The 144,179-nt window shown below is 42.7% G+C and overlaps 1 protein-coding gene and 1 long non-coding RNA gene across 6 annotated transcripts; one reads left to right on the top strand and one right to left on the bottom strand.

Moving 5' to 3' along the window:
• The first annotated feature begins 29,680 nt into the window (after positions 1–29,680).
• Positions 29,681–105,054, top strand: LOC138738969 (cell surface glycoprotein CD200 receptor 1-like). Of its 4 annotated transcripts, XM_069890233.1 has the most exons (8): positions 29,681–29,841; positions 50,482–50,790; positions 90,280–90,549; positions 93,400–93,450; positions 98,790–98,873; positions 99,796–99,864; positions 100,549–100,599; positions 101,462–105,054. In XM_069890233.1, exons 1-8 carry the CDS (start codon positions 29,736–29,738, stop codon positions 101,536–101,538), a joined length of 1,017 nt encoding a protein of 338 aa, XP_069746334.1. In that variant the 5' UTR covers positions 29,681–29,735; the 3' UTR covers positions 101,539–105,054. The 4 variants fall into 4 exon arrangements, with proteins under 4 accessions (XP_069746334.1, XP_069746337.1, XP_069746335.1 ...); XM_069890236.1 differs by lacking the exon at positions 50,482–50,790; XM_069890234.1 differs by lacking the exon at positions 99,796–99,864.
• On the bottom strand, positions 87,641–98,067 carry LOC138738970 (uncharacterized). 2 transcript variants are annotated; one of them, XR_011341913.1, is made up of 4 exons: positions 97,906–98,067; positions 93,305–93,434; positions 92,394–92,777; positions 87,641–88,073 (listed from the first exon to the last, which is right to left on the bottom strand). It is a non-coding gene; the product is annotated as an uncharacterized lncRNA (long non-coding RNA). The 2 variants fall into 2 exon arrangements; XR_011341912.1 differs by lacking the exon at positions 87,641–88,073 and having other exon boundaries at positions 92,172–92,777.
• Positions 105,055–144,179: the final 39,125 nt, after the last annotated feature.

The following is a 144,179-nucleotide window of genomic DNA, read 5'->3' as shown; positions in this document are numbered from 1 at the left end:
AATCTTCGTCCGCAAAGCCAAGCCAAAGAAGAAGAAAGAAAAAAAAATGTTTCACCATAATTTAAAAAGTAGTTTTCATATTTCCCTCTCCCCCTCCCTGCCTCCCCTTTTGATCGCCACATTACATTACAGGTGGGGGATTCTGCAGCAAAGGTTATTGGGCACAAGATCCAGGGCCTGTACTGTGTTGTAATGCTTGATGTAAGCTCAGCAGGCCAACAGCATCTGTGAGGGAGACAGGGATGGTCGATAAGATGGATTGACACCCATCATCAGGACTCACTGGATCTTGTCCTGATCCAGGGCATCGATGCATCCCTTTCCCTGCCACAGATACTGCTGGACCACCAGGTTCTTCCAGCTGTTTCAATTTTTTTGCTCCAGCATTATGGAGAATTTGTCTTGAAGGGCATCGTGGTCCATAATGGTGGAGGAAAAGAAGTGAAGACCATCTTTGTGTTACTGCAGCTGTATAGAGGAAGTCAGGATATCTGAACTTTACTCGGATGCCACAAGGCTGTGAACTTCGAGGTGCAGCATTTGAAAGCCAACTCTCATAGATCATTCAATTCTCATTATTATGTTAGGAATTTGTCCAAGACATTGACTCATTTGGAGAAGTCAAACAATTACAATTAGGGGTAGCATGGTTGGTGTAGATGTAATTACCACGCTGTTACAATGCCAGTGATCAGGACATGGGTTTGAATCCCGCGCTGTCTGTAAGGAGTTTGTATGTTCTCCCTGTGTCTGTGTTGGTTTCCTCCAGGAGCTCAAGTTTCCTCCCACCATTCAAAACATACCGGGGATTGTAGGTAAATTGGGCGGCACAGACATGTAGGTCGAAATGGCCTATGTTGTATGTCTAAATTTATTTATTTTTAATAATGATGCCAATAATATGAAAATTACAGTACAGAAACAGGCCACATCAGCCCTTCTAGTCCCCACTGATTTACATGAAATTCCAACTAGTTCCACCTACCTACCCCCTGCCCATAACCCTCCAAATCCCTCACATCTAACCTCTTCTTAAATGACAGAATTGACCCTGCCGCAACTATCCCTTCCGGAAGGTCATTCCACTCAACCATCACTCTCTGAGTGAAGAAGCTTCTTCTTACATTACTTCTAAAGTTTTGCCCCCTAACCCTTAACTTATGACCCCTTGTTCCAATCTCCCCTACCCTCAGGGAGAAGACCCTATTCACAGCTACTCTATTCCTTTCATAATTTTAAATACTTCTATCAAATCCCCCCTCAACCTCCTATGCTCCAATGAATAAAGTCCCAGTCTACTCAATCTTTCTCTGTATTCTAGATACTGAAACCCAGGCAAGATTTTTGTAAACCTTTTTTGCACTCTCTCAACCTTATTTATAATTTATAATCCTTCCTATAATTTGGAGACCAGAACTACACACAGTATTCCAAACTTGGGCTAACCAATTCCTTAAACAGCCTCAACATCACCTCCCAGCTCCTATATTCTATGCTATGACTTATAAAGGCCAGCCTTCTTCACCACCCTATCTTCATGGGAATCCACCTTCATGGAACAATGAACCATCTTAACAAATCTTTTTTGTGCATCCTCCAAATCAATTCCAAATTCTTTGTTTTTTATGTTACTTAGGAGAAAGATCTCTGGATTCTTTGGTATATTGTTTTCTGTTATTTTATTTAATATCTGATTGAGATCATCCCAAAATTTTTCTACTCTCTCACATGTCCAGATTGCATGAATTGTTGTTCCCATTTCTTTTTTACATCGAAAAAATCTATCAGATACTGTTGGGTCCCATTTATTTAACTTTTGCGGTGTAATGTATAGTCTGTGTAATCAATTATATTGTATCATACGTAGCCTCGTATTTATTGTATTTCTCATCGTTTCAGAACATAATTTCTCCCATGTTTCCTTTTTTATCTTTATATTTAAATCTTGTTCCCATTTTTGTTTAGTTTTACCATTTGTTTCCTCATTCTCCTTTTCTTGCAGTTTAATATACATATTTGTTATAAATCTTTTGATTAACCTTGTATCTGTAATCACATATTCAAGGTTACTTCCCTCTGGTAAACTCAGATTGCTTCCTAATTTATCCTTCAAGTAGGATCTCAGTTGGTAATATGCAAAAAAATGTATTATGTCAACCTGGAAATTGGAAGATAATTTGAAAATACAACAATGGTATATAGAAATGAATAAATGTATTCCATTAGAAAAAATAACATATAGTTTAAGAAATAATATGGAAATATTCGAACAAGTATGGGAGCCTTACATTAAATACAATAGCGAAAACCTACTGGGGACAAACATTACCTAAGTTGATGGAAGGAGAAGGAAAGAAAAGAATGGACTCTGTAGAATTTCTGGTGTATTTTTGTTGAATGACAACATTGTCTGACTGAATTAATGCAACCTAGATTGTATACCTAAAATGGACGCGGGAGGGGGGGGGGGGTGGGGGGGTGGCTTGGGAGGAGGGAGGGGGGGGAGAAAAAGTCACTGTAAATGTGTGAAAAAGAAAAAGTGTATATCATGGCTATTGTGATTTATGGTGTGAAAAATAAAAAATTAAAAAAAAAAAAAAAAAAAACAATGAACCATTATTCCAAGATCCCTCTGTTCCTCTGCATTCTTCAATGCCTTCCCCTTCACTGCATGCATCCTCTGGATAAGAAGATTAAAATAAATCCATCCATATGACAATCAGCTTTAGAACAAATTTTCACAAAAAACTCAAAGCAAGAGTTCTGTAAACTCTATGGTTATCAAAACCTCGCACTTGGCATGTCATGTTGAGGTGAGCACATCTCAAATCAGCTCCAGTCAAGACAACCCATGTATGATGTCCAACTTCCAATCAGCTAAATCTGTAAAACTGCAGCATGCAAATTATCAACATTGCAAACTTCTGATAAGGTTTCTGAAGTCCTTGGCTGAAAGTCAGATCATGTTTGTTTATCACATTGGCATTTTAAAAGATGGTTAAAGTGATAATAATTCACTCAGGAACCACATTTTCTTGCAAACATTTTCAGTACTGACATTTAAATGTTCATTTCATGTTGAAATGCTCTCCTCCTGCTGCAAGACATCCCAATCTAAGATCCACCAGTTCACACCACAAAATAGAGCAGAATTCAAGTGTCACCGGAAATGGCATTTGGCTTCCTTTGTTTGTTTATGTTCTGAATTCAAATCAAAATGTTACCTTTCAATTCCTTGGATGATAGAACAGATAATTAGCGAAAGCACTAATAGCTGCTGTTCAATGCAAACCACAAAACTGCAAATGGGATAGAAGACAACTTTTATTGGTAGATTTCAAGTCTTGATCCATCCTATAAAAAAATACCTTTTTATTCTGTTGTCATCATTGCAATTAATTCTCAGCACAGTTCAGATCATGATATCATGTTAAGATGCCATGATATCAACAACTTGGAGATGCTATGGTAATGATGGGTGGAACGATTGGCACATCACTATTACAGTGCTAACGACCCAAGGTTCGAATGCGATGCTCTCTGTAAGGAGTTTGCATGTTCCCTCCATTTCTGCATGGGTGCTCTGGGTTCCTCCCACATTCCAAAGACACATGGGGCTTGTAGGTTAATTGGTCACATGGGTGTATTTGGGCAGCACACTCGTGGGCTGGAAGGGCCCATTATCCATGCTGTATTGCTATGTTAAAATAGAATAAAATGCTGTGCCCAGCCCCTGTGTAAACAAATGCAATAGAAATATATTCTTTCCATATTTCATGTGACCAAACCTAAAGGTCAATCTACAACCTGGCCTAAGAGCTTTGAATCAAGAATTCAAATCATAGGCTGCAGCTTTTCAGACAAAATCTACAATATTAAAGCATTAAGACAAAAGACCATTTTGGAGAAGATTCACAAACTAAAAGGCAACCTCAGGATCTTCCCTCAGAGACACTGGTGTCACAAAATAAACAAATCCCAGCTGGAGATATATTTTGTTATTTATAAATTCAACAGAAAATTATTTGATGGCAGTTGTGAACAATTTAATCCAGAGCAGGATAAATTAAACTTTCTAAATTCTAATGCCTATCCTCTTGTTTAAGTAAATTTACTATGGCTCTGAACACAGAAGAGAGTGTAGCGCAATCACCAGCTCAGTGGGGAACGTGCCTGCGATACCATGTTGCACCACATTCCCCCCTCCTTTTTAGATAGAGTCCGGCAGGGTGATGCGGGCACTGTCTTTACGGACCATGAGTTGCACAGTAATGTTCATAGATGTAGTCTCTCTGGTAGTTTTACCCGTCATTGGGACCTCCACATTCCAGCTGGTTGTGTTTCTTTCTATGGCAGCCCGATGGCTTAGTCACTGGGCTGGCTGTTGTTGGGCTGATCAGGTTCCATGTCTCCCAGGTCCATGGGAGTGGGAGAGTTAGTTAGTAACCGGGGAGGGGAACCCTCCAGCAGGTGGAAACATTTGGGGAGCCGTGCTGGGGGTGGGATCTCTATGTCCCCAAACTGGATGGTCTCTGGGCCGGCTGTTCGCAGCCCAAGGGTATCAGATGCACCTCCTGTGCTGGGATTCCTCTCATGCCAGGTTTCAGATGGACACTTTGTAGTCCCATCAATCTGGGTACCTTACCAGTGCATACTGGGGGTTCGCATGCAGGAGGTGCACTTCCTCCAGCAGTGGGTCTGCCTTGTGGGTCCTAACATGATTCTAGAAGAGCATTGGCCCTAGGGAAGGAGAACAATTTTTCATGGGGCGCTGCATTCGTAGCAGTGCAGAGTAGGGACCTGGTGGCATGCAGTGCTTCCAGGAGTACCTCTTACCACTGTCACACATTCATCCCTTTCACCTTCAGGGCCAACAGAACTGCCCTCCAAATGGTGTCATTTGCCCTCTCTACCTGGCCATTTCCTCAGGGGTTGTAGCTGGTGGTTCTACTCGGCGCTCTGCCCCTGGGGAGGAAGTAACATTGCAGGTCCTCACTCATAAATGCTGAACACAGGTTGCTATGCACATACGAGGGTACCCGAACAGTGTGAATATGGTGCAGAGTGCTTTAATGTCCATGGCTGTGGTCATGTAAGGACAGGGAGTGGTGAATGGGAAGCATGAATATTCGTCCACAATGTTCAGGAAATAGCTGTTCTGGTTCGTGGACGGGAGGGGCCCCTTGAAGTCTATGCTGAGGCTTTCAAAGGGGTGAGTGTCCTTAATGAGGTGGGCTTTCTCTGGCCTGTAAAACTGCGACTTGCATTCTGCACAGTCCGGGCAATTCGATGTCAGCTCTCTGACCTCCTCCACCATGTAGGGAATGTTACAGACCCTCATGAAGTGGTGGAGTCTTGTGACCCTAGGGTGGCAGGGACTATTGTGGAGGGCTTAGAGGTGATCTACTTGCACGTCAGGGGGCTTGATGAGCTTACCCAGCTGGTACAAAATCTTGTAATTATAGGTGGACAGCTCAATTCTCCACCACATTATCCTGCCATTCTTAATTTAGCCCTGCTGTTTGTTATTAAACATAAAGGCGATGGTTCTCTGGTCCATCAGCAAGGTGAATGGCCTGCTGGCCAAATAGTGCCTCTATTGGAGCACCACTTCCACTACAGCCTGTGCCTCTTTATCCACGGCAGAGTGCCTGCGTTCGGGGCTCTGCAGGGTGCACGAAAAAATGCCACTGGCCTGCCTGCCTAGTTCAGTGTGGTGACCAGGGCAAAGTTGGAGGCATAGCTCTCCACTTGGAACAGGACCGACTTGTCGATGGCATGCATTCCTGCCTTGGCGATCTTGTCCCTGATGCTCTCGAAGGACTTATGAGCCCCCGCCAATGGGGAAAGTTCGTGGTTTCCACCAGGGGTTGGGCTTTGTCGGCATAGTTGGGAACCCATTGTGCATAATATGAAAAGCCTTGGGGTTCTGTGGTAGAGATAATTCCAGGAGGGGACGCATGCGCTCAGGGTCATGGGCAATCACACACTGCTCCACCATGTACCCCAGGATCGCCAGCCACTCCGGGCTGAACATGCACTTCTTCTGGTTGTAGGTTAGGTTGAGGGCTTTCGCAGTGGCCAGGAACCTTTGCAGGTTGTTGTCGTGTTCATTCTGGCCATGGCCATGCATGGTGACATTATCCAAGTATGGGTAAGTGGCTTTTAAACCATTGTCATCCACCATGTGGTCCATTTCCCTTTGGAACACTGACACCCCATTTGTGAGGCTGAAAGAGACCCGTAAACATTGGTACAGTTGACCGTTGGCCTCAGATGCTATGTAGGGCCGGTCCTTTGGGTGGATAGGGATCTGATGGTAAGCTGAAAAGACCCTGTATTTTGCAATCTCATTCACCATGTCATCAGTTCGGGGCAGGAGTAGGTATCCAGTAAGGTGAACCGGTTGATGGTTTGACTGTAGTCAATCACCATCCGGTTCTTTTCTGCCACCTTTACCACCAGCACCTGTGCCCTCCATGGACTATTTCTGGGTTCTGTTATGCCCTCCCTCAGTAACCGTTCCACTTCAGAGAGGTTGAATGTAATTAATTAATTGCGGATGCCGGGAGTTGAGTGCAATACAGAACCACGCTGGAGAAACCTAGCATGCCACACAGCATCCCTGGGAAGTCGTGGGTAACCAATGTTTCAGGCCTGGGCCCTTCATCAGGGTAAAGCAAAATAGGCAGGCACCTCTTACCTCCTCTCCATGCCCCTCCCTCCCTCTCTCCTCTCCTCCTCCTCCCCACTCCCCTTATCCTGTTATGAAGGGCCCAGGCCGAAACGTTGGTTACCCTGTGGATGCTGCATGACGTGCTGTGTTTCTCCAGCAGGTTCATGTGTTGTACTGGAGTTAAACTGCTCTCGCACATACACAGGGCCAGCGGCCAGGGCTGGGGTTTGAGTCCCGCGCTGTCTGTAAGGAGTTTGAATATTTCTGTCTGCGTCTGCGTGGATTTTCCTCCTGGGTTCTCACCATTCGAAAACTTACTGGGTCAATTTGTTGTAAGTTGGGTGGCATGGACCCCGAGGGGCTGAAAGGGCCGGTTTCCATGCTGTATGTCTACATGTTTGTATCCCTCAGCCCATTTTGCACGAGAACATTTAGGTGAGGTCTGAATATTCAATCATCATGCCTCAGTATCTCCAAAATGGCAGTCTTTTTTTTGTATTCCACCCAGAAATGAGAACCTGCCTCCTCCTACACACACACTCATTTAATGTGTGAATAAATCCATTGAGATGTGCAGCTTGAATATATTGGTATGAATTCAGGTGCATTCCTTAGAATTAAATCATATCCCTTGCATGAAAAATGTATATCTTAGTCTGCAATTCATATTGCATAAAATCAATCATTCCCCAATGTCCTGAAAAACAAAATGGATGGTGTCAATAATGATATGGAAATGTTTGCACGTCCTTTAGACTTCACCCAGCATTGTGAAATTTTGTGAAGCAGTTATTAATATACATTATATAACAAAATTAAGCATCTCCAGAATCTTGTTTGCTGTATGTCGGATATATTAGAAGAATAAATTAAGTACTCCCATCTGAAAGTAATTGATGAATTTTTGTCGATTGCTTCCATCAAACTCTGTTGGAAAATGAATGACCCACAAGCATTTGGCTCAGGATCAAGTGTTCTCTGGAATAATGCCTACAGAGAAACACTCTCAGAGGTCATGGTTGCATTAAAAAGGAGCAATCTTTGAATCAACAACAGGCATTTCTTACAACTGCAGGATAATAAATCTCTGATTATAACAGGCTCATTTTAGAATGAGATTAACAGGGTTTGTGGAGCTTTGTGAATTCTGACCAGTTACTGCATCAAACTTACAAAATTAATTTACTTTGTTCCCACTGATTTTATATGAAATTAGATCAGAAAACATTATTTATTTCTGCAGTCTTGTGCTTTACATAAAATTTGAATACCTATTTAAAAGTGTCATCGCACCCATCAAATAAAGGAATCATAGGTGCCGCAAATGTTGAAGTAAACAGAAAATATTTCTGCTTTGTGATCATGTGAATCACAAGTAGAACCATCTGCACTTTTACATTTTCCTGAGGGGGCCAGCATTATATCATCGGGGGGGGGGTGGGGGGGGTGGTGGTGGTTAGCGTTGTTCGATCGCAGTTCAACGGCTCTTGTTGGCCTGACACAATGATTAAATACTGAAAATGGGTGAATATTGTCCTGGGAAGACCCTTTATTGAATAGCCTGGGTGGGGATTGTATTGTATAAAAAGGGCTCAAGGAGTAAACTGAGCAATTAACATCTGTAATTTTAATGTCAATGGTGGGAAACAAATGGAAAAATGTTCTTATAACTATCTGGATAGACATGATATGATTTGGAACAGTCAACATAAATCTGTGCATGGAAGGTCATGTTTGACAAATCTTATTCAATTTTTTGAAGAGGTTGCCAGGAAAATTGACGAAAGTCAGTGGATGTTGTCTATCTGGACTTCAGGCCTTTGACAGATTCCAGATGGAAGGTTAATTAGGAAGGTTCAATTGTTAGGTGTGAATATGGAAGTAGTAAAATGGATTCCACAGTGGCTGGACGGGAGATGCCAGAGATTGGTGATGGATAACTGTCAAGTTGGAGCCCGGTGGCTAGTGGTGTGCCTCAAGGAGCCCGGTGGCTAGTGGTGTGCCATTTTTGTTTGTTATATACAATAATGATCTAGATGATGGGGTGGTAAATTAGATTAGTAAGTATGCAGATGATATTAAGATAGGTGGCATTGTGGATAATGTAGAAGGTTTTTAAAACTTATGGAGAGATTTGGGCAAGTGAGAAAAGTGGGCTGAAAGTTGGTACATGGAGTTTAATACTGACAAATGTGAGGTGCTACATTTTGGTAGGACTAATCAAAATAGGACATACATGGTGAATGGTCAGACATTAAAGAATGCAATTGAACAGGCAGATTAGGAATAATGGTCCACTGTTCCCTGAAGGTGAATCTCAGGTGGTGAAGAAGGCCTCTGGAATGCTGGCCTTTATAAATCAGAGCAGAGAGTAGAAGAATTGTTAAAATTTTAAAATAATAATGTTAAAATTTTACAAGGGATTGGTGAGGCCAAATTTGGAATATTGTGTTCAGTTCTGGTCATCGAATTATAAAAAGGATATGAACAAAATAGAGAGAAGATTCACCAGATGATACCTGAGTTTCAGCACCTACATTATAAAGAAAGGTTAAACAAGTTAGGCATTTATTCCTTGCAGTGTAGAAGGCTGAGGGGGGATTTAATAGAGGTCATTAAAATTTTGAGGGGAATAGATAGAGTAGATATGGATACTTATGTGGATGAGAAGGCAGGTACAATATTATCTTTAAGAAAAATGTGGATAGATATATGGATGGAAAAGGTATGGAGGGTTATGGGCAGAATGCAGGTCAGTGGGACTAGGACAGTATAAATGTTTCGGCACAGACAAGAAGGGCCATGATGGCCTGTTTCTGTGCTGTAATTGTTATATGGTTATAAGATGTTGGTAATGGTACTCCAATGTGAGAATCCCCTGAGGTATATCTTGAACCTCCACCCACCTCCATGGATCTGGCCCCTCCACACACTAGTCTCACCTTATTTCTCTTAATCAGCTTGGTCTCTGTGGTGGAACACAGTAATGCAGGAGGTGACCTCACTACATTGTACAGGTTGGCCTGCCTGTGACCCCATAACTCCTCCCTAATTCCTCCCCGTTAGGTTCCCAATAAACACTGATAGTCCCAGTCTCCTTCCTCCATACCATCCTTGGATCTGGGCCAGCAGCAGATAAAGACATGCCTGATGTTTCAGGATATTAAAGCCTTTAATCACTCACTTTGAGCCTGCTTGTGGTTATTGATTATGCTACAATTTAATAACCTGATTACTTTCCATAGACAAGGCAATCTATGTGGAGAAGCTAGAGGCCAACCCCAGGGATCCAGAGGCCTCTGTCGTTTGATATGTGGTTGCACTGCTTAAAGGTCTACATGAAATGCCACAAATTCTCTGCAGACATAGACAAGTATGATCTGCTTTTTACATTGATGGGCCACTGAGCTTACCAAATGATACGGGACTGTGAAAATGATGATGATGCGATGGCCCTGCTGTGGCAGCAATATGGTGCACATTACCTTCTGGTCACCCAATGCCAGGCCCCTGATGACATTGTGAGGGCCATGAGGGAGCTGGAACGAGCCTGTGGGTGCGTCGATGTGACTGCGGCAACCTAACAAGAGGAGTTCATCTATGATGAGCTAGTGGGCAGCTTCGTCTCTAACGACTCCCTTGAATGACTCCTGGAATAGGGCAATCCATAATGGATTCTACAGGAATTCGTGCAGATGACTCGATCACTGGAGGCAGCCCTGAAGAACACTGAGGCTTGCACTGTGAGCCATGCGGCCACCAGGTGGGGAGCACGGGTGCTGCCATCTTGGAACTTGGGACCTTGACTGCCACTGCCACTGCTGAGCTCTCGATGGACAAGTACTGCGGTCAGACCAAGCACCTGAGGAAGTACTGTCCGGCCATAGCCCGATCTGCTCAAACTGCAGGAGGAATAGGCACTTTGCCAAGGTGTTCTGTTCTAAATCTTCCTCCAACAGCGCTGCGTGCGGGCTGCAACCTGTGTCACCATCTTGGATCGACCCATTTCCGGTGTCACTTCTGGCGGCTGAGAACTAAACGGCAGGAACAGGAGTCTGGCATCAAGTCACTTCTGGTGTCTCTTCCGAACCCAACTGTGTGCAAGCCATGTGGGTTTCCATCTTTGGGATCACCAGGGTGGCCATCTTGGCAGCAGCAACTCTGATAATGAGCCTCCACCCGTGCTGGATCAGAGCAGGCCACACCAACTATGATGGACATAGAGGTAAACAGTTGCACCAAGGGCTACCTATTCGACATGGGGAGCACTGAAATTTTTATTCCCTTACAGTGTCCCCTGCATAGTGTAAGGTAGCTCTAGTGTCCCAATCCCACTCCATGGAAATCTGTGGGTGCTACACTGTGACCCTAACCATGAGGGGCACAAAGTATAAAAACTTCCAACTTCTTGTCATGCCCCATCTCTGTGCTCTAGTCATATTGGGGCTGGACTTCCAATGCCAGCTAAAGAGCGTACTCATGCAGTTTGGTGGGCCCCATCCTTCCATCAAGGTCAGAAACAATCTATTCCTGGATGGTCCACCCACCTCTCCAAACACAGCCAACCAGACACTGGGATGCCATCCAGGGCCACCCTCTGGATCTCTCCACTGCTCCCTGTTGCAGATCCTCACACCTGACTGCAAACCAGTGGCTACAAAAAAGTAGGCGAAACAGCCCCAGGAACAAGAAGTTTATAAAAGCTGAAGTAAGGCGACTGGTAGTGGAGAGCATTATGGAGCCCAGTAACAGCCCCTGGAGGGCATGTGGGGTTAACAACCAGATCAACAGGTTCACTTTATTGGATTCCTATCCCCTTCCCTGCATAGCCGACATGATGAACAAGATCACCCAGTACTGGGTCTTTTCCACTATCAATCTGAAGTCAACATATAACCAGATCCCAATCCACCCAGGACATCATCTGTACATGGTGCTTGAGGCCAATGGCCACCTCTGCTATTTCTTGCGGGTCCCATTCAGCCTAACCAATGGAGTGTCTTTGTTCCAGAGAGATGGACCGCATGATGGATGACAATAAATTAAAAGCCTCATGTCCGTATTTGGATAATGTCACCATCTTAAGTGCCAGTTGATGAAGTAGACAAAGATGATGTGGTCAAACAATAATCATGGCTTTTATTAGCAGAAACTCATGGTACAATAATGTAAGACAATAGATGCATATACAGTTATATCCAAGGGGGAATGTCCTTAACAGTAGCAATAATGCACAGCCAATGTTAGTACAGCAAGGCTCGCCAGAGGGGAGACAGGTAGCTTGGCAGACATTCACCACAGTCTCCACCCGGCAGAAGAAGGGTTAAAATCAAAAGAACAGCTGCTAGGAAAGACTGAAGCAAGCGGTACATGGATACCATGTTTGGCCTTGAGATACTCTAACAGCCAAAATGCGCCAGTATCTAGCAAACAATCGAAATATAATGAGATGTTTTATGAATATGTCAGCCTATTAGGTTGTTTATGAATTCAGGTTCTTCGTCTCAGAACAGGTGGCTCCTTTGCAACCTTGGGAACTGGTACAGGTCCTGGGTCTGTAGTGTGGGAAGGATTGGCTTCTGGACCCGCTCCAGAATCGCCAGTGTGAGGCAGTGGAGCCTCAGCATGGCCATCTGAAAGCTTACTAGGGGTTACAGGCTGGGGGGGGGGGGGGGGTGAGTCCAACCTCTCAGGCTCACTCTGCAAGGAAGGGATGAACCAGGCTAGGCCAGATCTCTTAGGGGTACAGTGTCAGTACTCCCATCTGGGAATTTAACATGAGCATAGTTGGGGTTAGTATGCAGTAGCTGAACTGGTTGCACTAGGAGGTCTGTTTTATGCACCCGAGCGTGGCTCTTCAGCAGCACGTTTCCAGGCTCAGATAAACAGGCTGGCCAGTCCATCACAGTTCCTGATTTCCTAGGAAAGGCAAACATATGTTTATGAGGTGTTTGATTTGTTGCAGTACAGAATAAAGACCGAATAGAATGTAGTGCCTCAGGCAGCACCTCCTGTCACTGGGTAATAGGGTAACCATGTGTTTTTAAAGCAAGATTAACAGTCTTCCAGATTGTAGCATTAGCCCTTTCAACCCACCAATTGCCCTAGGGGTTGTAGCTCGTGGTACGGCTGGTGGCAATCCCCTTTCGTAGCAGGGCTTACCGCAGTTCAGCGCTCATGAATGCTGAGCCTCTATTGGTATGAATGTAATTGGGAAAACCAAAAATGCTGAAAATTCTGTCAAGTGACTTAATGACAGACGCTGACGAGACGTCAGGGCAGAGTATCGCAAAGGGAAACCTGGAATATTCGTCAATTCTTCTTTTTTTCTTTGGCTTGGCTTCGCGGACGAAGATTTATGGAGGGGGTAAAAAGTCCACGTCAGTCAATTACAGTAATGAAATATACATTTTTGTTGTTGGAAGGTAATGGCCCTTTAAAATCTAAGCTAATCCTCTCAAAAGTTCGGGTTGCCTTGATGAGAGTGGCCTCTGGAACTATGAAGTATTATGGTTTGCATTCTGTGCAAACAGGACAGCTTTTAGTCAGTTTCCTGACTTCTTCCAGAGAGTAAGGAAGGTTCTTAGCCCTTATGCAGTGGAAGAATCTCATGACTCCTGGGTGGCACAGTCTGCTATGGATCTCCTTTAGCCCCTTCAGCTGAGCCCCAGCAGCAGATCGTGACAATGCGTCAGAGGGATCATTTAACCTGCCCGGTCTGTACTGGATCTCATAATTAAAAGTTGAGAGTTCAGCGTGCCATCTTATCATTCTTGATTTTACTTTTGTGTTTAGTACTGAACATGTAGGCTACAGATTTCTGATCAGTGACAAGAGTAAATTTACTACCGGCTAGAAAGTGTCTCCAGTAGTGAACAGCTTCAATAATAGCCTGGGCTTCTTTTTCAATGGCAGGATGTTTAAGTTAAGGTCCGCGTAACGTGCGGGAGAAGAATGCCACAGGTCTGCTCTTTTGATTAAGGGTTGCTGCCAAGGCACAATGTGAGGCATCAGTTTCCATTTGGAATGGGACATCCTCATCAATGGACGAGTGTCCAGCTTTGGCAATATCAGCTTTAATTCTCTTGAAAACCTTCAAGGCCATTGGAGAGAGAGGAAAAGATTTAGTGTCAAACAGGTGTGCCTTCGTGGCGTAGTCCCGAATCCATTTGCAGTAGTAGGAAAAGAATCCCATACATCTTTTAAGGGCTTTTGCTGAGTTTGGGAGTGGTAACCTCTTAAGGGGGGGCCATTCTTTCCGGGTCGGGGCAGATTTCGCCCTTGCAGACAATGTAGCTCAGAATGGTAGCTCTGTCGCGTTGAACACATATTTGTCCTCGTTAAATGTAAGGTTGAGTTCTTTAGCTGTTGCTAAAAATTTCTTTAAGTTGTTGTTGTGCTCAGCCTGTGTTTTCCCACAGATAGTGACATTATCCAGATAGGGAAGCGTACCCTGTAACTCATACGTCCTAACAATCTTATCCATTTCCCTCTGAAACACTGACACACCATTAGTGACTCCAAAAGGTACCCTTTTAAACTGGTATAACCCCCCATCAGCCTCAAAGGCTGTATAGGGTCATTCATTTTTTTAAATGGGGATTTGGTGGTAAGTTGCTTTGAGGTCGATAGTGGAGTACACTTTGTATTGTGCTATCTGATTAATTATTTCATTGATGCGTGGCAAGGCGTAGGCATCCAGGTTAGTGTAACGGTTGATTGTCTGGCTGTAGTCAATAGCCAGTTATTTCTTAGTGTGATTTTTCACAACTACCACCTGGACTCGCCACGGACTCTTACTGGGTTCAATTACTCCCCCGTTAAGCAATCTCTGGGTCTCAGCTTTGATTAACACATGATCCTCTTTGCTGTAAGAACAGCTCTTAGTGGCAATCGGCTGACACTCAGATGATAAATCACTGAAAATGGAGCGAGCTTTGATCTTTAATGTGGACAGACTGCAGTAGGGGATGGTAAGTATGGGTAGTGGCCCACCGAAATTTAACACCACACTGTTCAAATGAGATTGAATATCTAACCCCAGTACCACAGGGGCGCAGAGTTTTGGCATAATAAAGAGACACACATCAGCAAGGCAATGTTCCTGCAAATTTAAATTAACTTTACACTTGTCCCGACCAGTTTTTGTAAGTTCACTAAAAGCATCGATATCGTTAGGTTCACTGGATATCTCCACAAATTTAAGGCTCTAGCAACTCTCTCATGGATGTAGCTGTCAGCACTCCCCGAGTCTATTAGACAATCAAGAGTCTCACCATTCACCTCCCCCTTCATAGTCGACCATTCCAGTCCGTAACATCCCCCAAGCTTTGGAGTCAATTGCGCTATCACAGGGGATTTCACCTTGCCATCATTTGAAGTCGATTCAGCCTGTTTCCCCCATCAGTGGAAGCCCTGAAGGCCTTTGAGGGCATTAAGGATGAAATTACCACGGTGGCGATTCACGCCATTGATGAATCCATCCCTTTCCAAGTGGAGAGCGATGTCTCCGATTTCGCCTTAGCTGTACATGCCATTCTTTTCCCAGATCCTCCAGAGCTCTGAACTCAGGCACTTGGCCATTGAGAATGAGGCACAGGCTAACGTAGAGGCTGTGCACCACTGGAGGCCCTAATTGGCTGGGAGATCATTCACCCTGCTGCCAGACCAGACAGCCGTCACATTTCTGTTTAACAATATCAGTGGGGAAAGATTAAAACTGACAAGATCACTAGGTGAAGAATTGAACTGTCCACTTACAGTTATAAGATCTTGTACCAGCCTGGGAAGTTCAATGAGTCATCTGATTTCCTGTCCAGAGAATCCTGTGCCAGCCCTCCATGATAGCCTCTGCCACCCCGGGGTAACGGGACTCTACCACTTTGTGAGGGCCCACAGCCTCCCGTATTCAGTGGAGAAAATTAGGGAGCTGACCTATAATTGCTTGGTCTTTGCAGAGAGCAAGCTGCACTTCTACCAGCCGGAGAGAGGCCACTCGCTCCTATGAATGTCTCAGTATGTACTTCAAGGACCTCCTCCCCTCCATGAATCAGAACGTGCACTTCCTCAACATTGTGGACGAGTACTCTCACTTCCCATTCACTATTCCCTGCCTGGATATGACCATGCCCATAGTCATTGAAGCCCTCCACAACCCCATTACCTTGTTCAGATACCCCAGTTACATTCACAGTGACTAGGGGTCCTCATTCATGAGTGAGGACCTGCAACAATATATCTTGACCAAGGGCATAGCCACTAGAAGGACCACGAGCTACAAACCCTGAAGGAATGGCCAGGCAGAAGGGGAGAATGGCACGGTTTGGAAGGCAGTCCTCTTGGCCTGCGTCAAAAGGGCTGCCCATCTTCCAGTGGCGAGGTCCTTCTGGAGGCATTGCACGCCACCAGATTCCGACTCTGTAGTGCTACAAACGCCACCTCACATGAGAAACTTTTCCTTCCCCAGGAGGACAGCGTCGGGAACTACACTGCCTATCTGGCTGACAGCCCCAGGACTGGTGCTACACTGCAGACATGTTAGGACCCACAAGGCAGACCCACTGGTTGAGGAGGTGCACCTCCTGCATGCAAACCCCCAGTACACCCATGTACAGTACCTGGACGGGTGGGAAGAATGTCCATCCGGGACCTGGCTCAAACAGGGGGCCTGGCAGAGGAGGTCCACCCAGAACCCTCAACAGCGATCATGTATTGTCCAGACAAATTACCATTTGAACCCACCACCACTACCCCTCAGGCCTCCGCCCTCACCATCCCTACAACCACCAACAACCCCACACCCCCCAGAACCTGTTTAGATCAGCCCCAGACATTCAGCCCCCCATCTAGGTCACCATCCTGCAGTACCCGATAACGAAGCAACCAGTGCTGGAGCAATCACAGCGGCGGATAAAGGCACCAGACCGGCTGAATCTGTGATCTATGAAAGGCTGCATGACCAGTAACAATGGACGCTGTCCCACATCACCCTGCCAGACTTTATCTAAAAGTGGTAGAACTAGCACATTAGTGCAAGTATGACCTCACTCAACAGTACAGGCTGGCCCACCTCTGACCCTGTAACTCCTCCCTGTAGATTCCCAATAAAGGCTGATGGACCTGGTCTCTACCCTCCATCTCAGCCTTGGATCCGGGCCAGCAGCATGTAGAGACATGCCTGATGTTTCAGGTTATTAAAGCCTTTAATCACTCACTTTGAGCCAGCTTGTGGTTATTGATTGCACTACAGTCTCCTACCACCAATCCACCAAATTGCTTTGATTGTCCCCTCTCAAATTGCCGAGCTCTCTGTTTCTCCTGATTGCTAAAAGACTCTCTCACTAATCAATACATTGATCAGCACATTCCCCAAGCAACATGATATCTTAGAGCCAGCCAAACACCTCCCTTCCAGGCCCAGGAATGTCCTCAGATGGTCACACCTCTTCAACTAGGAGACTGACTGCCTGCTCTCTCTGCTCGAGCCCATTGTCACTACGTTACACTACAGAAGTGTGACGTGCCTATTACAGTGCACAACAGCTTCAACTTTCCTGTAAATACAATGAATTTCCACCTGCTGGAACCAGATAAGTCACTGAAGAATTGTAACAGGGCACTGCAGAATCTGAACTGAAGCTCTCTGAATGTTGAATTTAATGCCAAGTGAAGCATAAAGACAAAAAGAAAAACAATAAAGAAAAATTAGCCTTTATAAATAATCAGTGTTGAGAACAGGAGTTGGGATGTTATGTTGAAGTTGTTTAAGACAACGGTGAGGCCAATTTGGAATATTGTGTGCAGTTCTGGTCACCGAACTACAGGAAGGATATCAATCAGATTAAAGAATGCAGAAAAGATTTACTAAGATGTTTCCTAGTCTTCAGGAGTTGAGTTACAGGGAAAGATTAAACAGGTTAGGACTTTATTCCTTGGAGTGTAGAAAAATGAGGGGAGATTTGATAGAGGTTTACAAGATTATGAGAGGTATCGACAGAGTGGATGCGAGTAGGCTTTTTCTGTAATGATAGTGATCATGTTTGCATGTCCACTAGCAAGGCCTTGATTATAGTTCCTGTTTGATTGGACTTGGCTGCCAGCAAGGGGCTGACACACAGTTTGCAGATCTGTAATGGAGGCTGCAGCCTCATGGCCTCATGATGTTGTTTATATCCACTTTAAAGTAAAGAACCTTTTCCTTCATCCATGTGTTGTCTAAGAACTCAAACACAGGAATACAAGATGAAACATTTTCCATATAGATTCGGGGAGATAAATACGAGAGGTCATAGATTTAAGATGAAAGGGAGAAGGTTTGGGGGGAACATTAGGGGAAGTTCTTCACTCAGAGAGTGGTGGGTGTTTGGAATCTCATGATGTGGATGCAGGTTCGATCGTGTGTTTTAAGAATAAATTGGCTAGATACATGGATGGGAGAGGTCTGGAGGGTTATGGAATGGGAGGAGGTCATTGGGTCTAGTGGAATAATGGTTGGCACACACTAGAGGGACTGAATGCCCTGTTTTCTGTGCTATAGCATTTTAAAAAGTCTAACAATAATTAAACCTGAGTATTCATTTCCAATACCAGGGAGGTTAGTTTAAGCTCAAGTTTATTATGATCTGACTGCACATAAAGAATCAGACAAAACAGCGTTTCTCTGGACCACAACACCCACATACACACATATATGCACTCGCATGCACAGCCCACACACTCACACACAGCACACACACACTGACACACACACCCACATACACACAAACACTCACACACACTCATGCACATACATGCACACACATGCATACACAGCACACACACACCCACACACACATACACCTACCCACACACACATATATACACACACACACATGCACACACATACACTCACGTGCACACACACACATGCACACACTCACACACATGCACACACACAGAAACTCACGCACATATGCACACAAACGTACACTTATGCACACAAATGCACACACTCACACACACACATGCACACACACACACTCACTCATACAGGCATTCACACATGCATGCACATGCACACACATGTACACTCACAGATGTACATACATGCACACACATGTGGACACACACACATGCACACACATACTCAGACACACATGCACACACACATACACACACACACACACACACACACTCTCACACATACACACACATATACCCACACACCCACACACCCACACACACACACACACACAAAACACACACACACGAACACACACACACACCAATGCACAGCCCATAAATATCACATTTATACATAAAGCCATAATGTAAATTAATTTATTGGAACAATTTACTAATTTCAGTTATGGAGGCCCAAAGTTATCAATCACACATCCTGCGGGAAGAAGCTGTTTTCCTAGCCTGTTAGCCCTGATTGTAGATAATTAAGACATTGCAGATGATACAAAGATCTTGAAGACAGTGTAGAAGGTTGTTGTATGTTGCATCAGGATATAGACAGGATGCAGCATTGGGCGGAGGAGTGACAGATGAAGTTCAATCAGGGTAGGTGTCAAGTGATTCATTTGGGAGGTCAAACTTGAAGGCGGGGAGTACATGGTGAATCAAGTTCATGTTTATTTGTTATCAGATGGTACCTGTCCAGCTGGACGAAACAGCATTCTCTGGTCCACAGTGTAAAACACATGCAGACATAACGCACATGCAGACAGATATAGATATAGATATACATTTTGCACTGATAAAATAAATGGTGGCTCTTCTGTAACAGGGGTGCAGCTGGTGTGGACACAGGAGAGCAATGAATCTACAGGGTACAACCACCCTGTTCTAATACTGGTGTTTTCATACAGCCGTTAAATAGCCTGTTAGAGGAGTGCTTTTAAACTAAAATCCTGCAATCATCGGTCTGTGCCCAAGATGGTGGCGCTTGCGCTTTCCAGCAGCTTCGAGGGGTTGCAGGCTTTGGGGAGCAGTGGTCCAGCATGCCAGAAATGGTGACAACATGCCCTGTTGAGAAAAAGAAGCAGAAGAGATAACCTGACAGGATGGCGACCACAGCGTCAGAACCACAAGGGGCTCAACATCTGCGGGACCCACACGAGTTACAGGCAACTTGTGGCCAAGGGACCCACATGGGGTGTGGCTGCTGGAGACTGGCCCGTGGAAACCTTGGAATGGACTGGGATTCGAGAGGGTGCTGTGGGGGAGGGGTAGAAGGGCACTGAAGGGTTCTTGATCATGTTGTAGGTTTGGATCTGGGACACGTGTTGCCCGTGTTGTCTGTGAATCTGCGGAGGCTACAGGAGCGCTAGAGGTCAATACACAGACATTCGGTGACTCTGAAGGGGCTCCCTTTTACTTCTCATACTGTTAAGGGTGACTCTTTGCCTGCCTTCTGGTACAGTATAGTGGCCCCTGAACCAAGTCATGACCTGGCTTACAAAATTGCCAGCTAACACCGTGATCGCGAGGGACCCACAGGGACCAATAGTCATAATCCGGCATGACCTCCAGCATGGCGGGAAACAGCGAGCAAGGGCGGGAATGCTGGCCAGTCGGAGGCCGGCACTGTGATGACGTCACTCCTGTCATCAGAGGCAGGGAGTGAAAGGAAATGGAGTTGGCAGAGAATAAGTCAGTCTTCGACCTTGGATCAACGCGTGTGTGTTGTTCTTACTCCACACTTCGCATAGTGTGCATGCTACATTGGTGATCTTGGCAGGTCCAACTGGCACTTGGACCCAAAGATGATAGACTAAGCAGCCCTCCACATGGTCTCGCTGAAGCTGCCAATGTTCTGGGCTTCACAGTTCTACCTTCGTCAGATCAACAGCGATGACTCACATTACTACTATGTAGTGAGCTCTCTCGACCAGGACATGACAGCAAGGTTGACGATTTCTTACGGCATCCTCCAGCGCAAGGTAAATACAGTGCCCTCAAAGAGCTATTAACCCGCACTTTCGGACTATCACGGCACGAGTGCTCCATCTATTTGCTGCACTTGGACAGTTTGGGGAACAGGCTCCCATCTGCCCTCATGAGTGAGATGCTCGTACTCGCCAAGGGGCACAGGCCTTCTCTGCTCTTTGATTTTCTTGGAGCAGCTGCCCGAGGATATCCAACTCTTGCTCGCTGACGATGATCAGAGGAAATTCACAGCCTGGGCAGACGTGGTCTGGACAGATCGCCAAGCTCTGACCCAAGCCACTGCAGACAGAGACACAAGTGGACACCCCCACCCTGCACATTTTCAGGAAACGCCATGGTCAACTGTTGTTAATGGTTGCAGCCTTTGGTCAACACGACAGCCACCTCCATGTGTGGGATTTTCTGCCGGGAAGGCAGTTCCTCGTCGATATCGGTGCCAAAGTAAGTGTCTTCCCCCCACGGCCTACGGCACATGGGATGCTAAGCCAGGCCCGGCACTGAGGGCAGAGAACAGCCCCTCTCTATGAACTTACGGCACTGTCCTGGGTAAACTTGTACCTCTCACTTTGTTTGTTTTAGATTGGTCACAGTGTTTGAGCTACCGAAAGAAAATAGACACACACACCGAGAGCAGTTCAGTTTATGCAAATGTTTATTACAAATTCAAAAGCTGAGTTCAAACTGCAATATGCAAGCCCTTCCCAATTATACTTATCAACACCTGGACTGGTCCCAACTGCCAAAGTGAGGCAACAACCGTACACTGGTAGTAGGTTGTCGGGGCGCCGGTAGCAGCTTCTCCACCTCCCCCAACTGGGATGTTGGCTGGACTCTAGAAGTTCTTCTTCTTGCTGAGAGATGTTGCCACCTCTCGGAGAGTCTCAAACTTCAGCAGCGGGACCATGGCTTATATTACCTAAAAACTATTTTACCCAAGCACCTATTCCCAGCACAGTAAGAAAGACAAGCAAGCAAGCAAGCATGCCTAGGCTTCAATCGAATAATATAATTTTCAGATTATCACTTTGAATACAATGGTTTATTTTGCATCAAGGCTAGGCCTCTGACAGTCTGTGACCAAAACAAGCAGGAAGATTAAATGTTCTTGGTACATAGATGTCCTTTCGTCAGATGACTGCATCTCTGGCCCCTCGGTGGAATTTAGCTTATGTCTGCTGATTCTAAAAAACAAGCAGGTTTTCAGCTTTGCAGAAGCAAAGGCTGCAAAAGTAAAAAACACGGATTAAATCTTCCATTACAGGCACCCACACCACTCCCCTATGATTTGCTGGCCATCGATTTAAGTGGGCAACCACTCCTGGGAGCTGATTTCCTGCATGCCCACTGCCTGCTGGTAGACTTGAAAAGGGCAGCGTTTGGTGCACGCCATAATTTTTCAGATGATGCTCCTGGGCATCAATGCCTATACGCGCATCTTGGTGTAGTTCCCCACAATCGTGGTGCCACAATTTTCCTCTGCGGAATCAAAGCATGGGGTAAGGCACCACGTCCTATTCGAGGGCTCCCCGCTCCATGCCAGGGCGTGCCGTCTTCCCCCTGAAGAACCTGCCCTCACCAAAGAGGAAATTTTTTAAAATGGAGGAGTTGCAGATAGTATGGTGGTTGGACAGCCCCTGGGCCTCCCCTCTGCACATAGTCCTGAAGGCAACAGTAGGTTGGAGGCCATGTGGTGATTACTGATGCCTCAATGAGGACAGCACACCAGACAGATACCCTTTGCCCCATACCGAGGACTTTACCCCCAACTCACAAGGGGCACAGGTGTTTTAAAATGTCGATTTAATCAGGGGTTATCATCAAATCACAATGCACCCCAAGGACATACCCAAAACCACCATAATCACTCCCTTTGGCCTGTTCAAATTCATGAGGATGCCCTTCGGCCTTAAGAACATTGCTCAGACTATTCAACTGTTGATGGACGCGGTGGACTGGGGCCTCCCATTCGCATTCATCTACTTGGTCGATATCCTCATTGCCAGTCGCAACCATTCAAAGCACATGGTCCATCTCAGACAACTTCACCTGCCTGCAGGAGTTCGGGTCGACAATCATCTCCGCCAATTGTCAGTTCAGGTGGGACACAATTGACTTCCTGGGGCCTCGGATCAATAGGTACAGCCTGAGAAGGTGAAGGCTGCTTGGCGGTTCACGAGACCTCGCACTGTGAAGGGGCTGTGGAAGTTCGCCGGTATGATTAACTTCTGCTGTCAATTCATACCATCAGCAGCTTGCATCATGTACCACCGTTCACACTCATGGCGGGGAAAAATAAAGACATTGCCAGGAGTGAGGAGGCTTCAAAGATATTCCCGAAGGCTTAATGCCACCCCTCTGGTTCATCCCAGGGCGGAGGTGCCGACTGTCCTCATGGTGGACTCCTTCAGCACAGCGGACGGAGGGGTCCTCGAACAGCTAATCGGTGGACAATGTAGCCCCTGGCCTTCTTGAGCAGCCACCTCTGGCCACCTGAACTTCAATCCAGTGCCTTTGACCGGGAGCTATTCGCACTGTATCTGGTGGTCAGGTACTTCTGATACTTTCTGCAAGGCAGACAGTTCAAGGTCTTCACAGACCACAAACCATTAACCTTCGCCTTCCAAAAAGTGTCTGACCCGTGGTCGGCCAGGCAGCAGAATGCAGTGAACTGGAATTCGCTGGTAAGGCGTTGTGCTGATCGCCCCACCTCCTGGCTCCACCCCCATCTGCTCACACCTGATTTCTCACTTAAACCCAGAACCCTTCTGAAGACTACTGTGAGACTCTACCCATAGTTATAAGCTAATAAAAATGTTTGTTCTCCCTCCAGTTGTGAGAGCTTTTATTAGCTTATTCACTTTGCGATGGAAGTGCTACTCAAGCGCGGTGTGCTGCTGAAGAGTTCACATATTGGTTAAACTGTTTCCAGGCCTACCTGAGGTGACCAGAGGTGTCTTCCACACCAATGAATTCAGGAGGTCCACACTCGTTTTGAGGGTAGAAACGAAAGAGTATGCAGTCATCAGGGACTGCACTACATATGACTCTGCTATCAAGGCATTGAAGGTTCGGTACCTGAAGGTCTTAGCGAGGCCCTTCCAGCGGCCAGAAGAGACCATCAAAAACTATCTGCTGGCTCTGTGAACGCTTGCCAAGAAGTGCAGGGACGAAGAGGCTACGGGCCAGATCTTGGACACTCTAGTCACAGGGTCCACTCGAGGTACATGAGGCAGCAACTGCTCGAGTTGGATAAGAAGGACCTGGCTAGTCACGTTGAACTGGCCAAATCACTGGATCAGGCCAAACTCGAGAACGACGACCGTGAAGCCAGCGAGCTCACTTATCCAAGTTGCCCCTTCCAAGGACTGGCTGCTCCCACTACCCCAGCCCTAACGGGTGCTGCTTCCCATGCTAGGGAGTGCATTTTATGCGGCAAGAAACTGCATCCCCGATTCTGCTGCCCAGCAAAAGACTCAGTGTGTTCCAGCTGTGGCAAGAAAGGACATTGGGCGAGGGTTTATCAGGAGAGGAGAAGCCTGGGAAGTCCACAACCTGCACTCCTCCCGGATCTGATTCCAGCCCAAAGCCGTCTTCCCTGAATTCACCCAAACCCACTTGCTGCGCGACACGCCGACAGAGGATGTGGGCATGGAAATGGCGCAAAAAGCTCAGCGGCCATCTTGCTGTGACCCAAATTCAAAGTCGGCACCATCATCATCAGAGGAAGAAGGAGGGCGGCCGTTTTGCTGCACCACGAAGTTGATGCCATCTTACCCATGCAGGGCAAACCAGGTCAGTGGGGGCCACTCGAGTGAGGAGCATGGAGTCTCAGGGGACCTAGCCTCAAGTTTATTACTACCAAGAGAAGGAAGTAGAGAACAGCAGACCAAGATTGTATAAAGTCTGCTCAATGAAGGAATTATTGAACCTAGCGCCAGCCTCTGGAGAGCGCAGGTGGTGGTGGTAAAGGGGGAAAACAAGTCCAACCTAGTAATTGACTGTAGCCAAATTGACTGTATCACTCCTGGATACCTCCTCCCTCGTATTTCGGACATGGTGAATGATATTGCGTAGTATCGGGTCTATTTGAATATTGACCTGAAAGGTGCTTATCATCAGCTGCCGATCCATTCCAAGAACCATCCATGTATGGCATTTGAGGTTAATGATCGTCTCTATCAATTCTGGAGGGACCCTTCCAATATTACTAACAGGGTTTCTATCCGGGGTGAGGCAGATGGACAGATCGGTGGATGAGTCTGGTTTGAAGGCTACCTTCCCCTTCCTCGATAATATCACCATCTATGGCCACACCTTGGAAGACCATGATACCAACCTCTAGAATTTTCTCCATGTGGCGAAAGCCCTGAACCTCACTTATAATTCTGACAAGTGCGTGTTCAGGACTAAAAGGCTGTCTAACCTTGGCTCGGTAGTGGAGAATGGCATCACTGGCCCCAATCCCGATAAGATACTCCCCCTGTTAGAGCTCCCCACCCCCAGAACCACAAAGACTTTGAATAGATGGCTGGGGTTTTTCTCATGTTACGCCCAGTGGATCCCTCAATACACTAATAAGGTTCGCCCTCTCTTAAAAGCCACTAATTTCCCCCTCTCGGCTGAAGCCCAAATGGCTTTAAACTATCTCCGGAATCACATTGCGAAAGCTGCCATGGTGGACTAGAATATACATTTTCAAGTGGAAAGCGATGCTTCGGACGTAGTTCTGGCTGCTACCCTCAACCAGACAGGCATTTTTCCCCTCGGACATTACTAGGCCACGAGATCCGGAACTCATCGATGTAAAAGGAGGCTTAAGGCATTGTAGAAGCCATAAGACACTGGAGACACCAGCTAGCTGGTAGAAGATTTATGCTCCTCACTGACCAGTGCTCAGTCACATTCATGTTTAATAATGTCAAGAGGGGAAAAATCAAGAATGACAAGACCACTGTTTGATCCATCAGCATCCTAAGCTCCAGATCCAACGTTCCAACATGATTTTCTGTGCTTGAGGCTCTTTGGGATTACTTCTTCCCCTCAGACCCTCAGCCCCAAATCACTGAATGCCTGCAGCTCATGTGTGTCCTTCAAATGCTGAGCCCCTCTTTGGTCACTGCCCTACAGGGTTCTTCAGCCGCTGAGTCTTTCACTGTTCTGTTACCGTAGTCACTGACCTGTAGGATGTTCTCCTCTGGTTCTTCTCAATGGTGGTGGGGGGGGTTTCTCCCTATTACTGGTGCCCCGTGCTGCTCTGCAGTCCCCCGGCTTCTGCAACTGCTCTTGAACTCTGCTAAGGAAAAGTGCTCCATCCTGGGCACCAACCCGAGATTGCAGACTTTAAATTAAATACAACATCAGGTATTTGAACAGGCTTGAAAGGATCCGCAGGCATTAGGACCAGTCTGTTGGACCCTGTGGAATAGTGCTGTGTCTCCACTGCCCACTCTCTGGGGTCCACACCAGTGGCATTGCTGCCACTTTGGTAGCTCCAGCGGCGCCACCATAGTTAGTCCAATCCCCAGGTTGCATAGATTATTTCCGTGCAACTCTATCACTCTGTGATAGTCCTGCAGTCCAGTTGGACAAAATTCTTGTACCAAGAGAAACAATAGGAATATTTGTAGGTCCCTGATGTTTCAGTCTTGTTTAGACTGATCTTCTCTTACTGAGTTAGCAGAGTTGGTTGCCTCAATTACAATGATGGACAATGACCACAAAGGGATGTTATCCAGTGAGGGACACATTCCCTGACATCATTGGGTGTTTCATCCTTTTAATACAAGACACCCTTGGCCAAGTCAGGCTCACCACAGGGTGATCAGACCTGGATGTGCGTCCCATATCCGTTTCTCCCAGTCGTCATTTGGAGCCCAGATAGCATCCCTCCTTTATAGCTAGAGTCAGTAGCTGCTTGTTTTAGCTGAGTCGGAGAGGGATTTAATATCCTTGCTGAGATTCCTTCTTCCATCAGAAGCTTGGTCAGGGATTTGGCAACAATTCCTTTACAACTGACTTCAACAGGGCACACCCTGACTTTTCAGCCTCGCTCTTGATGGATTGGAGTATCGTAGTGTCTTCTGTTCTGGCACCTCCTCCATGGCCCCCTCCCAAGGAACCATCAGCTCAATAATGGAGAGACTCTGCTGAGATCTAGGCCAGTGGACCAGATCTGGTCTCAGGCTGGTGCTGGCAATTTCCAGAGGAAAATCGAGTCCCTGGCTCAGCTCGACCAGTAATTTCTAGTCTCTGGCCATGCTCAGTGGGCCTGTGAGTGGAGTGGGGAGGACTGGGTCCCTGCCAGATGAAATGGGAAGGTGATCTGGGTGTTTTGTGACAGGACACTTGATGTTTTCTTTTCTTCCGGTTTGGTTGCTAGAATCTCAGCCAAGTATAGCAACTTTGGGTTGGACTGACATTGCACTCAACCAAAATCACTGCCACATTTATGTTGTGCTGCAGGCCTCTGTGGGGAACATTTTTTCACACCATCACACTCTCTGAGCACTGTGATACCAAAATGGGCTTCCACAGAACCCCACCCTCAAAGTAGAAACCAACTCTCTCAAGCATCACTCTGGAATCACCTCATCATACAAAGTGTAACTGACCTTCACATTTAATTTTTTTTAAAATTTAGACATACAGCACAGTAACAGGCCATTTTGGCCAAGTAGTTTGTTTGGCCCATTTACCTACACCCTCGGAATGTTTTGAATGGTGGGAGGAAACTGGAGTCCTCCGGGGAAAACCCATGCAGACATGGGGAGAACGTACAAACACCCTAAAGACTGCGGGATTCAAAACCCAGTCCTGTTCGCTGGCACTGTAAAAGCATGGCATCAACTGCTACGCGAACCGGGCCGCACATCTTTTTTATTTCTTTAAAATTGAAGTGCCCAGAAAGGTTTTGTTGTTCTTTTAAGGGGATATATAAGTTCAAGTGGGTGTTGCAGTGATGCTGGAAAGTAACATGGGCGGTTTACAGATGAGTATGTATGAATGATCTGCTGGGGAAATTTCAGATTTATTGTCAGACATCACATCCAATCCTGAGATTCCTTTTAACTGCAGGCATGGCAGAATTACCATTTGTAGTGCAAAAAGAAACTGCAAGCAATGTTCGCATGTAAGCAAATAAAGAACTGTAAACAATGTAAACAAATAGACTGCAATACAGAGAGAACAAAAAGAAAGTCAATAAAGTGCACAAGTAAGAGTCCTTAAATGAGTCCCTGATTGAGTTTGTCATTAAGGAGTCTGATGGTGGAGGGGGAGCAGCTGTTCCTGAACCTGGTGGTGCAAATCTTTGTGGTCCCAATACCTCTTTCCTGATTGCAACAGTGATAACAGAGCGTATGCTAGGTGGTGTGAATCCTTGATGATTGCTGCTGCTCTCTGACAGCAGCATTCCCCATAAATGTTCTCAATGGTGGGAAGGGTTTTGTCTATAATATCCTAGACTTTGTCCACTACCTTTTGCAGGGATTTACATTCAGGGATTTGGTGCTCCCATTCCAGACCATGATGCAGCCAGTCACCAAACTTTCCACCAAAGTTTCCTTTAATTTTTAGTAGTCAGTGTGTGCCAAATCTTATGTTGTGCACATTTTTTTCCTGTGACAAAAGTATGTGTGCACTGGATGCTTTTTCAAATGTAAACTTGAAATTGTTTCAAGATAATTTTGGCACAGACTCTCTCTCATGGCAAATAAAACTGTATTGGCATGTTTTAATACAATATAGGTATGATTGTATTCTATGAAGTAACATATATAGTTAAGATTTTATTCTCTACTTTGAACAAGGTCACTAACTTTTTATGCACACATTTATTTCCTTTCTGTGCTGGTTGCAAAATGTTTCGAGGGAACAGTGCTTTCCACCACACCTCTGCAGAAATTTGCCAGGGTTTCTGATGTCATACCAAACCTCTGCAAACTCCTGAGGAAGTAGAGGCACTGACGTGCTTTCTACAGGACGCCATTGGTGTCTTGTGTCCAGGAAAGATCCTCTGAGATAATAACTCACAAGAGCTTAAATGTGCTCACCCTCTCTACCTCTAATCCCCCAGTGATCACTGGATTTCCTTTCCTGAAGTCAAGAATCAGGACCTTGTTTTGTTGACATTGAGTGCAAGGTTTCTGTTGTTGCACCATTCAGCCAGGTTTCAATCTCCTTCCTGTTTGCTGACTCATCCCTTTCCTTTATACAACCGTGGTGTCATCGGCAAATTTGTAGATGGTGTTATTGTCGTACTGAGCCACACAGTCCTAGGTGTAAAGTGAGTAGAACAGGGTGCTAAGAACACAGCCCTGTGGTGCTCCGGTACTGATGGAGATTGTGGGGGAGAAGTTCTTACCAATCTTCACTGATTGGGGTCTGGTGGTGAAAAAAATCCAGGATCCAATGACACAGTGGGGCATTGAGTCCCAGGTCTTGAAGTTCGGTGATCAATTTTGAGGGACAATGGTGTTAAATGCCGAACTCTAGTCGATAAAGAGCATCCTGATGTATGCATCTTTACTGTCCAGGTGTTCCCTACTTCATTGCCCCAACTTCAGTGACAATCCATGAGAACTGAGTGGCACAGTCAGCGCAAAGATGTCACTTGTACCTTCTCCTCGTGATCTGCGTGGACTTCCTCTGGGTTCGTCAACTTCTTCCCGCGTTCCAAAATTGGGTACGACTGGACGGCACAGGTTTCATGAGCTGGAAGGACCTTCTCCAATGTTGTATCATTAAAAGAAATAATTGTTGTTATTTTCATGATGGGCACTTGGATTGCATTTATAAAAGTAAAACTTCATTTCTTATTTCCTATTCTTTGTGGAAGAGGGCGTACAATTGAATTTGATCATTCTATTTCTGTAGAGTATTTTGAGTATTGACATGGATTGCATCTTATTCAAATGGCTTCCATTATCTAGTCAATCTAGATGACTAATGATCAGATCATGAGTTTGCTTCATGTGCAGGAAGTGTACGTTAAATCTATCACACCTTCCTGTTGCAAGGAACTAAAAATCTGTATATAATGCAAGTGCTTCTTTCAAATGGGTTGTATTCTGTTTGAGGGTGACCAATTATACCCATGTAAAATTAAGGGAACAGGTTACAGAGAATGTGGTTGGCAAACGGAGCAATAAGTGCCAAAGCAAGTCGCCTGTATCGTGCCTGCATTCTGCATGCTGTGGCTGTGACTCTCATTGTAGCTCCCCATTCGCCTGGTAAAGTACTGCTTTTCTTTTCTAAAAACGATCTGATATATAACGTACAAAAGAACGTACCAGGGATTGTAGGTCAATTGGGTGACATGGGCTCCTGTTCCCAAAGGGCCTGTTACCATGCTGTATGTCTAAATTGTTAAAAATATATAATTTTAAAAAAGCTGCTTCCCTTGAAATACCAGAACAGTGCTAACTTACACAACGATTCCTTTCCAAAATGGTCTATCCACAAAATTGTTCTTCTGGTAACAATAGAGTTATTATACCATGCTTGCTGATTTCAAATGTTGAGATTATTTTCTGGATGAATTCAGATATTTTAGGATCTTGGTTTCAAAATTTTGAAATTTCATAAAGTTATTTCGTTTTACAGTTTATTTAATGTATTTTTTAAATTGTTTAGAGGTACAGCATAGTAATTTCCAGGCCATAACGCTCAAATACACAAATTAACTTACAAACCCTCAATGGTTTTGGAGCGTGGGTTGAAACTGGAGCACCTGGAGGAGACCCACATAGACATGGGAAGAACGTACAAACTTCATATAGACAGTGCTGCATTCGAACCCATGTCACTAGGGCTGTGATCGCGACACGCTAAAGCCCTACACTAACCATAGAATCCATTTCTTATAGTCTTCCACAGTTATAGCAACATTTCCAGTGGTAAAAACGCAATCCACTGGTAGTTAAACAGGAAATTCTGCAGATGCTGGGGTCGAGGGTAATGCATAAAAGTGGTGGAGAAACTCAGTAGGTCCTGGAATGTCCGTAGTAGGTATGGCTGACCATCGTTTTGACCTTGAAGGACCCGGGCCAAGAACATCGGTCATCCTCTAAAGGACTTGCTGAAGTTCTTCCGCACATTTGTGTGTTGTACTGGAGGAACTTAGCAGGTTGGGCAACATCAGCGGGAGGGAATTGTCGACATTTCAGGTCAAAACCCTACTCGGGATCTGAACCATTTGGACCCTTTCCTCTGTGTGAATGCTGTGTGTCTTGCTGATTTCGTTCATCACAGTGTTTTCTACTCTGTGTCCCTTGTGACTTCCATATTCCTTCATCAATCGCCTATTTTCGGTAATTACAAGAAAAAAATTGCAAGATAAAAAAGATTGCTATCTCCAAGAAAGAGTGAGCTCCAGAGCATTTAATTAATTTCAGAAGTATGTATTCTTGTCTTCAATAATGTAAAACAATTTCATGGGAAAATTTTCAGCATAAACATTTCCTAATCCACTCTGCCATTGAATTCAAGTGAGTTATGATTCTGTGATGACCTCTTTCTCTTTGTAGCTATTTAATATATTTAATATATTTATGAAGGGAATAGATAGAGTAGATGTGAATAGGCTCTTTCCCTGAGGGTAGGGGAGATTGGAATAAGGTGTCATGAGTTAAAGGTTAGGGGGCAAAAGTTTAGAAGTATCATGAAAGGGAGCTTCTTCACACAGAGAGTGGTGGCTGAGTGGAATGACCTTCCAGAAAAGGTAGTTGCAGCAGGGTTAATATTATCATTTAAGAGGAGGTTGGATGAGTACATGGATGAGAGGGGGTTGTATGGACAGGGAGTAGGTAGGTCGGACTAGTGGAGTTCTCTTAAATCGGTGCAGACGAGGGGCCAAGATGGCCTGTTTCCGTACTGTAAATTGTTATATGGTTATATGGTTATATAAAATGCACACACATGAGGCGTCGAAATCAAAGACTGATTTATCGCACTGGTGGCTCTGTTTATATTCCACTCCCTGCTATTGACATCAGGAGGAACGTGAAGGCAGCCCTGGTCTCTGACTGAGCAGCGTTCCTGCTATTGCTCGCTGTTTCCCACTGTGGGTGGTCACCCGGGAGTAGGTCGATGGCCCCCACGGGGGCTGCCATTTTGTCGCGTTTTGCCACGTTTATTGGCCATTTTGTGTACCGGGTCACTTCCTGGTTAGTGGGCCACTGCACCCTTTACATTGCTGACAATAGCCTATTTTATGTCCTTTTTTTATAAAGGAAAATTCTTGAAAAAAGTAAAATACTCAGGAGACTGAAGCTTCAACATGTTTGTTGCAGTATTGCACCCAAGAGGACTTCTGATAGCACAGAATAGATGGGCTGAAAGGCCTGTTTCTATGTTGTGATGTTCCATAGTTTCAATGGTTCCAATATAAGGAAAGTTTTCCTTCAAGAATTGGCCAAAAATTAACTCAGCATAGAACCAAAGACGTCTGCTTCTCAATGCTCAAACCATTTCTCTCCCGATTTACAAAGCACCGTGTGGACTGCACTGTGCAGATCTGGTCACCGCGCTGTAAGAGGAATGGAGTTGTTGCCCAGATGGAAGTATTTTAGTTATGGGCAGAGAATGGCTGGGCTTATTTTCCCAGGAGCAAAGGGGTATATAAAATTAAACAAACTTCGGCCAGATCACACTTGGGGTATTGTGTTCAGTTCTGGCCATCTCATTGCAGGAAATAGAAAGGGTGCAGAGAAGATTTACCAGGATGTTGTCAGGATTGGAGAACATGTCTTATGAAACAAGGTTGACAGAGCTAAGGTTTTTTTCCTTTGGAGCTATGAAAGATGTGAGGTGAATTAATCAAGGTACATAAGATAATGGGGGAAATGGATAGTATGGACAGCCAGCATCTTTTTCCAGGAGTGACCAGAGAAAATATCAGAGGAGACCTATTGAAAGTGTGTGGAGGAATATTTAGGGGAGAATTCAACTGTTTTTTTTACACAGAGTGGTGAATGCCTGGAATGCATTGCCGGGAATGGTGGTGAAGGCTGCTACAGTAGGGACATTCAAAAGATCCTCAGATAAGCAGATGAATGCAAGCAAAAGAGAGGGGAAGATAAGAATGTTGTGGAGTTAAACAAGAAAATGTGCTGGATGAGTGCAACACCAACAGGCTGGAGAAACACAGCAGGTCACCCTGCATCCATGGGAAGTAAAGGGTGACCAACATTTCAGGTCTGGGTCTTTTGTCACCTATGCACATTTGTGCAGGTCGGCACAACATCATGGGCCAATGGGCCTGTACTGAGCTGCGAAGTTCCATATTCTAGAAGGTCTTTTATCCCATGGTAAAAGATCATCAGTTTGGGGAAAGGTAAACAAAAGATTTTTAAAGGGGATTTGATGGAAAGGATTTTTTACACAGGGACGTAGTTAGTTAGTGTCTGGAATTTGCTGCCAGAGTAGGAGAGAGAATCAGCTACATTTCAATTTCCTCTCCCATGCGTCTGCTGAAGGGAAGGTGGAGAAAAGGAGAGCGATAGTGATTGGGGACTTGTTGGCTAGACAAGTGGATAGGAAGTTTTCTGGATGAAATCGAGGCTCCCGGATGGTATATTATCTCCCAGGTGCCAGGGTCAGGGACATTTCTGATTAAATTCACAGTATTCTGGAGGGGGAGGGCGAGAAGCCAGATGTCGTGGCCCACGTGGGGACCAGTGACATCGAAGTGGCGATGAAGTCCGGAAGGAAGAATATAGGGAGTTAGGGAAGAGGTTAAAAAGTAGGACTTCAAAGGTGGTCATCTCGGGATTGTTCCCTGTGCTACGCGCTAGAAAGGGTAGGAATAGGAAGATGTGGGGATGAATGCATGGCTAAAGAGTTGGGGTGGTGTTCAGATTTGTTAATCATTGGGAACTCTTCTGGGGAAGGTTTGACCTGTATAAAAAGGATGGGCTGCACCTGAACTGGAGGGAGACCAATATCCTGGCAGGCAGGTTTGCTAGAGATGTTGGGCAGGGTTTAAACTAGTTTGGCAAGGGGTGGGTGGGAATCACAATGAGAGTGCGGAGATTAGTGTACAAGGAGAGCTAGATTTGAAGGGAGAGAGGAATCAGATTATTAAAATTAATGAAGGAGAAGGGGTAGTAAAAGTAGATGGTAATCAAAGGAGATGGTAACCACTTTCGGTGGCCTACCTCTACGCTGTGGGGGCTACCTGGAGATCAGTTGATTAATGTCTAGGTGTGCTGAGTTTGAAGCAGTCGATGGTTAAAGTCTCTTCCTTACTGCCGATATCCAGCACACATGTTGACCCGTTGTGTCTGACTACTTTATACAGCCACTTGTACAGCCAATGCCAAAGTGTACGGAGTGCCCCCCAAACCCTCCCGGAGGAAAACGTACTCACAGGTCTCTAAGTGCTGGGGACATAGGTTTTGGCCTGGCCATGCAGTGGAGGTTGCAGATGGGCTAGAGAACCCAGTCTTTCCATTAGTTTAGTCAATGAGGCCATGGGCAGCCATGAACACCCCCAGTATCACCAACAATGCGCCATATATCATTTCAGCTGCTGAGGCATTGAAGTCCTCTTTCAATGTATTGCAGATCCCCAGGAGGACCCAGGGTAACTCATCTGCCCACTTCAGCCCCTTGAGCCAAGCCATTAAGGCCACCTTTAGGTGCCTGTCGAACCGCTCCACTAATCTGTTGGCCTGAAGGAGGTATTCTGTATATAGTGGAACTGAGTTTACAGTAACTTGGCTAGTGCTGCCCAGAGTCACTGAAGTGAACTGCGTACTCCTATTGGAGGTCATATACTCCAAACCTCATCATCCAGGTGTTAATCAGTGCCCTAGTGCAGGCTTGGTGGTTGGGTTGGCCATTGGGACTGCCTCCTGCCACCTTGTGGAGCAGTCAATCATAGTGAGGTGATATTATTTTGCCCCATGGGAGAACAACAATGGCTCTGCAATGTCAATATGGACTTGGTTGAATTTCTGTCACGCTGGCCTGAAAGTCTGGTGGTGCCTTGATGTACATCTGCACTTGGATGTCTGGCAGGGCATGCAGGTCTTGGCCCACTGACTGACCTGTTTCTGGAAGCCATACTAGATGAACCTACTGCCCACCATTTTAACAGAAGTCCTGATGATTGGGTGCACCAGATTGTGCACTGCATCATACACCTGCCGTCTGCCCACTGCCAACACGATGGGACGGGATTTGCCGGTGGAGACATCGCAGAGGAGCATCTGGTTGGCAGGACCGATGATGACATTCTCCAGTCTGAGCCCAAAAACTGCTGTTCTGTGTGTTAGGATCTCAGGGTCCTTCTGCTGTGCCCTGACTAGGGCAGAATAGTCTATACCTTGGGACAAAGCCTGGACGTACTCGATCGCAGGGTGGGACACTGCATCAGCCACCACATTGGTCTTACCTGTGATGCATTAGTTGTCCGTGGTGAATTCAGACATGTATGAGAGGTGTTGCTGTTGCCTGGCCGACCACGAGTCTGACAAGTTGTAGAAGGCAAAGGTCAATGGTTTATGGTCCTTGAAGATATTGAATTGCCTGCCTTCCAGGAAATACTGGAAGTGCCTGACTGCTAGGTACAACGGCAATGGCTCCTGGTTAGAGGCACTGTATTTGAGATCAGGTGGCCGTTGGAACCTGCTAACAAAGGCCAGTGGCTCCCTTTGATGAATTCCTCAGCATCCTCCCGGCGTGTGCTGGAGGCGTCTACTGTGAGAGCAGTTGGCACCTCTGGCCTGGTGTGTACCCGAAGGGTGGGGTTGGCCAGAGTCTCTGGAACGCCTCCAAGGCCTCATTGTCCCAGGTAATATCCTTACTCTTCCCCATCATGAGTGCGAAAAAGGGGGTGCTTGATGCGAGCCACTGACGGTATGAATCAGTGATAAAAGTTAATCATTCCGGCAAACTCTTGCAACCCCTTCACCGTGCAGGCTTGGTGAAACGCCAAATGACCTCTTCCTTTTTGGGCAGGGGTTTTTCTTCATTTTGATCTGCTGCTCCAGAAGTTGATCGTTTCCAACCCAAACTGGCACTTAGTAGGGTTTATAGTCAGCTCGAATTCCAGCAGCCGGATGCACATTTGCCTCGGGTTGGCTGCGTGCTCCTTGATTTTGCAGCTGGCAATGAGAATATTGTCCAAATAGATGAATGCGAATAGGAGATCCCAACCAACTGCATCCATCAGCTTCTGGAAGGTCTTAAGTCCAAAGGACATTCTCAGGAATTCAAATAGTCCAAAAGGGGTAATAATGGTGGTTCTGGGGATGTCATCGGGATGGACCAGGATCTGGTGATAGTCCCTGATGAGATACTAGACTTTTGAAAAAACCCATGCCCCTTCTAAGTTAACGGTAAAGTCTTGGGTATGGGACATGGGGTATTTGTCCAATGTGGTGGCCTCGTTGAGGTGGCGATAGTCACCACATGACATTCCTTTTCATGTCTGCATACAGTTTTGTTCCCCCTTTTCTTTCAGCATCATGATCTTCTACTTCCTTGTCATTCACTTTGTCAAGAACCAGTGGTATTTTGGTTTGGATCTTTCTTCCAAACAAGAGTTCTGCTAGACTTTTTCCTTTGGTACTATGTGCTGTTGCTCTGTATGCTTCTGCATAGGTCAAAAGGGCTTATTTCCAGCCTTTGCCTTCTGCTTGAGTGATTCTCATTCTTTTCTCCAGTGACTGATTCTGACGTTCAACTTATCCATTGGCCTGTGGCCATTTTGGTGTAACCTTGTGGTGGTGTCCATCAATGGTTCTTATGAATTCTCAGAATATCTCTGATATGAATTGAGGTCCATTTCTGAATGCAAAGTCACTGTTAAGCCATGTCTGGCAAAGTTCTCCCTCAGTGCTGCAATAATCTTTTCTGCTGTTGATTTCATTATGACATAATGCTGTAATAGTTGACAACCACCATAATCGACTCTCCAGTTGGGATGGGCCCAAGTCGACTGCATATCTTCCCATGGTCCTGCTGGTAGCAGTGTGCTTCGTATCAGTTCAAATAGGTCAGATCTGCTTGACACCTAACACCCATGACATGTTCTCACATATTTTTCCAAATTTTTTTCCATTCCTGGCCACCAAACATTTGTACGGAGGTTTTGTTTTGTCCCAACAACTCCCAAATGTCCCTCGTGAGCCAGTGCTACCATCCTCCCTCTCAATTTCTGTGGAATGACAAATCGGTTTCCCCTGAGTACACATCTTGCAATTGTGCACAATTCATCTCTGATGGCCACATAGGTTTTTTGTTTAGACAGCTGTTCCAGCTATTGATCCGATCCCTAATGTCCATCAGTTCTGGGTCCATGCTCGATTTCTCCTCGATCTCCCTGGTTTGTACTGCCCGTGGTGTTGCATTCACCGCAATGAATCTCACAAATGATTCAGCCTCCATCTCAAGTGTTGACTGCTTTACCCCATTGCCTTCCAGCAACCTTGATAATGAATCAGCAATATTGATTTTCCCTGCTATGTAAATTACCCTGTAGCGATATTGTTGTAGTGTCAAGATCCATTTTTCAATTCCAGCACACAGTTTCGATCTCGGTGAATAAATAGCTTCCAGTGGCCTGAGATCAGTTAAAAGCTGGAACTCTATGCAATAGAGATAAGCATGGAAATGTTCGTGGGCCCATACGAGTCTAAGGGCCTCGTTCTCTGTCTGTGAATAGCATCTTTCAACATCAGTAAGTGACTTGCTCACATATGCAATCATCCTTCATTGTTCCCCTTGCTTCTGAACTAGGGCTGCTCCTAGACCCACTGGGCTAGCATCAGCTATGACTCATGTCTGAGCCTTTGGGTCAAAATATCCCAATGTATCTGCACTCATCAGGCTTCTTTTCAATTTCTGAAATGCCTTCCTTTGGTCAGGTCCAAACACAGAGTGAGCATTTTTCCTTGTTACTTTCTCAGTGGTTCTGCAATAGTTGCTAGATTTAGTATGAACCTGGCACAAAAATACACTAGGCCCAGGAAGCTCCTCACTTCTGTCGCATTTCTTGGTTCTCAATCCTCTGCAACAGCCTTGATTTTACCTTCAGTTGGATCAATACCTCCACTAGTCAGCTTGTGACCCATGAACACCATCTCGGATCCACCCAGCAAACATTTGTTTGCATTCACCGTCAACCCAGCATCTGTCTAAGTCCCTCATCATGTTCCTCATGTGTGGCACCATTGTCAATTATATCATCTCAGATGTTAGCTGTGCCTGAAGCTCCTTAGATCACTTTGTGGATTTTGTGTTGATAGATCTCTGAGCAGTCTTTACACCAAATAGCTTTACTCTAGCTCTTGTATCTAAACAATCCATAATGTGTGATGAATGTTGCGATTTTTCTTGACTCTGGCTCTAGTTCTAGCTGGTGGAAACACCATTTCAAATCCAACTTTGAGAAGACTTTCCTGAAGGACTTCATTCCCTATAGGAATGGGATGCCTTTCCCTCACTACTGCTTTGTTTGCTCTCCTCATACCAATACATAGTCTGATCTCTCCATTGGGTTTTAGGACTACAACGATTGGCCTGACCCAAGGTGTCAGTTCCTCCACTGGTTCAATTATGTCTTGTTGGATAGGTTTGTGTATTTTTGCTTCTACTTTCTCCCTCAGCCCAAACGGGGTCCTTCTCATGGGTTGTGCTACTGGCCTGACCTCTGGATCTATTTCCAGTTTGATTTGCCTGTCCCTTAGTTTTCCAAATCCTTCAAAAACTAACCGGTATTCCTCCTTCAGATCAATATAGGATTGCACTGAGTTCAAATCCAGGCCTGTTCATAATCCACCCACCGCCTGTACCTTGTCGAGGTTCCCCTCGTTCCTCTATGATAACAAACTCTGCCATCGTGGTGGGTGGTGTAAGATTACTCTGGACATCCACCTGCACCTCTGCTGTAAAGCATCCAATTGTTTGAAGCAGCTTGGATTACAATCAATGGGAGCAGTTTATTTGGAGCCAGAGGTGTTTTTGGAAACAGCCCCAATTTGAGCTCTATACATTGATAAATTTTCTTCCAAATTAAAATTGCTTGTTTTAATATGTGGCTGCCTTTCTTTTTGCATAGCAAGTTAGAATTCCACTTGTAAATAAAGTCCTCTGCTACCTTCTCCCCCAACACGTGCAGGTCAATTTGTGCCCAGGATGGTGCACCTCCCCCCTCGAAAAGTGAGGCAATGTATCTCCACTGGGCTGCCCGGACTGAAGTCCCAAGTTAATTTTTCAATTGCGACCCTGGCCACCTTACCATTCCATAAACATTTTCGCACACAAGAAAGTAATTTCTGGAAGAATCTCCAGGGCAACTCCATGGGCAGTGTCTGGAAGAGGTACTGAAGTCTCAGCATCACATTTACTTTAATACAGTTAACCCTGCCCACTAACGTTATGGGCAGGGTCATCCACCTATTCAAGTCCCCCTTAATGTTCTCGAGCAAGGGGGTTTAGTTTAACCTGTATAAATTATACAAGTTATTATCCACCCTCATCCCATTTTGCAGCCGCTTCAAGCAACTGTTTTCCTTGTATTGACTATAATCTTCTTTCGTAAGTGGCATAATTTCGCTCTTCTCCCAATTAGTCTTCTAACTGGAGATTTCCCCATAGTCCTCCAGAGTAGAGCGCAACTTGGCCAGCGAGTCCTCTGATGTATCAGCATGTCATCCGCAAACAAAATGATGTTATGCTCCTCCTGATCTGCTCTAAATCTCTTTATATCTGTATCCTGTCTTATGGCTTTGGCCAAGGGCTCCGTAGTTAATGCAAATAGTACTGGTGATAATGGGCACCCTTATCTACTATGTCTTGACAGGGGGAAGGCTGGTGAAATTTGACCATCAGTCACAGCTTTAGCCTTGGGCATGTGATACAGTGCCCTTGTCCAATTTATAAAAGTTGGCCTGAGCACTTTAAATAAAAAAGTCCCACTCTAATTTATCAAATGCCTTTTCTGCATCCAGAGCTACAGCTACCCCTCTTTCATCTCTTAACTGTGCCAGATGCATTATACTCAAGAACCATACAATATTATCCACCACCTGTCTCTTCTTTACAAAACCCATCTGATCTTTGCTAATCAACTTTGGTGAACATTTTGCCAATCTATTCATCAAAGTTTTGGCTAGTATTTTGTAATCTTTGTTTAACAATGAGATTGACCTATAGGAGGTCAATACCAATGGATCTTTGCCCATATTTTGAAATCGTCATAACAATTGCTGTTGAAAAAGATTCCAGGAGGGTATGGGTCTCCACTGCCTGGTCTACCATTTCCATAAAAGAAGTATCAACAAGTCCTTAAATTCCTTATAGAACTCAGGTAGGAATCCATCCTCCCTTGGAGACTTGTTAGCTTGCAGTGAACTCAATGCTTTCCCTATATCTCCCTCTGTGAAGAGGAGATCTAATCCCTCCCACTCTTCAAGGTCTGAATTTGGTAACTCTAATTTTAGCAGGAGCTTGTCCGCTTTATCAGGCCCTCCACCCACAAATTCAGATTTACGCAAGCCCTCATAGTATTGCCTGAAGGTCTCATTGTTCTCTTTTGGCTTGTGCGAGATCCTGTCTTTCTCCATTTCTATTGTATTGATCGTCCTTGAGGCCTGCTCTACCCTCAACTGCCAGGAGAGGTCCTGTGGGCTCTTTCCCCCAATTGATAGAATTTTGGTTTCGACCACATTAAGGCCTTTACTATACTATATGTTTGAAGCGTATTATATTATAATATTTTATTTGTCAGGGTCCTATGGTGTTCTTCTGAACCTGACTCTTGGAAGACCCTCTCTAAATTAGTAATCTCCTGCTCCAATTCCTCTACCTCCCCTGTGTATCCCTTTTTAACTGTTTTAGTGAACTCAATTATCTGGCCTCTCAAATATAGCCATATAACCATATAGCCATTTACAGCACCAAACCAGGCCACGTCAGCCCTTCGAGTCCTCACCAATTCACTAGAACAACTCTACTAGCTCAAACCTCCTGCTCACCACCAATAACCCTCCAACCCCCTCACCTCCATGTACACATCCAACCTGCTCTTAAATGACAGAAGGGACCCTGACACAACTAGCTAATTCGGAAGATCATTCCATTCTCCCACCACTCGCTGAGTGAAAAAGTCACCTCTTATATTTCTCCTGAAATTTTGTCCCCTTACCCTTGTTCCAACCTCCCCTGCCCTCAGGGGAAACAGTCTGTTTATGTCTAGTCTATCTATTTCTTTCATAATTTTAAATACCTCTATCAAATCCCCTCTCAGCCATCGATGTTCCAATGAATAAAGTCCCAGTCTCTTTAATCTTTCCCTGAAATCAAGATGCTGTAAGCCAGGCAACATCCTTGTAAATCTTTTTTGCACCCTCTCCACCTTATCTATATCCTTTCTATAATTTGGAAACCAGAACTGAACACAATACTCCAAACCTGGCCTTAAACAGCTGCAGCATCACTTCCCATCTCCTAAACTCTATACTATGATTTATGAAGGCCAGCATACCATATGCCTTCTTAACCACCCCGTCTACATGGGAATCCACCTTCAGTGAACTCTGTACCATAACCCCCAGGCCCCTCTGTTCCTCTGCGTACCTCAATGCCCTCCCCTTAACTGTATATGTCCTATTCTTGTTATTTTTTCCAAAATGCAGCACCTCGCACATTTACATTAAATTCCATCTGCCATTTTTCAGCCCATTCTTCCAAACAAACCAAATCCTTTTATAATCCAAGAAAACCTTCCTCACTATCCACCGCTCCCCCTATTTTCGTATCATCCACATGTTTGCTTACCCAGTTAACCACTCCCTCCTCCAAATCATTAATATAAATCATAAACAACAAGGGAACCTTCTTACTAACCTTCCATGTGGAACCTTATCAAAAGCTTTACTAAAATCCAAATAGATCATATCAATTGCCCTACCTTCATCCACTTTTTTTGTCACCTCCTCAAAAAAACTCAAAAAGTTTCATCAAACATGACTTGCCCTTTACAAACCCATGCTGGTGCCCCTAATCATTCCCTGCCTATTCAGATATGCGTATATGTGTATCTCGAAGAATACCCTCCAAAAACGTCCCCACCACCGAAGTCAAACTTACTGGCTGATAATTACTTGGCCTGCACCTAATGCCTTTTTTAAACAATGGAACTACATTCTCAACCCTCCAATCCTGCGGTACCACATCCTCCTCCAGTGATCTTTGAAAAATCATTGTCAGAGCTATTTGCTCCATGACCTTCCTTAAAGTCCTGGGAAAAATCCCATCAGGAACAGGAGACTTATCCATCTTTATTGACCCTAGAAGCTCCAAAACCCTCACTTTACTAATCCCTATCCTTTCCATAACTAAGCCATTTGCCTCACTTATTTCACATAGCCAAAGTCCCTTTCCCTCGTGAATATAGACAAGAAAAATTTGTTCAATATTTCTCCCACCTCACATAGTCCACCAGTCCCATTTTCCAGTGGACCTACTCTATCCTTAACCCTCCTTTTACTGCTGACGTATCTGTATAAACCCTTTGGATTCATTTTTACCTTATTAGCTATGGACTCCTCATATCTTCTTTTTGCCTTTCTAATTTCCCTCTTAAGGTTCTTCCTGCAATCTAAGTAACGATCATACATCTCCTCAATCCCCTGCTTTTTTTATATTTAGTATGGGCTTCCCTCTTGTCCTGAACCAACTTCTTAATTTTTCCAGAAAACCAGAGCGGCCTTGAAACTTTAGACTTCCCTTTCAGTCGGATTGGAACATAAAGATCCTGTACTCTCAAAATCTCACCCATAAATGCCCTCCAAATTTCCTCTACATCCTTTCCAGCAAAGAGGTCAGCCCACACAACTCTCTGCAAATCCCTTCTCATTTCTCCAAATCTGGCCTTTCCTCACTCGAAGACCTTTGACTTCAGACCCGACCTATCCCTTTCCATCATTAAGCTAAATCTAGGACCCACAAGAGAAATTTATCTGGAGTAGAGGTAGAGTTGGCCTCACAGATCTATCTGTGTTCTAACAAAACTATGAAGCTCCAACTTCTTGAACAGCAATGTGTTAAGGCAATAGAGGTATCTGGTATCTTGCGTATCTGGCATTTCTATAATTAATGTTATGGGTGAATGATCTGAAAGAAGTCTCACTGCATATTCAATCTCCATGATCCTACCCTCTACCTGATCCAAATCCAGGGAAAAATATATTCAAGAGTCGGAGTCATGTTGCTTTGAATAGAAGAAATAATCCCTCTCCCTCAGATGCTTTTGTCCCCACACATCTATCAGATTCATCTCCCTCATACAGTCGATGTTAGCCCTCACAACCTTTGTCTTAAGTATCCTTTTTCTTTTCTTGTCCAACACAGGATCTAGACAGAAGTTAGTCTCCCCCAACCAAAATGTTCTCCCTTTCCTCTGCCAATTTAAGGAAGGTGTCTTTTATAAATTCTCATCATCAAAGTTGCCAACATACACATTCAGCAAGGTCCCGGACTCTGAATATATCTGGCAGTGCATCAGTACAAATCTCCCTGCTTTATCTGTGACCACACTTTGCACCCTCTCTGGATCACTCTTTCCGATCAGGATTGCTACCCCACCTTGCTTTCAAGCTGAACAAGGAGGCTATCACCTGGCCCACCCATCCCCTTTTTAATTTTTGGTGTTCCCATTCTGTTAAATGTGTTGAGGGCCAGATCTGCCCCCGTCTTCCTTTTCCTCCTCACATTTCTGTTCATGCCATTTACATTAAGACTAATATATTTTACTGTCTGAGGGCAAAGACCATGTCAGTTTTGCAGAAACTGCCAAAATGTTTGGCCTGGAAGTCAGCCTAAAGAAAACTGAGGTCCTCCATCAGCCAGCTCCTCACCATGACTACCAGCCTCCCCACATTTCAATCGGGCACACAAAACTCAAAATGATCAACCAGTTTACCTATCTCGGTTGCACCATTTCATCGGATGCAAGCATCGACAACGAGATAGACAACAGACTCGCCAAGGCAAATAGCGCCTTTGGAAGACTACACAAAAGAGTCTGGAAAAACAACCAACTGAAAAACCTCACAAAGATTAGCGTATACAGAACCGTTGTCATACCCACACTCCTGTTCGGCTCCGAATCATGGGTCCTCTACCGGCATCACCTACGGCTCCTAGAACGCTTCCACCAGCGTTGTCTCCGCTCCATCCTCAACATTCATTGGAGCGACTTCATCACCAACATCGAAGTACTCGAGATGGCAGAGGCCGACAGCATCGAATCCACGCTGCTGAAGATCAAACTGCGCTGGGTAGGTCACGTCTCCAGAATGGAGGACCATCGCCTTCCCAAGATCTTGTTATATGGTGAGCTCTCCACTGGCCACCAAGACAGAGGTGCACCAAAGAAGAGGTACAAGGACTGCCTAAAGAAATCTCTTGGTGCCTCCCACATTGACCACCGCCAGTGGGCTGATATCGCCTCAAACCATGCATCTTGGCCCCTCACAGTTCGGCGGGCAGCAACCTCCTTTGAAGAAGACCGCAGAGCCCACCTCACTGACAAAAGACAAAGGAGAAAAAACCCAACACCTAACCCCAACCAACCAATTTTCCCTTGCAACCGCTGCAACCGTGTCTGCCTGTCCCGCATCGGACTTGTCAGCCACAAATGAGCCTCCAGCTGACGTGGACATTACCCCTCCATAAATCCTCGTCTGTGAAGCCAAGCCAAAGAAGAAGAATTTAAATTGTAGGCCATCTTCTGATATCTTAGAAACTGAGTGAGAGAGCACACATCAGAGGTACTCATTCATAAAATAATGAAAGTTGGACATGCTCCCTCCATTGGAACATTGAATAACCTTCTCTGCTGAAATGGTAAGATTGCCTGTTGAATAAATAACCATTTCCAGACAATCAAACCGCGGCCGAATTAAAACAGTGGAGGGGAGAATTCGTGTTGAACGAGAAATTCTGCAGGCGCTGGGGTCGAACGTAGGACACAAATGTGCTGGAAAAACGTAGCAGATTTGAGCTGGTTTATTGTCTCGATACTTAGACAGTTGTTGGGGATGAAATGCCATGGCATTTCAGCAGTTCCAGATGAGACAGTGGAACTAAGCTGTAAAATCCTCGAATGAGATCATACAAAATGCCCCAGATACATTTTCCTGCCTCAGCAATAATTGAGGAGGTCACATGATGTGAAGGGAGCAGTAGGATGTGTCCCCGAGAGCTCCTGGACCAGGACGAAAGAAAAACACCCAACAACTGAATTTAGATATTAAAAGTATAAAACTAAAGAATAAATCCCCAACCAGAAGAAGATGGGATGGAAGAACTCCAATCAACAGAAAACAGTGGCAAGAACTGTGTCAGGCTGCAAGGGTAAAACAGCCCGCTTCGACAACAGTAAGATGGCGTGGGAATGGCTGAAGGTGGTGGGATCAGATCCCTGACAACAGCGACAGTGACCTGACTGGGGGGGTGCTCCCAACTCTTGACCGACAGAGTAGTGGTGGGAGAAGTTGCCAACCACAAGAAAACTGGCGGCGTGGTCAGGGACCAGTCGCTGGGATGCATCGGGCCACCGGAGGGGCTGAGACAAAGTCAGCCATCTCGAGGAGAATGACGGGAGGTAGGAGTGTTGACTCAAAGCCCAGCGATGAGTACAGAAGTATCCCCCCCAGAACAACAAGCTCCAACAGGAGGCAGAAGAGGACAGAGGGAGAGTGCAGGGATCTGTGACCCTGAAACAGAGAATGCAACAGGCTCACCTGGGGAAGTCGGGAGTGACAGGAGCAATGTGGAGGCTGGTACTGTAGAGAGGGAAGATGGTGTCGGGCTGCATGAGGTGGCCAAGATGGCGGCATCGCGAAGGAGAGGGGGCTCAGAGTCCTCACTGTGGACAATTCTGTAGGTGATGGAGAAGATGGAAAAGAGACTCTCATTGGACTTGGGCAGAAAAATGAACCAGTTAAATGTCAAGTTGGACAAATGTCATTCAGTATTAAATGTTTTGCCAGGGAGGGGAACAGAATTGGAAGAAAGAACAGGGAACAATGAAGACAGGAGAGGGCAATTGGAAAATGAAGCTGCAGTGTGGGGGGAAGAATGGGGGCAATTATGGCAAGGAATTGATATTCTTTAAAATTACAGCTGGCGCAACATGCTTAAAATAGTGGGACTAAATGAAAGAACGGAGGGGAGAATCCCTGTGGCCTGCTTTCAGCGCTGGCTTCCGGAGACCTTGGGGAAGGAAAGTTTGGAGGAATCGGTGGAGATCAAGAGGGCCCATCGATCCTTCGTTGCATGCCCGAGCCCCAGACTTACGGCCACGCTCAGTGCTAGTGGAGCTACTGTGCCACCAGGACTGATAAAATTTTTTAAGAGGAGCAGTTGCTGGAGTGAGAGCAAGGGGAGGGCCCTTGGAGCTGGCGGGCAATAAAGTGTTTTAGATACTGATATCAGTTGGACACTTCTGTGTTAAAGGAGGGAATTAGATGCGCTGAAAAGGGCGGCAAAGCAAAAGGGGTATGACTGTGTAATCAGACACCTAGCAAACTTGAAAATAGTAATACCAGGAGGAGAGGGGAACATTTTCTCAGACCCAAAAAAAGCTCAAAAAGCAATATGTAACAATCAGCAATGGGAATAGCGCTCATGAAACAATGACAGTAAAACATGCAAATAAATGGGCATAGAAGTGGGAAGGGGAAGCAGTGTAATGAGGAGAATGGACATGGGGAAGGTGGGTGGAGAGGAGAGGAAGGTGGATGGGTGTGAAAGGCACAACCTTAAACATAGAGCGGGGTGGTGACAACGTGGGGAATTCACTCTCCAGTGTGGGGAGATTTGCGAAGGGATGGAGAGGGAATGTATGGGGGGGTGGTAAGTAGTCTTAATGGTTGGTGTTACATGTTATTTGCTTTTGGTCTTTATTTGTCCCTTTGTTCTTTATTATTTGGTGTTTCTCTGAGGATTTGTTGCACCTCAGGTGAGTTGTACTGGCTGGCTGGAAGGGAAAGATTGGGTGGATGGTCAGGGATGAAGCTGCTGAGGTATGAGGCCATGGACTTGATGGAGTTCTTTGAGGCAATGATTAATAGTATAAAATATATTTTAGTTCGATGCAGGACAGGCAGACACGGTTGCAATGGTTGCAAGGGAAAATTGGTTGGTTGGGGTTGGGTGTTGGGTTTTTCCTCCTTTGTCTTTTGTCAGTGAGGTGGGCTCTGCGGTCTTCTTCAAAGGAGGTTGCTGCCCGCCGAACTGTGAAGGGCCAAGATGCACGGTTTGAGGTGATATCAGCCCACTGGCGGTGGTCAATGTGACAGGCATCAAGAGCTTTCTTTAGGCAGTCCTTGTACCTCTTCTTTGGTGCACCTCTGTCTCGGAGGGCAGTGGAGAGCTCTCCATATAACACTATCTTAGGAAGGCGATGGCCCTCCATTCTGGAGACATGACCTACCCAGCGCAGTTTGATCTTCAGCAGCGTGGATTCGATGCTGTCGGCCTCTGCCATCTCGAGTACTTCGATGTTGAGGATGAAGTCACTCCAATGAATGTTGAGGATGGAGCGGAGACAACGCTGGTGTAATTAGTTACTTTATAAAGGTGTTTAAATTGAACAAGGCAGCACTTCCTACACCAGACGAAGGTGACAAGGCCAAAACATTGACTGCTCTTTACTTCCCATGGACACTGCGTGACCTGCTGAGTTTCTCCAGCACATTTGTGGATTGCACTTGACCCTGGCATTTCTTACACTGACTTCCTTGTTGGAGAGAGATAACCTGGAGCAGAGCAGAGGGCTAAGTATGCATTCTCTAAAATAAACATTTATTGTGGAAAAATGTACTCAGTTCATGGATACTAACAATCTCAGAGTCTGCGGGAAGAAGCTATTCCCCATTCCTGTACCCCCTTCCTGATGGTAGTGAGTCAAAGGTCTAGTGCTCTGAAAGGAAAGGATCCTCGATAATTCTTTGAGCCCTATTTAAGCAACGCTCCTGACGAATGTCTTCAATAGAAGAAAAGGAGATGCCAGTGACCTTCTTGGCAGTTTTGATGATACTCTGTATGGACTTCTGGTCCGATGTTGTGCTGCTACTGTCCCACACAATGAGGCAGCCTCTCAACTGTGCACCTGTAAAATGTGGTCAAGATGGGGGCAGGTAGCCTTGCCCCCACCCCCCCCCCCCTCAACCTCTTCAGGCCTTGCTCCATGCCAGGTTCTTAAAGCCCACTGAAGCAGAGCCTGTACTAACCATCTATCCTCTCATCCCTCACCCATCCTCACTGACACCAAGTTTCCCCACCTATTGATCAGCCTGGGCTATGGCTCAAGATCTTTGATTTCCCACAAACTTCTAAATTTCCCGATTCTCCAGCTCCCCACTCTTCATGGCACACACCCTGATGAAAGGCCCAGGTCTGAAACGTTGGTTCCCATTGACTTCCTGTTCCCATTGTGAGCCCGCCTGAGGTTCTCCAGCATGTTTGTATCTTGCTCTCAAAATTCCTATTCTTGTCTCAAATCGACCTCCTCACCCCTATCCCCAACAAAACACACAAATCTAACCAGACTAATTCCCCTTTAGCTCCAAGTCAGGATCTCAACTTCCAAATTCAGCCCCTGAAAACAATGAATGGCCACTTGTGGCCTGTGTAATTTTCAAAGCCTTTCCATCCCGTGTCTCTCAATTTGATTCTCCCTCTGCAGATGCGGCCTGACTCCCTTTGTGTTTCCACAATGTTTGCTTCTAATTTCAATTTTTCATTCTCAAATGGGGAAAGGTTCTACAATCAAAAAACAATTCATTGAAAATGCACGCCGCGTATCTTTGAATCAGAAAACGGACTCGCCTTTAATTGGAGCAACATGACAGTTTAATTATAGTCTCGAATTTACTTGAGCCTGAGATGGAGAACTGTATTTCTACCGCAGATAAGTTGCTGATTCCAAACTGGTTGACAACTCATTTGCTCTTTCAAATAGTTTAAGCAAAATCTTGGCAAAAGGATGCAATTTACAGATGGTTTGGTTTAAGTGTCTTTTAATTGATGCAGATACTGCTGTGAGATAAAAAAATGTAATCACACTCCAGTGTGGTGTAACATTTCATGCCTCATGCTAACACTGCACCTGGAACTCTTTCTGGTTCCAAAAGCAGAGAGAAAATTTAGAACAGAACTTATACATTTCACAAAGCAGAATTGTGCCTCACCAAAATAAAAACCCCTCAGCTGTCCCAATGATATTTTACTTTCATTTTTAAAAATGATGAACACTTTGAGAATTGTTCAAGTTGCTTTGCATGGTACACCATGACAAATAAATCAAGCAACAAAACGGCAGCAGCAAAAATACAAACTGCCGGGTGGAACTCAATGGGTCAAAGGGAGAAATTTCTGGGAGAGAAATGTTTGTTTTTGCTCCAGATTACAGCAGAAAATTTTGGATGTGCTATTTATCAAACAAGTGACTTGAAAATAATTCTTCCAAATTTTTGTGATATCTCATTAAGTCTAAGAATTGAATAAAAGTATAAGCAGTATAATTGCTGCAATTTTTTTTTCCTGGAACATAATTCATTCCTTCCCCCCCCCCCCCCAAAAAAAATCTAATATTATATGAGCAATTTTATTTTAAGTAATTAGCAATATTGGGACTGGTTTAATTAATGTCAATTCGGTTGATGCATCTCACTTCCTTTGTTGAAAAAATAGATTAAATCTCAGAAGCAAAGGGAATCTAAATTGTTGGAAGCAGGTCACAATCATAGGCATTTGTTAAATCCATGAGTTCCTGTAATTTAGAAGAATGCAAGAACTAAATAATGGATGACACCACCTTCAAGAGAGTATTAACATTGTCTCCATATCTTGTGCTTTCTACTTTCTGCACAAGTTCAGGGAGGAGCAATAAATAGATCGGTTTGTAATTACCTTTCCTCACTAATCGTGAATCTCCATCTGCTATTGTCTGTTTGTTACAACTATTTTTGGGATAAACTGTCTATAATCATGTTTATTTTTATTTGCACTAGATTACTGTCTTCTGTATCAATCATGATATGAAGTTACCTTTATAAATTAGCAACTAAAATAATCTTCAGTTATTATAATAAATACATTACACAACCACGCTGGAAAAACTCAGCAGGCCACACATTATCCATAGGAAAATAAAGGACCTGGTAACTTCCTCTAGATCATTTTCTCAACCATTTTCTTTCCACTCACAGTAATCGAGTAATCCCTTTGCCATAAGTGTTCTGTGATTAGCCTCTTTTCTCTTTGGCTTGGCTTCGCAGACGAAGATTAATGGAGGGGTAATGTCCACGTCAGCTGCAGGCTCGTCCCATCATGGGTAAGGTATTGCTTAAAGTGGAATGTGAGTGGAAAGAAAAAGTTTGAAAAGCACAGTTTTAATCATCCCTCATTGATTCGTTATGTGCATGGTTTCATAACCCCAAAGGAAATGGGACTATGACAATTTTTCTCAAGTAAAATATTCCAGTAACAATTGGGTCTAGATCCAATCACTGATGAATCACAGAGCATCGATGGCATAGGGATTGATTAAAGTGGGATGTGAGTGGGAAAGAAAAAGGTTGAGAACCATTGTGTCTAGATGTTGCGTGGACTTGACCCCAGCATCGACAAACTTTCTTGTTTAACAATGTTATTAAATATTGAAAATTTAAAAACATGTTTTGAATCATAATAAATAGAAATCATTGATCTCATTAATCCCAGTTTTAACATGAAAATTATTTTGGCCATAGTGAAAATCTAAAACTCAATTCCGCCTCCATGACTTATTTTATTGTTTGCAAACATTACACACTTCACATGCAAAGCTTTTGCACTTTTTTTTGCAGACAATGAACAGGTAATTACTATCTTGGGAGATAATGTCAATTTTAATTGCTCTACTTATCAACCTTCTGAAGAAATTACAATGGTCAAATGGAGTCGCTTGCTAAGGACAACAGCCCAAGACATTGCATCCTTCAGTGCCCAGCACAAATTGTTCAAGTTCCTCAAAGATGACAGACTAACAATTTCATCTTCTGATGGCACCTGTCTCCAGATACAGTCAGTAAGTCTCAGCGATGAAGGAAATTACACATGTGAACTTTCTGGTCTCAGGGGAGTTTTCCAAGACCATTTCTCCTTGTCCGTACTAGGTAAGGCTACCAGCATTAACACTCAATCACTTGCTTGTGTATTTCACATGACATTAAATAAAAATTATGTCCTGTATATTACTCATATTTTAAAGATTGAGATTATTTAGCACAAAACATTTGATATCAATGTTTTCAAACCACAGAAGATTTGGTACATATTCCAAGCTGCAATGTCTAGTGTGCCAGTGTTAGAAGAACTTGTCATTTCTGTGAATACAATGGCTCGTACCTGATTGATGATGCACTTCCTTCCCATGTGCCTCTTCAGATTATAATGACAACATAAAAAGAGAGATTTGTTGCATCTCTGGAAATGTTAAATTACTAATTGGTTAATGTAGCAGTTAGTGCAACAGATTCGATCTAGCCTGCCTCTCAGGACTTTATACATTCTCCTCGTGGCCTGTGTGGGTTTCCTTCAGGTGTTCTAGTTCCCTCCCATGTTCCAATGATGTGCTGGGTTAGTAGTGTATTGCTGTATTTGGGCAGAATGGGCTCTTGAACTGGCTGTATCCCAAAATCAAAAGTAAATTCATGAGGTGTGGTCCTTTCAGTTGAGCCTTTATTAATTAAGCACAGTGTTGCCCTTACATAAACAACAATCCTTTCTGCAAGTTTTACTAATTCCAAGCAAAATGCCGATTATTTAACAAGCTGTTTAGCGAGTGTGGGAAGCAGCTCTTACTGTAATAACTATCAGGCCATTTATTTGTGTCCAACTACAAACCTTCCTGAATGAGACCATGCGAAGGACAGTTGTCTCATTAGTGACTCTGCTCTTAAAGCAATTACTTCTGTCCTGTCCCACAGAAACATGGGAATGTAACATCAGGAGTAGACCCATACTGCCTTCAATCTGGCTGCAATCATTACTGCCCCTCTATCTCTACACTCTCTTCTCACATCCCTTGACTTTTTTGTGTAAAAATCCATCTTTTTTAAATATATTTAGCCATTTTGCCTCCACAACCTTCTCTGTTGGAATTCCGGAAATTTGCCATTCTTTGCCATAGAGGGATTTCTCATCATCTCAATCCTATGTAACTTACCCTGCATCCTAAGAATATAACCCCTGGTTCCTACTTCCCCATCAAAGGAACCATCTGTCTAGTGTATGCTGTATGCCAGAAAGTTTTGTCTCTTTCAACCAGATTGCTTCTTTTTAAAAAAAACTTTATTTATTTAAAGAATCATTAAAAACCAACATACAATCCAGTAAGAACAATTTTGTATAAGTATATAAAGAAAACCACCCCACCCTCGCACCTCATCAGCCAGCTCTCTTAAGGAGAGCCAAATATAAATGAAAAGAAAAATTGAAAGTATTTATAATAAATCAAATATATCTAAATGCATATATTCCAAATAAGGAAACCACTTATTAACAAAAAAAATTATCATGCAAATTATATGTAATTTTTTCCATAATAATACAAGCTTTCAATTCATTATGCCAGCATATTATACGAATCTCTATATTATCTTTCCATGTTCTAGCTACACATTTTCATGCTACAGACAACATTAAATGCAATTTGAAACTTATCCAACCCCAGTACCCTTAAAGAAACTGTATAACCCAATAAAAAAAAATGGATGGGTCTAATGCTAGTTTAATATTATATAATTTTTCCAAAGCTAACCTAATTCCTTCCCAAACTGGTGGTACTTTAACCAAACCATTTTCTTTCCACTCACATACCACTTCAAGTAATCCCTTTGCCATAAGTGCTCTGTGATTAGTAAGGGATTGCTTAAGGTGGAATGTGAGTGGAAAGAAAAAGTTTGAAAAGCACAGTTTTAATCGACCCTCATTGATTCGTTATGTGCATGTTTTCATAACCCCAAAGGAAATGGGCCAATGACAATTTTTCTCAAGTAAAATCCTTTGGCTTGGCTTCGCGGATGAAGATTTATGGAGGGGTAATGTCCACGTCAGCTGCAGGCTCGTTTGTGGCTGACAAGTCCGATGCGGGACAGGCAGACACGGTTGCAGCGGTTGCAAGGGAAAATTGGTTGGTTGGGGTTAGGTGTTGGGTTTTTCCTCCTTTGTCTTTTGTCAGTGAGGTGGGCTATGCAGTCTTCTTCAAAGGAGGTTGCTGCCCACCGAACTGTGAGGCGCCAAGATGCACGGTTTGAGGCGATATCAGCCCACTGGCGGTGGTCAATGTGGCAGGCACCAAGAGATTTCTTTAGGCAGTCCTTGTACCTTTTCTTTGGTGCACCTCTGTCTCAGTGGCCAGTGGAGAGCTCGCCATATAACACGATTTTGGGAAGGCAATGGTCCTTTATTCTGGAGACGTGACCTACCCAGCGCAGTTGGATCTTCAGCAGCGTGAATTCGATGCTGTCGGCCTCTGCCATCTCGAGTACTCGATGTTGGTGATGAAGTCGCTCCAGTGAATGTTGAGGATGGAGCGGAGACAACGCTGGTGGAAGCGTTCTAGGAGCTGTAGGTGATGCCGGTAGAGGATCCATGATTCAGAGCCGAATAGGAGTGTGGGTATGACAACGGCTCTGTATATGCTAATCTTTGTGAGGTTTTTCAGTTGGTTGTTTTTCCAGACTCTTTTGTGTAGTCTTCCAAAGGTGCTATTTGGCTTGGCGAGTCTGTTGTCTATCTCGTTGTCGATCCTTGCATCCGATGAAATGGTGCAGCCGAGACAGGTAAAGTGGTTGACCGTTTTGAGTTTTGTGTGCCTGATGGAGATGTGGGGGGGGGGGCGGTGGTAGTCATGGTGGGGAGCTGGCTGATGGAGGACCTCAGTTTTCTTCAGGCTGACTTCCAGGCCAAACATCATGGCAGTTTCCACAAAACAGGACATCAAGCGCTGAAGAGCTGGCTCTGAATGGGCAACTAAAGCGGCATCGTCTGCAAAGAGTAGTTCACGGACGAGTTGCTCTTGTGTCTTGGTGTGAGCTTGCAGGTGCCTCAGATTGAAGAGACTGCCATCCGTGCGGTACCGGATGTAAACAGCGTCTTCATTGTTGAGGTCTTTCATGTCTTGTTTCAGCATCATGCTGAAGAAGATTGAAAAGAGGGTTGGTGCGAGAACGCAGCCTTGCTTCATGCCATTGCTAATGGAGAAGGGTTCAGAGAGCTCATTGCTGTATCTGACCCGACCTTGTTGGTTTTCGTGCAGTTGGATAACCATATTGAGGAACTTTGGGGGGCATCCGAGGCACTCTAGTATTTGCCAAAGCTCTTTCCTACTTACGGTGTCGAAGGCTTTGGTGAGGTCAACAAAGGTGATGTAGAGTCCTTTGTTTTGTTATCTGCACTTTTCTTGGAGCTGTCTGAGGACAAAGACCATGTCAGTAGTTCCTCTGTTTGCGTGAAAGCCGCACTATGATTCTGGGAGAACATTTTCGGCGACACTAGGTATTATTCTATTTAAGAGAATCCTAGCAAAGATTTTGCCTGCAATGGAGAGCAGCGTGATTCCTCTGTAGTTTGAGCAGTCTGATTTCTCGCCTTTGTTTTTGTACAGAGTGATGATGATGGTATCACGAAGGTCCTGAGGCAGCTTTCCTTGGTCCCAGCAGAGCTTGAAAAACTCATGCAGTTTGGCATGCAGAGTTTTGCCGCCAGCCTTCCAGACCTCCGGGGGGGATTCCATCCATACCTGCTGCTTTGCCACTTTTCAGTTGTTCAATTGTCTTATATGTCTCTTCCTGGGTGAGGACCTCATCCAGTTCTAGCCTCAAGGGTTGTTGAGGGAGCTGGAGCAGGGCAGATTCTTGGACTGAGCGGTTGGCACTGAAAAGAGATTGAAAAGAGATTCTGACCGTCGGTTGAGGATGGAGATCTTGTCGCTGAGGAGGTCTTTGCCATCTGAGCTGCGCAGCGGGCTTTGGACTTGGGGTGAGGGTCCGTATACAGCCTTTAGAGCCTCGTAAAAACCCCTGAAGTCGCCAATGTCCGCACTGAGCTGGGTTCATTTGGCGAGGCTAGTCCACCACTCATTTTGGATCTCCCAGAGTTTGCGCTGAAGGTGGCTGCATGCGCGACGGAAGGCTCGTTTCTTCTCTGGCCAGGACGGCTTTGCAAGGTGAGCCTTGTTTTTCCTGGAGGAGAAGCCCAGTATCTCTTCAGTGGATTACAGTATGGCAGTCTTCAGCTGATCCCAGAGGGTTTCAGGGACGAGTCCGTGAGGCGGATTGCATCCTTGAGCTTTGCTTTGAGATTTGCCTGGAAGTTTCCTCTCACTATGTCTGACTGCAAGTTTCCAACATTGAACCTCTTTCTGGGGGCTTTACTGTTCCTGGACTTTGGCTTGAAGTGAAGGTTGAGCTTGCAGCGAACAAGCCGGTGGTCAGTGTGGCATTCCGTGCTGGGCATGACCCTGGTGTGAAACACATCTCGTTTGTCTCTTTCTCACACCAGGACGTACTCCAGGAGGTGCCAGTGTTTGGATCGAGGATGACTCCAGGTAGTCTTCAGGCTGTCCCTCTGCTGAAAAAGGGTGTTTGTAATGACAAGCCGCTGTTCTGCGCAGAGCTCCAACAGGAGGCACCCATTGTCATTGCACTTGCCGACACCATGCTTGCCCAGGATTCCTGGCCAGGTTTCTGAGTCTTTGCTGACGCAAGCGTTGAAGTCGCCAAGGATGACAACTTTGTCAGCTGTAGGGGTGCGTTGAATGAGGTTGCACAGATCAGTGTAGAACTTGTCCTTTTCTGCTGGTTCCGCCTGGAGGGTTAGAGCATAAACACTGATGAGGTTGATGCGACGCTTGTTTTGATGGGGGAGTCGCATGGACATGATCCGGTCCGAGTGGCCTGTTGGGAGGTTTTCGAGTTTGGAGGCAATGGAGTTCTTGACCATGAAGCCTACACCAGATAGGCATCGTTCATCCATAGGCTTTCCAGACCAGTAGAGTGTGTAGCCCGCGCCGACTTTGATTTTCCAATGAATCAATTTTCATAAATAATTCCTTTTTGAATCCCCAGTCCACAAAAGAATCCTCCACTTTTTCCATTTTTTCCCTATTATGTTCCACTTGATTTTTGCATTCAAAAAAAGCTGCTTAAATTTAAAAAAAAATGATCTTGTACCATATCTAATAATTTTATACATCTATTAACATCACTTTTAACTACAGTCATATCTTGCTTCATATTTGTCATTACTTCACACATAGTACTCATTTTAGTTTTCATTTCCAAAAATCCTCGAGTCATCTGTTTCGACATATTAATCATTTTGTAAGCACCCCCTTCCAAAACAGCACTCACAGAATCCATTCCGGATTCTATCTCCTCCCTTTGAGGTCTACCTTCCTTAGTCTCAACCTCTATTTGTTTCTGTGTACTTCCCAGTAAAGTTAGGTCCTCCTCTTCAGTCACAGTTTGGTCCTCTTCCGGTGCGGCTGCGGGTCTGAACACCCAAGGATGGTACACCAACCTGGTCGGGGCGCCATCGCTCAGACTCCCCCACAACCGTTCCAATGAGTTATGTACCCTTGATGCACCGCGCATGCCTGGTAGAACCACTGATCATATCCACGATTCAGCCGGCAACATCGCGGGCTCAAAGGCTCTTCACTCGGCCAGACCGCCTGTGTGCCCGACTTTACGGGAGTGCGGGTCAGCACCAACCGAACTTGTCGTCAAATGTTTTTTTTCACATTATTAGCCATTACAGTCCTCCAGTATTCCAAAAACTGTGAATACTAGTTTTAATCACTTTTGTAAATTTTAAAAACGGGTACTTAAAAAAAAATTAATGTAGACACACCGCACGGTAACAGGCCATTTCAGCCCACAATTCCATGTCACACAATTAACCTACACCCCTGGTACATTTTGAACGGTGGGAGGAAACTGGAGCCTGTGGGGAAAACCCACACAGACACATGGAGAATATATGCACTCCTTACAGACAGCGCAAGGTTCGAACCCCAGTCCCGATCACTGGCACTGTAAAGGCGTGGCACTAACCATTACTCTAACCGTGCCAATTCAATGATTCCCCTCCCAATAGTTCACCTTTCCAGGAGCTGGTCTGGTCAACTTTTGTTGCTGGTCCTCAATGAGAAGTATATCCTTTGTCACTGAAAGTGGGCGTGAGGTGCAGCAGGCGGCGAGGAAGGCGAATGCTTTATTGGCATTCATAGGAAGAGGATTTGAGTACAGGAGCTCAGAGTTCCTGCTACAACTTCAGGGCCTTGGTGAGACCACATCTGGAGTACTGCATGCAGTTTTGATATCCTTATCTGAGGAAGGACATCCTCGCAATGGAGGGGTTGCAGAAAAGATTCACTAGACTTATTCCAGGGATGGAAGGACTTGGAAATGAAGAAAGGTTGGATCGACTAGGCTTGTATTCTCTGGAATTTAGAAGATTGAGGGGGGATCTTATAGATACATATAAAATTCTTAAGAGTTTAGACAAACTAGGTGCAGGTAGGTTGTTTCCAATGCTGGGAAAAACCAGAACCAGGGGTCACAGTTTAAGGATAAGGGGATGTTTTTATGACTGAGATGAGGAAAAAATTCTTCTCTCAGAAGGTGGTGGATCTGTGGAATTCTTTGCCACAGGAAATAGTTGAGGCCGATTCCTTGTCAATATTTAAGAGTAGGTTAGATTTGGCCCTTGTAGCACAGGGGATGAAGGGGTATGGGGAGAAGGCAGGAACCGGGTACTGATCAGCCATGATCAGGCTTGAAGGGCCAAATGGCCTCCTCCTGCACCTATTTTTCTATGTTTTCTATGTTTCTCAGCTAAGGATTCTGAAACTGCACTCTCATCGCAACCTTCTAAAATTGTGAGAGGCCGCCCTGGACATAATATCAAATCAGGATCTACTGCTGAGCTAAACAAGTAATGAATTATATGTTCTATGGCAGGGCCAATGCATTCAACCCAAGAATTGGGGGGAAACATGAATAAGATGAGTGTAGAGGGATACATTCCAGACACAGGCACGTGGGACTAGTGTGGGTGGGGCAATTTGGGCGAAGGGCCTGTTTCCCTGCTGTGTCACTCTATGACACATTTCCTGTAAACATGCCAGCGCTTTGCAGCTCCTGGGAATTAAACTTCCAAGGTTTGAGGTCAGAATAATCAAGGGCTGGCTCGCAAAAAACACTCCAAGAGTTGCCACATTCTCTACTGATTCATACCAGACTTAAGATTCAAAATTCCTTTATTGTCATGTAATCATGTACAGAACATGTAATGTTACACAAAACAGTTTTCTGCCGACAGAGAAAAAGTCGGCATCAATGTCACCTCACACCCCTTACAGTACAAGAGAAAGACAAAGATAGTCTCCTGTTTGATGCTTCAGCAACTCAAGCTCCAGATCTAAACCTCCGACACGGCCAGGAGCCTTCAGTGCCCGAAAATCTCTCAAATCTTGATTCTCATAACTTGGGTCTCATGAGCCAGTCACCAGCCCGTGCGAGTCCCCTGACTGTGGGGGGTCCCTCAGCCACTGAGCTCCTCGCTGGTCCGCTGCCACGGTCTCTGTGCGGTAGGGTTGTCTCCTCTGCTTCTCCTCCATGGAGGACGTTCTCCCCATTTCATGTGTCCTTCACTGGACGGCCACTTCCTGGACTTTGTGACCACTGCTGAGCACAGGCAGTGTCATCTTGAGCACAAATTCGTGGTTGTTGGACTCCATTGGGTCCTCAAAAAAGGCTATTTAATGTCTATGCGGAGCCTCCAGCATCAGAGCAGCGCCGTGTCCATGCTCTCCATACTCTCAGGTCCCCACCTGCGGCAGAGTTGGCATCACAGCAGCTCCAACACCACCGCCATTTTTCTTTGGTGTCAAGTGTTCGTGGCAAGTCGCTGAGTTATACAAAAGTAAGAGGAGCTGGAGGGCTCCAAATGGTCAGTCATACCCAGGAACGTAGGCTGGAGATGCAGTAGGATGACCACCAGAAGAGCAAAAGTAGGCCAATCAACCCATCGGGTCTGCTCTGCCACTTAAACACACCTGAGGGGCCTTGGTGAAAAATTACCTTGAACCCAGTGCTTGCTCAGACTTGACATATAATTGCAATGAAATGAGCCCACGTGCTGCTTTTTTGATGGCCACCTGCGACCTTTAGAATGTCATAATTTCCCTGCCGCTTCCAGCCAAGGAATCGATAGAATTGGCACTCTCTGTCGTGGTAAATTCTTTGCAAAAAGCAAGGTGGCATGGTGCCAGTGTTGCAATCAGTAGGCTCAGGCTAATCGTTCTTTATCTTATGCCCTTTTCCAAGGGTTTTTAAATCTAACTCCCCACCACTTTGAAAATAAAATCACAAACGATGTGCTGTTACTAATTCTGAAGGAGTAACGCCTGGAAAATGCTCTGCTGCCATGTTCAATATTGCTTCATTAGAATTCAAATTAACACCTAAAATGGACGGCAGACTCTGGCACTTTCCAAATTGTCAGGGGAAAATAAATGTCATTTCATATCTCAATTTAACAGATCTGTGATCCGCAGATAAGAACAACTCAATTTCGCAAGTGACACAAATTGATTAGCAAGAAACCAAGGAGTGTGCAAACTTTTCAAAGAAATACTGGGATGTAAATTTGAGAGAGGAATTTTACTTTAGATATTTCTCCTGAGTCAACCATGACTGATAGACTGTATCTAGTATATCCGTAACCATACTGAAGAAAATAATTTCCTGCCAACTGCCAAATAGAACAGTGAAGCAGGACATGCAGACTCCCAAAACTGCCTACAGCTCATTTTGTCCGCTCTGCTCCTCACAAGATCACATGACCTAAGAGCAGAAGGAGGCCAATCGGCCCATTGGGCCAGCTCTACCATTTAATTATGAGCTGATCCTTATCACTGCGCCCCACTCCCTGGCCTCCCCATAACCCTGACCAATCATATACCTGTCAATTTCTGAATAAGTCCACCTGACGATGTCGCTTCCACACCTGCCTTTGGCAGCAGGTTCTACAGACTTACGACACTCTGGCTTAAGAAATTCCTCCTCATCTCTGTTTTAAATTGGTGCCCTTTTATCCTGAAATTGTAGCCTCTGGTCCTAGACCCCTCTACCAAGGCAAACGACATCTATTCTGTCCAGGCCTTTCCGCATTCAAACTGTCTCTATGAGGTCCCCCCCACCCATCCTTCTGTACTCCAACGAATGCAGTCTAAGAGTCAAGATATTTTATTCCATCCGTCTTCCATTTAAAGTTACTCCCTTTTTGGTATCTTCCATATGCAAAATATGCCAATGGCATTATCTCACTTTTGTCCATGTTTATTTTATAACCAGATATTCTTCATATTTTTTGAGTATTCCTTGTAATTTTTCCAAAGATTTAGCTGGTTCTGATAGGTACAATAACACATCATCACTGAATAAACTGATTTTGTGTTCTTCTTGTCCAACATTAAAGCCCCTTATATTATCTCCGCCATGAGTTTAATCACTAAATTAAAAAGCACTGGGGACAGGGGGCCTCCCTGTCTACTCGATCTACTCAAGGGGAAACACCACCAACATCTGATTATTGGTTATAATTTTAATGTGTGGTTTATGGTATAAAGTTTTTATCCAGGTTTTAAATGTTCTGCCTATGCCAAATTTTTGCATTGTTTTAAATAGAAAGGGCCATTCCAAATGGTCAAATGCTTCTTCCCCATCCAGGGAGACTGTAATACTCGATTCCACTCAAATTTTCCCATATGTATTATTGTAAATAACCTTCCTAAACTATTTGAGGAATGTCTTCCTATAACAAATCCAACTGCTCTGTATGTAGATATCGTCCTAATCTATTAGCCAACACTTTTGCTAGTATCTTATAATCAGTATTTAACTGGGACATAAGTCTATATAACAAAGTTTTTTAATGGGTCCCATTTTTTTGGTAATGCTATAATAATCGTAGGTGAGAATGATTCTGGGATTGTCTGTGTTTCTACTGCTTGGTCCAGACATCCATTTCAGGGACATTAATAATTCTTTGAGTTGTCTGTAGAGTTTTTTGAGATGGTAATCCATCCTCCCCCAGTGATTTATTAGCCTGTAGGGGACCCAGAACTTTTTCAATTTCTTCTCTTGTAAACTGAGGGTCTAATTATCTCTCTTCTAGTTTTGCAAATACAACATTCAATAAAAATTCTTCTATTTCATTCACGTCTTCTCGTAATTCTGATTTGTATAATTTCATGTAATATTGTTTAAAAATGTCATTGATTTATTTTTATTTATATGCTAGGGCATGTTTCTCTGTTTTAATAGCATTTATCATTCTTGATGACTCCTCTGTTTTAATTTGTCAAGATAGGACTTTGTGTACCCATTCACCTAACTCATGACATTGTTGTTTAGTTTTTAATATAGTTGTTTCTGTTCTATATGTTTGTATTGTATTATATCTTAGCTTTGTATTCTCCAGTAGTCTACATTATTCTTGTATCCTGTTCTTTCATTTTTTTCTAATTCTTTAGTATCTTTCTCCGAACTGTTTACTTCTGCCATATCTTCCCTCTGAAGATTTTTTGTATAGGATATAATTTGTCCCCTATAATATACTTCTAGCGTGTCCCATATTTAAAAAAATCTATTATTAGTGGATGGTTGATTGGTTTCACAAAATATTTCTGACTCTTCATAAACTAGCAGAAGTCTACTCTTTTAAATAACATGGTATTGATTCGCCATCTGTATACATTTTCTTGCTTTTCCATTCTTTTTTGGCTTGGCTTCGCGGACGAAGATTTATGGAGGGGGTAAAAGTCCACGTCAGCTGCAGGCTCGTTTGTGGCTGACAAGTCCGATGCGGGACAGGCAGACACGGTTGCAGCGGTTACAGGGGAAAATTGGTTGGTTGGGGTTGGGTGTTGGGTTTTTCCTCCTTTGCCTTTTGTCAAAGAGGTGGGCTCTGCGGTCTTCTTCAAAGGAGGTTGCTGCCCGCCAAACTGTGAGGTGCCAAGATGCACGGTTTGAGGCGATATCAGCCCACTGGCGGTGGTCAATGTGGCAGGCACCAAGAGATTTCTTTAGGCAGTCCTTGTACCTTTTCTTTGGTGCACCTCTGTCACGGTGGCCAGTGGAGAGCTCGCCATATAACACGATCTTGGGAAGGCGATGGTCCTCCATTCTGGAGACGTGACCCACCCAGCGCAGCTGGATCTTCAGCAGCGTGGACTCGATGCTGTCGACCTCTGCCATCTCGAGTACTTCGACGTTAGGGATGAAAGCACTCCAATGAATGTTGAGGATGGAGCGGAGACAACGCTGGTGGAAGCATTCTAGGAGCTGTAGGTGATGCCGGTAGAGGATCCATGATTCGGAGACGAACAGGAGTGTGGGTATGACAACGGCTCTGTATACGCTTATCTTTGTGAGGTTTTTCAGTTGGTTGTTTTTCCAGACTCTTTTGTGTAGTCTTCCAATGGCGCTATTTGACTTGGCGAGTCTGTTGTCTATCTCGTTGTCAATCCTTGCATCTGATGAAATGGTGCAGCCGAGATAGGTAAACTGGTTGACCGTTTACGTCCTGTTTTGCAGAAACTGCCAAAATGTTTGGCCTGGAAGTCAGCCTGAAGAAAACTGAGGTCCTCCATCAGCCAGCTCCCCACCATGACTACCAGCCCCCCCCACATCTCCATCGGGCACACAAAACTCAAAACGGTGCTTTTCCATTATTGCAATAGTTAATGTTAGAGTTGAATAATCTGATAGAAGCCTTGCTAGGCATTCTGATTTTATCACTCTACTTTTTAACTGGGCAGACATTAAAAATAAATTAATCCTTATATGTTTATCATGTACCCTTGTGTAAAAGGAATAGTCTCTGTCTCTCTGTGGGATTTAATTGCCTCCATATTTTGATAAGATTTAGATCCTTCATATAGGAAATTGTGGTTTTTGCCACTTTCTCCCTCGTTATTGTTATTGCTGATTTATCTAAGCAAAAAATTAAAATCTCTTCCAGCCATATATTTTGTCTTCCCTTTGACATTTTTAAGATATCCTTCATAAAGGTTTCATTGTCATAATTTGGGGAATAAATATTCATAAATGTTCATACTTCTCCATAAATTTTACAATATGCCATTATATACCTTCCGGCTCAGTCAATCAATGTATCTTCTATTAATGCTGGTGCATTTTTATTAATTAAAATCACTGCCCCTCTTGTCTTTGAACCAAAGGAAGATGATATTATTTGTCCCACCCATCCCCTTTTCAATTTATCATGTTCCAATTTTGTAAGATGCATTTCCTGCAAAAAGATTATAATTTCTTTAGGTATGCCAAAACCCTTTTTCTCTTCATTTCTCCATTTAACCCATTAATATTAAGTCTAATAAACTTTAGAGTTTTATCCATACCATTTTTCTTTTTTTTTCTTTTTTTTTGGAAACTTTATTTAAAGATTTTATTACATGAATAAAACAAAGATATTACATTTAAAGAAAAAATAAAAATGAAGTAATTATTGCAACACAACATTAATAACCTAACTTAAATCAATCTAACCCCCCCCATTTATACGACCACTAAAAAATCCTACTGAAATGCAAAGGAATCAGTTAACTAATTTAAAATTTAAATATAATGAATTACAAACATATCGGTTTGAATGTTTAATGAATCGAACTAAACATAAGTTTTATGAATGGGGTGAGAAAGCTCATAAAGTTCTTTCATGGCAGTTGAAAAAAGAACAATTATCTAGGATTATACCAGCAATTAGAAATAAACCGGGTATTACTTTTAGACAAAAAGAAATTAATGAGGAATTTTGTAATTTTTGTAAAAAATTATATACTTCAGAATGTAAAGATGTAGCTGAAGATGCAATAGATTCTTTTTTTGAAAAATATTAAATTGCCATAATTGAATCAAGAAGATAGACAAGAGTTGGATAAATCTTTTACAGAAAATGAAATTGTAGTGGCAATAAGAGATACGCCAAATGGAAAGGCACCTGGTGACGATGGGTTTTCTATAGAGTTTTATAAAACTTTTTATGTTGATATATCTTCTATTTATAAGGATGTAATACAGCAAATTTATAATTTTTTTTCAATTACTTGAATCTTGTTCTAATGCTATAATTACAGTTATACCAAAAAAAGATAAAGATTCTTTACAGGTTTCTTCTTATCGACCAATATCGTTGTTAAATGTGGATTATAAAATTGTAGCTAAAGTTATGGCTAATAGATTAGCTCAATATTTACCTAAAATAATACATAAAGACCAAACAGTATTTATAAAAAATAGATATGCATCTGATAATATTTTGCATTTAATAACTTTGATAAACAGATCTAAATCTGAAATGAATTATCCAATAGTGGTTTCGTTGGATGCAGAAAAGGTTTTTGATAGAGTGGAGTGGAAGTTTTTATTTAAAGTACTTGAAAAATTTTGTTTTGGTTCCTCGTTTATTGGATTGATAAAGGCTTTATATAATAGTCCGAGGGCTAGAGTTGCTACCAATGGGCAGATTTCAGAATCCTTTGATTTAACAAGATCTACTAGGCAAGGATGTACATTTTCACCTGTTTTATTCGCTATAGTTATTGAACCTTTGGCACAATTAATACGTCAAAATGAAAATTTTAAGGGTATGAACGTTTTGAATGAGGAATATAAGATTAATTTATTTGCTGATGATCTTTTATTATATTTGGTGGATCCTGATATTTCTTTACCAGCAATTCAAGAATCTTTAGAAACTTATGGTCAATTATCTGGTTATAAGGTAAACTGGACTAAAAGTGAAATTTTGTCAATTTGTAAAGATGATTATTCAATATATAAAAATATTATAAATTTGAAATGGACTAAACAAATTAAATATTTAGGAATTAATGTTAATACAGAATATCAATATAATTCAATTAATTATCTTCCTTTAATAAAAAAAGATTAAGTTAGATTTGATTAGGTGGAAGGATTTACCTTTAGGTTTATTGGGAAGGATAAACACTATAAAAATTAATATTTTTCCTCGGATACAGTATTTGTTTCAATCAATTCCTTATTTTTTTTTTAAGTTTTTTTAAGGATTTATATAAAGCAGTTAGAGATTTTTTATGGAAGGGAAAATTTCCGAGGGTAGCAATGAGAAAGTTGATGTGGGATTTTCAATTTGGAGGTTTGAGATTACCGAATTTTCAATATTATTATGAGGCAGCTCAATTTAAATTTCTTAGTGCATTAATGAATACGGAGGACCCACCTAGTTGGGCAAAGATAGAAATGGCAGTTATTTCTTAAAAATTTCCACATGAGTTTTTGTTTCGATGGAATAAAAATTTATTACGAACTTATGATGTACCAATATTGAAACATTTATTGAATTTATGGACAAGTAAACTTAATAAATTGGGGCTTAAAAATAAATGGTCTGGGCGATTCCCATTATATAATAATCAACTTGTTCCTTTTACAGTCTCTAATATTACTTTGAAACAATGGGAAAGGAAAGGAATAAAAAATTTATCAGATTGTTTTTTTGAAGGATGTTTTTGTTCTTTTGAGGAATTACAAAGGAAATTTGGTATTAGTGGAAATTCTGTATTTGTATATTATCAGTTAAGATCATTTGTAAAACAGGTATGTGGCCGACATATGATTTTATTGCCTGAAACTAGTTTTGAGAAATATGTACTTTCTAAACCAAAAAAGGGGTATATATCTGACTTGTATTGTATTTTACAAGAAAATGAAAATAAGACAGATTGGGATAAAGATAAGTTGAAATGGGAAAATGATTTAGGTTCTATAATAGCTGAAGAAGCTTGGATGAAAATTTGTCAGAATAGTATTTGGAAATTGATTAATGCTAGATTAGTGATGATTAATTATAATTTTATACATCAATTATATTTAACACCAGAGAAATTAAAAAAGTTTGGTCTTAGTAAGGTAGATCGTTGTTTTCGTTGTGATCAGATGGCTAATACTTTTTTACATACAGTTTGGTTTTGTGATCGATTGCAACAGTTTTGGAAAGGTATTCAATCTATATTTAATAGTTTATATAATATCTATATTGTATTAGATTCTAATATATTTTTATTAGGGAATATGCAATCATTAATCGATTTAGGCTTAAATGATTATCAGATTTCTTTTATCTGTTTAGCCTTAGCAGTGGCTAAGAAAATATAGCGCTTACTTGGAAAGATAGAAATATACTAACCTTAGATAGGTGGTATTTAGAGATGAAGTCTTGTTTAATTATGGAAAATATATCTTTTTCAATTCAAGATAAGATGTCTTTTTATAAGTTGAAGTGGACTCCATTTGTTAAGTACTGCAATTAAGTCTGATTTAAATATGTTTTATGTGTGATATTTTAGATTTGATAACTTTTTTTATTAATATTTTTACTTGTTATTTTTTTTGTTTGTGAGTGCTTTTTATATATAATATTACTAACTTTATTAATTCTTCACTCTTTATTTTGGGGGAAGGGTGGGTTTTTTTATATATAGTTTTTTTTTAGTGGTCGTATAAATGGGGGGGTTAGATTGATTTAAGTTAGGTTATTAATGTTGTGTTGCAATAATTACTTCATTTTTATTTTTTCTTTAAATGTAATATCTTTGTTTTATTCATGTAATAAAATCTTTAAATAAAGTTTCCAAAAAAAAAGAAAAAAAAAGAAAAATGGTATGGATAAAACTCTAAAGTTTATTAGACTTAATATTAATGGGTTAAATGGAGAAATGAAGAGAAAAAGGGTTTTGGCATACCTAAAGAAATTATAATCTTTTTGCAGGAAATGCATCTTACAAAATTGGAACATGATAAATTGAAAAGGGGATGGGTGGGACAAATAATATCATCTTCCTTTGGTTCAAAGACAAGAGGGGCAGTGATTTTAATTAATAAAAATGCACCAGCATTAATAGAAGATACATTGATTGACTGAGCCGGAAGGTATATAATGGCATATTGTAAAATTTATGGAGAAGTATGAACATTTATGAATATTTATTCCCCAAATTATGACAATGAAACCTTTATGAAGGATATCTTAAAAATGTCAAAGGGAAGACAAAATATATGGCTGGAAGAGATTTTAATTTTTTGCTTAGATAAATCAGCAATAACAATAACGAGGGAGAAAGTGGCAAAAACCACAATTTCCTATATGAAGGATCTAAATCTTATCAAAATATGGAGGCAATTAAATCCCACAGAGAGACAGAGACTATTCCTTTTACACAAGGGTACATGATAAACATATAAGGATTAATTTATTTTTAATGTCTGCCCAGTTAACAGTTGTCTTTTTCTCTAAATCTTCAATCTCTTTCTTTACTTTAGAAGCATAACTAATAATTTGACCTCGTAAAAAAGCTTTCATTGCATCCCATAAAACAAAATGACTAGAAACAGAATTAATATTATTACTAATAAAAAGCTCAATTTGTTTTTTTTAAATAACTAATAAATTCTGGTTTTTGTAATAGCATAGTATTAAATCTCCATCTTGGGGTTCTCTGAACATCTTGCGAACTCTGATATTCTAAAAATAGTCATGAATGATCTGAAACCAACCTTGCCTTATAATCCACAGATATAACTCTATCTTGCAAATGCGTTGAAATTAAAAAATAATCAATCCTTGAAAAAGAATTATGGCATGAAGAATAAAAAGAAAAATCTTTCTCTGTAGGATTAAATCTTCGCCAAATATCAACTAAATTCAAATCTGCCATCATATTAGTCACTTGCACTGCCATTTTAGATTTCTTAATTGCTCTTGGATACTTGTCCAATAAAGGCTCCAATACCACATTTAAGTCTCCCCCAATCATCACATTAGAATTTGCTTGTCCAAGTAATAAAGACATATCCACAACAAAAGCTGTATACTCAACATTTGGAGCATAAACATCAAGCAAAGTCCAAACCTCATTAAAGATTGTACAATTCAATTTTAATAATCTTCCACCATTTTTCTCTTCATTCTGTAACTGAAATGGTAGATTCTTGTGCACCAAACTTGCCACTCCTTTTGCCTTTGAATTAAATGAAGAATAAAAAACTTGTCCAACCCATTAACGTTTAAGTTTCAAATGTTCCTTATCCGTTAAATGAGTTTCCTGCAAAAAGGCCACACCAACTTTTAGTTTTTTTAAGTAAGCAAGTACTTTCTTACGCTTAATAGGATTATTTAAACCCTGAACATTAAGAGAAGCAAACTTTAATTTAAACATTTCTTACAACAACAGAACAAGATAAAAAAGAAAAAAAAACAAGAAAAAGAGAAAAGAAAAAAACTCTCCCCTTATCCCCTCTGAAAACTACAACAAAAAAAATATAAAAAAGAAAATATATATTTAAAAAAAAATAATAAAAAGAAACTTCACTCCTTAATCCAAAAATTAATTTAAAAAATAGGTAAGAGGTTACGACTACCTCCTCCTGTCTAAACCGCACAATGTGGTAACTCCCACAAAATATTGGGTGTGAGATAACTCACACGTAGCTGACGACTTCTGGAAAATAATGCCCACCCAGTTCCCTCTCCTAACTCCCATTTCACATAAAACTATCATCATTATCTAAATCTTCTCGAGAAAGAGAAAAAAAAAATTTTAAATTTAATCAGCTTCGTCATTTCGACCACCATTGCTTCCATTTCTTCTTGAAATTCGATTCCCATCTTGCGTCTCCACTCTCTTCGGAGACCGTGGAGGACTATGTCATTCCTGGAATTGTGTAATTGGTAACGATTGAGCAAAGTCCATAGCTTCTTTAGGATTATCAAAAAATTTTGGTTGATATCCATCCTGAAAAATCTTCAATACTGCAGGGTATCTAAATGTTGCTTTATATCCTTTTTTCCATAACACTTCTTTCACAGGATTAAATTCACGTCGTTGAGACATAATTTCCTGACTCAAATCCGGATAAAAAAAAACATGATTGTTCTGGACCATCAAAGGAGATCTGTTTTGTTGAGCGTTTCTAATAGCCACACGCAAAATTGTCTCTCTATCATAATAGTTTAGACAACGGACCAAAACAGGTCTTGGATTCTGTCCTGAAAAAGGTTTTCTTCTCAAAGCTCAATGAGCACGTTCCAGTATTAAACCATCGGGGAACTTATCTTGTCCTAAAATTGAGGGATCCAATCAGTAAAGAATTTTCTTGGATCTGGTCCTTCTATATCTTCTGGCAAACCTATAATTTTTATGTTGTTTCATCTAGACTGATTCTCCAAATAATCAACCTTTTTCGCTAAATTTTTATTCTGAATTTGTAAAGTTTCAATTGTTTTATTTACATCTTGTATTTGGTCTTGTACCTCAACTATACCTTGGTCACAAACATCAAGTCTTTCATTTGTTTCAAACTTAAAAGCTCCATAATCAACCATCTGTTGAGTATTAATATCCACCAAGGTATTAAGCTTGGTGTTGACTAGAACCAAAGATTTACCTAACTCTTTGATTGAAGAAGATAACTTAAATTCAAGATTCTTGATAAGCTTATCAACTGGAATAGATTCAGACAAAATAGGGTCCTGCTGTTTCTGAGTAACCAGAGGGTCTTCTATTCCTTCCCTTAATTTAACTGCTTTTCTTGCAGTCTGACTCCGTGTAGAAACCCCTGCCACAACCTCCTCAGCAATATCAGAAGACTGGTATTCAGGGTTATCCTTAACCCATGTAACATCAAGAGCCTTCATTACATCGGGATCAGTTAAAGTCTTCATAACTGGCGCTACATCAATCGGTGGACGTCTCTTTAAAGTCGGGTCTTCAGCTGGTGGAATCCCAGCTGTTTCAGCTGTCAAAAGTTCAGTGACAGCGCTCATAGCGGGCGTTGATTGAAATACACGCGCCTGGCTAGCCCTTTGTTCCAAAGGCTGCGGGGCGCCATCTTTAAAGAGCCCTACCGGTACAGTGCGGAGCTCCTTTGCCGAATCCTGCACTTCTCCTCTTGGATCCATTTCACGCTGAGTCCTGGCTTCTTGTAAACAGGTAGGCTCAGATAACTTCGAGAAATGTAATTTCTTAGCGATCTGTTTCCGTTTTCTTTTACTTTTTTTCATCAATTGTACCATTAGAAGCTAGTTTAACATCTCTAACTACTTATAAACTTTTTAAAAAGTTTCAACGGGCACTTATAGACAAAATAATAACAAAGAGTCAGGAGAGGACTGGAAGGCACGTCTGTGCCTTACGCCATCATGCCACGCCCCCCATCCATACCATTTTTCAAACAAATATTGTATACCAATTAAAATCTTTCCAATTTTTTAAATAATACTGTAACATTTTAATTTTAAGAAACATACAGATTTCCCCTTAAACAAACACATACACACATTGTTAGCTCTGATGCTGATGTAAACAATAAAGTGCAGAATCTCACAAAAAAAAAGCCTGGAGAATCTTCTGAATAAGAAGGACCCCTCTCTTTAGCGCCATCTTTTAAAACCGCTCCTCTCCCGGTGCCATTTTCCCCCTTAGATCAGGGTCCCCACCCTGCCACTTTCCTCACCATCTTCCTTTTTTTCCAGAGCTCTCCATGTATATTACATGATTTTATTTTTTTAGCAGCAAAAACAAGATGGCTCAACACCACAAAATAGAAAAGAGATATATCCTTCAGTTAGTCCTGTTCCAAAATAATCTTTTCAATCTTCTTATCTGGCAGCTTAAATATCTTCACGACTTTAGTAAAAACTCTTCAACTTTTTTATTCTTGGAAATTCGCTGATTACCTTCTGGGACATCAACCCTCAGCATCGATGAGTTTTAAAGTTTTTGGATCACAGTTATCTCATCAAATTCCTCTCTGTTTGACCAAACCAGGGCCAACCTAGAAGAACAACACCTTTTCATTGTCCACCACTAATGGGCCATTGTTGCTTATTGAATATTCGTATTGCTGCTCCCAAGATCGCATCCCACTCCCGCTAATGTAAAAATCTTACCAGGACTGTTTGTTGGTTATTCTGGGACCGAGGGTCTGGTGACCCCTTTCAATTTGCAGCTTTGTGTTTAGCTTGTTTACCCCAGCATTTGTGGGATCCATGTTTTAAAGAAACTCTCAGATCTTTCCCTTCGATTCCTTCTCTCAGTCCAATGATTCTTACATTGTTGCGTCTGCTGAAATTTTCCATACGATCGATCATGTCCATCAATCCTTTTTTGTCTGTTTTTGCTTTTTTTCAAGAGTCTTTAGCCTGGCTTTTGTTTGGTCCAACTCAGCCCCCACTTGAGTCATTTGTTCCATTAAATCTTCCATGATTTCATTAAATTCCAATACCAATTCCAATGTGTCTCTTATCGCTGATTCAATAGTCGTAAAAAGAGTGCACAAAGTTTCCTTCTTGTTCAGGATGTTGGTTATATTTTGGCCCCTCCCCCAACTCTGCTCGGTTCATCCTGAGATGGGCAATGAATCGCTCCTCATTGGGCTTTCATTCAGCGTGACTGGTTGAGCTGTTGGTCTTTGTTTTTGGTGGCCTTGGTCATTTAGAATTAGTTTTATCCATTTTTGATGATGAAATCCTGATTTTTGTGTTTTCAAATTATCTTTTTAATACTTTTTTATGGAGAGCTCTTTCAAAACACATCTGCTCAGATCTTCTGCGTGACTGCATCCCCAAATAAAAAATAAAAAATTGAGTTTCTCAGCACTTTTGCGCATTAAACTACAATCACAGCACCTTGTCTTGATTTTGAGTCACTTGTTTCTTCCATTTGAAATCAGTTCTGAATTTACCTGTACAGGATCACCAAGTAAATTTGCAAGAGCTGGGAAACATGATGAATCTCCTGAACTTTCTGTTTGTGATTCAAAGTCAATGCTCAGGTGACCTGGGATTGATGAAGAGCTGAGAGAACAATGAGGACCCCCACTTCCTTCACCCTGAAATCATGATGTTCCATTTGGTTATGTAGGTTAAAGCTGGGGGCTTGGAATGGTACTGTCACAGTTGACCAAAGGACTGGCATTCACTGTGATAGAGAATGAGGACATTGATGATGTGGTATTTTCCATCTGTTTGCAACAGAAGAATCTTGGAGTCAGAATTTATTGTCATGAACAAGTCATGAAATTCGTTGTTTTGCAGCAGCATCAGAGTGAAACCGTAAACATAAACCACCTTTCAACAATAAATACAAAAAAAGTTCATGAAAAGTCAGGCAGTGTCTTTGGTTCATTGATTTTTCAGGAATCTGATGGCAGTGGGGAAGAAGCTGTCCTTGTGCCACTGAGTGCTTGTCTTGAGGCTCCTATACCTTTTCCCGATGGTAGCAGAGTGAAGAGGGTGTGGCCTGGGTGGTGGGGGTCCTTGGGGAGAGGATCTGGTTTCTCAAGGCACTGCCTCTTGTAGATGAGCTCAATGGAGCGAAGTCTGGTGCCTGTGGTGTCACAGGCTGAGTTAGCAACCTTCTGGAGTTTTATCTTGTCGTGAGAGTTGGTGCCTCTATACCAGGCAGTGATGCAGCCACCCAGAATGCTCTCCACAGTACACCTGTAGAAGACTTCCTTTGGTTCAAAGACAAGAGGGGCAGTTATTCTAATTAATAAAAATGCACCAGCATTAATTGAAGATATATCGATTGACTGAGCCAGAAGGTATATAATGGCATATTGTAAAATTTATGGAGAAGCACGAACATTAATTTGATCCCCAAATTAAGACAGAAGTGTTTATGAAAGATATCTTAAAAATGGCAAAGGAAAGACAAAACATATGGTTGGAGGAGATTTTTATTTTTTTGCTTGGACCCAATACTAGATAAATCAGCAATAACAATAACGAACGAGAAAGTGGCAAAAACCACAATTTCCTATATGAGGGATCTAAATCTTATTGATATATGGAGGCAATTAAATCCCACAGAGAGAGAGAGAGAGAGAGAGAGAGAGAGAGAGAGAGACTAATCCTTTTACTCAAAGGTATATGATAAACATACAAGGATTAATTTATTTTTAATGTCTGCCCAGTTAAAAAGTAGAGTGATAAATGCAGAATGCCTAGCAAGGCTTCTGTCAGACCACTCATCTCTAACATTAACTATTGCAATAATGAAAAAGCAAGAAAATATCTACAGATCGCATCTCAATACCATGTTATTTAAAAGAGTAGACTTCTGGTAGTTTATGAAGAGACAGAAATATTTTGTGAAAGTGATGGGGGAGATCTTAAATGTTGCTTTCATCAGTATTCACAGGAAACAGGCACAGAGTCGTGGGAAGTAAGGAAAACAAGCAATGATGTTATGGAACCTAAACAGATTAAAGAGGAGGAAGTGCTTGCTGTCTTAAAGTGAATAAGGGTGGATAAATCCTCATGTAATGACAAGAAATTCCCTTAGGCATTGAGGGAGGCAGGTGTAGAAACTGCAGGATCTCTGGCAGAAATATTTAAAATGTCTTTAGCTACGGGTGTGGTGCCAGACGATTGGAGGGGAGCTCACATTTGTTTTGTTGTTTATAAATGGCTGCAAAAGTAATCTTTGGGAATTATAGGCTGGTGAGCCTGACATCAGCAGTGGGTAAATTATTGTTGGAAGGTGTTCTAAGAGATCAGATATACAGTTATTTGAATAGCCTGAAACTGATTAGGGATAGTCAACATGGATTTGTGTGTTGTATGTCACGTTTAACCAATCTTATAGTTTTTCAAGGAGGTTACCAGGAAAGCTGGTGAAGGAAAGGTTGTGGATGTTGTCTACATGGACTATATCAAAGTCCCAGGTTAGTCTGGAAGGTTCAAATGCCAGGTATTCATGGTGAGAAAGTAATGGTGAATTATTACTTTTCAGATTGGAGGCCTGTGACTAGTGGTATCCCTCAGGGATTGGTGCTGGGTCCATATTTGTTTGTCATCTAGATCTGGGTGATATGTGATAAATTGTGTCAGCAAGTTTGCAGATGAAACTAAGGGTGGACAGTGAAGGTTTTTCAAAGCTACCTGAGAGATCTAGACCAGTTGGAAAAATGGGCTGAAAAATGGCAGATGTGAGGTGCTGCACTTTGGAAGAACAAACATATACAGTAAATGGTCGGACACTGAGGAGAGCAGCAGAACGGAGGGATCTGGGAATACAGACACATCATTCTCTGAAAGTGGCATCACAAGTGGACAGGGTTTGTAAAGAGAGCTTTTGGCATCTTGGACTTCATAAATCAAAGTATAGAGCAGAGGAGTAAATCATGAACATCTGTAGACACTGGGGTTGAAGTTAAAAGACAAAATACTGGAGAAGCTCAGCAGGTCCAACAGGGTCCTTTATGAAACAAAAATAAAGATACAAAACTGTTTCGGGCTTTAGCCCTTCATCAATGTATGAGAAAATGCCGGCAAGCATCCAACCAAAAAGGTGGGGGGGGGGGGGTGGCAAAAGCAGGAGATGATAGATGGATAAAGGAGGGAGGGGACAGCAGTGATCGGGGAGGGGGCATTGATGGGTGGGGAAGGAGGGGAGAGGAGAGGTCGAAAGACAGGAAAGGGGGAGGGGAAAGAAAAGGGAAGCAAGTTTAACAGAAAGCAGAGAAGTCAATGTTAATGCCATCTGACCACCCATAGATTGGAGGAACAACACCTTATTTTCTGTCTGGGCCCCCTCCAGTCAGATGGTCTTAACATCGACTTCTCTGCTTCTGCTAAACACTTGCCTTTTCTTCCCATCCCCCTTTCCTGTTTTTCCATTTCTCTCCTCCCTTCCCCCTCCTCCTACCCAGCCATCCCCCCTCCTCCACCTCATTGCTGCTATCCCCTCCCTCCCTCCTCCACCTATCATCTCCTGCCTTTGCCACCCCCTCTCCCCCCCACCTGCTTGTTTTGGCACCTGCCGGCATTCTTTCATACCTTGATGAAAGGCTCAAGCCCGAAACAACCATTATGTATCACTATTTTTGTTACATAAAGGACACTGTTTGACCTGCTTGGCTTCTATTGAGTATAGGAGTTGGAATGTTATGATAAAGTTGTATAAAACATTGTTGAGGCCAAATTTGGAATATTGTCTGCGGTTTTGGTCACCGAACTACAGGCAAGATATCAATAAGATAGAAAGAGCACAAAGAATTTTACTAGGATGTTGCCTGGACTTCAGGAACTGAGTTACAGGGAAAGGTTAAACAGGTTAGGGCTTTATTCCCTGGAGTGTGAAGAATGAGGGAGATTTGATAGAGATATTTAAAATTATGAGGGGTGTAGTGATTACTTTCCTATTTTCCTGTTGTCACTTAGAGAGCTAAGTGCGAGTCTAGTATGCCACACATTACAGTCATTCTAAGATTCTGTTGTGTTTTCCAAAGACTTTGTTTATGTACACATGCATTGAAGGCGTTGGTAAAGAATCTTCAAACTATAGCAATATTCCGAAGATAAACAATTGAAGACAGTCTAAAAAAATTAGCAACTGGCACTCACCCCTCTTCAAAGATGAATAACCAAACTAAAACTAATTCTATAACCATTTCCCTCATGCACAAGTACAAAGGCATATTTTAACCCTGACAATACCAGATGTCCATTCTGGCTCCTACATCCCAGCCCCTATTTATTATACCTAAATAATCATTTACAAACATAAAGAAAATCAAAATGTTAAATACAATTAAACATCATGCAATAAAATAGCAGTATAGCAGTAAAGTTCAAAATAATAAACTGTCAACCAGGCTTTTCTGCCTCTTGCAGAAGGCAGAGCTTGTTAATCAGATGGTACAGAAAGGGATTCTTGGTCAGGATCCAAACCTGATGTATTAAACCTTTCTTGTCAACAATCATTCCAGTTTCAAGGTGGTGAATCATTGATAATATAACCATATAACAATTACAGTATGGAAACAGGCCATCTCGGCCCCTCTAGTCTGCATTGATGGAAGTGAACTCCATTAGTCCAACCACCTGCTCCCTGCCCATAACCTTCCAACCCTCTCACATCCATGCACTCATCCAACTTCCTCTTAAATGACAAAATTGACCCTGCTGCAACCACCTCTTCCGGAAGGTCATTCCACTCAACCACCACTCTCTGAGTGAAGAAGCTTCCTCTTATGTTACTTCTAAAGTTTTCCCCCTAAACCTTAACTTATGACCCTTCATTCCAATCTCTCCTACCCTCAAGGGAAGAGCCTAATTCTTTACTTCTTATATTACTTAGAAGAAAGATCTCTGGATTTTTTGGTATGTTGCTTTTTGTGATTTTATTTAATACCTGATTTAGATCTTCCCAAAACTTTTTCACTTTCTCACATGCCGAAATTTCATGTACTGTTGTTCCCATTTCCTTCTTGCAGCGAAAACATCTATCTGATAATGTTGGATCCCATTTTTTAAAACTTTTGGGGCGTGATATATAACCTATGTAACTAATTATACTGTATCATGCATAACCTTGTGTTTATTATATTCTTCATAGTTCCAGAGCATAACTTTTCCCATGTTTCATTTTTTTATCTTTATGTTTAAATCTTTTTCCCACTTTTGTTTGGGTTTATAGCTTATTTCATCATTTTTCATCTCTTGCAGCTTAATGTACATGTTTGTTATAAATCTTTTTATTATCATTGTTTTTGTAATCACCTATTCAAAGCTGATTCCTTCTGGTAATGTCAGTCTGTTTCCCAATTTATCCTTTAAGTAGGCTTTCAGTTGATGGTATGCAAACATTGTACCATGAGTTATTCCATATTTGTACTTCATTTGTTCAAATGTTAATGAATTATTTCCCAAAAAACAATTTTCTATTCTTTTAATTCCTTTTCTCTCCCATTCTCTAAAGGAAAGGTTATCTATTGTAAAAGGGATTAGCTGATTTTGCATCAATAATAATTTTGTTAGTTGGTAATTTTTTTTTCCCTTTCTAAGTGAATCTTCTTCCATATATTGAGTAAATGATGCAGTACTGGTGAGCTTTTATATTGCATCAGCTTTTCATCCCACTTATAAAGTGGGATGTACCTTCTCCTCTATTTTATCTAGCTCTATCTTAGTCCAATCTGGTTTTTCCCTTGTCTGATAAAAATCCGATAAATACCTTAATTGTGCTGCTCTATAATAAATTTTAAAGTTTGGTATCTGCAAACCACCTTGGTTGAGCCATTCTGTTAATTTATCTAACGCTATCCTTGACGGGAAACCCGCCTTTCCATAAAAATTTCCTTATTATTCTCTTTAGTTCATTGAAGAATTTCTCTGTTAAGGGAATTGGTAATAATTGAAATAAGTATTGTATCCTTGGGAAGACCTCCCTATCAATGTTAGTGGTAATTCTTTCCAATGTTCTAAGTCTTCCGGTAATTTCTTCATTAATGGCTGATAATTTAATTTGTACAGGTGGCTTAAATTATCATCTAATCTAATACCTAGGTATCGGATTGCTTGTGTTTGCCATTTAAATAGTGATTCTTTTTTAAATTCTGGATTATCTGCATTACTCATTGGCATCGCTTCACTTTTATTTGCATTGATCTTGCACCGTGATATTTCTTGATATTCCTTCAATTTCTTATGTAGTTCTTTTATTGATATTTCTGGTTCTGTTAAGTTTACTATGATGTCATCTGCGAATAAACTGATCTTATACTCCTTTTCCTTTATTTTTATCCCTTTTATTTTATTTTTTGTTCTCAGTTCTGCTAATGCTTCTATTGCTAAAGCGAACAGTGAGGGAGATAGTAGACATCCCTGCCTAGTTGACCTACTTAATTTAAATTAGTTCGATACATATCCATTTACTGTCACCTTCGCCAATGGTCCATTATATAATGCTTTAATCCAATTAATATATTTTTCTGGTAGATTGAACCTCTGTAATACTTCGAATAAATAATTTCATTCTACTCCGTCAATGGCTTTTTCTGCATCTAAAGCCACTGGATGAAGCATAAAAAAGATTTATTATGCTAGCCTTAGCTGTAGCAAAAAAAATGTATATTGTCAACTTGGAAATCAGAAGAGAGCCTGAGAGTAAAGCAATGGTACATAGAAATTAATAAATGTATTCCATTGGAAAAAATAACATATAATTTAAAAATTAAAATCACATTATTTGAACAAATTTAGGAACTGTACATGGAACATAACAGAGAGGGCTTGCCTCAGACCTCCACCCTCTAAAATAATAAAATGATAAGAAGACAAAATGACTTGATCCAGTGTGTAAAAGTAGATGACACAATTTTCTTGTTTATTTTCATTGTGTGATGACATTGTTTAATGGCTTTATTGTATTGTATATGTTGAACGCTTAATGGGTTTGGGGGGTGGGGTGGGAAGGGAAGGTAGGGGGGATAAAAGGGGAGAAAATGCCACTGGGTATATTTAAGAGGGAAATGTTTGTATGTATTTTGATTGATATAGTTCACAGTGTGAAAAATTTTTAAAATTTTAAAAAATGGAAGAGCCTGTTCACATCTATTCTATCTATCCCCCTCATAATTTTAAATACCTCTATCAAATCCCCCCTCAACCTTCTACACGCCAATGAATAAAGACCCAGTCTGCTCAATCTTTCTCCGTATTCTAGATACTGCAATCCAGGCAACATTTTAGTAAATAATCACTATGTCTTCGGTCGTGAAGTTATGTTTGATTGTAGTCCATTTCTGTCGCTCGTGTAGCTGGGGAAGATATTTTGTAATCCATCTTTTCCACAATAAATCCAATGTAAATTGCACTTCCTTCCATCTGAGACGAGCATGTATGTCTCCTTTCTGAAACTGCCCGGCAGCAAAGATGGCATGCTTTTAAGGAGGAGAAGATGATTAAGAGTAAATGCTTCAAGATCATGTGGATCATTAGGAGCCTTGGTAATTGGACAACTATTAAGAATAGCCTCAACTTCACAGAAGACAGTGTGAAGACCCTCATCATCAAGGTTCTGTACAGTTAGGATGGAATTGAGAACCTTACTCACCGATCTAATTAATCTTTCCCATACTCCATGGTGTGAAGCAGCGGGGGGATTAACAATCCACTTGGTTCCCTTCTGCCATGGTGCATTATGAATTTGAGCTTGATTCCAGTTGTCAATCACCTTCTTCAATTTGTGTTGAGCCCCCACAAAATTGGCACCATTGTGAGAATGTAGTTCCTTCACCTGACCATATCTGGCAATAAAACGTTGAAGGGCATTGATAAAAGAGCTTGTGTCAAGCAATGATACTATTTTGACATGAATTGCTCTAATAGTTCAACATGTGAAAATAACATCATAGCATTTTACAAAACATCTTTCACGTTTTACTTCAAAAGGTCCAAAATAATATACTCCAACATATGCAACATATGTTCCTCAGGAAAAAGGCAAATCTGCCATTTGTTGTTGACCAGGACAAGCATTCCTACGTCAACAAATAACTCATTTTGATACATTTTTCATGATTAACATAGTAGCCCCTGGTATCCAATATTTTTGGTGTAGTTTAGATAATATATGATTGTGTCCACTATGACCTACCTTTTCATGAATATGTCAAAGAATTAGACCAGAAATATGAACATTTTTAGCTAGTATAATGGAATGTTCATCTCTTCTGACATTGCTGAGTTACTAAATCATCCACAAACTCTTAATACCCCACCATTCCGAATGGGATTAAGATTACGAATATGGCTGGTCCTTTTAATATTCATTCCCCTTTTCAAACTTGTGATCTCATCAGTAAATTCTTTTCTTTGGCAAAAGTGGATTATTTCAGTTTCAGCATTAGCCAGCTCTTCAACTGGGAGACCTCTGTTTTCCTGAGTCACAAGATGACTTGTATCCTTTTGTGACAAATCTCTCTGATCGATGTTATCTGAATGAAGCTGAACAAGGACACCGCTTGCTTGTTTCTTCCTTCTGCTACGAAACATGAGCAGTCTTTTAAATCTAAACATCCATGCTACTGCCCTTTTCAAATGAGTCCAGGATGAAAAGTTATGGATTATGCAACTCACTATATCCATCAATTCAGATGTAATTTGAATGGTATTTACTGTTGCGGTCTTGATTTCAGAGTCCTGTGATGAGATTTCTTCTAATTTGTCACGATTTTGAGGCCACTCTTCCCGAGGTCAAAGAAGAAACTGTGGTCTAAACTTCCATTTTCAAAAAAAGATTTGATTTTCCAACCTTGGGAAGTCATATCTGCTGGGTTGTCAACTGTATTGACACACCTCCACTGTAGAAACTTTACCAATTACATTAATTCTGTTGGCTACGGAAGTTCAGAACCTTATGGTCTTATTGTTGATGTTTTTGAGGACTGAGGTGCTATCAGTCCAAAATCTGGAATTTGTTCATTTCATTTGCAGCTCCTTTCTCCACATCCTATCCATTGTCACAGCAGTCAGTTCCATTCGAGGGATAGTGACTGGTTTTAATGGCGCTACTCTTGCTTTCCCCATTGCAAATGCACAATGTGCTTGTCCATGGATATTATGTAGTAACAGGTAACTAACAGTTCCACAGCCATTCTCACATGCATCAGCGAAATGAGCTGATGCAACCGTTCTAAAATTAGTCAGTTTGAAATATTTATTAACTTTGAAGTCTTCCAGCTTGTAAAGATCTTGAATCCAACACATCAATTCCAGTACAATGGAGTCTGGTATCTTATCATCCCAACTTTTCCTGCACAGATTTTGCAGGATCTTCTTGGCATTCAGGATGACTGGTGCCACTATTCCTAAGGGATCATATACCCAACTGGCGATGGAAATAATCCCCTTGTGAGAGGTCAGTCCTTTAAGGTGATTTTGAACTTGGAGGACAGACTGAATACACCATTTCACACCTAACACTCTTTCCACAGGAAGGTTGTCATGGTCCAGTCCAAATTCTTCTTCTGCTTTCTCAGTTTCAGGTATGGCAGCCAACACGTAACATCTGTTACTTATCCATTCGGTAAGTAGAAAGCCTCACTTGAGACAAATTGCTTGTATTTCATGATAAAGAGCTATTGCATCTTTTTCTGAAGTGATCCACATAGAAATTATTAATGATGGTATTCGCAGCTTGATGATTAAACTGTTCCATATTGTCCTCAGCACATTTCTTAAGAGCAAAGTTTGCATAACTTGGAGGTCAAGTTGCTCCAAATAAGTGCACATATTCCACCTTATCCTGATTATGATCTCCAGCAGGCCACCATAGGAAAAGTAACAATTCATGGTCTTCATTTGGTATTTTTACCTGGCAACAATGGCAATAGGTTCTAGCCATGACCCCCATCAATGTATTACTCAGTTCTGATCCCTGTAAGAGCTGAGAATTGACGGAAATGTCGCTCCACAGTCAAACACCACTCAAAGTTTCTTCTTTTGAGGATGCAAAACTCCATGATATGGTAAATACCATTTTTTTTTGCCATCATTACATTTTAATATATTATCTGGTACATTCTCTGCATAATCTTGAAATATCATGCCAGACAGGAAGTTGATATAGTCTGAATGAAAAGATGAACCTTTCTTGAATCTTTTCTTTAGATTTGATATATATTGCTCTGCAACACTTTGACTGTAAGGCATGCATATTTTCCTTAAGTAATTCAATGCAATAATGGCCATCGACTAGCTTGGTAGATTTTGAGATTAAATCCAAGAATTCTTGATCTTCCTTTGAAGGTTCTTGCTTGTCCTTGAGACATTCAGGGAAGTCAGCCTTGAATTGCTATTCCCACAGTTTAATAACTGATATTCTGTTGACATGTAGCCGATTGATCCTGATCATTATTATTTATTCCTTTTTAAGTTCCGTCCGTCCAAGCCTAGTTTTGACAGGTAAGGTCCATTTACATCATTCCGTATTACCTTTAATGATTCCAAAGCCTTTGATACATTTGAGCCAATCAATAACTCTATTTCAGAGTTAATTTCAGGAAGAACATTTCTCTGATGCCTCCACTGATCAATGTCGTTTCAATGTGGGACATTCCCTTTGTGCAGAGGCCTAGTCTCTTGAATGTATATGTCCAGAAGATCCTAATAATCATTGCTATTCATACCAACAATCCCTAGGCCAGAACAATGTTGGTTTCCACAATCTTATTTTGACACATGCTTCAGTAGAATCTTTGACTTTCTTCCCTGTAGATTGAGCGTTTTCATTAGCTTTTCTCTGCAAAATGGTGCAGTGCTACCTGGGTCTAACCTAAATATGCATTATTTCATTCCCTTCCTTGGCTTTGACTCACATTGGTACTATTGAAAGCTTACAGTCATTTTCACCAGCCCCAACTTGTTTGAACTGAGTCTATAGCAGTGTTTTCCTCTGTTTCTTTCGTTTCTGTTTGTTCCCTTCCCATATCCTTCTTTTCCATTTTTTTTTGGAAGGATGTGTAGCATTTTGGGATGTTTCAGACCCACATATGTCACAATTGAATCATTTCTTGCAGTTTTGCTGATGTGTCCTTTACACTGACAACCAAAACATATCCCATTCTCCTTTAACTACTTTCTTATTATCTGGCTTCTTTTCAAGCTCTGTATGTATTTCCAAAGCCCATACGCCTCACAGATTGCAAGCTTTTTTTCTCTTTAATTTCTTCATCCTTTTCTTTCTCTGCCTTCTTCTCTACAGCAGTCATAGTAGTGGCGAAGATACTTTCCTTTATCCTTGATTGAGGTTGTGTCTTGGATCCTGTCACATTTTTGCTCACCATTCTTGACCCTTCCATGTACTAATTGAGGAGCGACCTCCACGATTCAAGGAATTGTACCAAATCCTCAAAAGTAGGAACTTGATTATTTCTTATTTCAAGATCACAAACCTTTGTTTTCCACAAATCCCTCAGCCAGAAAGGCAATTTCCCCAAGAAATTTAAGGCACGTTAAGTTCACAGAAATTGCTAATATTTACCATGGCATTACAACATCCTCTTAAAAAGAGAATGTTTGCTTGCAAAGCCTTTGTGTCCTTTTATTGATGGCCATGAAAGAGCCTTCTCGACATAAGCCATCGTGATTGTTGCCAAAATGCCTTTGTTGTAATTTCTTTGCTTTTGTGAATCCTTCCTCTGGATTCATGTGCATGCAGCTTCTGACAAATTCCTTTGCCAGCCCCAACGTAAACTATTCTAAATAATAAAGACGTTCTCTGGCATTTCCATCCTTACTTTAAATATTGTATTCAAAGGATGTTATGAATGCTTGATACTGAAGTAGGTCTATATCAAAGATCGGAATCTCTTTTTTGGCCATAGAAGGTAGACTATGTTGCTGCATTAACAATGCAGTAATATCATTTTGGGTCTGCAGGACTGATAATAAATTGCCTTGTTCTCCTCCTCTTGTCACGGGCAATATATCAGGAAGTGGCATGTACCTTGTAGCATGAGATGGGGTCATATCTCTGTCCACAGTGGATGCAATCGGTATCTGTGGACCACTAAACCCATATGCTGTGAAGTCTTTCCCACGCACATGCATGCATACTGGCAGGGTCAAAGGTATCATTTCCACATTAAGTGGTCTCTTTTCCTGTTGTCCTCTTCCCAAACATGGCTCCTTACTCTCAGAAACCTTGGATGGCTTACTTCGAACATTAGAGATCTTTGAGATTCATAGTACTTTCATTTTGGCCTTAACAGTGGCAATGTTTGTATCCATCTCCAGCTGCACCTTTTTTCTCCCTAGCCGTTTCTCCAGTTCTTCCAAGGCATGTTTTTCCTGTAGCATTGCTCACCTTGCCTCGAGAGTGGCCAATCAGCCTCATCTTTCTTGGGTGCCAATGCAGTACTTGAAACCTTTGAGCTTGCTCCTGAACTTTGTTTACTTCTCACACTTCTGTTATGAGACCAGAGGACCCCAAAACTCAGCAGCAATAAATATTCACCAATACAAATGGTTACTTAAACAAAAGTTGCTTTTAATTATCTTTAAATATGAAAATAGAATCAAACTTTAATTTATATCTATTGATTTACTTAACTTAACAACCCCCTTCTAATTCTAAGTGCATGTGTTTAAGTTCAGAAAAGTTCTTTTGTTCACAGTCCAATCTTACTTCTTATTCCTCCAAGTTCACTGGTTGCAGGCAATTCTTATAGAGTGCACAGAATTTAGCATTTATAAAGTTCACCAGGCTTTGGTGCTTGAAAGGTAAATGATTTCCTCTCAGGAAGGTTCTTGTTGGTTTTCAGAGAGAGATTTGTTGTTCTAGGACATCCACAACTGATGTTCTTCCATCAGCCACTCCAGTGTCTTGCTGACGAAACTTGGCCCTTCAGGGTTCTCCAGATGATAACCTCTTTCTTTCACATCACCACAGAGTTCCTTTTTGTTTCACTTATTCCAAGTGAAACATTAGACAGCTAGTCCTCTCCCCTTGCATGAAGCACAAGGGCTTTGACCGGGCCAACTTACAAATGGGCTTCTACAAGCTTGTGAGCTTGTCCTGTTTCAGTCCCAGCTGCTGTCTGCTGGCTGTAACACTGTACAAGATATCTCTGTCTCTCTGTCTCTCTCTCTTTCTCTCTCTGACTCTCTGAGAGAAAGTTTGTTTGACTCTCTCTGCTTGCAAAACCACATGACTCTCTCAGAACTGCAAGCTCTCTTCCAGACAGCACTGGCTCCGGCATGCTCTTTCATCTGTTGCCCGTTGTAAACAACAATCCATTAGTGAAGTCTCTTGAGCAATCTTCAAAGCTCTTGCAAAAGCTGTAGAGCCAATGGGGCAGCGCTCCAGTATTTTAAATAAGATCTGTTTTAATGTGTTTGTATGTGACTGACTCTAACAAACTTTTCCTAATTTATCTCCCAGAAACATATCTATACATATACTCTGTCACACTTCCAATAGTTGATGCGCTGGGCTCTGGTAGAATATCACTCTGCAATTCAGGTTGTTTCCATTTTGAGTTGTTCGCTCTTTTCAACAGCATCCAAATGGCTGATCTTAGATTCTGATGATGTCTTTTTCAGTAATTATTTCGAGAGTTTGCTTTTGGTGGCCACAAGCTTCTCGGTTTCCATATCTTCTTTCAGTCTTATAACAAGAATAACTTTGGTTCCACCTGTAGCTAAACCCCTTTGCTGTAATAGATCTCAAAATAGATCGTCTGTGACTTCACCATTTTGCTTTGCATCCATCTGGCTGCTGCCATCCGTATGCACCTGTGGCTCCATAACCAGCCTAAACAGAGCAGTCTTCTAAACCATTCATAAAGCGGTCTTTAAAAATGACCCCTTCAGGGTGGCTTCAGATATCTGCCAACAAGATAAGAACTCTTAAAGAACAGCCTAAAATATTCAGAGTCCAACCGACATGATGGAATTTCCAAATTCTCAATGACTGACTGCAATCTCTCTACTGCATAACTTTTTTAATAGACTTAAAAAATGGTAGCGACTACTTTCCTATTTTCTTGTTGTCACTAAGTGCGAGTTCAGTCTGCGATGCGTTTTGATCATTCTAAGATTCTGCTGTGTTTTTTGGTACAATACAGATGTACATTCTGGGTCCTACAAGAGGTGTAGATAAAGTAAATGCAAGTAGGCTTTTTCCATTCAGATTGGGTGAGACAAGAATTAAAGGGCAATTTGAAAAGGGAACATTTGGAGTATCATGCAGAGTGATGAGAGTGTAGAACGAATGGCCAGCGGAAGTGGTGAATGTGAGCTTGATCGTGATATTTAAAGGACACTTGGATATCTGCCTGTACATGGACAGGAGCGACATGGAGGGCTATGCTCTGGGTGCAGGTCAATGGGACTGGGGCAGAATAATAGTTTGGCATGGACCAGATGGGCTGAAGAGCCTGTTGCTATGGCTCTGTGATACCTAGCTGGTTGATCTATATAGTCTACAGGCATTTGAATAGAGCCCAGATACACTTCTCATGTAGTCTTTAACCAGCTGCTGCTGACACATGAATGAATGGAACTGCTAACTTTAATTAAAAATGTTAATAAAGCCAAGAGTAGTTTGACTTTGGTCAATCATTAATTAATTTATATCCCAATTTTATGAGGGAAAAATAGCTCATAATTATTTTTCATTATTTTGAATTTTTAAACTTTTGTACATATTTCTGGCCATTGGAGACATTTAATAATCGATTGACAGCACAGGCTGAAAGAAGGTCACTGGGGCAGTGCAAGGCCAGGGGTTCGATCTGCACTGTCTGAGGCCCACTCGTGCTTGTGTGATAATCTTTTTGGGAGGCTGGGAGCCACGTGATCACAGAATACTGGTCACAGTCTTTGGTGACACAGTGGTAAACCCACAGGACATGGGCTGGGTCCCAGGAAATCCAGCACACTCTATCCTGGAAAATCTCAATATAGAAAGGCCCGAATTCACAGGGAATTCAGTCTCCCACTTAATTTTCAAAAATTAAGAGTTTTCCACTGGGCAAAATAAGGTAAGAAATGTTCATTTCACTGCTAGAAGTTAATTGCTTGGTCCTTGTAACATAAGGAATCAATGAAACATTTGCCTGCACAAGGTGAAATTTCCTCATTACATTTCTGAAGTAGTAATGGGCAAATTGACTTGACTTTCCAATGACTTTCCTGCTTTAATTTTAAATTCTTTCTCCATTTGAATGGAATTTTTAATGGTGAAGTCAAAGATTACTTGGATTTGTGACAGAATATAGATAAGTTTTTGGGAGATAAATTGGGGAAAGTTTTATTAGTGTAGGTAATATACAAACAATTTAAAACTGATCTTATTTAAAATCCTGGACCTCTGCTCATGCTAGACATATCAGCTTCACAGTCTTTAAAAGAACTTTGGAGAGTGCCCAAGAGACTTCATTAATGGATTGTTTTTTATAAAAAGGCAACAGATGAAAGAGCTTGTTGGAACCACAGACAGTCTGGAAGAGAAAAATGTCATGTGGTTTTGCAAGCAGAGAGAGAAAAAGAGGCTTTCTCTCAGAGAGGGGGAGAGAGACACACAGAGATCACTACTACAGTGTTACAGTCAGCAACAGCAGCTGGGACTGGAACAGGACAAGCTGGCAAGCATGTAGAAAACCCATTTTGGAAGATGGGTTGTGAGTTCTTAGTTCAGCCTGTTAATGCAAGAGAAGAGGACTGGCTGTCTAATGTTTTATTTAAAATAAGAGAAACAAATAGGAACTCTGTGATGACCTGAAAGAAAGAGGTTATCATCTGGAGAACCCTGAGGGGGCAAGTTTCTTCGGCAAGACACTGAAGTAGTTGATTAAAAGGAATCAGTTATGGGTGTCTGGTGAACAACAAATCTCTCTCTGAAAATTGAAAATTACCTTTCTGAGCAGTAACATTTATCTTTCAAGCACCAAAGTCTGGTGAACTTTATAAATGTTAAATTCTGTGCACAGTATAAGAATTGCCTGGAACTAGTGAAATGATGGAATGAGAAATGAGATTGGACTGTGAATCAAAGAACTTTTCTTTTTTTTTAAACTTTATTTAAAATTTTATGACATGAATAAAATAAAAATTACATTTAAAGAAATAATAAAAAATAAGATAATAAAAATTAGAATCTTTGGCTTGGCTTCGCGGAAGAAGATTTATGGAGGGGGTAAATGTCCACGTCAGCTGCAGGCTCGTTTGTGGCTGACAAGTCCGATGCGGGACAGGCAGACACAGTTTCAGCGGTTGCAGGGGAAAATTGGTTGGTTGGGGTTGGGTTTTTTCTCCTTTGCCTTTTGTCAGTGAGGTTAAACTACACAAATTAACCCTCCCAATAATTATAACACAACATTAATCATCTAATTTAAAATTAGTCCAACCCTCCCCCACCAAAATAAAGAGTGAAGAATTAATTAACAATGTTGTAAATAAAATAGAAAAAAACCCACTTACAAAAAAAGGATAAAACTTAACAACAAAAAAATTACTAACAACAAAAAAATATCAATACTAAAATAATACCCTTAAACATATATTTAAATCAAACATAATTCATGTATTTAACAAATTAAATCCACTTTAAAACTAAGTTCATATATTAAAATCATATATCAACCACATATCTGTTATACAAAAAATCATAATTAATAATACATAAATACAGAATTTCCATTAATACCAAGTTTCCTTTATAATTCATCGAGAGAACAAAAACATCCCTTAGAAAAACAATCAGATAAACTTTTTATTCCCTTCCCCTCCCCTTATATAAAAAAAGTAAAAAAAGTTCAAACTCTTATAAAATTCTCCATATTCTTCATTTATAACATCTTCAAAATTCTCTATTGAAATTAACTTAATTTTATTAAACTCTTCTCCCTCAATGTATTTGTACTTAATTTTCTTCTTTTTCTTCTTATCACCTTTCTCCTCATCTTCCTCTTCATCTAATTCAACATCCTCAATTTTGACTTATTATCTTCTGTGACATCATCCTCTTAAAAAAGAAAGAAAAAAAGAGAAATAAAAACCCAAAAAAAAGAGAAAAAAAGGAGAGAAAAAAAACCTCCTAATTCCCTCTCAATTACAATCAGAAAACAAAAAGAGTTTAAAAAAAAAATATTTATTTAAAAAAAATCTTCACTTCTTAACCCAAAAATTAAAAAGAAAAAAAAACAGGTCGGAGGTCACAACTACCTCCTCCTGTTTAAACCACCCAAAGTGGTAACTCCCCCAAAATATTGGGTGTGAGATAACTCACACTGATGACTTCTGGAAACTAGTACCCACCCAGTTCCCTCTCCCAACTCCCATTTCATTAAACTATCATCATTATTTAAACTATTTAAACTCTTCTCAAAACAAAAAGATAAAAGATTTATTTTTTTTAAATCAACGTTACCACTTTGGTCACCATTGCTTCCATTTCTTTTAAAAAACTGGATCCCACCTTACATCTCTAGTCTCTTTGGAGACCTTGAAGGACTACATTGTTCCTGAAACTGCATGATTGGTAGAGACTGAGCAAAGTCCATAACCTCTTTAGGATTGTCAAAGAACTTTGGCTAATTTCCATCCTAAAAAATCTTCAGTACCGCAGAATACCTGAATGTTGCCTTATGTCTTTTTTTCCACAACCGTTCTTTCATAGAATTAAATTCGCGTCGTTGAAACATAATTTCTTGACTCAAATCTTGATAGAAGAAAACAGGATTATTCTGAACCATCAAAGGAGATCTATTTTGCTGGGCATTTCTAATAGCCGTACATAAAATTGTCTCTCAGTCACAATAGTTTAAACAACGGATCAAAACAGATCTTGGATTCTGTCCTGAAAAAGATTTTCTTCTTAAAACTCTATAAGCACGTTCCAGTATTAAACCTTCAGGGAATTTATCCTGTCCTAACACTCGTGGAATCCATTCAGTAAAAAATTTTCTTGGATCTGGTCCTTCTAGCAAACCAACAATTTTCACGTTGTTCCATCTAGATTGATTCTCCAAATAATCAAGCTTTTTTGCTAATTTTTTATTTTGGATCTGCAATGTTTCAATTATTCTATTTTCATCTTGAAGTTGATCCTGTGCATCGACTAAACCTTGATCACACATTTCAAATCTTTCAATGGTTTCAAGCTTAAAAGCTCCATTAATGACTTCCGCCATCGCATTAATCTTGGAAATAAACAGGTTCACAAAATTAGCTAAGTGACTCGATACAGAATATATCTTATCTTCAAGATTCTTAATAGACATTTCAACAGAAGTAGATTCAGGCATAATAGGGTCTTGCTGTTCCTTAGAGACCACGGGATCTTCTGTCCCTTCCCTTAATTTAGTATCTTTTCTAGCAGTTTGACTTCGTATAAAAATCCCTCTCAAAGTCCCCCCAGCAATGCCAGGAGACTGAAGATCAGGGTTATCTTTAAGCCAAATCTCTTTAATCATCTTCACTGAATCGATGTCTGGAAAAACCGTTGTAATTGAAGATGCATTTTGCAGCGCCACCACTGTAGCAGTCGAATGACAGCTCTTTAACTCTCCAGCTGGTGGCGCCCCAGCTGATTCAACTGTCAAAGTCAAAGTCTCAGTAACAGCACTCACAGTGGCCGTTGTGTGAAATACTGGCACCCGTCCAGCTGTTAAGTGCGACCTTCAGAGAGCCTCACCGGCTTAAAATGGAGTTTCAATGCCAAACTCTGTACGTCTTCCTCTGGATCCATTTTACGCTGAGTCCTGGCTTCTTGTAAACAAGTAGGCTCAGACAATTTCAGAAAATGTAGTTTTTTAACAGTCTGTTGATGTTTTCTTTTACCTTTTTCTTTGCATATAAACCATTAAGCACTAATCCAACACCTCTTATTATTTATAAACTTTCAAAAGAACTTTAACAGGCACTTAAAGACAAAACAATAAATCAGAGTCAGGAGAGGTCTGGAAGGCACGTCTGTTCCCTCCGCCATCTTGCCACGCCCCAATCAAAGAACTTTTCTAAACTTATACATACATGACATACACGTGCACTTAGAATCAGAAGGGGGTTAAGTTAGGTTAAGTTAATAGTAATAAGTTAAAGTTTGATTCTGTTTTCATGTTTAAAGATAATTAATAGCAACTTGGTGAATATCTATTGCTGCTGGGTTGTAACAGAAAGTACATTTTCTGGTTAATATCTTATTATGCTGAACAATCTTCTCTTTACAGTCCCACCAGTGGTCATGTTGAATATCAGTTTTTTACCAAATGGACAGAAGAAGGTTCAATGTATGGCTTTGAAGGGTAAACCAGCGGCAATTATTGCCTGGAATAAGAATATTGCTGGAAATTCCACACCCATTTCAATTGATAACAATGAATGGACTGTGTCTGTGGGAATCCAGCTCATTACAAATGTCACCTTCAATAAGGAGGAGCCAATCTGCCTCATAAATCACCCAGCATTCAACAAAATGCAGAACTACACCGTTTCCCTTGGTATGTTTGTAATTTAGTCTTACAATGTAATTTGTTTGTTAAAATTGTGATAGTTTGCTTTGCATTATGTATACATGACAGAGATAAGAGATTTTCTATGGATATTATGATGAATAAGAAATAAATTTAAGTAGTCTGCAACCATTTGGAAAAATCAACCCTTTTCATTAGGCTCCCACCAATGTAAGTGTTTTATGAGATAAATAATTGCCAAGCCTTTATTGCTGAAACATAAGTTCAGTGAGTTGATTCAGTGGTTTTCTAATTCACTTCAATATAAGTGTAGTGCTGCTTGACTTTGTTCACCAATCACTGACAATTATCACTGTGACAGGTTACGTGAAACTCTGTTTTGGTATTCTATGTGAAGCAAGCCATTAACTATCTGGATTTTATTTAGGAAGATGGCTTCCCATGAAATTCACACGAGCTGTTTCCATTATCAGTTAATGTCCCTAACTATTCTGAAATGCCATACTTGGCCTCTCACCACCTTTCGCAGAGAGAAAACAGTCCTTCTGAGTGAAGCCATGCTTCACGTGTGAATCTGCAGGGGTCATCTACTGCATCCAGTGCACCCACTGTGGCCTCCTCTACATCGGAGAGACTGGACACAGACTGGGAGATCACTTCGTTGAGCACCTTTGCTTTGCTCCTGCAATAATACGGATGTTCCTAAAGCCAACTATTTCAATTCCACACACCATTTCCACACTGGCATGTCTGCCCATGTCCTGCCAAACTAAGACAACTTGCAGATTGGAGGAGCAACATCTTATATCCCATCTGGGCATTAACATTGACTTCTAATTTCCATTAACTTCCTTCTCTGAGACTCTCTCTTTCCCTCTCCCTCCATCTCCAGATCCCCACTCCCTTCCCTTCCCTCTCCGATTAGAGAGCTGTTCCCTTACCCCATCACTTCTTAGCTTTGTTCTCTTCTCCGTTCCCACCTGAATCCACCTATGGCATCTTCTCTGTTTGCCTGTACCCCACCCTGGCATTTTCTCCTTCCTCCTCTGCACAATCCCCTCTCCCCACCTATTTTTTGTTTATATCTGATAGACGACTTGGACCAAAAACGCTGGTTACCCTTTACTGCCTCTGGACGTTGCGTGACCTGTTAAGTTTCTCCACGACGTTTGTGTGATACCTTCAACCCCAGCATCTACAGACCATCTTGTTTAACTGCCATGAACACCTAATACATTCTGCCAGTCAGACATTCAATATAATTCCACAAGGGCTGCAATTTGACCCCAGTTTGAATCCGCTGGTGTCTATACGAAGTTTGTACATTTTCCCTGTGTCCACGCGAGTTTCCTCTGGTTTCTTCCTACTCTTCAAAAATGTACAGAGTTTGTAGGTTAATTGGTGTGTTGGCAGCACACGGGGTCATGGGCTGGAAGGGCCTGTTACCGTGCTGTATCTTTAAATCAAAATTAAATTAAATTAAAAGGATGTTACATTCTCCATGTGACTAAATTCCCTTCCCAATGTGCTCAGGCTTCAAGTAGGCAGGGTTGTTCACATATAAAGGCCACATTCCTGGTGTAGAGCTCGTCGAAAGAATCAAAGACTTGTTGATCCAAACCAAGGCTTTTATTAGCAAAAGACAGGAACTCTTCACAGGTGGCTGACCAGTCCGGAATGATCCGACCTGGCTAGGGACACAACCCTTTAAGGCCCAGACAGTAGGCGTGGCTAAACTCTCAGCCAATCACTGTAAGCACAGTCTAGATACTGTAACTATATACACTATATACATTGGTGATAGATCTGTACTATCACACCTGGGTTGCTGAACCTCCATAGGTTCCAACTTGAAACCTATTGGCACCTACCTGAGTCAGTTCTGCTCACATGTTGTCCTGATCATCTGCAAAGTCCTGTCCTTCAGGAAGCAGTTGTCAAGGAGATGTTTTTCTGTCATCTTAGTAGTTTCCAAACACATTTTTTCTCCACATAATGGATTTGAGTAATGTTCATGTGATGCACTTATCTAAAACATTACCATCACCACTGTGGTCTGATCTATTTCTTCCTTGTCATGACTCAACGTCTGTTTACGAAGCTTTGTCCTGTTTAGTCATTTTGTCAAGTGTTTTCAAAAGTGCGAGGCTCTGGTGATAAATTTGTGAATGCACATGATGAACTGCAACTAAATGAGCATTGCCATCGCATTTGTGATTCAACAGTGAAGCAGTTGGTTATAGACTCAATTCTCCCTGCAGGAAAGGAAGCACAAAGTATAGGATGATACTTCAGTGCAGTCCTCTCGAAACATTAAACCAAACACATTGCCTGCCCCTCAAAACCACATATCATTATTGTGTATCATTGTTTCAAACTATCGGGAACTTTACCTGACCAACATTTATTTATCTCGCATCATTGCCCAGAAATAGATCATCTACTCATTGACACATTATTATACATGTGATCTTATCACATCAAACTTGGCAGCTATTTCCCTGTATTCCTATGTTAGGGTTATATTTCAGAATGACTTCACTGGCTATGAAATAGGTTGGAATGTCCTGAGTTTATGAAAAATGACAAATATAACTGCAAGATTGTTTTTCTCTTCCAAGCTGTGAAATTTCCTTTTCCAAAAGAACACCTAAACATTTGCACCCTCACAAATCTTTCAGTGTTATTTTCCAGCATACTTTTTCCATTTTCCATAATTTCAGTTCTATTTCCTATCATTTTCAAAACATGCCTTGAAGCATCTGATCCATAAAATACTCACGGTAAGATTTTCCAGCACACTTGACCCCAGCATGTGCAGATTTTCTTCTTTAACTCCAAAGGTAATTATATGTTTGTTTTATACCTTTTGAACAGGTTTAGATACTGTGGACAACACCAGTTTGATGTCACTGCAATTAAACTACAGTAAGTCAAATTTACAGAAATATGTGACAAAATTAGACTGCAGTATATACTATTTCTGACTGTTGAATTCCAAAATTAGTTGCTTGTCAGAAGAATTTCAGTAATAAATGTTAAGTCTAAATCTGAAGCAAGGGAAAATATGTTAACTGATGTGCGAGATTGTGTTCCCTCATTTTGATCGGATCGATAATACTCTTATCAAGAATTAAGTAGAATACAATTGATTCACTCCACATGACATCAAGACCAAAGGCTGCAGGATCAGACTCTATCCCGCTTGCAGAGCCAAAGACCTGCCTCTCTGAATTAATTGTGCTCATGTCAAGCTGTTCCAGTATAAACACTGGCAGCAACTAAGAAATATGGAAAACAGTCCAGATGTGTCCTGAGTTAACTTTTCTTTTTCTTTGGTTTGGCTTCGCGGACGAAGATTTATGGAGGGGGTAAAAAGTCCACGTCAGCTGCAGGCTCGTTTGTGGCTGACAAGTCCGATGCGGGACAGGCAGACACGATTGCAGCGGTTGCAGGGGAAAATTGGTTGGTTGGGGTTGGGTGTTGGGTTTTTCCTCCTTTGCCTTTTGTCAGTGAGGTAGGCTCTGCGGTCTTCTTCAAAGGAGGTTGCTGCCCGCCAAACTGTGAGGCGCCAAGATGCACGGTTTGAGGCGTTATCAGCCCACTGGCGGTGGTCAATGTGGCAGGCACCAAGAGATTTCTTTAGGCAGTCCTTGTACCTTTTCTTTGGTGCACCTCTGTCACGGTGGCCAGTGGAGAGCTCGCCATATAACACGATCTTGGGAAGGCGATGGTCCTCCATTCTGGAGACATGACCCAACAAGTGCAGCTGGATCTTCAGCAGCGTGGACTCGATGCTGTCGACCTCTGCCATCTCGAGTACTTCGACGTTAGGGATGTAAGCGCTCCAATGGATGTTGAGGATGGAGCGGAGACAACGCTAGTGGAAGCGTTCTAGGAGCCGTAGGTGGTGCCGGTAGAGGACCCATGATTCGGAGCCGAACAGGAGTGTGGGTATGACAACGGCTCTGTATACGCTTATCTTTGTGAGGTTTTTCAGTTGGTTGTTTTTCCAGACTCTTTTGTGTAGTCTTCCAAAGGCGCTATTTGCCTTGGCGAGTCTGTTGTCTATCTCATTGTCGATCCTTGCATCTGATGAAATGGTGCAGCCGAGATAGGTAAACTGGTTGACCGTTTTGAGTTTTGTGTGCCCGATGGAGATGTGGGGGGGCTGGTAATCATGGTGGGGAGCTGGCTGATGGAGGACCTCAGTTTTCTTCAGGCTGACTTCCAGGCCAAACATTTTGGCAGTTTCCGCAAAGCAGGACGTCAAGCGCTGAAGAGCTGGCTCTGAATGGGCAACTAAAGCGGCATCGTCTGCAAAGAGTAGTTCACGGACAAGTTTCTCTTGTGTCTTGGTGTGAGCTTGCAGGCGCCTCAGATTGAAGAGACTGCCATCCGTGCGGTACCGGATGTAAACAGCGTCTTCATTGTTGGGGTCTTTCATGGCTTGGTTCAGCATCATGCTGAAGAAGATTGAAAAGAGGGTTGGTGCGAGAACACAGCCTTGCTTCACGCCATTGTTAATGGAGAAGGGTTCAGAGAGCTCATTGCTGTATCTGACCCGACCTTGTTGGTTTTCGTGCAGTTGGATAATCATGTTGAGGAACTTTGGGGGACATCCGATGCGCTCTAGTATTTGCCAAAGCCCTTTCCTGCTCACGGTGTCGAAGGCTTTGGTGAGGTCAACAAAGGTGATGTAGAGTCCTTTGTTTTGTTTTCTGCATTTTTCTTGGAGCTGTCTGAGGGCAAAGACCATGTCAGTAGTTCCTCTCTTTGCGCGAAAGCCGCACTGTGATTCTGGGAGAATATTCTCGGCGACACTAGGTATTATTCTATTTAGTAGAATCCTAGCGAAGATTTTGCCTGCAATGGAGAGCAACGTGATTCCCCTGTAGTTTGAGCAGTCTGATTTCTCGCCTTTGTTTTTGTACAGGGTGATGATGGTGGCATCACGAAGATCCTGAGGCAGTTTACCTTGGTCCCAACAAAGCGTGAAAAACTCATGCAGTTTGGCATGCAGAGTTTTGCCGCCAGCCTTCCAGACTTCTGGGGGGATTCCATCCATACCTGCTGCTTTGCCACTTTTCAGTTGTTCGATTGCCTTATATGATTCATCCAGGGTGGGAACCTCATCCAGCTCTAGCCTTAGGGGCTGTTGAGGGAGCTGGAGCAGGGCGGAATCTTGGACTGAGCGGTTGGCACTGAAAAGATATTGGAAGTGTTCTGACCATCGGTTGAGGATGGAGATCTTGTCGCTGAGGAGGACTTTGCCGTCTGAGCTGCGCAGCGGGCTTTGGACTTGGGGTGAAGGGCCGTACACAGCCTTTAGAGCCTCATAGAAACCCCTGAAGTCGCCAATGTCCGCGCTGAGCTGGGTTCGTTTGGCGAGGCTAGTCCACCACTCATTTTGGATCTCCCGGAGTTTGCGCTGAAGATGGCTGCATGCGCGACGGAAGGCTTGTTTCTTCTCTGGACAGGATGGCTTTGTAAGGTGAGCCTGGTGGGCAGCTCGCTTCTTTGCCAGCAGCTCCTGGATTTCCTGGCTGTTTTCATCAAACCAGTCCTTGTTTTTCCTGGAGGAGAAGCCCAGTACCTCTTCAGTGGATTGCAGTATGGTAGTCTTCAACTGATCCCAGAGGGTTTCAGGGGACGGGTCCGTGAGGCAGGTTGCATCGTCGAGCTTTGCTTTGAGGTTTGCCTGGAAGTTTCCTCTCGCTTCGTCTGACTGCAGGTTTCCAACATTGAACCTCTTTCTGGGGGCTTTATTGTTCCTGGGCTTTGGTTTGAAGTGAAGGTTGAGCTTGCAGCGAACCAGCCGGTGGTCAGTGTGGCATTCCGCGCTAGGCATGACCCTGGTGTGGTAAAACCTACGACCCAAGGACCTGAGTTAACTAAAAGCCACCCAAATCCATTCAACTAATTACCACCCAATCACTCTATTCTCAGTCATCAGCAAGAATAAAAAGAGAGCGTTTCAAAAAGGTACCGGGTTAATTGGGGTATTTTGGCACATGGACTGGAAGGGCAGCAGGGTTGGTGTAGCAGTTACATCAACGCGATCGGGACCGGGATTCGAATCCCACACTCTCTGCAAAGAGTTTGTACATTCACCCCGTGTCTGCATAGGTTTTTTCCCTGGTTCAGAGCCCCCTGCTCTACTCACTTTACACCTACGACTGTGTGACTTGGTACGACAATAACACCATCTACAAATTTGCCGACGACACCAAGGTAGTGGGTTGTATAAAGGAAGGGGAGGAGTCAGCAAACAGGAGGGAGATTGAAAACTTCGCTGAATGGTGCAACAACAACAACCTTCCCCTCAATGTCACGAAAACTAAGGAGCTGGTTGTTGACTTGAGGAAGAGAAAGCCAGAGGTCAAATCCAGTGATCATTGGCGAATCAGAGGTGGAGAGGGTGAGCAAATTTAGGTTCTTGGGAGTCACTATCACACTGTTTGAAGGGCTGTCCCTCCAATCACAGCCTTTCAATGTGCTGTAGCAACAAAACCGCTCACCAATCCCTAGGTCCAGCAGGTGAGAGCACTTGACATTCAAAAGGACTCCCATTTCCACAGCTCCCCACTGAGAACATTGTGGGTTTACTGCACAAGCCATTGCGGCTACGAGAGCAGGTGAAAACCTAGGTGGTGAGTGACTCACCTCCTGCCAAGGTCTTTCCAACATAGTATAGGTGAGGAATGTCCTCACTTCTTTGGATAGGTTCAGCTCCAATAACTGACAAGAAGCTTCACGCTGCCCAGGACAGATCTCCCTGCATGATGGTCAGCAACGAACCACTCCCTCCACCACTGATGCACTGTTGCTGCAGTGCGCATCATCTGCCAAACTCACCGCAGTTACAACTCATCCTGGATGAAGGGTTCACACCGGAAATGTTGACTGACCATTTCTATCCACGACCTGCTAACTTCCTCCAGCAGTTCTTTGCCTGCTCCTATTTTTAATTGCTCCAAATAAATATGATGTTTAAAAAAACACTGACTGGCATTTTACATCATTAGAGGAATACATCAGGTGAGCACAGAGAGTCTTTTACTCCGGTTTGGTAACCAGAGGTCATAGGTTTAAGGTGAAGAGGGGGGGGGGATTTAACACGAAACTGATGGGGGTAACTTTTCTACCCATAGGGTGGTGAGTTAATGGAACAGACTGCTGGAGGAGGTACTGTTGTAATCCATGGATTAGAGGATATGGGGAAAATGCAGGAAAGTGGGATAGATATGGCCAGGCATTTTGGTTGGTGTGAGCTTGTTAGGCTAAAGGGTCTGCTTCCATGTTGTGTGACTCAATAGGTGTTTTTATGCTGGTATTCCACCTCGAGGCTGCTTCCATCCGTGGAGAAAAATGTGAACTTACCTTTTTATGGAGAACCCCTGAAAGGCTACTCCTGTGCCACTTTTATGAAGAGTGGCTCCTTGTAGTGTCCTCTGGAAGTGGGGTGAGCGGGACAGTGACGCTGCCAGTCGCTATGTGGTCTAATACAGGCGCCAAGCAATGGCCGACTTCGTTACCAATAATCCCCCCTCCCCCCACGCAGTTGGAACCGCTCTGGGAAATGCAGAACAGTTCCAGCTGCGTGGGGGATTATGGGTAACGAAGGTGGCCATTGGTCATTCTTCCTGCTCTTTGGACTGGCGCTGCCCCCTGGCTCTTCACTCCCCTCTTGCATCTGTCGGACTCCCTGGCTCCGTCTCCACTCCTCCATCCTCTTTCCTCCCGGGCCATGGGGCTCAGCACTCGGGTCCCCTCGCCCTCTGGCCCTGGCGGCTCAACGGGCTTCGACCCTCCTTACCCCCGCTGGGCCTCCAGCTCTCTCCGGCTCCTCTCGTGCTCCTCGGTCTCGGCGGCCTTGGTGAAGGAGTGAGGGACGGGACGAGAAGTGGACATTTCCAGGTGGGAGCCCCAATCACTGTGAGAGCCCTGGTGGTGCCTTCTGGGTCGCGGGTGGACGGTGTTATCAGCCCTCCCCAAGCCAGCTGCCTTCAGCGGCAGTATATTGATGACGTGTGGTGGAGCGCTCCACCAAATCGCTGATGCGAGGCAGAAGGGGGATTGGGGTTGGCGCCCTGGAGTCGCTCACGGAACATTTATGATGGTTCATTCTGCATTGTAAAAGCTGAGAATCTCCACCTTTACAGTCACATTTTTTCACTCCATAAAAGAGTAAATTCATAGCCGCTTGCTAATGCCATAACTCGCCTGCTGAAGGCTCATCTATCACTTTTTTCTTCTTCAATTAGCTTTAATAACGTGTATGTCAGCCATAGTTGTTGGCTTGGTTCTACTGATGATTTGGACCATCAAGAGAAAAACAGCAGCACCAGGTAAATACTAAAATAATCTCTTAAATTATTAAAACATAGCAGGGTTGAGTTTCTTCTCTGGCACTCGTTTCAATCCACTGCAATTGACTGAATTTTAAAGAAAGCCAGTATTCTGGAGGTGAAAAAGGATACAATATCATCCCATGTGAACAGCCAAATGTGAGTTTTCCAACTTAGTGATGAACACATTCATCACATTTTTGTCGAATGGAATCAAGCTGTGATGTTTTTTAACAACATTGCAATTTAGAACGTGTAATCAAAACGAAGTAATCTTGCAAGTAATCTGCTTTCATTCAAAGTCACAATCAGGTGCATAGTTAAGTAACCACTTCAAACAATGTGTAAATTATGCAAAGATTCAGCAAATTATGGAGAAAACAAACAAACAAGCAGCTGCCAAAAGCAACAAATGTGGCAGCGTTCATACATTACATTTAATCAGTGAATAGATATCGCAACTAAAATGAACCGACTTACGCAAAGGAACAAGGCAGCTGTTCTGGCTTTTATTTTTTTTCAATGCTAGATAAAACAGAGATTATATTTTGGGACAGAAGCCTGTTCAGAGGTGACAGTTGGGTTAAAAACAGGAATGCCAAAAATCAAGCAAAGTAGCAATAGCCATGAAATAAAATTATTTTAAATGAGCAGATTCAGAATAATATCCATCTGTTTTCAATAACCAAGAAATAAATCAATTCCTACATAAAACGCCCCAGGTCCAATGATGGGAGCGAGGGTAAAGACATTGTTGATAGTACTGAGGTGTGCATGCTTGTGTGTGTATGTTGTGTGCGTGCATGTGCATGTGTGCTTGTGCATGTGAGTGTGCACATGCTGAGTGTGTGTGTGTGTGTGTGTGTGTGTGTATGTGCATGTGCATATTTTTAAATATAATGACAACTTTCTTCTAATCTAGGCGTAGCGGTTAGCGCAACGCCTTTACAGCGCCAGCGATCGGGACCGGGGTTAAAATCCTGCGCTGTCGGTAAGGAGACATACGTTCTCCCCATGTCTACGTGAGTTTTCCCCGGGGATGTAGATTAATGGGGTGTAAATTGATTGGCATGGACTCATGGGCCGAAATGGCCTGTTACTGTGCTGTATGTCTAAATTTAATTTTAAAAAAAAATCTTTAAGCATTGTAGGGAGATGGGAGTCACTCTGTCTGGACCAGTGTCTGAGAAAAGCCAGATGGGAGTCACACTGTCTGGACCAGTTTCTGAGAAAATCCAGATGGGAGTCACACTGTCTGGACCAATGTCTGAGAAAAGTCAGATGGGAGTCACACTGTCTGGACCAGTGTCTGAGAAAATCCAGATGGGAGTCACACTGTCTGGACCAGTGTCTGAGAAAAGCCAGATGGGAGTCACACTGTCTGGACCAGTGTCTGAGAAAATCCAGATGGGAGTCACACTGTCTGGACCAGTGTCTGAGAAAATCCAGATGGGAGTCACTCTGTCTGAGCTCAACGGTGTCATACGAGTTCCTGCAGAACCCCTGCCTTTTGTGCGGTTTATCACTTCCTAATAAAACAATAGGTAGAAGTGTCCAGCACCTCTACATCTACATCCGTGAATTAGAATGAGTATTGGAGGTTATTCTAATCATATTGGACTTGACAGCCAAGCTGATCTTGTTTATGACTGATACCTAGATTTTAATATTCCAGCAAGGATCATTAATAGCACCCAACTGATAAATCTACCTGTTCAACGTTCAGGTAAGTATTTTTCAACAGATTGAAATTTTTTGTTGGGATTTCCAATGACTGTGTTTCAGCTCAGATGTAGATCTCATTTCAGAGACAATGGCCAGTCCACTGCAGTCTCCACATAGGGCAGAGAACAATAAGAGGCAGCAGATCCACAAATTGGAGGAACAAAACCTTATCTTCTGTCCAGCCACTCTCCAACCAGACTGAATTAACATCAACTTCTCCAGTTTCCATTAACTCCCTCCACCAAGTCTCTCACTTTCTCCAGATCTCTACCCCTTCTTTCTCCTATCAGAGAGTTATCCTCTCCCCGATCACCTCAGCTTTTTTCTCTTCTACCCTTTCACATGTGTCTCCCTCTTACCTGTTGGCCTGTCCTCCTCTATCTGCCGCTTCCTCTCTCCCTCCCACACCTTTTTAGTCAGGCACCTGCCTATACTATGCTCATACCTTGTCCATGCCCAGGCCCTTTTACTTCCCATGGATCCACTCTTGGAAAGCCTGCTGTAATGAGTAGTAAGTGCTCAGTTGAAAAACGCAACAGGGTTTCCAGGATGTTTCTTGAATTCTCTTTTTTGAAGCGAGGTGCTGGGAATTGCAATGCAAAGTGTGTGCCATCTTGAATACAGACATCTATTTCAGTTGTGTAAAATGAGAGCCATGTTCTCAGCTTCCATGACTAGAACACTTGTTAGTCTAAGATACTTTCCCGATGGAATCTCCGGTAATGAAGTCTTAGAAATCTGTTGCATGGCCTTTACAATTGCAGAACTTATTGGGCAGTTGTGAGCATTATATTTGCTAGTTATTTGGCATTTAGACCAACACAAGAATTATAAACCTGTTTCTCTTTTTTTCATTTTAACAGGGAGAAAAGAGCACCGAGTAGTTAAAGACACAATTTATCAGAATATATACTTGAAAAGATCCCAACATTCTGCTTAGATCTAAGCTCCTGGAGAGTTTAAAGTCATTAAATGTGAATCAATTTTGCAATACACAAGTGCTGGAGAAACTTAGCGGGTGATGAAGCATCTTCAGGAATCAAAGGGTAACCCACGATTGGGGCCTGAGTATTTGTAAACATGGACAAATAAGAGGAGAGCAAGTCAAGTCAATGATGTTTCATCAAGACTGTTGAGCTCTCTACTAATGACCTGAGTAGGTGAAACATTTTTGGTCTATTCCAGATTTCCAGCATCTACAGTTTTTTTCACTTTTTGATTTAGATTTTGTATTTGGATTTAGCATTCAGTATCATATTATGATTCAGGGGCATAGAATCTCCTCAAAATAAGGAGATAATTCAAGTAAAATGGCTCATATAGAGAATCATCATTTACACCCTGCCAAATATCTGGGTTCTAACAGGAGTTATTGTGAGAGTTAAAACACGGCATTAAGACTTGTTCAATCTGCCATCAACACCAGGATGACATGAGTTCATCCATACACAGTCTCTCCTCTTTCTGTCCCAAATTCATCTCATGTTAGTGCAGGTGGAAGCATTCTGTGATCTGCCAACTAATTAACTAATTCTAAATTAGATAGTTAATTCTAAATTAACTGAGACTTCTGCAACAAATTAGCCTGCAAACTCAGTCAACTTTATTTCTGTTTCATTGGAAGCAAGGCAGGCTGCCTCAATTATACATTTATACCTTTTGCCTGGTAGGGAAATTAAGGGTTATTGGGAATGGCTGGTAAGTGAAGCTGAGTCCATGACCAGTGCAGACGTTGACTGGTGGAGCAGGCTCAATGGGCCAGATACTGACATCTGATTCTATTTCTCATTGTCCTTACATTCGGGCTGTGGACAGTTCTGAGAAGCCTAAGTAGAACCATTAAAAAAAAATGACAGCACAGAAAACCAGCCCTTTCAGCCTGCTAATCTGTGCTGATCTATTTTTTCTGCTTTGTCTCACTGACCTGCACTTAGCCCATAGGCCTCCATACCTCTCCCATCCATCTAAAAACATAGAACAATTACAATACGGAAACAGGCCATCCCGGCCTCTCTCTTAAATGGCAAAATTGACCCTGCCGCAACCACCTCTTCCGGAAGGTCACAGGTGCAGCACAAGAGACTTATCAGTAAGTTACAGGAAAGTGGAGTCTGGGCAAGTATATTGGCCTGGATTGAAAATTGGTTGTCTGACAGGAGATAGAGAGTCGGGATAAATGGGAGTTTTTCAGGTTGGCAGAGAGTGGTAAGTGGGGTGCCGCAGGGGTTGGTGCTAGGCCCACAATTGTTCATCATTTACATTGATGACTTGGAGGAGGGGACAAAATGTGGTGTAGCCAAGTTTGCGGATGACACCAAATTGAGTGGAAGAGCAAATTGTAATGAGGATGTGGAGAGTCTGCAGAGGGATATAGTTAAGCTGGATGAGTGGGCAAAGGTCTGGCAGATGGAGTACAATATTAGTAAGTGTGAGGTTATCCACTTTGGCAAGAAAAATAAAAGAACTGATTATTATTTAAAGGGTGAAAAACTACAGCATGCTGTTGTGCAGAGGGACTTGGGAGTGCTTGTGCATGAATCGCAAAAAGTTAGGTTGCAGGTGCAGCAGGTTATTAAGAAGGCAAATGGAATGTTGGCCTTCATCGCTAGAGAAATTGAATTCAGGAGTAGGGAGGTAATGTTGCAACTGTATAAGGTACTGGTGAGACCGCACCTGGAGTACTGTGTCCAGTTCTGGTCTCCATATTTGAGGAAGGATATACTGGCTTTGGAGACGGTCCAGAGGAGGTTTACTAGGTTGATCCCTGGGATGAAGGGGTTGACTTATGATGAAAGATTAAATTGTCAAGGATTGTATTCGCTCAAGTTCAGATCTTATAGAAACATATAGGATTATGAAGGGTATGGGTAGGATAGATGTAGGATGGTTTTTTGAGCTGGCTGGGGAAACTAAAATGAGAGGACATAGTCTCAAGATTCGGGGGAGTAGATTTAGGACAGAGATGAGGAAAAATAGTTTTTCCCAGAGAGTAGTGAATGTTTGGAATTCTCTAACCAGGGAAGCGGTTGAGGCTGCTTCATTAAACATATTTAAAATTCGGTTAGATAAATGTTTACATGATAGAGGAATTAGGGGATATGGGGAGAAGGCAAGTAGGTGGAGTTAGGTCATAAATTAGATCAGCCATGATTATACTGAATGGCGGAGCAGGCTTGATGGGCCATTTTTGGCCTACTCCTGTTCCTATTTCCTATGTTCCTTTGTTCCTACCCTCTCTACCTTATTTATATCCTTCATATAATTTGGGGACCAGAACTGCATACATATTCAAATTTTTGTTAAGTGTGAAAATTGAGCCTGCATTCACCGCTTCATCTGGCAGCACATTCTCACCACTCTCTGTGTGAAGAGTTCCCCCTAATGTTCCCCTAAACTTTTCCCCTTTAACCTATGTCCTCTGGGTTGTATCTCACCTACCATCAGTGGAAAAACCCTATCTATATTTACTCTGTCTACCCCCCTCATAATTTTAAATCCTTCTATCAAATCTCCCCTCATTCTTCTACTCTCCAGGGAATAAAGTCCCAACCTGTTTAACCTTTCCCTGTAGCTCAGTTCCTGAAGTCTGAGCAACATCCCAATAAATCTTCTCTGCACTCTGATTTCTTTCCTGTCGTTGGATGACTGAAACTACACACAATCCTCCAAATTTGACGCAACCCCGGGAAAATCTATGTTTGAAAGGCAAAGTAACCCTGCTCAGAGGAAGATGATCAGGCAGCATTTTCTGTGGTCCTGGCATCACTCAGGTCTTAAGGATGCAGGTACAGAGTGTGAACCTGCACTGCCACCCTAAATCAGCTCACTTATCCCCGGGGTACATTCAACCCCTGGGGAGCACATTAATTTGCTGTCACTCAAACTTGAACTTCTGTTGAACTTCTGTGGCCATCTTTATTCAGCTCTGCTCTGCTCTGAACCTGCTATAATGATCAGGTGAGGCTGTTTGTCTTCACTGGAAGGGCAGACAGAAGACTACTCTGTACTAGCTGAGCTATCTGGATAAGTTCGGCAAAGTCCTCCAATGCTGAAAAATCCATTGAATGTTTCATGAGTGTCTAAAGTTTGCTATATTCTGCACACTGATCGAAAAAAAGGAAGACTAATTTCCACCAGAGAGAAGGGGAAAAGCCAGGCATGCTGATAATGCTATTATTCACTGATTTCAATAAATCCTTTTCATTCATCAATAAAAATTATTGAGAAAATCAATATTTTGGCCTTGCTTTGTCATGTTATGTCAGGAGAATGAAGAGGCAAGCCAGGCAAGTACAGTCCCAGAGCCATTTTACACTCCTCGTATGATGACCTTTCAAGGGATCATTTTCATGAACCCCCTCCAATACTCGTATATCCTTCCTTAGTTTAGAAGCCCAAAATGGTCTTTGTAAAGCCTCAATATCACAACACTCTTTTTGCATGCTCCCTTGCAAAATGAATGTTAATATTGTTTTTTCCCTCCTTACCATTGACTCTATTGGCGAGGTAACATTTGAGAACCTTGTGTGAGGTATCACAAATCCTACTGCGTCTCTGTTATCTAAATCCGTTGCCATTTTAGAAAACACACTTTTACTCCTGCCACCAAGTGCATGATCATACACTTCTCAACACGGTCACTTTCTTGCCCAATCACCCAACCACCATACCTCTCCCATCCATCTATAACCATATAACAATCAAAGTCCTTCTGCAGACTCAGTGCTTCCTCAACACCGATCTTTGTATCATACTGTGGTGCAACAAGCAGACACAAGACACAGAACAGACTGTGCTATGGGCTTTAATCCACTTAAACTCTGTTGTACACCAGTAGTAGTCTCAATGGCTCCACGTGCGACTGGCCTGGCTCATGTCTATATACAGGTCCGTGATTGACAGGTGGGGTCAGCCTCCCAGGTGGTCTTCCTGCAGGTTGCCCCCTGCAGTAGGCTTGTGAGCACGTGGCCCAGTGCTGTGGTTGTATCACCACACATATGCCAACAGTCAGAAAGCCCATAGATCCTTCAAGGGTGCCACGCACGTTGATAAGGTAGTTAGAAAGGAGTACGGTGTGTTGGCATTCATTACTCAGGGGACTGAATTCAAGTGCAGTGAGGTAACGAGACATCTCTACAAAAGTTCTGGATTATTGTGCTTCTGATGGCTTCATTATGGAAAGGATGTAAATATTTTGGAGAGGGTGCAGAGGAAATTTACTAGGATTGGAGGACATGTCATTTGAGGCAAGGTTAACAGACCTTAGCTTTTTACTCAGGAGTGATGAAGGATGAAGCATGACAGGTGGCTTTTAATAGGCCTACGAGGAGCGAGACAGGATGGGCAGCCTGCACCCTTTTGGTGGTGATAAAGGAGGACATCAGTTTAAGGTGAGTGGGGAGACATCAGAGGTAATTATTTTACTCAAAAAGCAGTGGTGGTGGAGGCTGTTACAATGACAACAGAGAAGCAAGTGGATGTAAGAGGAATAAAGGATTATGGGTGTGAGGTAGGGAAGGGATAGATTGCCATGGAATTGGTTTACATGGATCAGCACATACTGTGCTGTACTGCTCTAGGTTCTGTAACAGTAGAGTAATGAGTGGCAAGGAAAGCCTTGACATTGTCTTGAGAGACTAAGGACTGCTTGCCTCCAGGTGTGCAGGGAGTGCTTGCAAAGTATGCAGACACAATCTTGTCTTCCTGATCCCCTTTCGCACGAGTGGTGAAGATAGTTTTCATCAATGTTCAGATCATTTTCTCCTCCTCATTATGCATATAGCTGCATTGGTGTGATTTGGCAAAGTGAGGAACACAAGTCGGTGACAAATTTCCGGCAGACAGCACTGTTGAATGGAGATTCGTTACTTTTCCTTTCTCGTAACACCAAAGAGTATTTAAATATGACCAAGCTTTGGAATGGGAACATTTGAAACAAAACCAGAAACACTTATGGCAGGGAATCGACTCATCACCAATCATGTGAACAATCACCAGATTATACAGGTGTCAATCAATACACAAGCATGAACAAGTGGTCCTTTGGGTAACTATGACATTTACATTGGTTCTTGTGGATTTGGCAGTATGATGCAACACTGGATCTCTTATCAGGAAACGAGACAGGACAGGGGACAGAAGTATGTGTAGGGGAACATTTTTGGTCCAGTGATCATAATGCCAGTAGTTCCATGTTAATTATCTGAGCTTTTGGTTGAGATTCTAAATTGGAGACAGGGCAATTTTGATGAAATGAGAAAGGATCTAGAATGTGTGGATTGGGATATGTTGTTTTTGGGGAAGGATGTGCGAGGTAAGTGGAGGACCTTCAAAGGTGAAATTTTGAAAGTACAAAGTTTGTATGTTCCTGTCAGGATTAAAGGCAAAGTTAGCAGGCAGAGGGAACCTTGGTTTTCCAGGGATATTGAGGATCTGGTTTGGAAGGTGTATAATAGGTGAAGGCAACATGGAGCAAATGAGGTACTTGAGGTGTATAAAAAATCCAAGAAAAACCTCAAGAAGGAAATCAGGAAGGGTAAAAGAAGGCACGAAGTTGCATTCACAGACAATGTGAAAGAAAATCATTAGGGTTTCTACAGGTATACTAAGAGCAAAAGGCTAGTAAGGGACAAAATGTAAAGATCAGAGTGGTCGACTTTGTCTGGAAATAAAAGAGATGGGGAAGATCTTGAATGGTTTTTTTTTTCATCAGTATTCACTCAGAAAATGGAGTCATGGGAAATAAAGAAAATAAGCAGTGAGGTCATGGAACCTATAAAGATTAAAGAGGAGGAGGTGTTTGCTGTCTTAAAGCAAATAAGGCTGGATAAATCCCAAGGACTGAGAATATATTCTTTTGGACCTTGAGGGAGGCTTGTGTAGAAATTGTGGGGTACCTGGCAGAAATATTTAAAATTTCCTTACCCACGGGTGAGGTACCCGAGGATCGGAGGGGAGCTCACGTTGTTCCATTGTTTAAAAAAGGCTCCAAAAGTAACCCTGAAAATTATAGGGCAGTGAGCCTGGCATCAGTAGTATGTAAATTATTGGAAGGTGTTCAAAAAGATATACAATATTTTGGATATACAATTATTTGGATAGGTTACCAGGAAAGTTGACAAATAAAGACTGTCGATGTTGTCTACGTGGACTTTTGACAAGGTCCCGCATGGGAGTTTACTCAGGAAGGTTCAGATGCTAGATATTCATGGTGAAGTAGTGAAATGGATTCAACAATGGCAACAATTCAACAAACCAGAGAGTGGTGGTGGACGTTACTTCTCAGACTATGACTAGTGACTAGTGGTGTGCCCCAGAGATCAGTGCTGGGACAATTGTTATTTGTTTGTCATCTATATCAGTAGTTTTAAAACTTGTTCTTGCCACTCACATACCACTTTAAGTATTCCCTATGCCATAAGTGCCATAAGTGCTTAAGGTGGTATGTGAGTGACAAGAACCACTGATCTATATCAATTATCTGGATAATAATGTGGTGAATTGGATTAGCAAGTTTGCAGATGTTGCTAAGATTAAAGGTGTTGTGGACTGTGATGGTTTTCAAAGCTTGTAGAGGGATCTGGTCCAGCTGGAAAAATGGGCTGAAAAATGGCAGATGGAGTTTAATGCAGACAAGTGTGAGGTGTTGCATTTTGGAAGGATGAACCAAGAAAAGACACATGGTCGGGCACTGAGGAGTGTGGTAGAACAGAGGGACCTGGGAATACAGATACACAATTCCCTGAAAGTGGTGCCACGTGGACAGGGTTATAAAGATATCTTTTGGCATATTGGCCTTCATAATTCAAAGTACTTAGTACAGTAGTTGGGAAATTATGTTAACATTGGATAAGACAATGATGAGGCCAAATTTGGAGAATTGTGTGCAGTTTTGGTCCCCTAAGTATAGGAAAGATATCAATAAGATAGAAAAAAATGCAGATTTACTAGGATGTTGCCTGGACTTCTGGAGCTGAGTTACAGGGAATGGTTAAACAGGTTGGGACTTTATTCCCTGGACCATAGAAGAATGAAGGAAGATTTGATAAAAGTTTTTTAAAATTATGAGGGGGATAGACAGAGTAAATGTAGATAGACTTTTTCCACTGCGGGTAGGTGAGATACAAACCAGAGGACATGGGTTAAAGAGGATTTTAGGGCAAACATTAGGGGGAATTTCTTCACACACAGAGTGATGAGAGTTGCCAGCTGAAGTGGTGAATGCGGGCTCAATTTTAACATTTAAGAAGAATTTGGACAGATACGTGGATGGGAGAGGTATGGAGGGCTATAAACTGGGTGCAGGTCAGTGGGACGAGGAAAAAAAATCGCTTAGCACAAACCAGAATGGCTGAAGGGACTGTTTCTGTTCTGTAATGTTCTATGGTTCTATGGTTGCTTGATATACTGGGCATGTGCTTAAAAAAAATCTTGAAAAATCAAAAAGCAACAAATTAATCGGAATGGTCGCTTCTTCCTAATTCTTCATGTGCAATGCCAACAATGCTTTGGTTAAAGTCACCAGGATTATCATATAGTACAGAGGCCAAGGCAAAAGCAAAAACACATTTATGCTGAACCAATTGCAAATCTTGCGGTAATTAGCAACATCTCTGTAAAGTGCTTCGATGATCTGTTTGAGGTTTTGTCATTAAATTGTCTTCATATCAGTGGAACATTACAGCACAATACAAGGCCATCAGCCCACAATGTTGTAACCTGCTCCACAACTATCTAACTCTTCCCTCCCTCTCACTCATCACCCTTCATTTTTCTTCCATCACTCAACCAAAGGTTAAGGCTTTTCCTTTGTGATCAAATGCTAGGGCGAAACACAATTATATAGAACATAGAACATTAGAGCACAGTACAGGCTCTGCGGCCCTCGATGTTGTGCCAACAATTTATGAGAATACTTTGTGAAGCTTTTAAATTTCAACATTGTTTGTGATGTAAACGTTGCTGGAATTCTCAAAATTATAAAGTAATGTGCCAATGTTTCTTCACTTAGAGTTGAGAAGCAAAGAAGGGTGGTATGGTTGAGTAGTGGATAGCGCAATGCCATTACAGTGCCAATGACCTAGTTTTGAATCTGCCGTTGTCTGTAAGGAGTTTGTTTTTTCTCTCTCTGACCTGTGTGGGTTATCTCCAGGTGATGCGGTTTCCTCTTGTATGGAGCTGGCATGTTAATTAGGTGTAATTTGGTGGCACGGATTTCATGAGTCACGAGGGCTTTTCACCATGCTGCATCGTTAAATTTAAAAATATTAAAGGAGTTCACACATCATGTGGTATTTTAGCCGCAACTGTTCACTTCGACTTGAAGCTGAGTTCTCCAGCAAGTTCACTGAATAACAATATTGAACTCAAGGTTCTAAAAATTAACATTGACCTTTGCAATTTGAGAAGCCCAAATGTGAGAGGAAATCACACCGTAAGACGCTTAGATGCAGAGAGGGATCTTGAGGTGCAAATGCCCGACCATTTACCGTATGTGTCTTTTCTTGGTTCATCCTTCCAAAATGCAACACCTCACACTTGTCTGCATTAAACTCCATCTGCCATTTTTCAGCCCATTTTTCTAGCTGAACCAGATCCCTCTTTGTTGAATTTAACGCTTTTGACATGGCCCCAGTGAATTTGACATTCAAGATTTGCAGAATGACCAAAGTCCACCAAATGTTTGAGCTTTCCACACGACTTCTATTGTCCCATCTTAGCAGGATGCTCCGATTTGTTGGGGTCACCGCCACCACACAACACTGCTGACATCGTGCTTTCCCCATCATTGATGCTAGGTACTTAACTACAGGAACAATGACAATAAGATTGAAAGTGTAGGGAAAATTTACTGTGCACATTATTTATTCCTGAATATGTTTTTTCCTCATTTTGCACAGACAGTTGGTATACATTTCTTTCTTTGTTTACATTTCTCTCCCGCGTATACTTAACTTTTTTGCTTGAATACAGTTTACAATTAGTAGAAATTCCACCTGGCCCACAGGTACATAGAACACATGTTGTGCCAAACCTTATGTTCCTTAAAAAATGTATTGAACCCACCCTACCCAGTAACCCTCTATTTTTCTTTCATCCATGTGTCCGTCCAAAAGTCTCTTAAATACCCCCAATGATCCAGTCTCCACCACCATCCCAGGCAATGCATTCCAGGCACCCACAATTCTCTGTGTAAAAAACTGACCCCGAATGTCTCCTCTAAACTTCCCTCCTGTAACAGGATCTCAGGGTTGTATTAGATGTCATGAATGTACTCTGACAATAAATTTGAATTTTGAACTTTAAACTTTGAACTGTGAAGATTTACAAGGATGTGGCCAGGACTTGAGAAACTGAGTTTCAGGGAATAATGAAACACATTAGGATTTTTATTCCCTGGAGCATCAGAGAATGGGGAGATTTGATAGAGGTATGCAAAATTATGACAGGAAAAAGGAAGCAGGCTTTTTCCACTGTGGATGGCTGAGGATGAAAGGTGACATTTTTAAAGGAAACATGAGGGGGGTCTTCATGTAGAGGGTATGGGAGTGTGGAACGAGCTGCCAGCTGATGTGGTGAATGCAGGCTCCATTTCAACATAAAAAAGTATTTGGTTAGGTCAATGGATCGGAGTGGTTTGGAGGGGTCTGGTCCGGGTGTAGGTCAATGGGACTAGGCAGATTCATAGTTTGGCATAGACTAGACGGGCTGAAGCGTCTGTTTCTGTAGTCTAATGATCCATGATTCTATAATAATTCTTTGTAGGTGTTGTCAGGTGAAAAGTTCCTCCTGATATGTATTCTATTTTCTGATCCTATTCATATTATCCAGGTCTTTCAACATCATCTGCTCTTTTTTCTCAGAGTAACAATGGACCTGACTAGATAAAGTAATGTGAGCAGTTTAATATCCCTTCTCAGAGTGTTTCCTCAAAGTTACCTTGATAAACATCTCTCAATGGTCTATGGTTTCAGCTAGTTTCATGTGTACCTCAGGCATAGTACACGTCTAACACAGTACAGGCCCTTCAGCCCTCGATGCTGTGCCGACCCATATATTCCAACCAAAATAAAACTAAAACCTTCTCACCCGATTTCATTCATATCTGTCTTAAGAGATTCTTAAATGCCCCCAATGTTTCAGCCACCACCACCATCCCTGGCAAGGCATTCTAGGCACCCACAACTCTCTGAATAAAAAATTAACCCCTGATGTCTCCCCTAAACCTTTCTCCCCTCACTTTGTAGAAGTGTCTCCTGATGTTTGCTATTATCACCCTGGGAAAAGGGTGCTGCTGTCCGCCATATCTATATCATTGATAATTGTAGACCTCCATCACATCTCTTCTCATCCTTTTTCACTCCAAAGAGAAAAGTCCCAGCTCTGCTAACCTTGTCTTATAAAACTTGTATTCTAATCCAGGAAACACCCTGGTAAATCTCCTCTGCACCCTCTCTATAGCTTCCACATCCTTCCTATAATGAGGTGACCAGAACTGAACACATGCTCTGTGTGATCTCATGTTGTAGAGTTGCAACATGACCTCTTGAACTCAATCCCCAGCTAATGAAGCCCAGTATCCCATAGGCCTTCTTAACTATCCTACCAACCTATGCAATGGCCTTAAGGGATGTATGAATTTGGACACCTAGGTCCCACTGCACACTGTTAAGTATCTGACCATTAACCATGTATTCAGCCTTCTAGTTTGACCTTCTAAAATGCACCTGAAACAGCACAATTCAGGAACAGGCCCTTTGGCCCATCAACTCTGTGCTGATCATACACTATATTCAATGACACCCCCCCCACACCCCCTGTTCCTTAAATTCCCTGGTCCCTATATTCCTGTTTGTTTTTGTGTCCTAAAGCCCTATTGAATTGTTATCATGTCTACTTCCCATTGCTCTCTGTGTGAAAACATTGGTCTCGCAAATCTCCTCTAAACTTTTCCTTCTTGCCTTAAATTGATGCCCTCTGGATTCAATATTTCCACCAGGGCAAAAAATAAACTGACTGCGCTCGACCTATGGTTCTCAGCATCGAGTGATAAGGGGAAAACAATCCAAGCACCCTTTCCAAAGGCACCAGTACATCACACAGTACCCTGACCAATGAAGGCAGTACTCTTTACCATCTGATCTCCTTGTATTGCCCCTCTCATGGAGCTATGGATTTGCATCTCAAGATCCCTCTCTGCATCTAAGCATCTTACGGTGTGATTTCCTCTCACATTTAGGCTTCTCAAATTGCAACATCCAGATGCTATCTGCCACTTCTCTGCCTTTATAGATAAAATTTCTCAAGATATATTTGATGGATGGAGAGACATGATCACCCATACTGAACAGCAAGGCATTTTGCAGACTTTCTTGCTTCAAAACATTTGTGTTTTTAATAACATTTGTGTATTTATAGTAGTATCCTGACCCAATTAATAAATTCATGGGCAGTGGCCGCCAGTCCAAATTTCTCAAGTTTTCTTTGGCTTGGCTTCACGGACGAAGATTTATGGAGGGGGTAAATGTCCACGTCAGTTGCAGGCTCGATTGTGGCTGACAAGTCCAATGTGGGACAGGCAGATACGGTTGCAGCGGTTGCAGGGGAAAATTGGTTGGTTGGGGTTGGGTGTTGGGTTTTTCCTCTGTTTTTTGTCAGTGAGGCGGGCTCTGTGGTCTTCTTTGAAGGAGGTTGCTGCCTGCCGAACTGTGAGGCGCCAAGATGCATGGTTTGAGGCGATATCAGCCCACTGGCGGTGATCAATGTGGCAGGCACCAAGAGATTTCTTTAGAGAAAGTCCTGCTCCAGTCTGTCGAAGACCTTCTCTGCATCCAAAGCGATGGCCACTCCTGGGATCCACCCCCAACTGTGCCAGATGTACTATATTAAGCAATCTGGCTATGATGTTTGCCGATTGCTTCCTTACTACAAATACAACTTGATCTGGATTTGTTAATTTCGGGAAATATACCATCAGCCTATTGGCCAATGCTTTTGCTACAGTTTTATAGCCTGCATTCAATAATGAGATGGGCCTGTAGGAAGAGGGACTCAATGGGTCCCTGTCTTATTTTTTTGGGATCACCGTAATGATTGCTGTTGAGAAAGACTCTGGGAGGTTATGTGTCTCCGCTGCCTGATCCACCACTTTCATAAGGAGGGGCTAAGAGATCTTTAAACTCTTTATAAAATTTCACTGGGAAACCATCCTACGCCGGTGATTTGTTAGCCTGCAATGAGCCCAAGTCTTTTCAATCTCTTCTCTAGAAATGGGGTCATTCAGCACCTCTCGATCCTCCTGATTCAAATTTGGTTGTTCCAATGCCAGCAAGAGATCATCAATTTTAGTGAGATCCATATAGTTTGAGTTCATGAGGGTCCCACAGGTTAAGAACCAGACCAAAATTGAGGTACAAAGCACATTTTTATTTCAGGGATGCAAATGGTCAATATGCCAGGCAAAACCTCTACACACATACATATACAATACGCAAGGGGTAAATATACACTTCAGAACACTTTGGTTCCTCTCTCAAGAAGACTGGGGGAAATTATATGAACATACACCTTCAACAGTCAGGATCAAGGTGCCCCCATCCCTTGACCGGTATGGACATGGCTCTTGCTACCTGGCCTCAGGACTCACCCCAACCCAGTGTGAAAGGTGCTATTAACATGCCACGAGGAGTCCTAAGAGGCAGAACAAAGGGGCATATGGCCCTTTATAGTTCTGGGGGAAAAACTGGGGGCCAATCATTCAGGACAGACTGGGACCTGTTAGCTGCTGTGGCCAATGGCTCGAAGCCAAGTGCAGGGGCTCAGCAGGTGTCAGCTGAGGTGATTCACCTGGGCCAATTGGGTGAAGGTCAGGGCTGAGTCTGAGCAGGCTGTCTGGACTGCAGCACCTGGTGATTTAGGTGGGCCAATCATAAGGATCATCTTGATGGCTTCGGGTGAGTCTTTGACCTTGATTGGCAGGTAATGTGTCCTGCGAACAGGAGCGCAGCAGCGCCATCAGATGGTGGACGCTGTCTGTCCATTTCAATCTACCTCTTCGGAAGACACACTGAATGCTAATAATATATGACAGGTTCTAACTAAGTCTAAGGGGGTAATGACAAGGCGTGTATAATTTGACAAGCACAACAAAGAATAGTTATGGCTATAATAATAAGAATACAGTCCTCCAGTATATGATAGTCGCCCAAAAACCCCCAATGGAGTCAAATGGCCACCATTTTCCCCATGAGGTGGTGTGTTGGAGGAACTGGTCCCTGAATTTTTAAATTTTGGCCATTGAGTCCCAAATGTGGTCAGCCATGTGGGTGATGTTAGAAGATTTGTCAGGTATATAGGTGCAGTGTCTTGCCAATGACTGCACAGGTACCACCATTTGCCAGGGCCATTTGAATTTGTAGTGCTATTACAGCTGTCAATTCCACAGCTGTTCAGGTCAGAACATCCTGTGTATGGTCCAGGGACACTGCCGTCTCATTGGCCAATGATTCCAGGAGGGCAGTAATCTTGGTCACTTTATTGGAAAGCCGGGCTGTACCATACTGGGGAAAGTGATCATCCAGAATCTTTCCGCCACACTAATGGTGTGGTGGTCGCCAATTGATGCGGTGGTCACCAAGCACTAGGTGCTCCCCCAGGTTGTCAAGAGAGTGGATGTAGGGCACCACGAGTGTAGGGAAACAGCAGCCGTACCAGGTGGCAAGGAGCCAGGGGTACGCACAGTGCCCAGATACCCAGTGGGTGCCATTCAAAGTCCAGGGAGCCTTCAGCTGGGCGACACCATTGGAGGTGGTGAGTGTGGAGCCCAGGTACCAACTGTGCAGACAGTCACTGCCGCTGACTGGGGGGTTGGAGGTGTGTCTGTCGGGGAGTCTGACCAACACTCCTTTGATCTATGGAGGAGCTGTGGGATGATGCGGAGGGTCGGGACTTAAGTCAGCAGGGAAATATCAGTTCCTGAAGCAGCCACCCCGTCAGCAGTTGGTGGAGGGGGTAGTGTTGAGCAGGGATGACAGGGGTGGTGGGCTGCCATTAGGCCCACCCCATACAGCTAACCCAAAACCCACTGGAGCAAAGAGTCTATGTAGGCAGTTCATCTGAGAGTCGTCCAGCAAGATGGGAGTAAATGGTAATGCTTGATCGGCGTGTGGTGCTGAAGTTGTAGGCAATGCGAAGAAACATGTTTGTCAGTGTGACATTGCCGATGGTCACCGCTATCAGGATGGGTAGATGCAGGGCTTGCATGTTCCTTTGGGGTGAAATAAACAAGAGAAAGGTGGGGGGGGGAAATTCATTGTCTCTGAGTGAGATGGTGGGTATGGAAACAGGAGAGGTTGGTCTGGCCTAGGAATGTGACCCAGCGGGTATCTCCAAGACTATGTGCGACAATCTCCCCTTTTTGGGGGGTACCTCATGGCTGTTGTCCTCAGTCTCGAGGAGTTTGGGGGCTCTGGTTCAAGGGATGGGGAGTGTGATAGGTGGTGAGACATGGGGGTGTCTCCTTGGCTGGTGTGGCATGTGTTTAAATGGACCACAGCCTGTTACATCATGGTCAGCCAACCCCTCATTGGAGGGGGGTCAGAGTGCAGATGCTCTCCTTGAGCAGGCCATTCATTCTCTCATCCAACCCCAAAGCCTGGGGCTGATAGGGTATGTGGAGGAGCCATGAGATCCCCACCTCAGCAACCCAGTCTTGGGCTTTAGACCCCGTGAAGTGTGAGTCCTAAACAGATTGCACTCTCATGGGACTCTGTAGATGGAGGAGAGGTGCTCCAATCCTTTAATGGTGTTTTTCTGGTTGGCTTTCTCACAGGGCTGCCACCAGTCCACCATTGTCAGGATATACTGCTTTTATTTTGGTGTGCGAGCAGTACAATATAATCAATCTGCCATTCGCGACCTACTCCTGTGCCGGAGCGAATGTGACCTGGTGGCCCCATTGCCACACAAGGCAGTTGAGCATGGCAGTTTTGCACTGGTCCAGGGTGAGGGCAACCCCGAACTGTTCTGCCCATTGTCATGTGCTGTCAGCCTCTCAGTGGCCACTTTTGCAGTGTGCCCATGCAGCCAGTGCCCCATTGTCAGTGTCTGGTGGGGAGGTGGAGGCAGTGCATATTTGGGTGGCTTGGTCCAAGGCCAATTTGTGCGCTTCCTCCACTGTGGTGTTGCATCTACTCGGTGGGTGCATCTACGTGGTGAACTGTGATCTCCCTGTGGGTGGCTTGGTCCCAGATCAGTTGCCAGAGAAGCTGTCCCACCCCGTGGATTTCCCATCCTGTCTCATGCCATCGGGCCATCCACACCGCCATACTGTCGGCCACTGCCCATGAATCGGTGTAGATGTGGATGGGCCCTGTGGTGTCCTGTAGTGAGTGCTACTGCTGCCAGCTCAGCAAGCTGGCTGGAACCCCCCCTCTCCCTCTTTGATGATGACTTTCCCCATGGCAAGGTGGAGTGCTGCTGCCTTCCAGTATTGCTTGCCCCCTTTCCAGTGGTTGGAGCCATCTGTGAACCAGGCGCATGTCCTTTGTTTGGGGTTGAGGGAGTCAAAGGAGCAGCCCCAGGGCATGGGGGAGGGCAGGTTTTTGGCCAGTTCTGGAGCAGTAAGTCATGACCTACTCATAGAGGTGGCTCACCCCTTCTGGGCCGGGCTCAATGCGGTCTGCAATGTACCACTTCCATTTTACTATGGCTGACTGCTGGGTCCAGCCTTCCTTGTGGGTGGACTTGGAGGATTTGACCCACTGCATTATGGACAGGTGTGGATGGAGGACAATGGGGTTAGTGCCTTTCTGGTGCTCGGTGACCATGAGGGCCAGATAGTGGGCAAGTAGCTGGCACTCGAACAGGCTGCAGTACACAGCAGCTTCAGGCAGGGACTTTGTCCAGAAGCCCAGCGGGACTCAACGACCTTGGAGCTTCTGCCAGAGCCTCCAGTCAGTGGTGGTCTCCCTCATTGAAACCTGTAATGCAAAAGGAACACCTGCCTGCCTGGGAGCGAGGGACAAAGCTTGTTCCACAGCTTGCTTGGCTGTTTTGAAACCAGCCTATTATTCGGGACCTCATTGGAAAGTGACTTTCTTTCATGAGACCCTATAGAGTAGTCTGAGGTTCAGAGTGAAGTTGGGTAGATGTTGTCGCCAGTAGCCCAAGAGACCCACAAAACTCTCTGTACTAGTTTTATAGGTGGGGACCACAGAGTTTAAAATGTTGTTCCTGGCTGATTCCGGTATCTACCTGTGTCCTGAGTGCCATGGAATACCTAGGAAATGGGCTTCACCAGAGGGCCCCTGAATCTTGTGCATATTCATGGCCCATCCCCTATCTCTCTGGAAAGCATTAGCATCTGAAGAGCCTCGGAGACAATGGTCTCAGGATGTCATCAATGTTAATGGGCAATCAACATCTTGGAGGAGAAGTCAATTGACTGCAGATTAGGCTGTGGCAGATGATGGGGCTGCGGAGGTAGCCCTGAGGGAGTTTACAGAAGGTGTATTGTTGTGCGTCCCAAGTGAATGCAAATTGATCTTGGGAATGGTTATGCAGGGAAATGGAGAAGAATGCATTAGTCAGGTCGACCACTGCATACCAGGGCTTATCTGGGTGGGAAGCTATGTCTTCCACTAAAGTAACAAGGTCTGGGACAGCAATGGCCATCAGGGATGGGGGAGGGGTGCAATTTTGTTTAGCAGCCTGTAGTCTACAGTCATCTTCCAGGTGCCATTTTTCTTTCTTTCAGATAGGGCTATTTAAAGGAGAGGCTGCTGGTCTGATGACCCCCTCCTACAGGAGAGCTTGCACAGCCTCTCTAATGACCTGGTGTCCTCTTGGGATGCAGTATTGCTGCATATTCATTACTTTGGAGAGGGGGGTATGACTACGGGCTCCCACTTAGCTGCCCCCACTACCATGGCCCTGGTTGGTATGGAGGGACTGTCACATTAATAAATTGATGCCCAAGATGCATTCAGGGGAGGGTGCAATGAGGACCCTGGTGGGTGCATGAGGTTGGTTCCCGATGGCCAGATGGATGGTGACCTCCTTTGGAGGCAGGAGGCAGCCTGCCAGCCACTCTATCAGCACTGGGGTCCCGTCCATCCCGCAGGGTTGCCAGGGATGGTGGTGTGTTGTGCACCTGTGTCCACGAGCACCAGCCAAAGCTACATATTGCCCTTTCCTCAATGTGCTGTGACAGGGATGTGTGGCCTCAGGTCCCACAGGTGGGAAAGGGCAACAGAGTGCACGTGCTGGGGATCCTGGACTCCATCCTATGGGAGAGGATTGAGGGTCTTCCACACACTGTTGATAGGCTGCTCACGCAGGGTGAGGGCAGACATCTCTTGCAGCAGCTGCTGCCGGATCTCAGCCTTAAGGGCTGGGGAGATGGGATCAGGTGGTATGGTCAGGACGACAGTGGGGGCTGGTTGGGTGGTGCAGGGGATGAGGGCACCCCAGCATTCTGCTTGCTGGCAGGGTGGCTGTCTGTCTTCCCCTGACTGGGCCCCCTTTACATAACTCCTTCCAGCAAGCATACAGATCAGGAGTGGGAATCCCATCAATGCTGGTGGTGTCCACTCCTGCGTGCAGCAGGTCGGAGTAGAGCCGCCTGCGAGGTGCTAGACTCTGGACTATGGACTAGTGCATGCATCTCCCGTGGCATGTATTCCAGCCTCTCCAGAATGGTGATGGTGTCCCATACTGTTCTCCCTGTGGCGGTCCCCATGAGCGGCAGAATGATCGATCTGAGGTCGGGGACAGCGGTAGTTACAAGGTGACCCGCGAGTGCGCTGGTCACCCTCATGGTCGGTGACCCCCCTCATAGATCCCATTGATCAGTGACCACTCCCTGATGAGCTGGTATGGAGGGACTGTCACATTAATAAATTGATGCCCAAGATGCATTCAGGGGAGGGTCCTCTCCCCTACCGTGGCCAAATGTGGTCTCGCGTGGAGGTTCCATTCCAGTTGGGTGGGGTACCAGGTCTGTTTGGCCGTGACGTTTATTTTGGGGATGCAAGTGGGACAACAGGGTCAATATGCCAGGCTAAACCTCTACATGGCCGTGACCACGCGCTCCCACAGGGATGACCCACTTTAGATCCCCTCCTGTGGTGCTCGCAGGGTGTTATTGACAGCCTGGGACTCTGAGATGTTCTCCAGGGCACTGGCCTACTGATTGGAGAGGGCAATATTAGCTCCCCCTCATCCCACAGTCTGAGGAGCCAAGCAGCAAGGCGGTGTCAGTCTGCCAGCTGGGTGAACTCCTTAGGGGAAAAATCCAATGTCTCAATGTTCTCTGAGGGCCGCCTGGCGCCCACCCCGGCTACCCCCTCCTCGTTGCACCCCCTCTCCTCTGTGGAGGACCCGGGACCACGTGGTGATGAGTTGGGCTTGTGATGGCTCAGCAGTGCGGGGAATGGGACAGTTGTGGTGGGACCCTGGCTCCCTGGGCATCCTATCCTCATCCATCTCCATCCAGATGTTCCCATTACCAGCCAAGTGTCCAGCGGCTCGCTTCACTGGACCAAGGCTCTAATTTTAATCGGGTCAGGTCGCCAGCCCGACCAACAGGTTGCCTGAACCAGTCGGCACTTGACTCAGTGCCTCCAGTCTTCAGGTCATTCGCTCTGCCTTGGGCAGCAAGAAGTGCCTCCTGCAGTCCACTGCAGGTCCATCCCAGGGCTTCTGTTTCCTTGTCCTTTTGGTCAGAGAGGATCTGTAGCTTTTCTACCAGCTGATTGGTGATCCCTACCTGGCATCTCAGCAGTGATGCCAGCAGCCAGTAGACCCCCTCTGACTGCCCCTTGCCTTGGGAAACCCTGACTCCTTAAGGAAGGCTAGCATATAGTGGCCCATTCGCTTGCCACGAGGCTCCAGCTGCTTGGTCCAATCCACGGGCTTACCGAAGTCAGCCAGCATGCCATTCCTCACTATTGTCTGCCCACCCAGGAATTTCTGTCTTTGGGGCCAGTACTGGCTTTCTTTCCCCCATTCCAAAGCATCCCTCTCTGATTTGTGCTTGGCCAAAACCCTTGGGACCCTGCTCGCAGCGCCAATTGTTGTTTGGGATTGTGTGGGTCCCACAGGTTAAGAACCAGACCAAAATTGAGGTACAAAGCACACGTTTATTTTGGGGATGCAAGTGGGACAACAGGGTCAATATGCCAGGCTAAACCTCTACATGCATAAATATACAATACGCAAGGGGTAAATATACACTTCAGATAACGAGGGAGGAACTGAAGAAGACTGGGGGAAATTACATGAACATACACCTTCAACAGTCAGGATCAAGGTGATACTACGTCCCCTCATGCCTTGACCAGTACAGACATGACTTTTGCTACCTGGCCACGAGACTCACCCCAACCCAATGTGAAAGGTACTACTTATGTGCCATAAGGAGTCCAAAGAGGAAGAACAAAAGGGCATATAGACCTTTATAGTTCTGGGTGCAGTGCTGGGGCAGCCAATCACTCGGGCCAGGCTGGGCCCTGTTAGCTGCTGTGGCCAATGGATCGAAGCCAAGTGCAGGGGCTCAGCAGGTGTCAGCTGAGGTGATTCACCTGGGCCAATTGGGTGAAGTTCAAGGCTGACTCTGGGCAGGCTGCCTGGACTGCAGCACCTGGTGATTTAGGTGGGCCAATCGTAAGGATCATCTTGATGGCTTGGGGTGAGTTTTTGTCCTTGATTGACAAGTAATGTGACCTCCGAACAGGAGCGCAGCATCGCCACCAGGTGGTGGACGCTACCTGTTCATTGCAATCCCCCGACTCTGATTTATACAGCTCATTATAGAACTTTCTACATGTTTCGTTTATTTCCTTTGGTTTGTGTGAAATCTTGCCTTTGAATCACATTGATTGTTCTTGAAACCTCTTCTATCCTCACCTGCAAGGACAAGACTTTATTGGCCCTCTCCTCCAGTTCATAATACTGTTGTCTAGATCTTAAGATCAACATTTCAGTCTTACCTGTTTGCAGTATATTACATTGAGCTTTTTATTAATTAATTTCCTATTATTTTCTTCTGAACCTGCTCTTTGATCATCTTTTTCCAATTGAGTTATTTCCTATTATAAATTGTTGATCTCCTCCATGTGCCCCTTTTTAATACCTTTGGTATATTCAATTATCTGGCCTTCAGTGTGTCCCATATTAGGAAATTATCATCAGTAGAATGAAAGTTCATCTCGCAAAACAACTCTATCTGAGCTCTAACAAAGCTACATAATTCTGGTTTTCCCAACAGCAACGGGTTCAAGCACCATTTATATACCATGGCTGCTTATCTGGCATTATGATGCACAAAATCAAGGGTGATTGATCCGGCAGCAATTGGCTGTGTACTTGGTCCCCACTATCCTAGTATTTAACTGGGCTGATGCCAAAAAGAAATCAGATCTGGTGTAGAAATTGTGTTTTCTCAGGTAAAAGGAATAATCCCTTTCTCTCAGATTCCAGCACCCCAAGCTAAAGTTATTACAAATGGGCAGATTTCTCCATTGTTTTAATTCACTAGATCTGGCAGGCAGGGCTGTCCATTGTCCCCAGTGCTGTTCCTACTGGCCATTGAGCCACTGGTGGAGGCCATTCAGCAGGATCCAGGCATAAGGGGGTTCAAGGTGGGCCAGGTGGAACACAAAATGAACCTATTCACTGATGATGTGTTAGTGCATTTGACAGACCAGGAGGTGGAGGGGTGGGATTCATTGGTCAGGCTGAGGACCACACTGGAGGATTATGGGAAGGTTTTGGTGTATAAGATAAATCTTGACAAGAGTGAGATCATGCCTCTGATGAAGGGGGATTATAGACAATATCAACAGGGAATAAATTCAAAAGCCCCCAAGAAGGCACTAAATATCTGGGTATAAAAAGACAAGGATTTATACAACTTGTACAAATTTAATTATCTCCCTCTCCTCCAGAAGTTTGAGAGAGTCTGATAACTGTGTCAAAATGAAGGTGATGCCAAGGCTACAATATTTATTTCAGTAGTTACCTATTTTGTTCCTCCAGGGTTTCTTTAAGAGGCTCAAAGGATGTGTCAGAAAATTCCTGTGGAATGGTAAAGTAGCTAGAATCTCCATGGAAAAGTTGACTTGGGATTAAAATTGCCAGATTTCAAAAAATATTACTGGTCCATTCAGCAAGATTCATCGGCTCAATCTTTAAGGAAGGTGACCCTCCTTCCTGGGCACAATCGAGGACAGCTCATGTCATTCGAGCAATTGAGGAATTTTTGTCTAATAGAACATTCTTCTGCTATCTGCAACTAAGATCTTTTTTGAGGGACAAATTGAGATGATCTATCACCATGGAGTTACTAATTCGAAGGGGAATGTGCATAAGTTTATTACCATGATGTATTTTATATTCCAAAGTGTGAGCCTGAAGCTGGGCTTATACAGGTTGAGGAAAAGGTGAGAGATGGACTTGGGCACAACAATCCATGAGCGGAGCTGGTCAGATCAATGTCTGGGCAGCATGACAGATGTTATTAATGCCAGGTACAGGTTGGTGTAATATAATTTCCTGCATCAACTGTACGTCACACCACAAACATTACATAAATTCAAACCAGAAATCTCAGAAATGTGCTTTAGGTGTGGTGTGAAGACCTGGCTCTTTACAAAGGTGAGATCCTTCTGGGAGAACCTTGGGGACATGCTGAAAAAAATTACAAAGGTGGATTTTCCACAGGATCCAGAATTGAACCTACTGGGAAACGTTATGGATGTGAGTTTTAAACTGTCCAGTTTGTGAATGTCAGTCGCCAGGAAGTGTAGAGCATTCACGTGGAAGTCTGACTCCCAGCTAAATATTGCACGACAGAATATGGAAATGCAGACTTGTACTCCCCTAGAGAAAATGATATATGGCCTGGTGCGGGCTACATGCTCCATTAGTCATTTTAAAATTTTAATTTCTTACCTTTGATTATCTTTGATTATTCGATAACCTCGGAGGGATTTTTTTTCTCTTCCCTAGGTTTCTGTAGGGCTTGTTGGGTCTTCATATCTGCATAATTTATATGACTTTATTCTTAGTTGTATCAGGACAATGGGGTGGGATGGGGATAAAAAACGGACTCTGGATATTATATTGGTGTTGGAAGAAATTGCATTGTATATTTGAATTTATACAAATCTGTGAAAATCAAAAATAAAATATGAAAAAATACATTTGTGTGTTCTGCTCCACATTTAGCTGTAGATCATTAGATCCAGTCAGTCACTTCAAGCAGCTTGATGTTGGTATAACATTTCCTGTAAGTCCATAGTGGAACTTTTTACCCCCTCCATAAATCTTCGTCCGCGAAGCCAAGCCAAAGATAGTGGAACAGGAGTGACTATTGATTATTTTACTTATTCATTTATTATGATATTTCCAAATTGTACTATTGCCCTTTTGATCTGCAAGCTCATTGCTCCTTTAGGGACCCTTCTCATCCAGCTCACTTTTTCTTTGACCATCAGGAAAGAGGTGCAGGAACATCAAAATCAGGCTCCTTCTCTCAAACTGAGGAAATCATCCCAAACTATTTATACACCAGCATATCATTTTCTATCAAAATGTATACATGTGATCATTATGTGCTGTGAATTGTGAGAGCATGTATGCATGCCATGGTCTGGAGAAACATTTTGTCTGGTTGTATATATACAGTCAGATGATCATGAACTTGAAGTGGAATGGTTTAGAGTGCACATCTAATGGGAGAAGGTTTGATAAGGGTGTCACCTTAATGGTGTTTGAATTAAGTGTTGGTGCATAGAACATATTATTTATCAAAGTGTTTTCAAGGTTGGTTGGTTTGAAAAGAGCTGAATTAAAATAGTGATCTCCTTGATAGCTGCAAGGTTAAGGGAAGCTGATTTGGTCAGGGCCATACACATGGAAACAGGCTATTCAGCCCAAACAGTCCACACCAACCATCACACCCAATCACATTATTACTGTTTTATTCTCACCACATTCCCATCAATTCCCACCCTATTCCATCACTCAGATGAGCTAGGATTTACAGAGGCCAGGACTGAGGTGATTCATCACCAACAACAGTGAGATTAGTGAGATTAGACTCAAACCATTGGAAAGATTTCTTCAATTTTCCCATTGACTCCAGTTATTCCAGGGCTCCCTAATGGTGTGTAAAATGGTAAAACAACAACAACCTGAGCCTCAACATAGACTAGAAAAGGAAATGACTGTGGACTTCAGGAGGATGAAGATCACCCATTCTCTATTACACATCAATGGGTCTGTGTGGAGAAGTGTAGAGTGCAAAGTTTCTTGGCATGACAACCTATCCTGGACCCACAACACCTCCTCAATAGTCAGGAAGGCGCAGCAGTCACTGGTCCCCATCTTGACAACATTTTACAGGAGCACAATTGAGAGCGTCCTGTTCAGCTGCATCACCGTGTGGGATGGTAGCTGCGAGGCATCAGACCAGAAGTCAACACAGAGAATCATCAAACTGGCCGAGAAGATCACTGGTGTCTTCCTTTCCTCTGTTGATGAATTTCACTAGCAGCATTGTTTAAATAGGACTGAAATAATTGTTGACCACCCTTTCCATCCAGCACATAGGATCCTTGACCCATTATCATCAGGAAGGGGGTACAGGAGCATCAAAATCAGGGCTGCCCTGCTGGGGAAGAGCTTCTTCCTGCAGGCTGTGAGGTTGATGAAGAATATTTTGTAACTGAGTAAATCATTCCAAAATATTCATATACATTTATTTTAAATTCTATCTTTATGCATATACTGTTTGTGATTATTTTGTGCTATGCATTTTGTATATATGTGGCAGATTATAATGAACTTGAACTTCATCGATGTGATTTTGCTTCTGCATGATGATCGCTTTTAATCAGATAAAATAAATACATTGTAGCATGCAAGCTACGTGAAGTGTGGAGTAAGAACAACACACACACATACACACACGGGGGAGTCGAGATTGAAGACTGATTTATTGCTCTGCCAGTTCTGTTTATATTCACTCCCTGCATCTACTAACAGGAGTGATATCATCGCAGTTGGCCAGCATTCCCACCATTGCCCCTTGTTGCCCGCCATGCAGGAGGTCATGCAGAGACAATGACTGCTGGTGCCTACCGCATTCACTGGCCATTTTGAGAGCCGGGTCACGACTTGGTTTGCAGGCCACTACCACAGATACATTAACAGTAATAATCAAATGATCTGCTTCATCGATTGCACCGAGAACATGACAATGCTTGGAAAATCCGGGCTTACATCTGTAAATTGCTCATTCCATTGCTGAACTTTAATGTGACCTCATCAATGTTGAAACCATCAATTAGTGATCTTGGTTTTGCAGTTCCTTGTCAATTCCTGAAATCCTCATGTGAATGTTGCAATAAGTATGAGAATGAGATTGCCTCAGTGGAGGTGTAGATTTAGTTGCATGAAGCCCTACAATAACCATGTCGAGATAGAAGCTGCTTAGAGGACTCCTCAATGAAGATGAATTGATGGACAGTATCCTGTAACTTTGGATCTCTTATCAATGAATCCTGGTCTGTTTCTCTTTCCATAGATGCATCTCAGCCAGGATTTTGAACACTTATGGCTTTTTATTTATATTTATTTAGACAGAGAAAATGGAGAAGGGAGGGGAAAAAATAGGGTGTGAGGCAAGGAGAAAGACAAGGGATAAAATGGCAATGAAACATGGGAAAAGCTATGCTCCAGAACTATGAGAAATACAATAAACACGAGGTTACGCATGATACAATATAATTGGTTACACAGGCTATACATCACAGCACAAAAGTTAAATAAATTGGACCCAACAGTATCAGATAGATGTTTTCACTGTAAGAAGGAAAGAGATGACAAAGGCCTGGTTGAGAAGCAAGCACAGAATAATTGTCTGAATTGCCAAAGGAATATACTGGAATTCATATAATTCAGGAAAAAAGCAGGTTCCTTAACCAATCAGATGGGAGGGCTGGGAAATGAGTAGATCACGCTTTGAATAAGGAAGTGATTTTGATGACACTGTACCTCCTGATGGCAGTAGGTCAAAGATCCCATGTGATGGATGGTAGTCATCTTCCATATTATTTGTTCCATACTCCACAGAAACAAGCCTTTTTTGGCCTATTTGGCTTGTCACAAACTATTATTCTCTCTCATCCAGTGGTTCTCAACCTTTTAATTCCACTTTAAGTATTCCCTATGCTATCAGTGCTCCGTGATTAGTAAGGGATTGCTTAAGGTGGGATGTGGGTGGAAAGAAAAAGTATGAAAACCACTGCTTTAATCATCCCTCATTGACTCGTTATGTGCACAGTTTCAGAACTCCAAAGGAAATGGACCAATGACAATTTTTCTCAAGCAAAATATTTCAGTCACAATTGGGCCTAGAGCAGTGGTTCTCAACCCCTTCCCACTCATCACAGAGCACTGATGGCATAGGGATTACTTAAAGTGGGATGTGAGTGGAAAGAGAAAGGTTGAGAACCACTGCTCTAAACCGTAATAACAGCAAAACCATGTTTACTTAATTTTGACATCAGCACAAAATTGTGCACTATCTTCATGACGAACAAGATTCTGACACCAGATACCACCTACATTTCACCTTTACTTTTTATAATTTTTAAAAAATTTTCACACTATGAACCATATTGACCAAAATACACATAAACATTTCCCTCTTGAATATACACAGTGTCATTTTCTCCCCTCTTTCCCCTCTCTTCCCTCCCTCCTTCCCACCCCCTCCCTACCCACTAAACATTCAACATATACGATACATTAAACCTATTAAACAATGTCATCACACAATGAAAATAAACATCTACTTTTACACACTGGGTCAGTTCATTTCATCTTCCTCTCATTCTGTCATTTTAGGGGGTGGAGGTCCACGGTAGGACTTCTCTGTTGTGTTCCATGTATGGTTCCCAAATTTGTTCAAATATTGTGATGTTATTTTATATGTTATTTTTTCTAATGGAATACATTTATTCATTTCTATGTACCATTGCTGTATTCTCAGGTTATCTTCTGATTTCCAGGTTGACATTATACATTTTTTTGCTACAGCTAAGGCTATCATAATAAATCTTTTTTTGTGCTTCATCCAAATCAAGGCCAAGTTCTTTACTTCTTATATTACTTAGAAGAAAGATCTCTGGATTTTTTGGTATGTTAATTTTTGTGATTTTATTTAATATCTGATTTAGATCTTCCCAAAACTTTTCCACTTTCTCACATCCCCAAACTGCATGTACTGTTGTTTCTGTTTCCTTCTTACAGTGAAAACATCTATCTGATATTGTTGGGTCCAATTTATTTAACTTTTGTGGTGTGATGTATAGCCTGTGTAACCAATTATATTGTATCATGCGTAACCTCGTGTTTATTGTATTTCTCATAGTTCTGGAGCATAGCTTTTCCCATGTTTCATTCTTTATCTTTATGCTTAGATCTTGTTCTCACTTTTGTTTGGGTTTACAGCTTATTTCATCGTTCTCTTTCTCTTGCAGTTTGATGTAAATGTTTGTTTTTTTTCAAAACTTTATTTATTAATTTTAACATATGAAGAAAGTAAGTAATTCACGTACAGAAAAAATACAAAATAAAGTAATACAAGTACAAAGTAACATAGTTAATACAATACCAATCTCGGCATCTCCCCCTAACAACTAAAAACTAAGACTAAAAAAAAACTAATTTTAACCCCTAAACCCCCCCTCCCCACCCCCACGATAAAGAGTGAAGAATTAATACTATTAGTATAATAAAAAAATTAAAAATATATATCTTAAAACAAAGATTGATATATATTAAAAAAAAACAAAAAAAATTAATTATTAATCCAAAAAAAATTTATTATATAAGAATATATATGAAAAAACAAAAACAAAAAGAATTTAAACAAAAAAAACTAATAATAAAAAAACTAAAAAAAAGAAAAAAAGAAAAAAAAGAAAGAAAAAAAAAGAAAACATATATATAGAAAAAATATATAATAAAAAAGTTGTTTTAAAGAAAAAAAAATGATTAGTTCAAACTTATTTAAATTGTATATAATCAATAAATGGGGTCGACTTTAACTCATAAAAAGACATCTTATCTTGTATAGAAAAAGATATTCTTTCCATAACCAAACCAAACTTCATCTCTGAATCTTCTTCTTTGGCTTGGCTTCGCGGACGAAGATTTATGGAGGGGGTAAAAAGTCCACATCAGCTGCAGGCTCGTTTGTGGCTGACAAGTCCGATGCGGGACAGGCAGACACGATTGCAGCGGTTGCAAGGGAAAATTGGTTGGTTGGGGTTGGGTGTTGGGTTTTTCCTCCTTTGCCTTTTGTCAGTGAGGTGGGCTCTGCGGTCTTCTTCAAAGGAGGTTGCTGCCCGCCAAACTGTGAGGCGCCAAGATGCACGGTTTGAGGCGTTATCAGCTCACTGGCGGTGGTCAATGTGGCAGGCACCAAGAGATTTCTTTAGGCAGTCCTTGTACCTTTTCTTTGGTGCACCTCTGTCATGGTGGCCAGTGGAGAGCTCGCCATATAACACGATCTTGGGAAGGCGATGGTCCTCCATTCTGGAGACGTGACCCATCCAGCGCAGCTGGATCTTCAGCAGCATGGACTCGATGCTGTCGACCTCTGCCATCTCGAGTACTTCGACGTTAGGGGTGTAAGCGCTCCAATGGATGTTGAGGATGGAGCGGAGACAACGCTGGTGGAAGCGTTCTAGGAGCCGTAGGTGGTGCCGGTAGAGGACCCATGATTCGGAGCCGAACAGGAGTGTGGGTATGACAACGGCTCTGTATACGCTTATCTTTGTGAGGTTTTTCAGTTGGTTGTTTTTCCAGACTCTTTTGTGTAGTCTTCCAAAGGCGCTATTTGCCTTGGCGAGTCTGTTGTCTATCTCATTGTCGATCCTTGCATCTGATGAAATGGTGCAGCCGAGATAGGTAAACTGGTTGACCGTTTTGAGTTTTGTGTGCCCGATGGAGATGTGGGGGGGCTGGTAGTCATGGTGGGGAGCTGGCTGATGGAGGACCTCAGTTTTCTTCAGGCTGACTTCCAGGCCAAACATTTTGGCAGTTTACATCCGGTACCGCACGGATGGCAGTCTCTTCAATCTGAGGCGCCTGCAAGCTCACACCAAGACACAAGAGAAACTTGTCCGTGAACTACTCTTTGCAGATGATGCCGCTTTAGTTGCCCATTCATCTCTGAATACCACCTATCTAAAGACAATACATTTCTATTCTTCCAAGTAATCACTATACATTTCTTGGCCATTGCCAGCGCTAAGTAAATAAAAGAGATCTGGTAATTATCTAATTCTAAATCAATCAACAGTTGCATATTCCCTAATAAAAATATATCAGGGTCTAATACAATATGAAGATTATATAGATTATTAAATACAGATTGAATACCTTTCCAAAATTGTTGTAACCAACCACACAACCAAACAGCATGTAAAAAAAGTACCAGAAACCTGATCACAATGAAAACAAAGATCTGACTTACTAAAACCAATTTTTTTAAATTTTTCGGGTGTTAAATATAATTGATGTATAAAACTATAATTAATCATCGCCAATCTAGCATTAATCAATTTTCGAACACTATTACGGCAGATTTCAGACCAATCTTCTTCAGTTATTGTTAAACTTAAATCTTTTTCCCATTTCATTTTATCTTTATCCCAATCTATTTTACTTTCACTTTCTAACAAAATACGATACAAACCTGATATATAATCCTTTTTTGGAAATGAGAGCACATATTTCTCAAAATCAGTTTCAGACAGTAAATTCATTTGACGACCGCATACCTGTTTTACAAAAGATCTTAACTGATAATACACAAATATAGAATAACCACTTATATCAAATCTCTTTTGCAATTCTACAAAAGAACAAAAATGACCTTCTAAAAAATAGTCAGATAAATTATGTATTCCTTTCTCCTCCCATTGTTTCAAAATAGTATTTGATACCGTGAAAGGAACAAGTTGATTATTATATAATGGTAATCTTCCCGACCACCTATTTTTCAATCCCATTTTATGTAATTTCCTTGTCCATAAATTCATTAAATGTTTCAATATTGGAACATCATAAGTTCGTAACAAATTTTTATTCCATTGAAATAAAAATTCATTTGAAAATTTTTCAGAAATAACTGCCAATTCTATCTGTGCCCAACTAGGCGTATCTTGTGTAGTCATTAATGCGCTAAGAAATCTAAATTGAGCTGCTTCATAATAAAATTGAAAGTTAGGTAGCAGTAACCCTCCAAATTGAAAATCCCACATCAATTTTTTCAACGCCACCCTAGGAAATTTTCCTTTCCACAAAAAATCCCTAATCCTTAAAAAATCTTTTTTGTAAACAACAAGGAATTGATTGAAATAAATATTGTATACGAGAAAAAATATTCATTTTTATAGTATTAATTCTTCCTAATAAACCCAAAGGTAAATCTTTCAATTTAACTAAATCTGCCTTAATCTTCTTCATTAAAGGAAGATAATTAAGTGAATATAAATTTTGGTAGTCAGTATTAACATTAATTCCCAAATATTTAATTTATTTCGTCCACTTCAAATTCGTAATATTTCTAAACATTGAATAATCATCTTTATTAATTGATAAAATTTCACTTTTAGTCCAATTAACCTTATAACCAGATAATTGACCATAAATCTCTAAGGAATCTTGAAGTGCTGGCAGAGAAAAATCAGGATCCACCAAATACAGCAAAACGTCATCCGCAAATAAATTTATTTTATATTCTTCATTCAAGACTCTCATACCTTTGATACTATCATTCTGACGTATTAATTGTGCTAGAGGTTCAATAACTAAAGCAAACAAGGCGGGTGATAATGGACATCCTTGTCTAGTAGATCTTGTTAAATTAAAGGATTCTGAAAGCAAACCATTAGTAACAACTCTAGCTTTCGGACCATTATACAGAGCCCTAATCATACCAATAAATGAGAGACCAAACGAAAACTTTTCAAGTACTTTAAATAAAAACTTCCATTCTACTCTATCAAATGCCTTTTCTGCATCCAATGAAACCACCATTGGAAAATTCTTCTGAGATTTAGATCTATTTATCAAAGTAATTAATCGTAGAATATTATCCGAAGCATACCTATTTTTTATAAAACCTGTTTGATCATGATGTATTATCTTTGGTAAATAGTGAGCCAACCTATTAGCCATAACTTTAGCCACTATTTTATAGTCTACATTTAACAACTGGCGGCCCCGGCCTCGGTCGAGTGGGGCAGGCGGAGGCCCTGATCAGGGCAGAGAGTGGGAGGCGGCGGCCCCAGTCCAGGCACAGGGTGAGCTGCGGCGGCCTCGGCCCCGGTCCGGGCAGTATGGACCGACCTAGGAGGGGAGGCAGGCCCCTCCAGCCAGGGTAAGAAACCTGCATAGGAGAAGGCCACTCCGATATAAAACCTACGACCCAAGGACCTCGCTGCCACGTCCCAGCTTGCTTGGCCACGGCACACGAACCATGGGTGTAAAGGGTGGGGCCAGTACTGCGCGCACTGCACTCCACCTAAAAGCTCCTTTGCGCAGGCCCGAGGACAGGTCCACGTCCTCCCCCTCCACGTCCTCCCCCTCCACGTCCTCCCCCTCCACGTCCTCCCCCTCAAAAGATGCTCACAAACTCAAGCTAGCATGCTGGAACATCAGAACCATGCTAGACAAGGCTGACAGCCACCGACCTGAACGTCGGTCTGCCCTCATTGCACATGAACTCCTCAGACTTGACATCGACATAGCCGCTCTCAGTGAAGTCTGCGTGGCAGATGTAGGCAGCCTCCAAGAACGCGGCGCAGGCTACACACTCTACTGGTCTGGCAAGCCTTCGGATGAACGACGCCTATCTGGTGTAGGCTTCATGGTCAAGAGCTTCATTGCCTCCAAACTCGAAAACCTTCCGACAGGCCTCTCGGACCGAATCATGTCCATACGACTCCCCCTTCAAAACAAGCGTCACATCACCCTCATCAGTGTCTATGCTCCAACCCTCCAGGCAGGACCAGCAGAAAAGGACAAGTTCTACACCGACCTGCGCAACCTCATCCAACGCACCCCTACAGCCGACAAGGTTGTCATCCTGGGCGACTTCAACGCTCGTGTCGGCAAAGACTCAGAAACCTGGCCAGGAATCCTGGGCAAGCATGGCGTCGGCAAGTGCAACGACAATGGGCGCCTCCTGTTGGAGCTCTGCGCAGAACAGCAGCTTGTCATTACAAACACCCTTTTTCAGCAGAGGGACAGCCTTAAGACCACCTGGATGCATCCCCGATCCAAACACTGGCACCTCCTGGACTACATCCTGGTGCGAGAAAGTGACAAACGAGATGTGCTCCACACCAGGGTCATGCCCAGCGCGGAATGCCACACTGACCTCTGGCTGGTTCGCTGCAAGCTCAACCTTCACTTCAAGCCAAAGCCCAGGAACAATAAAGCCCCCAGAAAGAGGTTCAATGTTGGAAACCTGCAGTCAGACGAAGCGAGAGGAAACTTCCAAGCAAACCTCAAAGCAAAGCTCGACAATGCAACCCGCCTCACGGACCCGTCCCCTGAAACCCTCTGGGATCAGTTGAAGACTACCATACTGCAATCCACTGAAGAGGTACTGGGCTTCTCCTCCAGGAAAAACAAGGACTGGTTTGACGAAAACAGCCAGGAAATCCAGGAGCTGCTGGCAAAGAAGCGAGCTGCCCACCAGGCTCACCTTACAAAGCCGTCCTGTCCAGAGAGGAAGCAAGCCTTCTGTCGCGCATGCAGCCATCTTCAGCGCAAACTCCGGGAGATCCAAAATGAGTGGTGGACTAGCCTCACCAAACGAACCCAGCTCAGCGCGGACATTGGCGACTTCAGGGGTTTCTACGAGGCTCTAAAGGCTGTGTACGGCCCCTCACCCCAAGTCCAAAGCCCGCTGCGCAGCTCAGATGGCAAAGTCCTCCTCAGCGACAAGATCTCCATCCTCAACCGATGGTCAGAACACTTCCAATCTCTTTTCAGTGCCAACTGCTCAGTCCAAGATTCCGCCCTGCTCCAGCTCCCTCAACAGCCCCTAAGGCTAGAGCTGGATGAGGTTCTCACCCTGGATGAGACATATAAGGGAATCGAACAACTGAAAAGTGGCAAAGCAGCAGGTATGGATGGAATCCCCCCAGAGGTCTGGAAGGCTGGCGGCAAAACTCTGCATGCCAAACTGCATGAGTTTTTCAAGCTTTGTTGGGACCAAGGAAAACTGCCTCAGGATCTTCGTGATGCCACCATCATCACCCTGTACAAAAACAAAGGTGAGAAATCAGACTGCTCAAACTACAGGGGAATCACGTTGCTCTCCATTGCAGGCAAAATCTTCGCTAGGATTCTACTAAATAGAATAATACCTAGTGTCGCCGAGAATATTCTCCCAGAATCACAGTGCGGCTTTCGCGCAAACAGAGGAACTACTGACATGGTCTTTGCCCTCAGACAGCTCCAAGAAAAGTGCAGAGAACAAAACAAAGGACTCTACATCACCTTTGTTGACCTCACCAAAGCCTTCGACACCGTGAGCAGGCTTTGGCAAATACTAGAGCGCATCGGATGTCCCCCAAAGTTCCTCAACATGATTATCCAACTGCACGAAAACCATCAAGGTCGGGTCAGATAGAGCAATGAGCTCTCTGAACCCTTCTCCATTAACAATGGCGTAAAGCAAGGCTGTGTTCTCGCACCAACCCTCTTTTCAATCTTCTTCAGCATGATGCTGAACCAAGCCATGAAAGACCCCAACAATGAAGACGCTGTTTACATCCGGTACCGCACGGATGGCAGTCTCTTCAATCTGAGGCGCCTGCAAGCTCACACCAAGACACAGGAGAAACTTGTCCGTGAACTACTCTTTGCAGACGATGCCGCTTTAGTTGCTCATTCAGAGCCAGCTCTTCAGCGCTTGACGTCCTGCTTTGCGGAAACTTCCAAAATGTTTGGCCTGGAAGTCAGCCTGAAGAAAATTGAGGTCTTCCATCAGCCAGCTCCCCACCATGACTACCAGCCCCCCCACATCTCCATCGGGCACACAAAACTCAAAACGGTCAACCAGTTTACCTATCTCGGCTGCACCATTTCATCAGATGTAAGGATCGACAATGAGATAGACAACAGACTCGCCAAGGCAAATAGCGCCTTTGGAAGACTACACAAAAGAGTCTGGAAAAACAACCAACTGAAAAACCTCACAAAGATAACCGTATACAGAGCCGTTGTCATACCCTCACTCCTGTTCGGCTCCGAATCATGGGTCCTCTACCGGCACCACCTACGGCTCCTAGAACGCTTCCACCAGCGTTGTCTCCGCTCCATCCTCAACATCCATTGGAGTGCTTTCATCCCTAGCGTCGAGGTGCTCGAGATGGCAGAGGTCGACAGCATCGAGTCCACGCTGCTGAAGATCCAGCTGCGCTGGATGGGTCTCGTCTCCAGAATGGAGGACCATCGCCTTCCTAAGATCGTGTTATATGGCAAGTTCTCCACTGGCCACCGTGGCAGAGGTGCACCAAAGAAAAGGTACAAGGACTGCCTAAAGAAATCTCTTGGTGCCTGCCACATTGACCACCACCAGTGGGCTGATAACGCCTCAAACCGTACATCTTGGCGCCTCACAGTTTGGCGGGCAGCAACCTCCTTTGAAGAAGACCGCAGAGCCCACCTCACTGACAAAAGGCAAAGGAGGAAAAACCCAACACCCAACCCCAACCAACCAATTTTCCCCTGCAACCGCTGCAACTGTGTCTGCCTGTCCCGCATCGGACTTGTCAGCCACAAACGAGCCTGCAGCTGACGTGGACTTTTTACCCCATCCATAAATCTTCGTCCGCGAAGCCAAGCCAAAGAAGAAGACATTTAACAAAGATATAGGACGGTAAGAAGCTACCTGTAAAGGAACTTTATCTTTTTTTGGTATAACTGTAATTATAGCATTAGAACAGGACTCAGGTATTTGAAAAGTATCATAAAGTTGTTGTTTTACATTCTTAAATAAGGAAGATATATCAACATAAAAAGTCTTGTAAAACTCAATAGAAAACCATCTCCACCAGGCGCTTTTCCATTTGGCATATCTTTTATAGCCATTTCAATTTCACTATCCATAAAAGGTTTATCTAACTCTTGTCTGTCTTCTTGAGATAACTGTGGTAAATTAATATTTTTCAAAAAAGAGTCTATTGCATCTTCTTTTATCTCTTTACATTCAGTCAAATAAAGTTTTTTGTAAAAATTACAAAATTCATCGTTAATTTCTTTTTGACTAAAAGTAATACCTGATTTATTTCTAATAGCTGGTATAATCCTAGATAACTGTTCTTTTTTTTAATTGCCAAGCTAATACTTTATGAGCTTTCTCACCCCATTCATAAAATTTATTTTTTGAACGATTCAACAGACATTCAAATCGATATGACTGTAACTTATTATACTTCAACTTTAAATTAGTTAATTGGATCTTTTGGAATTCGGTAGCTTTCTTTTGAAATTCTTTTTCACAGATTGTTATTTTCTTCTCCAAATCCTCAGTTTCTCTAACTCTCTCTTTCTTCGGTTTGGATGCATAACTGATAATTTGACCTCGTAAAAAAGCTTTCATGGCGTCCCACAAAACAAACTGATCAGAAACAGAGTGAACATTATTAGCAATGAAATCCCCAATTTGTTTTCTCAAATAAACAATAAATTCTGGCTTTTGTAGTAACATAGTATTAAATCTCCATTTAAAGTATGTTGTGTAACTTGATAACTTTGATATTCCAGTAATAACAATGAATGGTCCGAGACTAACCTTGCCTTATAATCCACAGATATAACCTTATCCTGTAAATGTGCCGAAATTAAAAAATAATCAAGTCTTGAAAAAGAATTATGTCGAGAAGAATAAAAAGAAAGGTCTTTCTGTGTAGGATTAAATCTACGCCAAATATCAACTAAATTCAAATTTTTCATCATATTAGCCATATGTATCACCATCTTAGATTTCTTAATTACCTTTGGATACTTATTCAATAACGGTTCTATTACCATATTTAAATCCCCCCCAATCATCACATTGGAATTAGCTTGTCCCAATAATAAAAATATTTCTCTAATAAAAGCAGTGTCTTCAACATTTGGAGCATAAACATCAATCAAAGTCCAGGCTTCATTCTTCTTTGGCTTGGCTTCGCGGACGAAGATTTATGGAGGGGGTAAAAAGTCCACGTCAGCTGCAGGATCGTTTGTGGCTGACAAGTCCGATGCGGGACAGGCAGACACGATTGCAGCGGTTGCAGGGGAAAATTGGTTGGTTGGGGTTGGGTGTTGGGTTTTTCCTCCTTTGCCTTTTGTCAGTGAGGTGGGCTCTGCGGTCTTCTTCAAAGGATGTTGCTGCCCGCCAAACTGTGAGGCGCCAAGATGCACGGTTTGAGGCGTTATCAGCCCACTGGCGGTGGTCAATGTGGCAGGCACCAAGAGATTTCTTTAGGCAGTCCTTGTACCTTTTCTTTGGTGCACCTCTGTCACGGTGGCCAGTGGAGAGCTCGCCATATAACACGATCTTGGGAAGGCGATGGTCCTCCATTCTGGAGATCATACAATTCAACTTAAGTAGTCTTCCTCCATTTTTCTCCTCATCTTGCAATTGAAACGGTAAATTCTTATGTACCAAAACCGCAACTCCTTTTGCCTTTGAATTAAATGAAGAATAGAAGACTTGTCCAACCCAATCCCGCTTAAGTTTCAAATGTTCTTTATCTGTCAAATGAGTTTCCTGTAAAAAGGCCAGATCTACTTTAAATTTTTTTAAATAAGCAAGTACTTTCTTACGCTTTATAGGATTATTCAAACCCTGAACATTAAGCGAAGCAAATTTAAATTTTGACATGTCTTACAACAGTTAGAAAAAAACCCCAATTCTTACCCCCTTACCCTCTCTTAATACGATCAAAAAAAGAAAAAAAAAGAGAAAAAAAAGGAAAAAAAATTTATTATTTAAACAAAAAAAAACCCTTCACTCTTTAATCTAATAATACAAAAAAAAAGAAAAAAATGGGTAGGAGATTAAAAATACCCCCTCCCGTCTAAACCGCGCAATGCGGTAACTCCCCAAAAAAATGGGTGTGAGATAACTCACACGTAGCAGATGACTTTCAGAAAATACTGCCTATCCAGTTCTCTCCCCAACTCTCACTTCATCTTAAACTAACATCATCATTATTTAATATCCCTTTTTTTTTGAAAAAAAGCATTAGAAAAAAAAAAGGACAACTCTTCTTTTAATCAGCTCCAACTGCCGAGTCAACATTACGACCATTGCTTCTTGGAGCACGGCTCTTTTCTTCCATCTCTTGTCTCCTTGGAGATCGTGGCGGACTATATCTCTGTTGAAACTGAGTGATTGGCAGCTCTTGAGCAAATGCTATAGCTTCCTTTGGAGAATCAAAGAACTTTGGTAACCATCTTGAAAAACCTTCAAAACAGCTGGATATCAAAAGGTTGCCTTATAACCTTTCTTCCACAACAACTCTTTAGCAGGGTTGAATTCCCATCGTTGGAACATAACATCTTGACTCAAATCCGCATAGAAGAAAACTCGATTATTTTGAATCATCAAGGGTGATTTTCTCTGTTGTGCATTTCTAATAGCCACTCGTAAAATTATTTCTCTGTCATAATAATTCAAGCAACGAACCAAAACAGGTTTTGGACTTTGACCTTAAATAGGTCTTCTACGCAAAGCTCTGTCAGCACGTTCCAGTATTATACCTTCTGGGAAATGTTCTTGACCCAGCACCTGCGGAATCCATTCAGTAAAAAATTTTCTTGGGTCTGGTCCCTCCATACCTTCCGGCAAACCAATAATCTTTATATTGTTCCGTCTGGATTGGTTTTCTAAATAATCAATCTTTTTCACCAAATTTTTATTTTGAGTTTGTAAGTCTTCAACCATTTTGGTCACATCAAGAACTTGATCCCGTATTTCGTCTATATCTTCTTCACACGAATTAAATTTATCTCTCACTTCAAGCTTAAAGGCTCCAAACTCAGCCATCTGTTGAGAATGTATTTTCACCAGGGTATTAAACCTAGTACCAAGTTCAGTCATAATCTTGGATAATCCCTGCATTGTATAATATAATTTAGATTCAAGATTCACAAGAATCTTTTCAATTGGAAGAGATCCTAGCTCAACAGATTCCTGCTTCTTCTGCATATCCAAAGGATCTTCTGTTCCTTCCTTCATTCTGGTTGCCTTCCTTGTAGTATGACTGCGTGTGGAAACCCCAGCCACAGCCTCTCCAGCAGTGACTGGAGGATGCTGACCGGGGTTTTCCCCAGTCCATAATGTATTAAGTTCTCCCAGTTCATCAAGTTGTATAGGTTCTTCTATCTCAAGAGGTGCAGTTTGCAGCACCACCGCTACAGTTGACAGATGCCTTTCCCCAGCCGGTGTTTCAGCTGGTAATACTTCAGCTGATGATACTACAAGTGGTTCATTCATAACATTGCCGTCAGATGCTACTGCGCACGTGCGAACCTGAGTAACTCTTTGTTCTAAAGGCTGTTTGGCGCCCTCTTTAGGGGGCTCTACCGATGTAACATAGAGCTCTGTATCCGAACACTGTACCTCTCTCCTGGGATCCATTTCACGCTGAGTCCCGGTGTCTTTTCTACAGGTAGGCTCCAAAACTTGAACTTTTGGAAAATGTAGTTTTTTGATGATCTGTTGTTGTTTTTTTTTGCTCTTTTTCACCAATTGTACCATCAGAAGTTAAATTAACAGCACTGAAGTTATCTAAACTTTTAAAGAATTTTAACGGGCATTTCTAGACAAAACAATAAGATAGAGTCAGGAGAGGTCTGGAAGCACATCTGATCCTTATGCCATCTTGCCATGCCCCCCCCCCCCCCGATGTAAATGTTTGTTATAAATCTTTTAATTATCATTGTGTCTGTAATCACATATTCAAAACTGCTTCCTTCTGGTAACCTCAGCCTGATCTTGCGTCAATATTAATTTTGGTAGTTGATAATTTATTTATTTTTCCTTTCTACATGAATCTTCTTCCAAATGTTGAGCAGATGGTGCAGTACTGGTGAATTCCTATGTTGCACCAACTTTTCATCCCACTTATATAGTATATGTTCAGGTATCTTCTCCCCTATTTTATCCAGCTCTAATCTGGTCCAATCTGGTTTTTCCCTTGTTTGATAAAAAGCTGATAGGGATCTTAATTGTGCTGCTCTATAATAATTCTTAAAGTTTGGTAGCTGTAAGCCCCCTTGTTTGTACCATTCTGTTACTTTATCGAGCGCTATCCTCAGTTTCCCCCCTTTCCATAAGAATTTCCTTACTATTTTCTTTAGCTCCTTGAAGAATTCCTCTGTTAGGTGAATTGGTAACGATTGAAAAAGGTATTGTATCCTTGGGAAGATATTCATTTTAATGAAATTTACCCTTTCTATCAGTGTTAATGGTAAATCTTTCCAATGTTCTAAGTCATCTTGTAATTTCTTCATTAATGGCTGATCATTTAATTTGTATAGATGGCCTAAATTATTATCTAGTTGAATACCTAGGTATTGGATTGTTTGTGTTTGCCATTTAAATGGTGATTCTTTCTTAAACTTTGTGAAATCCGCATTATTCATTGGCATTGCTTCACTTTTATTTGCGTTGATCTTGTACCCCGATACTTCTCCATATTCCTTCAATTTCTTGTGTAATTCTTTTATTGATAATTCTGGTTCTGTTAAGGATGCCGCTTTAGTTGCCCATTCAGAGCCAGCTCTTCAGCGCTTGATGTCCTGCTTTGCCGAAACTGCCAAAATGTTTGGCCTGGAAGTCAGCCTGAAGAAAACTGAGGTCCTCCATCAGCCAGCTCCCCACCATGACTACCAGCCCCCCCACATCTCCATCGGGCACACAAAACTCAAAACGGTCAACCAGTTTACCTATCTCGGCTGCACCATTTCATCAGATGCAAGGATCGACAATGAGATAGACAACAGACTCGCTAAGGCAAATAGCGCCTTTGGAAGACTACACAAAAGAGTCTGGAAAAACAACCAACTGAAAAACCTCACAAAGATAAGCGTATACAGAGCCGTTGTCATACCCACACTCCTGTTCGGCTCCGAATCATGGGTCCTCTACCGGCATCACCTACGGCTCCTAGAACGCTTCCACCAGCGTTGTCTCCGCTCCATCCTCAACATCCATTGGAGCGCTTTCATCCCTAACGTCGAAGTACTCGAGATGGCAGAGGTCGACAGCATCGAGTCCACGCTGCTGAAGATCCAGCTGCGCTGGGTGGGTCACGTCTCCAGAATGGAGGACCATCTCCTTCCCACGATTGTGTTATATGGCGAGCTCTCCACTGGCCACCGTGACAGAGGTGCACCAAAGAAAAGGTACAAGGACTGCCTAAAGAAATCTCTTGGTGCCTGCCACATTGACCACCGCCAGTGGGCTGATATCGCCTCAAACTGTGCATCTTGGCGCCTCACAGTTTGGCGGGCAGCAACCTCCTTTGAAGAAGACCGCAGAGCCCACCTCACTGACAAAAGGCAAAGGAGGAAAAACCCAACACCCAACCCCAACTAACCAATTTTCTCCTGCAGCCGCTGCAACCGTGTCTGCCTGTCCCGCATCGGACTTATCAGCCACAAACGAGCCTGCAGCTGACGTGGACATTTACCCCCTCCATAAATCTTCGTCCGCGAAGCCAAGCCAAAGAAGTATACTATGACGTCATCTGCAAATAGACGGATTTTATATTCCTTCCTTTTTATTTTTATCCCTCTTATTTTATTTTCTATTCTTATCAGTTCTGCCAATGGTTCTATAGCTAACGCGAACATTGAAGGAGATAGTGGACATCCCTGCCTAGTTGACCTGCTTAATTTAAATTGATTTGATATATATCCATTTACTTTCACTTTCGCCAGTGGTCCCTTATATAATGCTTTAATCCATTTAATATATTTCTCTGGTAGGATGAACCTCTGTAGTATTTTGAGTAAATAATTCCATTCTACTCTGTCAAAGGCTTTCTCTGCATCAAAGGCAACCGTCACTGTTGGCGTCTTGTTTCCTTTTACTGCATGGATTAAGTTAATGAACTTACAGATATTGTCCATTGTTCATGTTTTCTTAATAAATTCAGTTTGATCTAGTTTTACTATTTTTGGTACACAGTCGGCCAATCTGTTTGCTAATAGTTTAGCAAACATCTTATAATCTGAGGAGTAGAGATATTGGTCTATATGATGCTGGTGTTAGTGGATCTTTCCCCATCTTTGGTATTACTATTTTGCATGAATCTGGTTCATTACTTCCAGGAGAGGAGAAATTAATAAGTCTTTAAGTGTTTTATAGAATTTTATTGGGAGTCCGACCTCTCCCAGCATTTTATTGTTCGGTAGTTTTTTTTAATATATCCTGTAGTTCCTCTATTTCAAATGATTTTATTAATTTGCTTTGCTCCTCTTCTTGCAATTTCGGTAGTTCAATTTTAGCTAGAAACTCATCTACTTTGTCCTCTTTCCCTTCGTTCTCAGTTATTTCACCTTTACTTTAAGTGGGTAATAAAGAATGATTTGAACCAACCATTTCTACCTGTGGACGCTGCTTACCTGTTGTGTTCCTCCATTAATTCTTTGCCTGAACTCTCTCAATAATGAAGAAGTAATTGAATGAAAAATCATCTTATTCCATTGATTGCAATAAAATACTGGAAAAATTCAGCAGGTGATGCAGGATCCAGAGGAATGGAAAGGTAATGAATGATTCGGATCTGGGGACCCTTCATCAGGGATAGGGATAAAAAGGTGGGGGAGAGGGTAGAGGAGAACAGACTAACAGGCAAGGGGTCCTAGGTGGATACAAATGGGAGGGTAGAAGATGACAAGTAATGGGGAGAGCGTAGCTGTCTGAGAGGAGTTGAAGGTAAGGAGACAGATAGCTAGGGACCTGGAGGAGGGGGCTAATGGAAATTGGACAAGTTGACATGAATGCTGCCTGGTTGGAGTCTGCCAACATGGTGCTGTTCCTCCAATTTGGCATGGTTGGCACACCGGTCAGTGCAACTTGGTTACAGCACCATCGAATAGAACCAGGGTTCGAATCCTGCACTGTCTATAAGGAGTTGGTATGCTCTCTCCATGTATCTGTGGGATTTTCCCATGGGCTTCAGATTCCTCCCACCATTCAAAATGTATCGGGGTGGGTGGGGGGGTTGGTTAATTGGGTGTAATTGGGTGGCATGGGCTCAAGGGCCAAAAGGGCCTGTTAATATGCTGTATGTCTAATTGATGAATTAATTAGGATGTTGGATGATTTTTAAATTCATCTGAACTAAATGTCACTATTTCTTATCCCCTAGTGCTGCCTGAGTATAGGTAGGGTCTTACTGTTCTTGGAGGAGCCTGCTGTTGTCCAGGGTAGTCTGTCTGCCCTTGGCACCAATGAAGCTGATGGCACCCACCCCACGTCAGAGTTCACAGGCTTCTATATCACGCAGGCTTAATTGATATTTGCCTCCCATGATTGATGAGGAATTGGCAGAATCTGTTGCCAAAGCAACAAATCACCCACCCTGCGCTAGAATGAGCTCATGCTGTGATGTGCTTTAACAAATACGTGAACACTAGACACTTAGGTGTCTGGGTCTGGCACATGTAAATCCTTGAATAAACAAGTTAGCAAGTGGTGTTTTTTTAAATTTAGTGATATTTTACTAACTGTGGCAGTTAACACAACACCCTTACAGCACCGGTAACTCACGTACAATTCAGCCACTGAATATAAGGAGTTTGTACGCTCTCCCTGTGACCTGTGCGGGTTTCCTACGGGTGCTCCAGTCTCCATCCACATTCCAAAGATGTACAGGGATGGTAGGTTAATTGGTCACGTAGGGGCGGCACGGCTTTGTGGGCTGGAAGGGCCTGTTACTGTGCTGTATCTCCAAATTAATCAAAACTAAATTAATTAGTGCTTCACTTTTTATCATTAATTTTAAAATGTTGGTTTCCCTCCCCTTTTGTCCTGTTGTGGCTGGCACACAGTGCGGGATTGTGAACCACCACCATCAGTTCACAGACTTACCTGACATATCGCGGGCTAGCAGTGCTGGGCACCAAGGTACACCTAGTGGATCAGATGAAGCCCCTGCCTACCATAGTATTCACTACACTGTGATCAATAACTAGGAGGTATCTAACACAAACTTATGGTAAACCTCTGTCTGATTGGTTTATTCGCCTGCCTTCCTGTTGTGACAAAGATCACTTCTACTGAGAAATGTCCAGGATGGAGAATCATCTGTACTGGGGTCAGGAATTAACCCCTTGGTTCCTGGGATGAGCACAGGAACCACCATTTTTCTCCACTGACCAGGGAAAATGCCCCAACGTCCTTTGTCATGGTCTCTATTTGTAACGGCTTGCTTTGTGTCACCTCACGTTTAAAACCACATTGCACCATCCAGT

The sequence above is a fragment of the Narcine bancroftii genome, chromosome 7 (genome assembly GCF_036971445.1).
Source record: "Narcine bancroftii isolate sNarBan1 chromosome 7, sNarBan1.hap1, whole genome shotgun sequence".
Classification (NCBI taxonomy): domain Eukaryota; kingdom Metazoa; phylum Chordata; class Chondrichthyes; order Torpediniformes; family Narcinidae; genus Narcine; species Narcine bancroftii.
The sequence above is the reverse complement of the archived record's forward strand: the minus strand, read 5'-3'. Positions and strand labels throughout refer to the sequence as shown.

Coding starts and splice junctions, on each gene's coding strand:
- LOC138738969 (XM_069890233.1), top strand. CDS start 29,736: ATGTGGTTGGCAAACGGAGCAATAAGTGCCAAAGCAAGTCGCCTGTAT. Junction 29,842..50,481: donor TGTAGCTCCCCATTCGCCTG/GTAAAGTACTGC, acceptor TTTTTTTTGCAG/ACAATGAACAGGTAATTACT. Junction 50,791..90,279: donor TTTCTCCTTGTCCGTACTAG/GTAAGGCTACCA, acceptor TTCTCTTTACAG/TCCCACCAGTGGTCATGTTG.